The sequence below is a fragment of the Crocuta crocuta genome, unplaced genomic scaffold, assembly GCF_008692635.1.
Source record: "Crocuta crocuta isolate KB4526 unplaced genomic scaffold, BGI_CrCroc_1.0 scaffold1, whole genome shotgun sequence".
In the NCBI taxonomy this organism is placed as follows: Eukaryota; Metazoa; Chordata; class Mammalia; order Carnivora; family Hyaenidae; genus Crocuta; species Crocuta crocuta.
Window position 1 is genome coordinate 6,293,616 of NW_027527930.1, and position 124,466 is coordinate 6,418,081.

Here is a 124,466-nt window from a genome sequence, read left to right on the forward strand (position 1 = left end):
AACGATGGCTTGGGGGTGCCTGGGTGGCTTCTAAAGCATCTGACTTTTCATTTCCACTCAGGTCATGATCTCATGGTTCCTGAGACTGAGCCCCAAGTGCGGCTCCACACTGACAGCATAGAGACTGCTTGGGATTCTCTCTCTCTCTTGTTTTCTTTCCAAATAAATATATATAAACTTAAAAGAAAGGATGTATTGCTCTCCAGGTTCTTTTGTCAGAAATCCTACTTCATGGACATATTTCTCAAATTTATCATTCTATTCTCTATTATCAGACTTCTGGAAAGAATTAGCCTGTTAGTCTATTATACATCATTTATACCTTAGCATCAATGTCTGTCTTGTAAATTGATTGATCTCTTTCTATCTGTCTCTTTCTGTCTCTGTCTTTTCATCTTGATAGCTAGATCAAAGTGACATTTGATGAGGAAATGAATGGAAGTCTGAAACCTTCAAAAACCATTTCATCCACTCAGTAAGAATATTGCAAACTCATTTTCTATCAGTTGCTGTACTAGGCACTAGCAGTGCAGATTCTAACAGCAGACATTCCTTAAACTTCTGACATGTTGTTTGAAGAGAGAGCTAGACATGAAATGAAATCGTTTTGACCTTAGCCATCAAAATCCTTCTGAGCTAAATTTTTGTGCCACTGTGAATGTTGGCTGGGTCTCTCTTCAAAGCCCTGAGGCTACTGAGCAGAACAACATTACTCTAACTTGGCTGAGTACTCTAACTTGGTTGGATGCCCAACCGACTGAACCACCCAGGCACCCAAATTTTTGTTATTCACTTTATATAAAAAGGAATTCTTGTTTTGTATAAAGATGTACATAGAATGTCTTTAAATAAGAAATACCAAGAATGTTAAGTTTGGTTTTACATTCCAAATTTTATGTGCCAACAATAACATTAAAAAAATGCCTACTGAATCACAGCTGTCTCAAAGTGTTGGGATTCACTACTCAGAAGGTCACTTAGTGAAATACAGTTCTTATATTTAAAATAACCAGTTTCCGGGGCACCTGACTGGCTCAGTTGGTTAAGTGTCCGACTTCAGCTCAGGTCATGATCTCCTGGTTCGTGGGTTCAATCCCTGAATGGGGCTTTATGTTGACCACTCAGAGCCTGTTTCAAATACTCTGGCCACCTATCTCTGTCCCTCATCCATTCCTGCTTTCTCTCTCAAAAAATAAATAAACATTTTAAAAATAAAATAATCAGTTCCCACATTTAAAAACTAAAATCCTGCTGAAAATGATCTTGAGATGCTAACTAAACAAAACTGATCATTCATATAAGACTGATTAAATACTCCACAGAGACAGAAATATCAAAGACAAGATATTATTAATCAAGAACTTGATGTTTTAAGTACGTTTATCTAAAAGAGACCAGATAAATTAATGTACCATAATTTACAAGGTGATTCTTAATAAGGTAAGAAAAGGGTTGGGAGAATCACCACCCAACCCCAGATGCTACAGCCTCTGACTCATCAATGGCAAATATACCCACCTGTGGGCTATGGAACCCTGAGGAGAGAGTGAGGCAAGTGTGGATTTTATTAGCTCATGCTCCCATTTTTTTCCAAAAAGGTTCTCAGCTCATGTCAGGTCATTAACTCTTATGAGCTTTGGCAAATCACCAAGACTAAATATATGATTTGGTCATGCAGACATATGGCCTCATCATCAAACCCCTGTCTGGGTGATAAGGCCCCCCATTGACATTGACACATGGCCTTCATCTGTGTGTTCTGCCTCGCTATTCATCAATTCATTCCAGGGGCAACTGTAAGATGATACACATGCCCTCTCCTCTTGAATGCTAGTTTCATGAGAGACCTTTCTTCTGATTTCACAGGGTCAAACAACCATACTCCCCTTTTTATAAGCAGATTCCATGAAAAGATAGAGATGCTAAGTTGCATAATGCATACCTTTTTAGAATGAGACTATAAGAAATGCAAGTCCATCTCCAAAAAGGTACCTATCATTACAGTAACAGAGACAGGACTCCAAATCTGCCATCAGAAGGCAGCAGATGATGAAAGCTAGAAAAAAACTTCTAGTGCATTCTTTATAGTTTTCAGATTTTCATTAAATGTTTCCTACTAACTTAGCTAAGGATATGAAACCTATAAGATATGTGCTTTATTCTCCACTTATATGCTCAATCTTTACTTTCATGTTATTAGTTCAGGTAAAGAGGGGCAAGTTTTATCTTAATTCAATATCAAGTCTGATCAGTTACAAGTGAGCCTTAGAATGTCATTTTGAGGAATCTGAGGCTGCATCTAGACTTCAAGAAAAAGTAGCTCCTTGCACCCATCATGAATAAGGGAGAAAGAAGGGTGGCAATTTGCCTTCATTTTTTGTTTTTAATCTCAGAGCCAAACAATTTAGCTGCCATTTCTACAATCACCTGGAATGCTAAATAGCTTGGGATTTACAATATAAATGAAGAATAAGTAAAACAAGCAGTGTATGCATTTTAGTCTCTTTATCATTTAGAAAAGACTTGAGGTGAATGCGAACCACGTCTTAGATTACAGTTCCCTTCCAAAACAAACTCTAGTATTCTTCTTCCATCGAATGTGATAGAAGTGGAAAAGAAAATCTTAATTATTAAATTCTCCTTTGAGACAGTACAATCATCAATTAATAGCTACATTCTAAGCTAGCCATGTGAAAGTCTAAGAAAAAAAAATAAAAATGTTTCTTTCCCCTTCCACCCTCCACTACCACACCAAGGACTCTGTTTCTTTTTGATGATGATTTTTCTTTTCTTTTTTTAAGATTTTATTTTTAAGTAATTTCTACACCCAACGTGGGGCTTGAACTCACAACTTCAAAATCAAGAGTCACTTGCTCAACTGACTGAGCCAGCCTCAGTCACCCCTGAATTTCTTGAATATAAAAACTCCACAATAAAAGTAGCTAATATTCATCGACTGTTCACTATGTGCCAGGAACTATTTTAAGTATTTTTACATATATGTAACTAATTTAACTCCCAAAACCAGCCTGTGAGAGGAGTGCTATTATCTCCATATTACAGATGAGAAAACTGAGGTACAGAAGATTCAAACAATTCATGCATTCCCAGAAAGCTGGGGTTTGGATGAGGGTGGTCTGGCTTCGCATTCTGCCACTTAAAGCCTTCCCAGGATGATACCCTCTCTGAGCAGAAACAACACAGCAGCAGCCTCGAATCCTGGAACGCAAGACTCATGAATGTCTTCGAAAGGATTCAGCTGTGTTATTTTGGTTGAAGAAGAGGATAATTCCGTACCATGCTTTTTCTGGATTTTACTTGCTTTCCATTTCTTTATCATCACATACATTTTTGAACACCTGTTATGTACCAAGAAGGATTCGGGGGTTGAAGGATCTGGGAGGTGAAAAAGGGGTATAAATACTAACTTTAAACTTACTGGTGATTGATGAACATGCTCTTCTCTTCTGACAAGATCTCAAAGACCAAAAAGACAAAACAAAAACAAGCTCTCGGAAAATCCATTTGCTATCATAAAGGCTTGGAAATAATGGCCACATTATTAACTAACTTGACCTGGAACTAAGCACAGAAAGATCAAGAGTAAACAGTTGTGGAGATGGAAGATGACTCTATATATTTTTTATCTTAATTTTTTCTTCAAATTTTTATTTAAGTTTTAGTTAACAAATAGTGTAATATGAGTAGAATTTAATGATTCATCATTTACATATAACACCCACTGCTCATCACAAGTGCCCTCCTTAGTACCCATCATCCATTTAGCCCATCACCCCCCTCCCCCGACTTCCCCTCCAGCAACCCTCAGTTTGTTCTCTATAGTTGAGAGTCTCTTATGGTTGGGGAGCCTGGGTGACTCAGTTGGTTAAGCATCCAAGTCTTGATTTCTGCTCAGATCATGATCCCACAGTTCGTGAGATCAAGCCTGCACTGACAGTGTGGACCCTACTTGAGATTCTCATTCTCTCTACATAAATAAATAAATAAATAAATAAATAAATAAATTTTTTTTTAACAAACAGTAGCCAAAAAGAGTCTCTTCTAGTTTGTTTTCCTCTCTCTTTTCTTGACTTCTATATTTGTAAAAAGAAGTTTCATGCATCAACAGTCTTTGTTAACTGCTTAAATAATTTTTAGCCCTTTTCTTAACCTTAGCATTTTTCCTAAAAATGTATATGCTATATCAATGTAATAGAATGGAAGGCATTCAATTTTCAGTTTACTTCTTTTTCTAGCCATGTCTTTAAATAATTATTTCATTCACAAGGCTTTGCTTCTTTTTCAATGAAAGAAAATAACGAAGAGATGCTTAATTTTTCCAGGTTTAACAGATTATGGCCCCCCAAATAAAAGTTAAACGTATATAAAAATATATTCAATAAGCAAATTAACATCATCTCATCAATTACATATTTAAATTTATTACAAAGGAGCACCTTAATACAATAAAAGGTAAATGATTCAAACCTGACAGTGATGGAAAACTCACGGGAAGGGCAAATGGAATCTCATGGCTCTGACTCTTACACTAACGCACGTCTGTTTCAGAATTTTCTCCTGATTACTATGACCCCCATCACACTGGCCATAGGGGCCCTTCATCTGCTTCCGGAGTCTGATATAAGCACTGGCACCTGTTTTGCACTTCATAAGTTATAGTAAAGACACAACTTCAAAATCTAGACAAGAATTAATTAACATCGGGAAGGTCCAATTGTCAACCAACTGAAAACATTTTAAAAGGTAAAATCATGACGAACACTTCATGTTATATAAAGTCCTACCTAAGTTATATGCAGTGCAAAATTCAAAGCATTAATCTCTTCTATTGTTATATGAAAAAGAATAAAAAGGAAATATGCCAGCTCCGGAAGCTGGTAAAACAATTACAAACTTAGGTTTCTGTAAGCAGGATGGTGAGCTGGACACTTTGAAAGACCCTCTTAATAAGATATAATTAGATGAAGCATAAAGTCCTGCAAACAGTTGTTAATGCATTGTTAGCCTGGCTAGAAATTGAGAAAGTCTGCCAAAGGTAACATCAAAATCAAAAACTAAAATCAACAGGGGCACCTGGGTGGCTCAGTTGGTTAGGCTTCAGCCTTTGGCTCAGGTCATGATCTTGCAGTAGTGAGTTCAAGCTCTGCATTGGGCTCTGTGCTGACAGCTCAGAGCCTGGAGCCTGCTCTGGGTTCTGTGTCACCTTCTCTCTCTTCCCCTACCCTGATCTCTCTCGGTCTCACTGTCTCACTCTCTCTCTTGAAAATAATAAACGTTAAAAAATTAAAAACAAAAACACTAAAACAAACAAAATGGAAGGGAAGATAAAGTGAACTAAGACCAAAGTAGGAAGCCTATAGGGAAATACAGACAGCAAAAGTTGGTTTGCCCAGAGAAGAGCCCATATTAGTCCTGCTGTCAGAGATTAAGTCTTGGGTTCCTGCAAAATGAGGAAGTTAATCTTCACAGGGGACTATTACCTTGCATGAAGTGAGCACTTAACTGATTCCAGGCTGAAGCTAGTGCAAATCTTCTCCACGGGGGAGCATCACCAATTTAGGCCTCTAAATTCTCACGTATTACATTTACCAAATTAAGAACCCATGATAAATACACATAACTCATGCATGCATGCACAAACACCAGACAATTGGTCATCACAATGAAGAGAAAGTAAAAGCAATAAACAAGGAATTTGATATTGACATGGCTTGGCACAGAATATAAAATTATTATGTACAAATGTTAAAAAGAAATAACCAAAAAACTGAAAAATTGAGCAAGTAACAGGTTATAATAAAATATAATCGAGGGCTCCTGGGTGGATCAGTCAGTTAAGCGCCCAACTTTTGATCTCAGCTCATGACATGATCTGAAGCCCTGCATTGGGCTCCATGCTGACACTGTGGAGCCTGCTTGGGATTCTCTGTCTCTCTTTCCCTTTCTCTCTGCCCTTCCTCTGCTCATGCTTTCTCTCTCTCTCAAGAGAAAGAAAAAAAAAAAAAAGAAAGAGACGGAGGGAGAGACGGAAAGAGGGAGAAAGGAAGGAAGGAGGGAAGGTAGGAAGGAGGGAGGGAGGAAGGAAGGAAGAAAGAGAAAGAAAGAATCAAAAGTCCTCTAAAAACTGTGAAGTGTAATAAGATCATAAAACAAGGCGTGGATAGAAACACACATGGCACATGTTTGAGTGGAAAGAATTAATACTGTAGAAATGTTGTCTTTTCCCAGACAGAAGGCAATTCAAATCAGAATCTCAGTTGTCTTAACCCAATAAACATATTCTAAATCTCTTTGGAAGGAAAACAAGGAATGAGAATAACCAAGAAAAATGAAAATTATAGTAATACGGAAGGACTTATCCTTTCATATGGTGAAATATACCATAAACTCACTGAATAATAACAATCTGCAACTAGCACAGCAATAGATCAAAAAAATAGAAATAAAGGATCCAGAAACAGATTCTACTAAAACACAAGAACTTTCCTCCAGTGCTTTGTAAATATTCATCATGGGGTTATCATCAGTGGGAGCTGTTTTCCCTCAGAGTCCTTAGAGTTTCTCAACTGTAGATGATAGAACTGAGATTTAAATAAATTAAGGCCCTTTAACTCTAAAGTCTAAGTGGTCAACCACCACACAACATAGCCCACCAGTAGATCTATGAGACTAGCTAGGAATATTTTAGAAAAGAAAAGTAATTAAGAAAGATTGATCTACCAGATATTAAAATACACTACATAAGTAGACTGGGGCACCTGGGTGACTCAGTCAGTTAAGCATCCAACTCTTCATAGCGGCTCAGGTCATGATCTCCCATTTTGTGGGTTTGAGCCCCATGTTGGGTTCTGCCTAGGCAGCATGAAGCCTGCTGGGGACTCTCTGTCTCCCTCTTTCTCTGAGTGTTCCCTGCTTGTGCTCTCTCTCCCTCTCTCAAAATAAATAAATAAACTTTAAAAAGTACATTACATAACTACAATAAGCAAAATAATGTCATTCGTGGTTAGAATGCCTAAAACAGAACCTTACATGCTTTAAGTACAGAATATTTTTTGAAGGGGATAAATTTGCAAGACTCTCCATCTAGAATCCATTTATCCCCAGGGCCCTGAACTAGTGTGTGTCAAACATGTCAATATGATCAGAATTCAGTAAGGATGATGGTTAATAATGTAGATCTCTTCCCCTCGCCTCTCCTTCCCACTCGCAGAAGGTTCATTCTGAAGGATTGAGATGGGAAATTTTAATTTTCAGCAAGCCCTGCATGATTTCTGATATGAATGATCCCAGAAACACACCCTAAAATATATCACTCTGGAGGTAGAGAAGGAGTAATCCAGAGAAGGCGTGTATCTGGCTGACTAAGGAGTTTCATTTCCCATTGTAAATACATGTGTTGGCATTATGGTTTAAAGGACGATCTCTTATGTGTTTGTATGAGTATATTCAAGTAACTGATCAACTTTTAGGGATCCAACACAATTAAATTTCCAGAACCAGCACTTAGTCCTTGAGTCTTTTTTTGTAGATGGCTAGCTTAGCTTATTCTGGTAACACCTCACCTTGCTACATACTTCTTTCAACCTTCAATGGCTAGTGGTACTCCATCTCTTCCACTTCCCTTTCCCTTTGTCTTATAGTAGGATGTGGGTAACAAAATCCACTAATCACTTCCTCCTGCTGTCTACACTGGTTTAAATTTAAGGGTACATTGCTCCCTCTGTCAGCCGCTTCTTTTCATTTATATAAATAACTAGTTTCAGAAAAAACAGTAAACCATCTTTTTTCTCTCCTCTCTACTGTTTGAACTTTCCTGTTCTAGATTAGAAATTGTAAAGATTGAGAAATGATGACATCATTTTTCCTGGTGCCCCACTAACCAGACACATGACTCTAATCTTGCAGAAAAGGACATGATTATCTTAATGATGTGGTCTAGCTCTTGCTCGGTACCCTTTCTGCTAACTCCTTCTCACTTTCCTTCTTTCTAAATGAAAAATGTATTACATTATATTTATACTAGATTTTGACCCAGGAATGGATCATGAAACCATTTAGGGATCTTGACCAACATTTTTTTCTTCAAAGGTAATCAAATAGATGAGAATAGAAAATATACGGCACTGCCTGTAACTAGGATAAATTTTTGTTTCAATTACACATGTGTGAACATATTTGAGGTTGGGAGAAGAAATGCATTTCTTCTTTTGAGTCACTGTTAAAAAATGTATGAAAAATTCTGATTTGATAAAGTTAGATAAATTTTATGAACTGTGACAGTTCTTTCTTCATTGTCCTCTAACCAAACTCATGTTAGACGACAAGGCCTATTTCTGTTGGTGGCAGACAACTTTGTGTTGCTAAGTCGTGGTAACTGGATCTTCTCCATTCAAAGGCCATGCCTTCTGTCAGCAGCTCTTCAGTCAAATTCTAGGACCTCTTATTCCTTGAGGTTTCCCTCCTTTTCTGTTTTCCAAGATAATTAAGCTTAAGGGAACTTGGATATTGCCCTGGCATTCTAAGGAGGATGCTTGACCTGCCTTATGTTCTCTGTCCTCGCCAACAGCGTCTGGAGGTTCATTGATCTTGATGAGTCCCTTTTGGGGAGGAAAGGGGTGACACTTTCTCTTGAAAGTTGTGACACCCTCTATAGTCCATTCTCATAGTCTGCAAAGCTTGACTTGTAAATCAGAAGGCTTTCAGATTCCTGTTTGTGCTATTTGCTTATAAAGTTTATTTAGAAATGTGTTCTTCCAGGCCTTCACTGACCAGTTTTTACAACAATGTGTAATTTCAGGTTATACATTACCATTGTTATAAAATGGCTACTATACAGTGGCCACTAGTCACATGTGGCTATTGGCTCTTAAAATGTGGCCAGTGTGATTCAGGAACTGAGTTTTACATCTTATTTAGTTTTAATTCATTGAAATTCATATAGCCATGTGTGGCTAGTGGCTCCTATATTAGATAGCACAGTTCTGGGCTGTGCCCTCCCCAGGGGCCGCTTATAAAAAATAAAAATAAAAATAAAAAAATAAATGAATAGCTCTTACTGGAGGTATTCATGGGGTAAGTGTAGTGCACACAAGAAAAAGAGAAGAAAAGCAACTTTTAACTATCTCTTCATATAATCCTGCACCACTTAGATTTTTTGTACAAGTTTTACTGAGACATAATTTACATGTAATAAAAATATCTCCATTTAAAGTGTAGAGTTCAATGAGCTTTGACAAGTGTATCCAGTCATATAACCACCATCACAATGAAGATAAAGAAGATTTAATTACCCCCCAAATCCTCCTCCTCCCCGCCCCTGCAAACATTGATTTGCTTTCTGTCACTAATGTTTTGCTTTTTCCAGAATTTCATATAAGTACAGTCCAACAAACAGTCCTATGTGCTTGGTTTCTTTTAAACAACAAATTACTTGAAATTTGTTCAGCTATTGCTTGTATAGTCTGTTCGTATTTACTGCTAAGTTGCACTCCATTTTACTGGTATAATATAATTGGTTTATCCATTCAGAAGTTGATTTTGGTTGTATTTGTTTTGCAGCTACCCTTTCTCTTTCTTTTCAAATTTTTATTTAAATTCTAGTTAGTTATCATACAGAGAAATATTGGCTTCAGGAGTAGAAGTCAATGATTCATCACTTACATACAACACCCAGTGCTCATTATAATAAGTGCCTTCCTTAATGCCCATCACCCATCTAGCCCATTCCTCACCCACCTCCCTTTATGAACCCTCAGTTTGTTCTCAATTAATTAAGAGTCTCTTATGGTTTGTTTCCCTCTCTCTTTTTTTCTTTATTTTTTAAATTTATCAATAGTCAAACTGTGGAAAGAGCTCAAATGTCCATCTACTAACGAATGGATAAGGAAGCTGTCATATATATATATATGATATATATATGACATATATATGATATATATATGACATATATCATATATATATATACACAATGGCTATTACTTAATAATTGAAAAGAATGAAATCTTGCCGTTTGCAACAACATGGATGAAACTAGATGGTATAAGGCTAAGCAAAATAAGCCAATCGGAGAGAGACAAATACTGTATGATTTCACTCATATATGGAATTTAAGAAACAAAACAGATGAACATTTTAAAAACTCTTTTTAAAAGCTGCTATTATGAATAAGGTACATGCTTTTTTTTTTTTAACCTATGTTTTCATTTCTTTGGAAAATACCTAGAACTGGGAATGTCCATTCTTGGGGCAAGTGTATAAGAAATTACCAAACTGTTTTCTAAACTGACTATATTATTTTGCACTCCTACACCAATGTATGAGAGTTATAATTACTCCACAGCCTTTCCATCCATTAGCATTGTCTCTCTGTAGGATTTTGGTCATTTTTGTGGGTGTGTAGTGGTACCTGTCACAGTTTAAATTTGCATTTCCCAGAAGACTAATGATGTTGAGCATCTTTTTATATTCTTTTATGGCATCCATATATCTTTCTTTAGAGAAATGGCTGTTCAAAACATTTTAAAATCTGGTTATCTTCTTCTTACTCAGGTATAAGAATTATTTATTAGATAAGACTTCATCATATTTTCTCCCAATCTGCTTTTGCCTTTTTAGTTCCTTAACATCTTTCAAAAATATGAGAATTTTGTATGTGGGGGGGATTTTTTTACTGGTTTTTTTTTTTTTTGGTTTTTTGTTTGTTTGTTGTTGTTTGCTCTAAGAAATCTTTGCCTACCCAAGATTACAGAGTATTTTTCTTATCATTTCTTCTGAGATTATACTTGGCTAAATGGTCAGTTTTGAACAAATAAAACCTTGTTTTTGATCAGAACTCTAAGTTACTTTAATATTTATTCCAAATTGTAGATCAACATAGAGCCTGTCTCAAAGAATTGTCATGAGCCTGGAACATAATAACTAGTGAATAATTATTAGCCTTGAACATATAAATTTTCCCTCCAACAAATCCTCTCATAGAACAAAAGGGAGTCCTGAACATTATCAGCCAAAGGAAGGTGCCAGACCACCTGGGTGGCTCAGTCCGTTGAGCATCCAACTCTTGATTTTGGCTCAGTTCGTGAATTTGGTTCATGAGTTTGAGCCTTGTCCATTTGGCTCTGTACTGACAGCATGGAGCCTGTTTGGGATTCCCTCTCTCTCTCTCTCTCTCTCTCTCTCCTTCCCTCTGCCCTTCCCTCCCCAAACCTCTCTCTCTTTCAAACTAAATTAATAAACATTAAAAAAAATAAAGTAAGGTGCCAAGAGTTGGAAGATGAAAGAAGGGGAAATTTTTAAGGATTCCAAATAAAATCTAAACAAAAATTTAAAAATATAGCTTATTCACTAGTAAGGGATATTTTAAAATCTTGAATAAACTAACAATTCTTGATTTCTCCTGTGCTATTGCACAAATCTTCTTTCTCATGACACTGACTTGTCCACATTAAAGACTGAGTTTTCATCGAAGACTAAAAATGCTCTGATAACTGTTCAGTTGCTGTGATCATAGTCTGTGTACATGTCTAAAAACTGGCACAAAATGCTAAGGGTAAAGACACAGATAAAAGAATACTTTTCCTACTGCCTTTCCTTAGAGATGAAGCTACATAATCTCTTACATTTTTAGAAATCATTGGACTCCAGGTATGAAGAAGGCTAGCTACTTTCAAATAATTCAGTGGGAGAATAGAGGAAGTCCCACCAGCTGTCCAGGTAGATTCTTGTTCTGCTTCCTCCGGGGTTAACTGTTGGCTTACCAGTTCTATTTGTGCAAAGACATGGGGCTACAAGTGGAAGAGGGGCCGATTCCCATAGGAAATCAATGTCAGTGATTTATGTGATGTCTTTCTACCGCCCTGCTCAAATGAGAGTGAGGTTTTTGAGGCTAGCCAAAGGTCATTTGACTATTGGGTCCTCTGATGGATGTGCCATGGAAAGATACAACAGTGAAATTGACCCTAGCCCACCCTGACTGACTTGTGATTGTCCTGCAATATTCAAACTGCAGCAAAAGTTCTGTAGCATGTCCCTTGTTCTCTGCACTTACCTACCCATTGCGTGCAAGGAAAAGCTAGACTCCTTCTCTGGTAAATCATTTTCCTGAATGATGCAACTGTGGGTTATCCTGTGGGTTATCTCTTCTCCTGGTTGTGTGAGTTATCCATGCACGAGCTGACAGGAAGTTGCAGGGATGAGTGGTCAGGCATTCTGTTCCTCAATCTGTTAGAGTTCATAAGAAAAAAATGATGAATGTCACATAGGTCAGAGACCATGAGGATAGGTTTCCCTTTTTGGTCTGCCCTGAGACCTGATGTAGGAGAGTTTCCTTATTAGGGTCAAATGAACTCTCCGACTCCAACAAGTATGACAGCATGTAAAATCTTCACCAATGCACTGATGCAATTTTTCAAGAAATATTCTTTGATCTTCTGCCAGGTACTTTTCTAGACAACAGTGAATAAGCCAAAATCCCTGTCCTCATTGAGTAGACTTCTGACAATTCTATGCTAAAGATGATGATAAACATTTAGTGCTTTTCTTCATGCTGTAGGACATAACACAGCAGTCAACAACTTCATCGTGACTTATTCCCACAAACTTTATTTCTTTACTCGGCAATCCTTGGCAAAGAGGGTAGAATTTTAAATTGGGAGAGATTTCTAAGACCTGGGCCCATAGCCCATGAATTGTCTCTTTGCAGAGGAATTTAAAAGGGATTGACCCCGAGATGAATAAAGATGACATACCCAAAGGCAGACTGCTCTTCAAAGTAGTTTAACTTATTGGACCCTGCTTGCTGTCTTCAACTCAAGGGGAGGCACTATTCAGGTACCTCCCTTGGATACTGCTCTGAGTTTAAAGCTGAATTTAGCTTATCCCCTTTTGACCCAGGTATATCAATTTTGCTTCATTACTTTCCTTCTCAGGCACTCCCAATTGGACGTACTGGGCTGGGGCCAGAATGAGCTCCTGGCATATCTCCCATGTGACACTATCTTGTCCATGCCTGGACTATTCCATATGAACATGACGCAGCTTGATCCTTGGGCCAACTCCAGAAATCCAGTAGAGAGCTCAGAAATCCATGAGGCATAGTCTAAATGAATTTGTGTTCCTGAACTATAGGCACATGAAGTGGAGAGTAAGAAAGTAAGATTTAATAAGGGTTAGCTACGAAAAGTAATTTATGCCAGAAAACTGAAGAGGTGGTAATTAGTTAAAGATACATTGATAAATATATGTTAAGTATAAATATAATTATATAATGTAAAGTTATGAGAAAGAGGAAAATATTTAATTGCTCCCTTCCTGGCCTCATGCTCTACACCTCATGCCCCTTCTCCTGGAGGAGGCCCCACCTTCTAGGCTTTCTTATTGCATTGCTGGGTATTAAATAAATTCTTTGGGATGAAGGAGGAGAAGTATCACCACCACTATGTCTTAGTTCATATTTGTCTAGAATACCAGGTTTCCTTGGAGGGCAGATGGCACATTAGTTCACATGTACTTGCACACAGTGCTGCCACTTTGCATACCTTCATGCGGGACACTGAGATGCACCACAAGCAAAGCCTCCAAAACTGAAATCCAGTTTCAAATATCATTCAACCCTTTCATCAGGGTTACCTTTGAAATACTCACGTTTCTAGTGTTGGTCCCTCAGGGTAAATAAAGCAGGAAATGGGAAGCCAAGCTACAGCTCCAAATATAAGATACCATGTCATTTCCCTAAAAGCCATAAGAGGTAATACAAATATAAGACCTACACTGATTCATTATTCCCAAACAATAGCACACTTGGTCTTTAAAATCTACATGTCTTTGTTTTTACAGAAAATGCTTGAGATCCAAACTAAAGTTAGTCTGTTTCCATGCCTGTCTTCTCAATACAGTTTTGATGAAATGAGGAATGCTGCATGGAACTTGCTTTTGATCCTGGAAACTCTTTCCAGCCATTCAAATCTTTTAACAACTGAAATCTCATAACATTTTCTGAACTATAGGAATTTTTCTCAACTTTGTCAAGGTGTGTTGGTTAATATGCTGTATTCCTTTTTGTTAGCTGGTGATGATCAGGTTAGGAAATGCATCCTCACTTTAATCAGTCCAAGACTGACACTATACTTTGGCGTGGCCTTTAAACTATTTGCTGTATACATGAACTATTTGCGTTTTTGCTCATCAGTAGTGGGATGAGGGGAACTATTCACTCATTCACCAAAGACTGACAAGCTCCTACTGAGTGCATGGTTCGGATGTACAAAAACGAACGAATGGACAGGCCCATTGGTTCAATGGAGCTTTCAGTCCCCTGACGAGAGAAACAAAATAAGTCATAAACAACAAACAAAACCATCTGAAGGCAGTAAGGGCTATGCACAGAGTAGAACAATCAGGTGACTCAGTGGTTTGGTGACTACTTCCAGTTAGATGGTCTACGAAGACCTTTCTGGGAAAATGACATTTGGGCAAACACTTAAATAACAAGAAAGACTCCAACATTCAAAGATTCTAGGCAAAGGAACAGCAGGTGCACTTGAAGTAGAAATAAACTTTATATAGACAATTTTTTAAAACGTATATGTAAAATTATAAACAAACACAACCAAATGCTTCTGTTTCTGGAGCAAAGGGACTAAGGAGAAATGGGAGGTAAGAGTAGGCAAAGATCACCTTGTAGAGGCCTTCTAAGCCTTGTGGGCATCATAAAGAGTATGGATTATATCTAAGTGGGAAACTGCGGGAGCAATTTAAACAGAAAGGGAAGGGATAGGATGACTATGTAACTACTTAAGGAAACCTATATTTGGAAGGGAAAGGAATAGCCACAAAATGCCAACACCCTATAACAAAGCAAATAAACTAGCCCTTCTACTACTATCGTTTCTTTTAAAGCATCTCCAGAATAAAGCATCCTATAGCATATGTAATATGTACAATCATAAACATACGATGTGCCCATGAATGGCCATTCACTATATTCATCAAGGGCAAACATAAGTGGAGAACAGTTCTTGGTAAAGCCTACCATTTCCTTTCCTAAGAAAGGAGTTCAAATTACATAACTCTGCATCTCTCTTATCACCTTTGCTCATTCCATATTTAAGGAAGTGACCGACTTATCTGATTGGTAAATGCAGATGCATCGCTGGGTTTGCTTGATTCAGCTCCTAGATATTCTTCGTGAGAATGAATCTGCCCACAGAGGGCAGAAATTCTGCTCTGTGGCTCCAGGGCAAAAGTACTACGTAGACAAGCCCCATCCTTGTGGCCCACCTCTACCATCACTGGTGTGACTGGGTCAGCGAATCCAACTAAAGTGAAGCCAACTAACCAAGTCCACTTGATTAACAAACCGGCTTAGGTCTCCTATCTAGTCTCTATTAGGAATAAAAATGGTATTTGGGCCTTCCATGTCTTTTATTTCTCAACTTGTTTGAAAACTGGACGAGAAAAAAACAAGGTAGCGCTTTTTTGAGCGAAGAGTTTTTAGAAACCCCAACTTCAGATAGTTACTCAGAACATAGCACTTGGTTCTCTCAAAGATACAAAAGAAAAAATAAATGCGTAATCTGTACTGAGGAAATATACAAGCCCTTGTGTTAAAATATTTTCTTGCTGAGAAGAAAAGCACCTTCTCAGACAGAATAGAAAACCTAAATGTCAAAATTAAAAAAAAAAAAAAAAAAACAACCTGATCAGTTTGGAGTCCCTCCAGACTCAGCTATGTTCTTTGTTTGCATAGAACTGGGCAACCACACAACATAGAAAAGAGGGATGGACCAACGGAAAGAATGCTCACCTGTAGTCGGCATTCTTCTTACGCATTCATTGACTTTTGTTGTCTTCTAGGTATTGATCTGTAAGCTTTGGCACTCCACCCTGTTTTCATGTCAGTTATTTTCAACTTTGTGTCCTCCGATTTCTCTCTCTCCCACACCAGAGCATGGGAGAGGGATGCTATTCTTGGCACCTTTGCTCAAACTTCTCATTTGTCCATTTGAACATAACACGTTGCCAAAGCCCTATTGCTTCACATGTGAAAGATGGTCAGGTGGCATTTCAAAGCCTGCTCAAACCCTCAACTGTAGGGACTGACCTATGTAAATTCATGCCTAATTCTCATTGGGAAAAGATAAGAGGTAAACACGTGAATTTAAACTCATGTCTGAGAAAATGACCCTAGACATAATGGAGACTTAAGCGAGAGAGACAGACTGTTTTGTCAGCCTTACAATGAAATCAAATACAGATCTATTAATCTTCACTATAGAAAGCAAAACTCTGATTTACTGGGTATGATATCCAAATGAACGAAAGATCAAACTATGCTCTAATTGCCTCCATGTATTTTCAATGCTTTTAAACTTCTTTTTCAGTGAAGTAAAGACCCACCTTACTGAGGTTTAGAATCAGAAAATGCATATATGTACATTAAAGCTTGACATAGGAGCTCTGTGTACCTAGTTTTTTATGTATTTGCTAGGTTTTATCGTGATTATTATTTTTTCGGTACTTCAAGTTTCATAATGAAATGTTTCTCAGCCCAAATGCATGAGGCAATTACAATACTTAATAGTACATACCTGGGTGTACTTGATCCAAATTTTCTGGGCCTACTCTAGAATTCTGACCTAAGGAATTTAGTTACCCTATTGGATCATTTCCAAGAAAAATGAAACAGGAGAGATCCTAAACGTAATTCACTGACCTTTTTTTTTTCTTTGTATTTTAAAACTGGTCCAAAAAACCTTAGAAAGGATGGTCATAGTCTCTTTACCTGATATGTACCCAGACCAAACAGGTTAAGACAAGAGTAGCGTAGGTGTTTGAATGAAAAACCATGGTGAATTTCCTGTGGTGTCACAGGTAGTAAGTGAGCTTGCATAAACCACTGGATAAGCCCTTACTGCCACAACTGAAGTTACAACCTTTAATTCTCTAATTGTCCTCCTCCATGTTCTGGGGAGTGAATCAGCCTTTTGGAATCTTGCCTCACTTCTGACTGACTCAGTAATGCTTCCACAGCAGCTGCCACACATTTTTTTTTAATAAGGGGTGGAATTGCTGTTATGAGTCATAAGAGAATTGGAAAGAGCAGGAAGGTGAAAGGCGAGGCGGGCGTCCCAAATACCTTTCATAAGAAATTGTCAAAAGGACAAGTAGACCAAGAGTCAAATTTCCCCTAGAAACTTTGAAAGACTTAGAAATTAAACAAGGTCTTAATGACTTCTTTTTATTCCTCAAAGTCATCCTTTTTTGGCTTTCCCACATACACTCACTAAGAGTAGAGAGAAAGAGAAAACTTAGCTCTCATTTCAAATCCTCCTACTGTAAATACACTTTCTTTGTGGATTTCTCCATCATTATCTAGCATACAGCTAAACTTAGCATTCTGGATCATTGATTATAGATTAATTGAACAAATCAAGGTTTTCAACCCCATGCTTGGCCATCAAACATGGCATGGTCTTGGAAGAATTAATTTAAACAGGCAGATCACAGTTTGGTGATTGAGGAGGCAAATATTTTTTAGAAGTTCAACCAGAACTCAATTTTCTTTTTTTTTTAATTTTTTTAACGTTTATTTATTTTTGAGAGAGAGAGAGAGAGAGAGAGAGACAGCATGAGGGGGGAGAGGCAGAGGGAGAGGGAGACACAGAATCCAACACAGGCTCCGGGCTTTGAGCTGTCAGCACAGAGCCTGAGGTGGGGCTTGAACTCACGAACTGTGAGATCATGACCTGAGCCAAAGGCGGATGCTTAACCGACTGAGCCACCCAGGCTCCCGCAGAACTCAATTTTCAATAGAACAATGAAAATAGATTCTTTTAAGTTAATTTACAATTCATAATTAAAAATTCCCCAAATAAGTAATAGTATATAGGTCCAAGGGTTTAGCCCAGCATATCTGAAGAGAGTATAAATGATCCTGATAAGGGGCATTAAGGCTCCAAGAGCATCAGTTCAACAGTGGCCAAAGTGAAAGACTTAGAATTTAGCCAATAATTCTCCTCAATATTTTGGAAGATTTTTGTGAGTCTGTTGGGGACCCAAGTCAAATTAAAATTTCATTTATAAGTCAATAACCTTGCTAAAGATTTTAGCTCTCAAGAAAGCTGTCTTACCCTTAGTTATTTCTGACGTAGATATACCTAAATTTTTACTGATTTAAGTAAGGCCTGAGCAGATACTAAGCATAAAAGAAATACATGGGCTCTTCACAGGGACCGTTTTTGTTGCGTGTGTAGATAAGGGAAGGATAGGTTGCCACAGTACATTGCACTGTGGTCAATAGCACTGTCTCTGATACCAGCTTGGGTCAGAATCCTGGTTCTGCCTCTTTCTTCATTCCCTCAGATAAATTTTGACCTCTCTATGTTTCACTTTTCCATTCATAAAGTGAAGATAGAGACATTACTCACCTATAACATCACAGAAATTAAATATAAAGTACTTAGAACAGTGTCAATCACATAACAGCCCCTTCAAAAATGTACACTAAAAAAAATGGCGATCTAAATTAGTGACTTTTTCCAGGTTTCAGAGCCGCAGTACTAAGATCTGATCCCAGGTCTCAGAACCCACTGAACTTCAAGCTCAGGTTTGGTTTGTCCATTGCCATTTTTCCACAATTGTGGGAATAACTATCAGACTGAGGAATTGGTGAAAATTATGTCAGCACCTGTGCCAAATTAGAAAGTTTTACTTAAATCTGTGAGTTGTTTTACTTGTTTATGTTTTGTTTTGTTTTGTTTTGTTTTTATACAGGGGTTGAAGGGTTGATGCAATATTTAAATGCATTAAAATAGGAAAAGCTGAAAATGAGCAGAGACCTAGAGTACAAGCTTTAATACCATGACTAATGGGTTGTTCTGTCAGGGACCCATTTTACCTCCAGACCTCCAAGCTTTCGAGGGGCTGCTCTGAAGGCCACGGCACTATTTGTAACAACCATATTTTCTGTCCCAGCAAACTGACAGAGCCAGAAGGCAATAGAACAAAGTCATTATATTCAGTTTACTGTCACAATCCTTTGGGTCTCAGCAAAACAATTGCTGATGTGTGACTATCGAAGACCTCATTTGTCTCCTCACAGAGTCATCACAGCCATTACAGGTTACTGGAGTCTTTCTCCTCACAGGAATGTGTTTTTGACTGGAAAGGAGAAAGTTGGCTGTGACACAAACTCCTAGTCAAACAAGACTGCATTTTCACTTGCTACAGGATAAGACAAGTAAGCAATAGATGTGAGGAAACACAAGTCCCAGCAGTGATGGCCAGAAAAAAATGTCAGTTGCTGAAGATTCCTTCTTCACATGACTCACTCAGGTAAGATAAAGGCCATTCGTTTTCTCATACTGGTGGTCTGGAGACACAACTCATCGTAACACCTTGCAGGAAACTGTCTGCATGGTTCTACAAAGTATCTGCTGACCCTGGAGAATGCCCACCAGTGCCACAAGTGCTGAATGTGACCCATTCTCCCACCTGCAGTTTTTCTGTAAAGAGAATAATTTAATCTAATATAAACATGTTAGATTTTTCCACTTACCCCACCCCATCCTAACTTCCCAGAAATTCTAGCCCAACCTTTAGTTCCTGTGATGCATAATGGGTTCTCCAGGTGTGATGGATGTTATGACAAAATCTGAGTAAGAGTTTGTACCATAGGCCCTCCACCCATGAGGGTATTTACTTGCTGTAGAAAACTTAAATAACTGATTACTCCATTTTTTCTAGGATACAAATTCCCACTAAACAAATAATGAATTGACTTAGAAAGAACTTTTTAAAATAAATCTTCCCTTTGGGGCATCTAAGTGGCTCAGTCAATTGAGTGTCTGACTCTTGGTTTCGGCTCAGGTCATGATCTGAACATCGTGATATCAAGCCTCCACACTGGGCATGGAACCTGCTTGAGTTGAAATTCTCTCTCCCTCTCTCTCTGCCTCTTCCCCACTCATGCTCTCCCTCTTTCTCTCTCTCTCTCTTTCTCTCTTTTTCCTTTAAAAAATAATAATAGAAAAAAAATCTTCCCTTCAGTAAAGGTAACCCAACTTAATAGTAATTGTCCTTATTGGAGATCCAATGACCAGATTCTACACACTTACTGTCTCTCAAGTTTCTTGTATAACTGTTTACTAAGGGTTCTGCCAACAATCACAAATTGTTGCTGCTTACAGAATCCAAATAAAAAGAAACAAACCTATCTCCTTAGAAATATAAGTACTAGAAGAAATACAAGCAGCCTTAAAAGACTAGAGATTGAGTGCTTATGTAAGATAAATCAAAGGTTTGGGTTTTTTAAATGGGATTGTGTTCAAATAAAGACATATATGCATAAAATCAGTGAGATTAAATAAAACAACATAATAGTGTTCCTACAATAATTTATAGTGCATGAATAATGATAAAGGAATGCATTGAGAGTTATAGAAAAATATAATTAAACTCCATGCTTTATGGAATTTCCTATTATATATTATTGAAAACAACATATATGATAGAATAGATATCATTGAAAATTTTTCTATTATAGGAAAATTCTATAAAGAATTAATTATGGAAAACAACTAATGTAAGAGATTTAACTGGTCAATTCTCTTAAGTTGTAAGGATTGATGACTATATAGTTTACATTCATTTCATGCATCAAGAGTGAAGATATAATGCTCAAGAAGACAAGCTTACTCCCTGGCCTTCCAGTGATTACAGTCTAGTGGAGACTAAGTCAAGAAAACAAGCAATAACATCATCACCCACTAGGGGCAATGATGTGAGCACGCAGGGCTCAGGGGACATATTGGATGCACACCTGTTGCTTCCAGGTGGCTCACTGGAAGAAGAGAAGGGAACTCTGAGGATGGTGTAGAGGAAATCTGGCAAAGAAACAGTCGTCAAGAAAAAGAAAGAAGGTTTTCTGGGCAGTTGGAAAGGCAAATACCTAGAAGGAAGAGAGCATTGGCTTTGGAGATAATCCAAGATGCCTATACAAAGAGCTCAGTTCAAGCCCCAGAATATTCTGACTTGACCTATGATATCATAATTATAGGAGAAGCAATTGACAGTTACCTTTACCTAAAGGTGACCCATGTGTGCCAAATGATTATCAGCAGACATGACAAGAGTAAAATTAGAAGTATTCTGATACTGGGGCACCTGGGTGGCTCAGTCAATTAAGCATCTGACTCTTTATTTTGGCTTAGGCCAAGATCTCAAGTTTCATGAGATGGAGCCCTGCACTGGGCTCTTCACTGACAGCGTGGAGCCTGCTGGGATTCTGTCTCTTCCTCTCTCTGCCCATCCCCTGTTCACACACACTCTCTCTCAAAATAAATTTTAAAAATTAAAGAAATATTCTAATACCAATATCTAAAAAGATACAAAGCTAAAAGTTAAACATCTCATCCGAATACCATTAACGACACAAAACCAAAAATGGTTGACCCCAAGATCACCCCAATCTCTAGATCAAATGTCATATACAAAGGAAATGACAAAGCTCTTCAGAAGGGTATTATAAGTATTCTCTTTGTTGGGTTAAGTCTTCTCTCCTCCCCAATCACTAAAGCAAAAGGAATTGTTGTGCACATATGTTAGATAACAGAAAATACAAGAAGACTCGATAGCACAGATTTTGTCCGCAAAAGGAATTACATTTTTTCTCAGGAAAGAAGGTCAATTGACATTTAAGAAAAAGTAGAGGCGAGTGACTAGTTAAAATCTACTGTAATGGTTATAGTTAGAAACCACAGTATTTGCTGCATAGACTATCAGTGTCTGATTAGTGTTGACTAAGTTAGATATGTTTTTCCTTGAAAAGGAAAATTTTGCAAAATGGGAGGGATTTGGTTTGGTGAGAGGAGGGAGACAAGAATTGGGGAGGACATTGTAGACAAAGAAAATAGTCAGAGCAAAGCTTCAGAGATAGGCATGGTCATACTGTACATTACAAGTCAATGAGCTTGTCTAAAGTCAAGGAAAAATTTAAAGAGCTAGAAACCAATCGTTTTGAATGAGCATTTATAATCGAATGGGCACATGCACTCCAATGTTTATAGCAGCACTATCAGCAATAGACACAGTTTGGAAAGAGGCCAAATGTCTGTCAACTGATGAATGGATAAAGAAGATGTGGTACACAAACACACACACACACACACACACACACAATGGAATACCACTTGATGATTAAAAAGAATGAAATCTTCTCATTTGCAACTATGTGGATGGAACTAGATTATGCTAAGCGAAATAAGTCAGTCAGAGAAAGACAGATACCATACAATTTCACTCATATGTGCAATGTGAGAAACTCAACAGATGAACATAATGGAAGGGAAGGAAAAATAAAATAAAAATAATGAGGGAGGCAAACCATAAGAGACTCTTAATTACAGAGAACAAACTGAGGGTTGCTGGAGGGGTGTTGGGTGGGGGGATGGGTTAAGTGGATGATAGGCATTAAGGAGAGCACTTTTTCAGGATGAGCACTGGGTGTCATATGTAAGAGATAAATCATTGAGTTCTACTCCTGAAGCCAAGACTGCATTGTATGTTAACTCACTTGAATTTAAATAATAATAATAATAAAACCAATCACTTTAAATTGATAGGTTTGGATAAGATAGTGAAGAATTTTTTTAAATAGGGGCCATACAACTTGATACGTTAAGGAAAAAGGCATTTTCCTTTGTGTGGAGATGGATAATATAAAAACAGTCTTTACTAGTTATTCTAACAATGCTATGAAAGAAAAATATAAGAGAGAAAAAATTCCACAGCCACTGGGGTCAACTGAGAAACACTGAGAGTCATATATGGTAAAGTGGTAAGGTCTTGGATGTGAATTAAAAACCAGGAATCAATGTCAAAGGCATTTCAGAAGAAAAAATGCATTTGAGACTACTATCTAGATAAAGTCAAAAACATGAAAGCAGAGATGAGTTAAGAATGACTATGTAGCAATGTAAATAGTGGCTTCAATAAGTGTCAGTGGAAAAGAGAGATGGAGTGAGAAAAAGATGAGTTTGGTTTTGTTGCCATTGAGCTCACCAAGGAGGTATTCACATAGAAATGTCTACTTAGATGGTTAAAAAGAAGCCTTCTAGACTAAATGAGAGGACAAGTTTGGAGTCATAGGAGATACTTTTACATACGTTCTCTTTTTCAAATGGGTAGAATGGTGATTATTTTAACTTTTTTGTTTATAGCAGATTCCTGACTTCAAACAACACTGAAACCACATTCCAAGTCTTTTCTAACTTTATAAACAGCAGAGAGAGGCACTTTTCAAGAAGGAAGTTTCTGGAGCTTCTTCCTTCACCAAATCCCTCACTCCACTAACCATGTGCGGAGATGCTGCTAGGAAATATAAGTAGGGGGACATTCGTGGAAGAAACTGTACCAGCCCAGAGAGTTTCTCCATTGGTGGTAAGCATGGCCAGCAACAGTGGGAACAAGGTGGGAACCACCCAGAGACAGCCAAGCCAGAGCTGACTGAGCAGTGCAGTCAGCGTAGTGATGGGTTGGGCTATTTTAAAATGGAGTTGGTCAAGAGCCCAGTCAACAGACAGTCTGAGTCACAATGCACAGGGAAGTCAGGCAAGGCAGTGGGTCTGAACCAGGTAGGCAGTTCAGAAACCAGAAGCTCAACTTTGGCCAAAAGGCAGAGAGCTAGGCAGTGTGGAATCAGGAAACCCGTGTTTAGCCAGCTGGCTACTGTTGGCATTGACAATTAGTCTCCAGGTCACTGGGGAGCTTATTTTTTCACTCACATGAAAAAGTAGGTCCACTATGGGCCAGGCACTCTTCTAGACCCTGGAATACTATAGGAGGGAAAGAAAAGAACATGGTGCCTTGTCTTCATGCACTATGTGCCAGGAAATTGCCCAGATTCCAGAAAATTCTGCTCTCTAATCCCTCTTACTTCAAAGATACTTCCCGTGACCAGTGTCTGTTGAACTTTACTTTGTGAACTACACACTTTAAAAGAGTAAATTTTATATTATATGAATTATATCTCAATTTAAAAAAAAAACATAGCTGAGGCACTTGAGTGGCTTAGTCGGTTGAGCGTTCGACTTTGGCTCAGATCATGATCTTGTGGTATGTGGGTTTGAGCCCCACATCAGGCTCTGTGCTGACAGCTTAGAGCTTGGAGCCTGCTTCAGATTCTGTGTCTCCCTCTCTCTGTCCCTTCCCCTCCCCCCCCAATACTCTGTCTCTTTCTCTCTCTCAAAAATAATTAATAAACATTAAAAATTTTAAAAACAAAAACAAGATAAAAAGCCCTGCCACTTTCTAGCTGTGTGACATGGGCCAAGTTACTAATCTCAGTATGCCTCAATCTCCTCATCTGTAAAGTGTGGATAGTAAGAACATTTATCTTATGAGGTTGTTGCAAGAATTAAATAACTTATTACATGTAAAGAGCTTGGAAGAGTGCCTGACACACACCAAGCACCACATGGCTTTTATTAGTAATATTAGCAGAAGGAGGGGGACCTTTTACTTAGTTGATAGCATGCAGTAAGTAAAATTATATTATTCACATTTCCCATGAGAACAACTCATCTTGGTAAATGCCATTTTAAATGATGCATCCTATTTCCTTAGCTACTCGGTTTCCTGTTGGATCTTTAGTTTGTTTCAAGTTAATAGCTACTTAAGTGACGCTACCATAAGCATGTTTATGTGCAAAGGTGTGTTTTTTAATCATTCCCTTAAAATAGATGATCAGAAATGGCATTACCTTTTGTGACATCTTAGAGATTCAGTACAAGGACTGCCAGAGCCTTGTTGAAAGAGCTCTTTCTAATGTACTGTCTCATGCCACCCATGTGTGAACCCTCCTGTTTCACTGCACCATCGCCCGCACTCACTGATCTCCCATCTCACAGTCTTTGCTAATTGTAACCCACTATTATTTTAAATTGCACTCAGCTCATTGTTATTGAGGTGGAATAGTATTTTTAAACGTTCTTTTGGTGTTTTGGTTTTTTTTTACCATTTTCCATCTAGTTCTTAGAAAACGAAAAACGTAAGGTTTTTTTCTTAGACTCCCAGGCACACCTTACACACAGACTATATATCTTGCTATTTCATAAAATACAATTTGAATTGAAAGAAAAAAAAAACACCTCCTTGGTAGAAAAGTGAGTACAGTGCAGCTAGTTTTCATTCATGGCTTAGGTAGGTTAGATTCTCTGATAACTGCAAGTAACTCTTTCCTCTTAAAAATCAAGTTGCGATTCCTACTTTTCTGCCACTGTTCTTCATTAGGAAGTGACTCTTGAGTGCTTAGACAATGCCTAGTTGATGAGAAATTCTGACCATCAAGAAGTAAACTTTGAGATCATAGATGGTCTTAATGAAAGGGCTACCTGAGGCAATAAAAGCATTGTGTTTTATAGAAGCCATTTTTTTGGAAGGCGTTCTGCCTTCAGCCCAAAGAATCCAGCACAACATTCAAGAACTGCACCCCTCAAAGTCCATGCCCCCATAACTCTGACCTCTCTATTTTTATTTTATAGCTGTGTTCTGAGGCATCATCCTAAAATGTGAGGTGAATACTCTCACCTTTAATCACTCTTGAGATAAATCTCATCTAGTCTGGCAGCTGTAATTTTAAAGAGCTTGCATGTGTTAATGACTGTTTTATCACTGCACAACTGAGATGTGTGAATAGCAAACCTCTCTGATAGAGCGGCACCCTTTTGGTTGGAACGGATGCTGTGTTTTATTAAGGACTGTTTGTTTAGCAAATTACAGGACTGTTATGAGCTATGATACACAGTTCAACACCATGTAACATATCCATGGACTTCTAAACACAAAGCTATCTTCAAAAAAGCAGAGGTCCTAGGGTTTTTGGAAAGAAATGTATTAACACTTGACACAAGACAGCATTTAACAGGGGACAGGCTTTAAGAACAGGGTGTGTTTCCTGTAAATGGTGGTCCTTTTTATAAAAGCAAAAATGGGACGCCTGGGTGGCTCAGTTGGTTAAGCGTCCGATTTCAGCTCAGATCATGATCTCACCGCTCATGGATTCAAGCCCCTTGTTGGGCTCTATGCTGTCAGCGCAGAGCCTGGAGCCTACTTGGGATTTGGTGTCTCCTTCTCTCTCTGCTCCTCCCCCACTCGCACTCTATCTCTCTCTAAAAAAAATGAATAATGTTAAAAAAGTTTTTTTTCAAAAATAAAAAAAATAAAAGCAAAACCACTATTTCGTTGGAGCTGGAGCTCTGCGAATGGATTTTTCTCCAAAGTTGCGTTTTTGGTTTTGTTTTGCTTTGTTTTGTTTGTTTCATACCTAATCTCTCCTCACTGAGGACACAGTATAGAAGTGAGTAGGGATGATGGGGGGGTGGGCACTGGGTGGGTATACTTTGTTTTAATGACAAAGGAAGGATTGTCAGAGTAGTTGTATATACTGAATGAAAATTCCATATACTCATTTTTCAGTTGTTGGACAGAATGGTTGGACTGAATTTGAAATTACTTCGATATTGATTATAGATATTGATGTAAAGGAATGAGTGTTATTGGTTTTAAAAAAAAGATGTAACACCTAGAAACCAAGAAGTCATACATCCATTTACTCACTTGGCCTACATATATAATGACTGCCAGCCCAGCACTAGAATACAATGATGAAGCCCACATGCCTACTTTTAAACATGCAAATCTACTATTTATTCCTTCCCCCTTCTCTTTCTGCCTCCTTCTTTCCCTTCCTTCTTACCATCCTTCTCTCTGCCCTTCCCTTCCCTTTCAATACTAAAAAGGCAGTTAGAGAGAATGGACAAAGGGCACTGGTTGCTGAGGGAAGGATGTTCCCATAAAACCTTAAACTCCTCGGACCTCTGGTTTGGTGAAATGAAAGTAAAATCACGTAACACTTTAGGGAGATCTGAGAAATAAATGAAATGTCTTCAAAGTAACCCACTCAAACTAAGCACCCAATAATGCTAGATTAAACATTTTGTCTTTCATTAGACAGAAACGGGGAGAAGGGTTTTCCAGGCTGACGGAATGGCCTATGTGAAAGGTAGCAATATAGAAGATTTTGTTCAGAACCATCAGTGTTTAATTATAGTCCTTGCCCCACAGGGAGATGGTGCCAGATAAAGATGAAGAAGTAAACTACTTTTATGAGCTTTGTTTTTTCTGCTGAGGACCTCCCAGGGGGATCATGGAAGAGGGAAGGGGTGTGCTTGTGTGTCTGAGAGAAAAATGAAAATAAAGCCAAGATGACCAGGTAGGAGCCTGTTAGGCCAGAGAGAGCCACGGGAGACTGTTAGGAAGTCTCACAAGGGATAGAGATTTGTGGATATTTACGAAAAAAGATAGGGGGCATCTGGGCGGCTCAGTCTGTTAAGCGTCCGACTTCGCAACAGGTCATGATCTCATGGTTTGTGGGTTCAAGCCGCATGTCAGGCTCTGTGCTGACAGCTCGGAGCCTGGGGCCTGCTTCAGATTCTGCATCTCATTCTCTCTCTGTCCCTCCCCCACCTGTATTCTGTCTCTCTCTGTGTCTCAAAAATAAGTAAATGTAAAAAAATTTTTTAAATAAATAAAAAAGATTAAAAAGCCTTGCTTAAAACAGGTGTTCCACAATCTTATTTCACAAAAGTCATGACCACCAATATGTGTTGAGCATCAGAGTCCCCACTGACCTCACTTTGAATGTCATCTCATTCTCAGGAGGGGCTGAGAAATGTGAAAAGGGTATTCGTGTTCTGGTTGTTTCACTAGCTTAGCTGAAAGAGGATGGCTCCCAAATTCCACTTTAAGACAAGCCTGGTGTACAATGAATCCATTTCACAGATGAGGAATCCAAGGCTCAGAGATGTTTGGTAACTTGGCTGAGGCCACACAGTTAGTGTGTGACAGAAGCAGAATTCAGAGTCAGTAGTATCTTCCATCACAAGATACTGTTTGAGTATTTGGCAAACTTTGGTTTTAAAATTGTCTCAACATCAAAATCATTACAGTCTTTTTCTTTTAATTAGAAATATCCAGGTACCAACATAGGTTTACCAGATCAGAAATTTCTGGGGAAATAGTAGTTCCATCTATGCTTTTTGAAGATACCTTGAGAAATTTCGATATGGAAGCTGATTTAAGAAGTTACTTGATGAAGGTAAGAATAAAATTTTGCCCACAGCAGAAAGTTAAGTGGAATGAAGGAATTCATATCCTTGTTTATTGGCTCAGAGAATTATGGATTAAGCTTCTGTCTAAGCCTCATGTTCACCCTTCAAACAGATCATACAATATAAGAAACAGTGAACTACAGTAGGGTGGGAAAAATTAAGTCTCGCACCTTCTCATCCCAGATTAACTGATAAGTGAATGTGGCACATAGTACTCCAAATAATTTTCAACTCTGATATGAATTGATAGATGGGAAAGGGAGTCAGCATTCCAAAGAGAAAAACAGAAATGTGTGTGTGTGTGTGTGTGTGTGTGTGTGTGTGTGTGTATTAATTTCCTCTATATCAAGGATCTAAACTAAAAGATCTGTGTGTGGAGTCATGATCCCTCCTCTCTACCCAGCTTCACACGCTTACCATCTGCCCAGTCTATGAATCAACTGAAAGGAAGCCTTACCTGATGTCCATGCTGTTCTATGCTCTGTTGTCCCTCAGAGTTCAGTGTCTACTGTTATCATAGATTTAAACACACTGTATTACAACCAGTGCTTATATTGCCAGTATCTGTCTACACTGTAAGGTCCCTGAGAGCGAAGGCTGTTTCTTACTACAGCATAGCACAGAATAAGCATAAATATTTGTGGAATTAATGAATAAAAGTCTGGAGGGAGAGGGGGGCCTAGGTGGCTCAGTCGGTTTATCTTCTGACTTTGGCTCAGACCATGATCTCATGGTTCCTGGGTTCCAGCCCATTGTTGGGCTCTATGCTGACAGCGCAGAGCCTGGAGCCTGTTCCTATTCTGTGTTTCCCTCTCTCTCTGCCCCTCCCCCACTCATGCTGTCTCTCTCTGTCTCTCAAAAATAAATAAATGTAAAAAAATTTTTTTTGAGTCTGGAGGGAGAAAGGCAGAGGAAGGAGAGAGGGAGAGGAGAATGAGGGAAGGAAGAAGAGAAGAAAGAAGGAAAATGGGAAGAAGGAAACTAGAAATTTCCTCTGGGGATTATCAATACAAATTCTCTCCAACCTCAGTGGCTGAAAGATAAAAAGTATGATGCAAAATAACTGTTGTAATAATTAAAGACAAATAAGCAATAGGCAAATAAATTGCCTCAGATCCCTAGGAATGTAATAAAATTGAAATGCCCTACAAGGTTTCTTTTATTATTGCACATGAATTGCCATTTATTTCAGCTAAATAACTTATGGACATCAATGGGTAAGAAAGGGCAACAATGCCCCCCAGAGGCCAAAGGCAAACAGCTTGGGAAGCAACCAAGATTTCCATCCCACAGGCAGAGTGCTGACGGAGATCCAAGGGGGAATGACTAAGGTAAATGGTTGGCTTGGGCACAGAATGGTAATTTGAAGGCTGAGGGCAGAAGGCACACAATAAAGAAGTTACACAGGAGGCTATTTTTTTACACATTTCTTGCTCATTCTAGAGGACTAGATGCAGTTTAGTAACCCATAAAATGTAGTTTCAGTGATTGTATTTGGGCATCACCCAACAAACCCCCAAAACCTAAAGAAAATAGAGCAAACATATTCCATGTGGGTTCCTTATTTGTAATATTTAATTTTGATATTAGAATTCAGTACATGTAGACTGCATAAATCCCTGGGTCCATCCATGTCCACAAAAGTGTGAGGGCTGGGTTTTCCATTGCTGAATCCTCTGACTCCCAGAACGGCTGGCATAGAGCAGTTGACGAATGAACGAATGAATGAATGAATGAACACATATGCCTATATGTTTGGTTAACATGAAACTAATCCATGTGGATGAGAGCACTTGTTCACTGACAGGTAAGCTGCTTCAGCTAGCGAACACACATCCGTGATGTCTCGATTGAAAGACTTTGTGCTGAGCCTTCTGTTCTCAGCATCATTATTTATTATGCTTTCTTATTAAGAGGTTAACACAGCAAAATAGTATTAACAGTAATTAGCCTTGGAAATGAGAGTAAACCCAAGCACAATTTAATGCTTACTAACAGCCCATGATGAAAATAGGAATCATCAGAAATAAGTAACCCATTAAGTTGACAGTGTAATTGTAAACTGTCAGGTATTAGTCAGCCAATAGACTTTAGCTATGCCATTCATGTTTAGAGAATATTGCAGTGTTTCACTGTCTCGAATCTCCTACACAATCTTTGCTCCCTTCAGGTCAGCACATGACCTTAATATTTACTTTACTATGGAAATACAGGTTGGCAAGAATGTCCTTGCCTCCTAACTGTGCTCTACAAATGCCCCTAAGTCTGATAAGTCATCTTTCCTTCTTCCCCTTTGTCCCAGAGGAAGATGAGTTTCCTCTGTTGACGGAGCTGCAGTGTGAATCTCATTCCTCTGCAACGTCCTCATGAAGACAAAAAACCTCTCACACAGTGTTATAACCATAATTCCAGTCCTTTGGGCTCTTAGCTGCTTAGGCTTTCTGCATCCTTAAGTCTCTCTGTCTCCTTTTCCGTACCTAGTCTTTTTCTCTCCTCAAACTTTCTAAAAGAGAAGCTCACACAACAGATCTTCTTTTCTTCTCTACTTTTATTTTTATTTTATTTTTTTATGTTTTATTTATTTCTAGGGGAGAGAGAGAGAGACAGCGTGAGCAGGGGAGGGTCAGAGAGAGAGGGAGACACAGACTCCAAAATAGGCTCCAGGCTCTGAGCTGGCAGTCAGCACAGAGCCCAACGCGGGGCTCGAACCCACGAACCATGAGATCATGACCTAAGCGAAAGTCTGACGCTTAACCAACTAAGCCACCCAGGCACCCCTACCCTACTTTAAAAAAAAGTTTATTTGTTTTTAAAGAGACAGAGACAGCATGAGTGGAGAAAGGGCAGAGAGAAGGAGAAACAGAGGATCCCAAGCAGGCTCTGCGCTTGGAGAGAGCCAATGCTCTCTGGAGAGAACCAGTGTGGAGTTCAAACTCAGGAAACTATAAGATCATGACCTGAACCAAAGCCAAGAGTCAGAAGCTTAACAAACTGAAGCCACCCCACCTCCCCTTCTACCCCTTCTAATCACTGCTCAATTCATGGCAGTGATTATTTGTAATATTTGTACAAATACTGATCTTGTACCCCACGTCCTACCAAAACTACTATGATAAATATTGTCAAGGACTTCCAAGTCAATAGGCCAGTGGACTGATTACTCAGTGTCTACCTTTATTAACCTCACCCTCCGTGGCTACCGCTGTTGCCTTTCCTCCAGAAGGGCAGCATTCCGAAAAGGTACATCATACAATCTCCCTCTCGCACACTACTCTTCTAGCTGGAGTGACTCATCCTTGTATGTTGAAAAAAAATTCTGCCTATGCACTTTCAAGCTAAATTCTAATTCATTTACTTATGTTTTTGCCTCCCTTTTCAGTTTATGAGATTCTTGCAAGCAGGGAGAATATGAGATTTATCTTTGTCTCACAAGTGCCTGACACAATACTAAGGCACATAGAAGGGGACTTGCAGAATTTTAAAGAAAGAAGAAAGACAGGGAGGGAGAGAAGGAAAATGTACAGTTATCTAAATATATCCAGAGGAGGCATGTAAAATTATTAATTTATAATGGCTGCAAATAAATACAAAGAAATAAAGTACTATCCCATATCAGAAATGGCTAATGGCTATGTGTTTTAGACATCATAGAATTTCAGGGCACTGGGTTACCTTAAAGAGGATCCTTGAGTGAAGAAAGAGAAGGACAGGAAGTAAAAGCTATTTGTCAAAACCCACACAACTAATTAGTAGAAAAACTAAATCAGGAATCCACAACTGCAAATCCAATGATCTTCTTATTATACTATATACTTACCTACTTAAAAATTAATTGATTAGTCAACTAATTAATAAATATTTTTTAAAATGTTGAATGCTTGTGAAGTATCAGGATTGTTTGAAGCGCTCAAAGAGTAAAGCAATCGTGGTCCCTGTTGTCATAGGGACAGACAACATACCAACACAAGTAATACTGTGTCAGACAATAACTGTTAAGAAGAAAAATAAAGCAATGTAAAAGGATAAGTAGTGACTAGGGAGGTAGTATATATATTTTCTGGTAATAAAAATCCAGGCTGGTAATAAAAAGCTTCTCTGAGGAAGATGATATTTGAACACAGAATTGAATTATGTTTTGAATAATTTAAGAAGCACACCATGCAAAGAGATCAGGGAAATGCAGGAATAACGGCCCTGAGATGGGAATGATCTTGGTGTGACTACAAGAGAGTCATGGGGGATAGAAGTAAAGCATGATGCCCATTGTTCTGGCAAGGCTCAGATCACAGAAAGTCTTGGAGGCCACAGTAGACATTTGGATGTTACACTGATATTACAGGTTTGGTGTTAGGGATAATGCAATTTGATTTCTATTTTACAACCAGTCCAGCCGATGGGGGAAGAGATGATAAGCAGGCAAGAGTAGAGAGATCAGGGGGCGCCTGGGTGGCTTAGTCGGTTAAGCGTCCGACTTTCGCTTANCCTTGTGAGGGATTAGGGGAGGGGTGGGGGTGCAGAGCTGAACAGGTCAGATGTGGATGCATTTTGAAGGCAGAGCTGACTGACTACTCTCTTAGATTGGTTGGATGGAGGATGGAGGAAAATGGGGGATCAGGAAGGATTTCTAGGAGTTTATCCAGAGAAACCAAATGTACGATGGTGCCAGTCACTGAGAGGAGGAAGAACAGAGGAGCCACAGGTTTGGTAGGCATGGAAGGAAATCAGGAATTCTCTTTGGGACATGGACAGGTTGAGCTGTGTTTGGACATTTAATCAACAGGTCATTGTACCTCTTTTATTGCTGCTGAGAGTGGCTCAGTTTTGTGGGTATTTTTGACATTTTACTCCATGTTATTGATTCATTGACAAGTGCTCAGCAGATAAAAGCTGGCTTTCCAGAAGTACTCTGTCAAACAAAGCCAGGGAAATGAGATGCGTTCAAGAACAAGCACTGAATCAACATTTACACATTAGTTCCACCTCAGATTACGTAAAGGTAACCCCACAGTATAAAACACACAGTCAGTTTTGGCTCCTGCTGTCCCTTAAACTTTATTCATGGGGATCATTTTCCCTTGACCCTAGATGAAGAACTGAATGAATCCATGACTTCTCTAGTTACTCGGAGATAAGATTTCAGATCAATTTTATTCAGAAAAACAGACTTAATTCAGAACATAAAATGCTCAAATCCACCCAATCGTCAAAATTCTGAACTTAGCTTTAAATTTTCTTCCATTTCCGACACAGAACTGGTTCCAACTATTCTTTTGCTCAACACCAGGGACCAAACAGGGGAATGTGAGGGATTTAAGGAGATGGAGAGCTCTGACTTGGCTAAGAGACTTCAGATTCTGGGTGGTAGGAAGTTAAAGGTGCTTTCTTTCAGGGGACAATCTTTAAAAAGCTTCTTGCCTTCCCTTGACCAGGGTGAATGCTTTTCTAGGTGGCTGGTCCCCTGTACCTCCTTTCTCAGCCCTGGTACCAGTGCACCACTTGCTCCCTGTGGACTTCCTGGTGGGAGGGAGTCAAGCTCTGTCCAGAGCCCCTTTCAGCTTTCCAGGCATAAGTTGGACACGTGTCGTGTGTGTCTCCCAACAGAGGATCCATTTCATGGCTCCCCGAGTGGCCCCCTGAAGTCCATTTCTAGACTAGAGTTTGGACGACAGTCCAAGTGGGGGCGATGAGTTTGGACGATGGTCCCCAAGTGGGTGAGGACCATCCCATTACTGAAGTGAAAGTGAAGGAGGATGGGAACTAGTAGCAGGGTCAAACATTCTAAAAAAAATGACCTTTACCAATCTCATGGCCGTCATCCCTTCTCATCTTCAAACATTTTTTTATAACCAGAGGTTATAAAAATGGTTTAACTTTAGTGGCCAAAAGTTTTTGATAGGTTCTCTTTAATATCACGTTCATCGTAAGTGTGCTTATAAAGCACAGGAAGTCAGCTTTACACCCAGTTAAAGATCCAATACCTGTTTGTATCAATGCTTCCAAGAGCCTGTGTATGAGCAAGCTGCTGTAGGAGATGCATCTCCACAGGAAGGAAGAGAGAGAGCCTCTGTCTGGTCCTTCAGAGACTGGGTCCCAATCAGAACTCTCTTCTCTTGTGTGCCTTTTCATCAGCTGATTTTCAGTAGTTGAAAAAACTAAGCACAAATATACCTCCTCCCCATTCAGTTACAAAAGTAGTTTATAAAATGGCATCATTTCCATCTATCTCTATTTTTTGTTTGTTTGTTTCAAGATCATCTCTGTACCCGTTCCCTTTTGCCCATGTGTTAGCTGGAATAATCGTGCCCTCTTGTGGTGAAGTCCAAGTTCTGCAGAGTAGGAGAATAAAGCTGCTATAAACATCTCCGTGGAGATTTTTGTGTGGACATAAAATTTTTTTATCTCTTTTGGGACTGTACCTTCTGGGTTGTATGGCAGGTAGATGTTTACCTTTTTAAGAAACTACCAAACTGTTTTTCAAAGTGGCTGTACCATCGTACATTCCCACTAGCAACGTATGAGTGCATCTTGCCAGCATTCACTATTGTCACCATTTTTTATTTTAGCCATGTTGAAAGACCCTCAACGATATCGTACTGTGGTTTAAATTTGCGATTAACTGATGGCAAATGGTGTTCAACACCTTTTGATGAAATTTATCTGTTGTTATCACCTTTGGTAAAATATCTCTTCAGATCTTCAGTCCACTTCCTAATCAGATTGTTTGTTTTTCATTCTGAAGTCTGAAGGTTGTATATCCTAGACACTTTGTTGAACATGTGGTTTACAAATCTTTTCTCACAGTCTGTAGCTTGTTTTTCATTCTCTTAACAGGGTCTTTACGGAGAAAAAGTTGTAAATTTTGATGAAGTCAAATTTAGCAATTTTACCTTTGGTGAATCATCCTTTTGGTCTCAAGTCCAAGAACTCAAAGGTCTTCTCCTGTTTTTTTGTTTACCTAGAAAAGTTGTATGGTTACGTTTAACATTTAAGTCTATGATTCATTTTGAATTAATTTTTGTATAACATCTGAGACTTAGGTTGAGGTCCCTTGTTTTGGGGCTATAAATATTGAATTGCTCCAGCCCCATTAATTGGAAATGCTATCCTTCCTCCACTGAATTCTGTACCTTTGTCAAAACTCAGTTTAGCAGGAATATAATCAACAAGTGAAAAGATAACCCACAAAATGGAAGAAAATGGATGTAAGTCATATATTAAAACAAATTTTTTTGTCTATTTTTCAGAGAGAGAGAGACCATTCATGCTCACGCAAGTGGGGGAGGGGCAGAGAAAGACAAAGAAAGAATCCCAAGCAGGCTCTGAGCTGTCAGCACAGACCCCGATGCAGGGCTCATACTCACAAACTGAGAGATCACTACCTGAGCCAAAACCAGCAGTCAGACCGTCAACCGACTGAGCCATCTGGGTGCCCCGCAAATCCTATATTTGATAAGAGGTTAATATTCAGAATATATAAAGAACTCCCATAACTCAATAGCAGAAAAATAAATAGTCTGATTAAAAAATGGATGAAGGACTTGAATAGGCATTTCTCCAAAGACACACACATGACCAAAAGGCACATGAAAAGAAGCGAAACGTCATTAGTGATTAGGAAAATACAAAGCAAAACCACGATGCAATACTACTTCACATCCATCAGTATGGCTGTTATTAAAAAGAAGAAGAAGAAGAAGAAGAAGAAGAAGAAGAAGAAGAAGAAGAAGAAGAAAGGTGTGTGTGTGTGTATGTGTGTGTATTGTTTTTTGTGTTGTTGTTGTTGTTGTTGTTGGCAAGGATGTGGAGGAATCGGAAGCCTTGTGCACTGTTGGCACTAGATGAGATTGTAAAATGGTGCAGCCATTATGGAAGAGACTATGGAAGTTCCTCAAAAAATTAAAAATAGAATTATCATATGATCCAGAAATTCCTCTTCTGGATGTATACCCAGAAGGACTGAAAGCAGGCACCCAAACGGATATTTGTGTATCCACATTCCCAGCAGCATTATGTGCAATAATCAACAGGTAGAAGCAAAATAAATGCCCCTAAAAAAACTGTACTCATCTCTAAACTTTGAGAATTTCCACCAATATCTTTTCTCCCAGCTCTTTATAGTCCATTTGTTGTTATCTTTTTTTCTAAGCTTTTCAGACAAATTCAATAGTCTCTGTCACTGCAATTTAGTAACTTTAAAAACAATAATCTAGGGTACCTGGGGCGCTGAGTCAGTTGAGCACCCAACTTGTGATTTTGGTTCTGGTCATGATCCCAGGGTTGTGGGGTCAAGTCCTGCACTGGGCTCCGTGCTCATCATGAGACCTGCTTAAGACAGTCTCTCTCTCCCTCTGCTCCTCTCCCCCACTTGGGCTCTCTCTCAAAAAAAAAAAAAAATTCTTCTGTAACCAATTAGCAAACAACCTCCTGAAATGTATTTGTACTTAAGAAAAAAAAATAGAGAATTATACGCACTTTAATTTTATTTTTAATTTTCTACAGTCGGGGGCACCTGGGTGGCTCCGGCAGTTAAGCGCCTGACTTTGGCTTTGGTCCTGATCTCATAGTTTATGAGTTCAAGCCCAAATCAGGATCTCTGCCATCAGTGCAGAACCGGCTTCAGATCCTCTGTCTCCCTCTCTCTCTGTTCCTCCCCCATGCGCACACTTGCCTTCGCATGCTCGTAACCTCTCTCTCTCAAAATAAATAAACATCTAAAACAAACAAACAAATAAACAAATAAATTTCTACAGTCTATAGACACAGAGATTTAGACTGGACAAGGCCAACAGCCAAAAGGTCAGGTTCCCAAGTCAAGTTGTCTGTGTCTGAAACGCAATTCCTCCACACACTAGTTTCATTGTCTTTCCTTTCTCTTTATTTATTTATTGTTAAAGTTTATTTACTTTTTGATAGAGACAGGGAGAGAGTGAGCCAAGGATGGGCAGAGAGAGAGAGAGAGAGGGAGAATCCCAAACAGGCTCTGCAGGGTCAGCTCAGAGCTCAACATGGGGCTTGAACTCATGAAACTGAGACCATGACCTGCATCAAAGCCAAGAGTCAGATGCTTGACTGACTGAGCCACCAAGGTGCCTCTCTTTTCTGTTTTAAAATCGAGTAACTCATAGTACATACTTCAGAAAACTATTGAGAGAACTAAATACCACTTCCCATTCACAAACCGTTCCTCCCTTCAAAGGATACCACTATCCTGACTTTTATTGTAATCTTCTTGTTTTTAAAAGAGTTGTATCACTGGGGCACCTGGGTGGCTCAGTCGGTTAAGCCTCTGACTTCGGCTCAGGTCATGACCTCATGGTTGGGGAGTTCGGGCCCAGTATCAGGCTCTGTGCTGACAGCTCAGAGCCTGGAGCCTGCTTCAGATTCTGTGTCTCCCTCTCTCTCTCTGCATCTCCCCTGCCTGCATTCTCTTTCTCAAAAATAAACATTAAAAAATTGAAATAGTTGTATCACGAAATGAGCGTATGTAGATACTGCAGTTTCATTTTGCCCATTTGAAGATTATTTTTCTGTTGTCTCTTTTAAATAAATGTTTTATTTTATAGTTTTGGATACACAGAAAATTTGCAGAGACTAGAGAGTTCCCTTACATCTTGCACCCACTTTCCCCTATTGTCAATATCTTGCATTATTTATACATTTATCACAGCTAAGGAGCCAACACTGGTGCCTTGCTCTTAATCATAGTCCACCGGTCATTCAGATTTCCTTCATTTTTACCTAATACCTTTTATCTGTTCTAAAGTCCTATCCAGAAACCACATTACATTGGGTTATCACGTGTCTTTACGCTCCTCTTGACTGTCACAGTTTCTCCAACATTTCCTTACTTTGAGTGACATGACAGTTTGCAGGTTACTGGTCAGGTATTTTGTAGAAGATCTATCTTCTGTTTTTCTCATGATTAGCCTGGAGTTATAGGTTGTGGGGAGGAAGACCACAAAGATAAAATCACCGTTCTCATTACGATCCATCTAGTGGATATACTATTAACTAACTTTTCACTGTTGATGGTAACATTGGTCACCTGGTTGAGGCAATCATTGTCAAGTTTCTCCACTGTGCAGTAATTCTTTCCCACTTTCCAGACTGTACTCTTTGAAATGAAGTCACTAGAGTAGTCCCTACTTACAGAGTAGTACATCCTTGGGGACAGAGTATCTACATGATTTATTTGAAATTCTTCCCCATGTTACTTTTCCCTTGTCTCTCCCATTTGTTCATTTATTCATTCATTTGTACATTTATATCTATTTGGATTCATGAAGATATATCTTATATTTTGATATATCTGATACTACTTTATTTTTTGTATTAAATTATTCCAGCTTTGACCTTGAGGAGCTCTTTCAGTAGACTCCCTTTTCCCTTGACTGGCCCCCATCATTGTAAGGTTTCTGTTGTTGCGGTTGCTGTTTTAGCACTTGTTTATTTTCTGGTACCACAGACTCATCTCATGTATTTCCTGCCCCAGTCCTAGAATTAATCATTTCTCCCAAATTCCATAGATCCTTTTATTGGAAAAAGGCATTAAAAACCAACGTCTAGGTACTGACCATGTTCATTGCCAGGGTGGTATTATGGCTCCAAGGTCCTCTCAGCTCAGTGGGTCAGGTACTCTGTGTGTAGATACTACTCCATGTACATATGTTATCTATAGATATTTCTACGAGTATCCATCTATATCAATACTAACGTAAACTAGAACTCCCAACTCCAATTCTTTACTACATGGATTATTCTAGCCTTCTCTCTGCCTGTCTATAAACTTGCACTCCAATAGTGAGAAAACTGGCTCTTCTGGGAATTTCTTTACTCATCGATTCCATAAATAATTTTGATCTCCTACAATGTGCCTATTATCGCCTACACTCTGCTCTAAATAGAAAAGGCAGAGCAGTGAACCAGACAGACACAACTTTTTCCCTTGTGAAGCTTATGTTCTAGTAGCCAATTGAAGTAAATATAAATCCACTTTAGAGGATACATCTTCAATCCAGGCCTCAGATTCTACATTTCTTAATGGCTTGCTAGCTCAGTGATATCTTTATTTAAAGATTAGTTTGTAGCACGGGGCGCCTGGGTGGCTTAGTCGGTTAAGCGTCCGACTTTCGCTTAGGTCATGATCTCNGAGAGGTACGGGAGCGGGAGACCAGAGTCAAAAGCAGGCTCCAGGCTCTGAACTGTCAGCACAGAGACTGTGGCAGGGCTTGAACTCATAAACCAGGAGATTATGACCTGAGCTGAAGTCAGAGGCTTAATTGGCTGAGTCTCCCAGGTGCCTCAAGAAGTTAATTTCTTTAGAAGCTCATTTTATGAAATAATCTCTGAATTTTAAGATCAACATATATTTAAATGCATTTACTACCTAATATGATATGTTAATTTTTGTGCTTTTCTTTTTCTCATTTCCATGTATGTAGCCTTTTCATTACTCTCTTGGAGGCATTCACAATGCCTAAAATAAAAGTAACATTAGTGGAGCAAAATGAAGAGAGGAAGAAAGAGAAAGAGTTTGTATTGTTAGGTGGAAGGCGTGTATAGTTTTATTCTAAAACAGTCTTTTGGTGGGGCACCTGGACAGCTCAGTCGGGAAAGCATCCAACTTAGGCTCAGGTCATGATCTCACAGTTCAAGGGTTTAAGCCCTGTGTCGGGTTCTGTGCTGACAGTTCAGGGTCTGGAGCCTGCTTCTGATTCTGCCTCTCTCTCTGCCCCTCCCCCATCCCTGCTCACATTCTGTCTGTCTGTCTCCCTCTCTCTCAAAAATAAAAAAAAATTAATTAATTAAAAAAATAAAATAAAGCAGTCTTTTGGTAATCAAAAGAGAAAGTCTTAAGGAAACCCAGAGATTGCATCTTGGCAAAAGAATGGGGAAAAGAATAGGGAAAGAACCAAACCACTTTGCTCTCTCTGTCTCCCTGACCCTGGAGAGGAAAGACAAGTGACCTGGGGGGTGAGGGAAGTGGAGGAGGATCACGTGAGGGATTTTGGAGGCAGCACCAAGAGCCTGCTCTCCTGGTAGCTGGGGCCAGTGGAGACCAACCACCCAGAGATCTTTGGGCCTTCAGAGAAGAAGACCACATGAGTTCTTGTTTCCTTGCACTGGCATATGGGCCTCCTCTGGTCAGTTGCCTACCTGATGCCCATGAATCATCCAATGGAATATTTCCCCTACCCCAAGGCTTTGCTAAAGCCTACCCAGGTGGCTCTGAAGGTGTGAATACCGCCACCTTTTTTCAACAGCACATGACATGTGAAGTAAAACAAAGAGTAGGGCCCTTGGTATCTAAAAGAACAATGGGAATGTGGGAATGGAGCACACCATATGTGTCTGAGTGGAACTGGAGATACACATATATATGCTATATAACATATGTACAGAGGTTATACACACAGGAGAACACACATTCACATATACATATACACCTTGTTCTTCATTTAGTCATAGAGTAGAGATGTGTACCATCTAAGTGTACCAATTTTTACTTTATTTTGTTAGGAAACTTATTTATTTATTTATTTATTTATTTATTTGACAGTATGCACGTGCGTGCGTGCACAAGCTGGAGAGGATCAAAGGGAGAGAAAGAGGGGGAATCCCAAGCAGGCTCTACACCCAGCACAGAGCCGGTCGCCCCATCTCACGACGGTGAGATCATGACCTGAACCAACATCAAGAGTCGGGCGCTTAACCGACTGAGCCGCCCAGGTGCCCCAGTTCGGTGTAAAGCTAGGAAACTTTAAAGCAATTTTGCAGCCATATGTTATTTAAATGAGAGTGAGGTCAGACGTGGCAAGTCAAAGCTAGTGTTCTTTCTACACTGTGTTCTGAGGCGATGTGGGAAGTCCTATTGCAGCCACTTCCTAAGATGGACAAAAATCCACATCCTTCAGAAACATGCTTAACTGATTTATTTATAATAGGAGTCTTTCAGGTCAATTCTTACGACAGACTACCCACCAAACCTTTTGAGGAGTAGGGACGTTCCTGGCAACACAGGCCCACGTGCAGGCAGCAATCCCGGCATCAGAGTCAAGGGCAGCCGGGGCAGGCAGTTAAGATGGATTGTCCTGAAGAAAGGGACTTTCACAGGAAAGACGTGAAATTTCATATTCGATAAAAGCCAACCTGCTGCTGTGTCTACTTTTGCTGACCATGGGCTAAAAATATCAAGTGAACATCAACAAACCCAAACACCCCATCCATCTCTGTCCTCAGAGGAATACCAGCTACACCGCAAGCCCTCTAGGGAAATGTCTGAGCAGGGAAGGCAGGACTCCAGGCAGCAGAGGGGACAGGAAGGAGGCTTGGAGATCAGCCCAAAGATTCTTCTGCAGAGAAACGATTTCTCCCACAATTTTAATTGTCTGCCTTTCAGTCAGGTATCTGCGAATGCTTATGAAATATGAGCATTTTAAAAGGAATCCATACAACACCTCTTCACAAATAGAAGAAAATTTGTGGCCAATTTAAGAAGCATTTTACATCCAGAGCTCTCAGCTTACCAGGTAAGATGATTCCTTCTATAGGCAACTGCTTAACAGATAGTAAGAAACATTAGATGAGTTTCACTAAAGAAAGAGGATTTAGGAGCTCCAAAGACACGCAGGGGACAAACCACTAGTCATCCATCCTTTCCATATGTATCCAATGCTTACCACATGCAGTACACTCTTTTAGTACCTCTCTATGCTCTTCTTTCCTGCTTGAGAACAAAGGATTTACATGTAAACAATTTGCAGTAAATAGGCTTTTGTACCCGATGTAATGGAAGAACAGAAGACATAATTAATTCTGCAGAGAATGGACTTGGTTTGGAGGTGTCAGGTAAAGCTTTCTTTGAAACATTAGTTTCCTTTTTTAGGGGCACCTGTGTGACTTAGTCGGTTGAGCTCCTACTTCGGCTCGGGTCATGATCTCCCAGTTCATGAGTGGAAGCCCCGCGTCGGGCTCTGTGCTGACAGCTCAGAGCCTGGAGCCTGCTTNAGGTCATGATCTCCCAGTTCATGAGTGGAAGCCCCGCGTCGGACTCTGTGCTGACAGCTCAGAGCCTGGAGCCTGCTTCAGATCTGTGTCTCCCTCACTCTNGAGAGAGGGAGACACAGACTCTGAAATAGGCTCCAGGCTCTGAGCTGGCAGTCAGCACAGAGCCCGACGCGGGGCTCGAACCCACGAACCGCGAGATCATGACCCAAGCGAAAGTCGGACGCTTAACCGACTAAGCCACCCAGGTGCCCCTAAAATTTTTTTAATTAGTTTCTTTTTCTAGATAACTTTAGGGGCTCCTTATTTCCTGCCTGGATTCTTCTCATGTTTTCATATCCAGCTTATCTTCTGTTAATTCCCATCTACCAGAGCTAATTACTACCCCAATCTAAGAAATTAACACCATGAATGTCCTCAATTGATCATAGCTCAGCCAATCCAACCATACTTTTTACCTAAGTCTGCCAGGCTACTCTTCTGACTAGAACAAATGTGGACCTTAATCATTACTTCTATATTGTATTTAAAGATGTATCCCAAGTGTCAGACATGAAGGTGGCTGCAAAGTACTCCACCCTACAAGAGTAATCTTCTTTAAGACACAAATAAAGTAAGATTCCCCATGTTACACACAGTGGAAAACTCATGGTCTCCAAAGTCCTGAAGAAGTGGGGATTTAAATTTTCCTAGCCACATTTTGTGCCCATCTATGGCTGAATTCTTGACACCCCACCCCCATCCCATCTCCTATTCACACTGACACTTTCTCTCATCAAGTCAGCTCACAAGTAGGCATTTCCCTGCTTCCTGAGGTTCCTAAAGTGCCACCAAAAGTGTGAATACACAAGAAATCTACATCTCACTATAGCAGGGCAGTCAGCCAAAAATCCACGTTACCCACCCACCCCTTAAAATTTTCTTCTGCGTTCCCACCACTAGGACCAGTAATTCTTTCCCCCCTCCCTCCTTCCCTTCTCTGGGAACTTCCTCCTCCTCCACACTCCTCCTCCCTCTCCTCTCTGTCCATTTCCTTTACTTCTCACTAGTTCCTTGGGGGAAAACTAAGTTGTAGGAAGTCTAAAGTCTATACTACCCAAAGGGCTCTTTTTAGGGCAAGCATTATAAAATTATGAATACAACATTCTATACAGCATCTCAGAAAGTATCCATGCAAATAGGGTGCCCTAAAACCTACACTTAAATTCACTCCTGTCCCCTTCTACACTGCTAACACTCCTTCCTCCTCTGGTGGCCCCTAACACTTCAATTCATGCTGTTTTTCTTATAAAGAACCAAGAGGGATCAGCTTTCATACCCAGAAAATGTTAGAAAGTATTTTGCTAAGTCACATAGCTTTTTCTCCAAATTTTTCACAGCCTACCACTTTTAAATGAACGTGCTTAAACTTGTTGTGCTTAGGTAGCATACAGATTCTAAGTTCAGAATTCTCTGTCCCTCTATCTACTTAGAAGTCACTCTTCGAGACACCTGGGTGGCTCAGTCAGTTGGTTGGGCGTCTGACGGGCTCAGGTCATGATCTCGCAGTCCATGAGTTCAAGCCCCGTGTCAGGCTTTGTGCTAATAGCTCAGAGCCTGGATCCTGTTTCAGATTCTGTGTCTCCCTCTCTCTCTGCCCCTCCCCCACTAGCACTCTGTGTGTGTGTCTCTCTCTCAAAAAAAAATTAAAAAATTAAAAATAAAAAAATAAAGAAGTCGATCTTCCCCTCCACACGAGTCCACCACCACTATTCTAGCCATGATGTATCAGTTTCAGGTTTCAGCTGGAGCACAGCTTCCCCAGATTGGCTGTTCTCAGTCATACGTGTGAATAAGCTGAGTGACAACTGATGTGTTCTCCAGTCTTTGGTTGAATACGGGGGAACATGTATGGAAAATAGGCCCAATCTTCTTTTATGGAAGATGAAACAGAAAGGACATCAGGTTGGGTGAGATACCATGGCATAAATCAGTCATTTCTTAAACTTTTTAAAAAATATCCTGTATGTTACGGCAGAAGCTGAACTTCAGTCAGAAGAGGTGGGGTATGTGGCAAGGAGACTCTGAGGGAAACCTGCTTGCACAGAGGCAGGAAAATTGCCCACAGAGAGGCCAGGCCTCAGGGCATCTCATGAAGAGGGTTCTCTGGTCTGTACCTTACTGCTGACCATAATAAGAACAGTAACAAAAATAGCTACCGATTATCAAGAACTTATTTCCAGCAGAAACTGTGTTAAGTGCTTTGTGCAACACATGTAATTATCCTAATGGTTCTGAGAGGGTGATTTGGGAGAGTTACATGAATCTTCCAGGGGAGATCTGGGAGAATCTTCCAGAATCAGATATCTGGTAAGTGAAGGGCATAAAATTCAAACCTTCAGTCTGCTCCACTTACAAACTATATAATTTTTTGGCTAAAACATATGGAATTGGGGCACGTGCCTGGTTCTGTCAGTGGAGTAGGTAGGTCTTGATCTTACGGTTATGATTTTGAGTTTGCATTGGGTGTAGAGATTACTTAAAAATAAAATACTTTTTTAAAAAAGGAGAAAACATATGGAATTGCTGTTTTTGTAGGTCAAAAGTAGTCAGCTGACAATTTCATATACACAGCCAGCTCTCAGTGTAGAGGTCTGTGAAGATCTGAGAATCATGGCTTTTGTCAAACGAGGAATTTCTAGGTCTGCACAGTTAATATTTGTAATGAACGTGGAGAGCAGCAATGACCTCAGAGACTTAAGAGCGCCACCACCTGAAGTGACACGACAGATGGCATCACCTGCAGAGTTGGAGTCAACTTCCTGTATCATTTAGTGTGGGGGTCAGCACAGTTTTCCTGGAAAGATCCAGACCGGCAACATTTTTTGGCTTTGCAGGCCATTCGGCCTGTGTGGCTCTACGCAGCCCTGCAGCTATAGTATAAAAGCAGCCAGTAAGTACATAGGGATGCAGTTGTGTTCCAGTTAAACTTCCTTTACAAACACAAGCTGCACAGTTTGCCAACACACTCCACCCCTGTCCCTACCTCCCCACCCCCGCTGCAATCTAGAAGAATGATTTCCCAGGTGTTCTTAATGAGATAAGAGCAAGAGAAGCATCACTTGATCTAACAGAAAAACACCAACGAATGTGGAGAGCTTAAAGAGATAAGGGCATAGCACTTTCTATGTTCTTGGAGGATATCTGCTCTTTACAATGTCCAGGCACATTATTCAAAGAGAGCAAACCTGGGACACCTGGGTGGCTCAGTTGGTTGAACATTCGACTCTTGATTGGGACTCAGGTCATGCTCTCAAGGTTGGTGGGATTGGGCCCCACTTCGGGCTCCATACTGTGTGTGGAGCCTGCTTGGGGTTTTCTCTCCCCCTCTCTCTCTGTCTCTCCCCTCCCTTTTCTAAGATAAAAATAAAATTAAATTATAGTAAATTAAATTAACTAAAAAAGAGAGAGCAAACCCAGTGCTGAGACCATCACCCCATCCTGGCTGTATTAGAGCAAACTCAGCCCTCAAGAGGAGGGCTGCTGCAAAGGGATTTCACAGAGGTGACGTGAAGGCCCTCTAAGGGTAGACTTATGGTTCTGCTATTAGGGATGGAAGAGAAGTAGGGCACCTCATCCCCTACTCACCAAACTTTAGAAATGCAAGTCCAGAGGTTCTATAAGAAAGGAGAAAAACATGCTTGCCTCAACAGCAAGGTGAGGAAGGTGGCATAAATCCCCTTGAATTTGGGGCTAACAAGAATGTAAAGATTGAGGCCTGTTTTTCTGAACATTGAAAGGCAGAAGTAATGCTGGTGTGCAGAGGAGAGGAGACCTGGTGTGTTCGAGAGTCAGCAGTAGAGCAGATTATATGCCCACCATCTAGTGATGCAAGGTGCATGAACTTCCGAGGGGTCAAGGGACAACACAACAAATAGTCAAGCATGAGCTGACTATTCAAAAGCACAAGTACTGGAATGGGTGAGGTATACCAAGGGGTTGAGGCATAATCCAGGGTATATGTTGCCTATATAAGGAAGTGACAGAAAATACCAGCAATCTTATCACAGATACCACATTATGATTCCCATAATTTCTCCTTCCTCTGCACTAATCCTGAAGAAGACAGAAGTAGAAAACCATAAGGGGAATAAAGAATGAAAAAACACACCATGTCCCCCTTTCCACAGAAATCCCCAAACCAAAGGTCAGCACTTAATTACTGGGGAGGGGGCAAGTTTTCAATGGGATATGAGATTGAAATTTTGGTTGGATTGCATTTTTTTAAAGCCTAAGTTCAGAGTCACCAACAATGGCCATTTGAAGAGTTGAAACCAACTGAAAATAAGTGGGGATGCCTAAAATGTCATCTGAAATTTGGAAGGGAGATAAGAAACCAGAATGTTTGAAGGAAGAAGTGGTAGAAAACTAAAACCATCTAAAACCAGTGACTTCAGCCCTACTTAATGAGCTGGTCACATCTGCTGTTATTATTAAGCCTGGACATGAGCATGTTCATGAAAGCAGAGAATAACACGTGTAGAAAAAGTAATGGGATATATTAGCCAAGGGATGCTAGGGTGTGGGATGAATATGGGGTTAAGGGGAGGAGTGTGAGCTTGAGCAAGGGAAATATTTACTCATTTAAGAGTTGAAAAGAGAGAGTGAGCCTTCTGGGATGCACAGAGGACATAAAGCACACCAGTAAAGACTGTCTTCCATATTGTATTAAGACAAAAGCTATTTCATCTCAGGAAAAGGAGGCTAGGCAGACCACAGACGCCTACCACACGAGGAGCAAGCTCTTTGGCTATGATTTGGTACATATGGACTTAGCCCAGAGAAAATAGACAAGAAGCCTACTGCATGTTTAAGAAACAATGGTGGCAGAGGATATCAGGCTTGGCTAACAAGTCCTATGAGTGTTTGACCCATAAAGCAAGTTCCGGGACCCCAAACTTGTACCATGGGGACAGGGCTGAAAGATATGCTCTCTCCAAGAAGGGCATATTTCTGGTGTTATTGGAGGATAATGAATAATGAGAATCCTCGTTGGGGAAGAGCTAGGGGTTCCCAATTTGGTGAATTAAGAAGTGAATTAAGACTTCTCGGTCCAGCAGTCTTTGCCAGCAGTGAAATTTGGTATTTTCTGTGAACCAGACATGGAAGTTTTGTTTGCCATTATCCTATTTTTCCATATGAAAGCTCTTTTTCCATCACTGTATATTGTATATGGTGAAGACAGATAATTTATCATTTGGCTCATGGGTCACAAAAGCATGAACTACATTTAGGCCTGAGGGACAAGGTAGCATATCACACAAGGGTCCTGAATTTTAAGCCAGATGTGGTACTGGATGCGACTTTGGTGTGTTCTCCATGTGGAGAATGTGTTCAGTGATGAGGAAGAACCGCCTCTGTAGATGTTAGGTAGCCAGAGGAAAGGGTAGGTATTTTGGATTATCTAGCCAAAGACTATTCACCACGCCCTCCTCCTTGACCTCCTCTATCACTGAGACTGGAGAGCTAAAAGACCCACTTTCTCAGACCTGTTTGCAGCTTGGCATGACCAAGTAACATAGGGCTGGTCAGTGAGGTGTGAGTGGAAGTTACTCGTGAGACTTCTAGGAAATATGATTGGTTTCTAAGGAACAGACCTGGCTGCCATTCTCTCTAGCCTTTCCTTCTGTTTTGCTGACCCCTTCTTTTTTCTTCTTCTTAGACTGTGTGAACAATACCTGGAGGTGTAGCGCCAGTTTACAAGAGTGAAGATGAACTTCAAGAAAAATGAAATGGGAACAAAGGGGGAGCCTAGCTGCTGCTCCAAATCCACATTCCTTACTTATTACATGAGAAAAATAAAATCTTATTTGGTGTTTGAATTTTCTGCCATTTGGGTCTGAATTGATTGCTAACTGATATTATGTGATGAAATGCCTAACAGCCATAAAGTACATGTTGTAGAAAGAAGAGTATTATCAACATTTGCTAATCAATTTTAATTTTTTCAAAATCCTGTGATCAAATGGAAACAAGTGAGAATCAGATGCAACAGCTTGCTTCACTTAAGGACATGGAACATACTGCTTTTACCAAGCTCAACCACAGGACTCCATTTCATTGTCCATCTCAGTGCACTAGGCTCATTAGTATAAACTTGGGAAATTCAGTTGTATAAAATATGAATAATCTAGGAAATAGCTAATAACATTTCTAAGTGAAAAAAAAACAGATTATAGACAGAATGTATTTCTGTGCATAAGGTTATGTCTAGTGAATAATTTTACCTATCTACTTATTTTTCTTTTCCAAATCTTCTAAATAAATTTTAACTCTTATACATTATTTACATCATCAGAAAAACACAATACGTTTTTGCTCGGCGGAATTCTGTTTACTTGTGTGGAATAGATGGGAACGTGTTAAGCTCTTGCGAATCATGTTAAGCAACAGAGCTTCATTCCTGTAATTTACCCACCCGGAAAGCATGACTATTCTAAGGTTGCCTCACAGTTCAGTGAAGTACTCTTGTTTGCTTAAAACCCAACTGCCTCATCATGTGACCTGCTGGGGAGATGGGCAGGTGAGGGCATAAGGGGTGGGGCCTGGAGTCTTCCCATTGCTCCTGAGAAGGGAGAAACCCAACCCAGACTAGTCTATGGCACTAGCGGAAGTATTCCCAGGAGAAGATAGAAATTCTTCAGGTTAAGGATGATCTTAAGAAGGTTCTCAAATGAGTTCCAATTGGACAAGCTCCTACTGAGTATAGACTCTTTCAGTTCTGTCAAAACAGTAAAAATATATTAAGGAATAAATTAAAGAATATTAAAACCACCGGACTATTATTCCTTCTACATGTAAAAGTGACTATATAAAGTTGCGTTGAGGTCAAAACTAATTCGCTATGAAAAATAGTGATTATTTGTAACTAATTTGGACAATGATTGCTTTTCTAGGAAATTTGGAAAATGCAAAAAACAGAAATACAGATACCGATTGTCGAATCATTTTGCTGTGAGGGACATTAGAAACTTGAATGGGATCTGAGAATTAGATGGAAGCAATGTGTGGATATCAACTGCCTCATTTCAATAGTTGTATTGTGGTTGTGTGGGAAACATCCTTGCTTGCAGGAATTCCACACTAACATATTTGGGGATGATGGGATATCAGTCTGAAAACTCCCTCTGGTTCAGGGGGGAACAAGTTCTCTTTTTTCTCTACAAGTATTCATTTTCCTTGACACTTTTATAGATGTTTGTGCTGATTTCAAAATGTAAAATATGTATTTTTAAATGATGATAAAGGAAATAAATACCCTGTTTTATTCTTTACTCTTGCACTTTCCTCTAAACTACATTGTTTTGGGAACGCATTCTCTCGGAGTAGGTCTTTCTTATCAGCACCCTGACAGCATCTAACTTCTACTCAGAGACTGAAAGCACTTTTTTATTTAAGAACTATTTCCACCAATATAATGGTGGAAATAATGTATACTCAAAAGAATATTAAATGTTACTACCTCACAATCCCTTATATTTTCCAAGGCAGTTTCACACACCTTACTTACACCACTGGGTTCTCACCAGACTGGTAGGCCTTTTGGAGGAACTGAAAGAGAACAGGCCCTTAACACCACAAGTCCTAGCTATGTGACATGAGAAGATTAACTGAACTCTGAGCCTCTGCTTCATTACCACAACCTCCTAAATCATCAAGTTACTATTTATAAAAATTATGCTTTGTATTTTGAAGACTTAATGAAGTATAAGTCACTAAGCCAAGGTATAAATCGTAACCAAGGATCATTCATTTATTCAGCCAACCATTATGGTCCCGGGCACCATTCTAGGCAGAGGAGACACAGCCGTGGCCTATAGATTTGGGTTTGCTATTACAGAGTTCATGGTCTGGTGGGAGCAAAGAGATGGGGGACAATTAAATGTGATGGCCTAGAGTAACTGTGGGCAAGGTAAACGGTGACTTCAGGCAAAGGTCATCACAGGAGGCTTCTCCAAGAAGAGGTAAAACTTCAGTAGTGTGAAGCATCCATCTTGAGATCTGGACAAGCAGAGTTTCCATCGCTGCCCATCAAGGGCTACCCTCAGAGGTGAAAGGTTGCTTTGGGGAAACACAGTAGCACATACCAAGGGGGACAGCTTCCTGTCAGCACCCTGTGCTCTCAGTGATAGGTTTCAGAGTTTGTGAACCATAGTCTCCTTGTATTAGTCAGGGTTCTTGAGAGTAATGGGATAGATATTTAGATGATAGATCGATCGATTGATTGATAGATAAATAGATTGGTAGATAGATAGAATGATAGACATTTATTATAAGGAACTAGCTCACATGATAATGGAGGTAAAGAATTCCCATAATTTGACATCTTCAAACTGAAGACTCAGGAGAGCCAGCAGTTAATGAAGCCTGAATCTGAAGGTCTGAGAACCAAGAGAACTAATGATGTAAACCCCAAGGGCAAGAGAAGATGAGATGAGATGTTCCAGCTCAGGTAGCCAGTCAGGAATAAAAGAAGAAAATTCCTCCTTCCTCCCTCTTTTGTTCTGTTCAGGCCCCTCAGAGATTAGATGATGCCTACCCACCTTGGGAAGGACAACCACTTGACTGAGTCCACCAGGTTAAATGCAAATCTCATCTGAAATCACCCTCACGGAACACTCAGAAACAATGTGTAAACTCTTAATCTTGGCACCCCATGGCCCACTCGGGTTGACACATAAAATAGCCGTCACACACCTTGATACCTCTTCTTGTGGCCCATTCATGGAGGAACCATATCAGGGTGAATAACAGTACTCCAGTTAAAAAAAAAAAAAAGGACACCTGGGTGGCTCAGTCGGTTAAGTGTCCATCTTTGGCTCAGGTCATAATCTCATGGTTCATGGGTTCCAGCCCCATGTCAGGCTCTGTGCCACCAGCCAGCCCAGAGCCTGGAGCCTGTTTCAGATTCTGTATCTCCCTCTCTCTCTGACCCTCCCCTGCTCACGCTGTCTCTCTCTCTCTCTCAGAAATAAATAAAACATTAAAAAAATTACTCCAGTTTAAGTATATACCCTCTAAGTCGAATAGAAGAGATTCTGCTAAAGCATACCCCTAGGCTTCTTGAGGGTATTTTTTTAAAGCTTGTTTAGCACTATGGTTCGGGTGGGGTGGGATGTATTACTATTTTTGGGGTTTTTTTTAAGGGTAACATTTTATGAGGACACACCACTTATTTCCTGCTCTCCACACTCAAAAATTATACTTCCTTTTAAAGATTATATTAGAGCAATTATTCTCAAGTGTGATTAAGGAGCTAAGAAAAGAGAAAATGAAGTCCTTGTGGCAACATGTAGGTAGGCTGCATTACATTTGAATTGCCATGAACCACAAAGAAGCAAGGGAAAGAAAAAAGAAGTTATTCTTTTCCAACCCTAAAACCTCCTACCCCCTAACTTAACAGTCATGGATTGTCTACAAATGTGGACAATTGGTTTTCTTGCCATTTGTTTTGACCATTAACATCAGGAAAAGTTTTATCACTGGATTAGTGCTTCAATATTGCTTAACTGAAAAGTTTTCATGACTCCAAAATGGAAAACTCTCAACTTAGAAAGCCTCATTTGCATGTATGTATCTGTCCATTGGTGCTATAAATGATTTCTCAAGTCAACTTCACATTCCAAGCTAGGATTGCTCTCAAAGAATCCTAAAGTGTTTTCTATATTTGGTAGAACTGTATCAGAAACCAAAATATGCACATTTACTTTTGTAAGAACATACCATGCTTTACATGTAATTATAGATCCCAATTCCGTTTACATTTTTCTTCCATAGGGGGGAAAAAAAGCATTTAAACCATACTTGACACAGGCCATTTGGCCTCAGACCAAAAACAACCAAAGTCCTGTGGTTTCTTAGGAAAATGAGGTGTCAGTCACAGATGGTCTAGTTCAGAGGGCTGGACATGCCAAGCATCCCTATGACAAGAGGGAATGGGAGCCAAGATTCTTATCCTCTCCCTCCCCATCTAAATCTCCATTAGTAAGAAGCACTCAAGCAAGACCAGGTATTGCGTAAAGATTCCAGAATTAACAAATTCTGGCTAACTATCTCCCAGTGTCACCTCCTTCTCCCTTTTTGTTCCAGAGAATTCTCTGGAATTCTGGGCCAATGGTTGCCCATCTACAGACTACTTCTCCCATCTAGGTGGGGTCACATACCTAAGTGCTGGCAAATGGAGTATGAGTGGGGGTCATTCCCCAAAGGAAGCTGCATGCATGCCCTCTACAACTCTTTCCCTCTTCCTCCAGATTGGACAACTTTGACCATGCAGAAGACAGCTTCAAGGGGCTCATAAAGCCACAAGATCTAGCATCTTGGTTCCTTGAAAGACATCATGGAGCAAAGCCACATGCTTCTGTGGTGTTACAGGAGAGAAAAACAAGCCTCTCTTTTGTTTAAGCCACTGTATTTTCCAGTTTCTTTGTGATATCAATTCAATTTGTATCTTTACTGACAACCAAAGCAATTAATTTTTTCAAAATATTTATTGATTTTTGAGAGAGCGAGAGAGAGAGTGAGCAGGGGAGGGGCAGAGAGGGGCAGAGGGTCAAACTCACAAACCATGAGATCGTGACCTGAGCCAGAATCAAGAGTCAGTCACTTAACTGACTGAGCCACCCAGGCACCCTCCAAATCAATCAATTTGACGTATATTCAGTCAATTTAGCCATTCTTTGTGCCACTGTGCTGTGCTCAATGGGGAATGAAAATGATGAAAAGTATAGTTCTTGCCCTCAAGGAGATTAAAAACTGTAGAAAAAGGTATGTAAAGGAGTAAGTACAAGCAAGGAAGGACAGAGTAGTGCTTCAGGAAGGAAGAGAGCACAGTGTCCCACCAGCGTCTTGAAGTACAGCCAACAGTATTTCTTCAGCACCCAATATGTGGAATGATGAGTCCTCCCCACCAAAGAAGAACAGTGAAGCTCTTTTCACCCCCTTTTTCCTGCTTGTTTCAAATCCTTTCTTCCTTCACTGAGTACCCAGAGCCTTCATGCTACTATAAGCCTCCCTGGAAGAACCCCATCAGTTTTGCATAGTTCTCTATGTCCATACTTCCATCAAAATATGTGTATCAAGTGTCCTTGTTCTTTACGCTCTTACCACCTGGATGATTTTTTTTTAATTTTTTAAAGTTTATTTATTTTGAGGGAGAGTGCGTGTGCACAAGTAGGGGAGGGGCAGAGAGAGAGAGAGAGAGGGAGAGAGAGAATCCCCAGCAGGGTCCATGCTGTCAGCGCAGAGCCTGAGATGAGATTTGAACTGACAAACCGTGAGATCATGACCTGAGCTGTTGTCAAGAGCCAGACGCTATCCCCTGGGTGACCTTTTAAAAAGCCATTATGGGCCAGGGAAAGGCAAAGTGGGTTGCTCCTTCTCTAAAATATTAGCTGACATTTTAAAAACACTTCCTGCATTCCAGCTACTATTCTTTTTCTGTAACTCACTTAAGATGCACTGATGCCCCAGGGCGCCTGGGTGGCTCAGTCATTAAGCATCTGACTTCAGCTCAGGTCAGGAACTCATGGTTCAGGAGTTCTGGTGAGCACAAGCCCCGCTTTGGGTGAGCTCCACTTCTCTCTCTCTCTCCCTCTCTGCCCCTGGTGGGGTTCTGTCTCCCTCTACCCCTCACTCACTTGTGCTCCCTCTCTCTCTCAAAAAAAAAGATGTTTTTAAAAAAATGCACTGAAGCCCCCTGAAGAAAATTCTGTCAGTAAGGGAACTGAGGCTCACAGAGTTTCAGCAACTTACCTAAACTTACACAGCAAATCAGTGGTCAATCTCTGAACGCAGGTAACTCAGATACCTACTTCCCTGGTAGTTTTGGGCAAATAACTTAACTTCTCTGCCCCTGATTTTCGTCTCCTATAAAATAAGCCTTATACCTCCTTTGAAGAGGTGCTGTAAATACTAGAACTAAGGGGCGCCTGGGTGGCTTAGTCGGTTAAGCGTCCGACTTTCACTTAGGTCATGATCTCGCGGTTCGTGGGTTCGAGCCCCGCGTCGGGCTCTGTGCTGACTGCCAGCTCAGAGCCTGGAGCCTGTTTCAGAGTCTGTGACTCCCTCTCTCTCTGACACTCCCCTGCTCATTCTGTCTCTCTCCCAGAAATAAATAAAACATTAAAAAATTAAAAAAAAAATACTAGTACTAATTCTGGGAAAGGGCTCACCAGGGTGCCCAGAGAGCTAAGCTCCCGAGAGCAAGCAAATGCAGCCAATTGTTCCGGGTTTAGGATTTAAAGTATAGTGCTTAGTGCTTCTCAGGGCGCCCAGGAGGCTCAGTCAGTTGAGCATCTGACCTCAGCTCATGTCATGATCTCATAGTTCATGGGTTCAAGCCCCACATTGGGCTCTGTGCTGACAGCTTGGAGCTTGGAGCTGCTTTAGATTCCATGTCTCCCGCTGTCTCTGGCCCTCCCCACTCACATGTTCTCTCTCTCTCTCAAAAATAAACATTGAAAAAATTTTTAAATAAATAAAGTATAGTGCTTCTCTGCCTGGACTTTAGCTGACATCAGGTACTTTACTCACTGTATTTCTCTTAATTGCTGCCACAGACACATGTCATCCAAGGACCTATGGTGTCTCTTCCTTTGCCAATGCTTCCCAGCAAAATGTCTGTTTAAAAAATGTCTGCTCTGGGGCACCTGGGTAGCCCAGTTGGTTAAGCATTTGCCTTTGGCTCTCAGGTCATGATCTCATGGTTCGTGTGTTCGAGCCCCACTCCAGGCTCTGTGCTGATAGCTCAGAGCCTAGAGCCTGCTTCAGATTCTGTCTCTCTCTCTCTCTCTGCCCCTCCCCCATTCATGGGCTCTCTCTCTCTCTCTCTCTCTCTCTCTCTCTCTCTCTTAAATATAAACATTAAAAAAAAGAGAGAGAAATGCCTACTCTGGTTACAATGGCAATGTGAGGACTCCTATCAATCAGCTTGGCTATAGACCGAGAAAGTCTCTCCTCTGGACTTTATCCAGTATTAGCAAGATGCCCAAAGCTAGAGGCTTCTGGAGGAACCATAGAAAGCTTTGAGACTGGGAACAATTTTATCAGTACCAACACACAAACAAATATCTTATTAAATCAAAACTGTGGGGTGCCTGGGTGGCTCAGTCTGTTAAGCAGCTGACTTCTGCTCAGGTCATGATTTCATGGTTTGTGAGTTTGAGTCTCATGTTGGGCTCTGTGCTGACAGCTTGGAGTCTGGAGCTGCTTTAGATTCTGTGTCTCCCTCTCTTGCTGACCCTCCCCTGCTAGTATGTGCTCTCCCTCTCTGACTCTCTCAAAAATAAACATTAAAAAAATTTTTTTAACACAAAACTGCCAAAACCTTAGCTGAAAAGCTACAAAATGTCCTATTTTGCTCTAGTGGTATGAAAATGGTGGCCCCCAAGATACCAGAATCTCTAGAAGGCTATAAATGTTACCTCATTTAGAGAAAAGAATCTGTGCAGACGTGATTAACTCAATGGTTCTGATGTGATCTTGAATTGTCTGGGTGGGCCTTAAATTCCATCATTAGTGTCCTTAGAAGAGAGATACAGAAGGAGGGGCGCCTGGGTGGCTCAATCGGTTGAGCGTCCCACTTCAGCTCAGGTCATGATCTCATGGTTCATGGGTTCGAGCCCCGCATCGGGCCCTGTGCTGCCAGCCAACTCAGAGCCTGGAGGCTGCTTCAGATCCTAGATCTCCCTCTCTCTGACCCTCTCCTGCTCACACTGTCTCTCTCTCTCTCTCTCTCTCAGAAATAAATAAAAAAATTTAAAAAAAAATTTAAAGAGAGATACAGAAGGAGATTATATACCAGATAAGAAAGCAAAGTGAAACTGCAGGGAAAAATTGGAGTGATGTGGCCACAAGCCACAGAATGCTGGCCGCCTACAGGAGCTGAAACAGACAAGGAATGGATGCTTCTCTAGAGTCTCCAAAGGGGGCGTGACCCTGCCAACACCTTGATCTTAGCCCAGCAAAACAGATTTTGGACTTCGGGACTCAACAACTGGGAGAGAATACATTTCTATTGTTTTAAGCCTTCCAATTTGTCATGGCAGCTGTAGGAAATGAAGGCATATGCCAGCTTGTCATCTGCCCCTCAACTCTCACATAAACAGTGACAAAGCTTACATCTTAAGACCATGTATCCTTAGCAGCACTCAAGTTTATTAAAAAAAAATCTTTCATGAATTTTATACCCAAAAGAATTTGTGATATGCAAAGTAAGTGGGTGCATTTTAATATATTTGATATGGTGAAGAATGAAGCCTTTGATATAGAAGAATGCTCCCAGATTTGTGGGTCCCTGTTTCATCAGAACTGCTCTTGACGGCATCACTAATTAGGATTAAAGGCTATTTTATTATTGAGCTGCTGATCCATTGCCCTCTCTCTTGAATACCAAAATCAAGCACATAGCTAGAGAAAAAATAAATGTACTTTGTAGGTGGATAACTTTTTTTGTCCGTCTTTACCATTAATTGGTATTTTGATAAGGACTCTGTCCTAGCTGTGAAATGCATTTCGGTAATCCCAGCTGGAATAGCTTGGTCTTTGACTATAACTCAGAATAGGGATTTGCTGTCTGCAAGCTGTTGTTCTCTGAGAAATCTTCTGGATTGGAGGGTTTAATGTTTTCCCTGAAATACTTAGAAGACAAAATAATTGAACATGACAGGCATAGTGGTGTTAAGCAGAACATTCTAGATGAGAAGTCTGTGAACTTGGGTGCATTTGGCTGTGTGAGCTGAGCACCGGCTAACCCTCCTGAATACAGTCCTTATCTATAAAGCAAGGGGCTGACAACCCGACCTTTAAAGATACCTTTCCCTTCTAAAAGTCTGTCTCTAGTGCATCGGAAAAATGTCAAAATCAGATTGACATCACCTCTGGCTGGTGATAAGGGAGGATTTTTCTCTTGTACTTTTTTGTACATCTTGAAATTTTCAACAGTAAGCGATAGTCCCCTTCCCAACCAGAAAACAATAAAAGTGAGGGGTGCCTTAAGTTGCATTCAATGTGTATCTGTATTCTAAAATGAAAGCCTGGGCTCTGGTGTTTTTGCTCTGGTGCTTATTTACCGTCAAAATCACCTCTTTTGCATCGACTGAGTCCTAGACTTGGTCCAATAGTCACTTGAAGATGAGCCCACTTGCACAAAATGTGTTCTCCTCTTGACTCTGCATTACACCTCCTCTCTGAGCCACTAGGGCTGCGAAAGGCACCTTACAATATGGCTTATTAAGGTCTCTCTCATGGTGAAAGGGACTGAGCCAGTACTGAAACACACTTTCGAATAAAATCTGCCATTTATACAGCAATGTCTTTTAACTGAGTCTAATTCTTAGTCTCCCTTTGACTTGTGAGATGGTCCAAGGAAGCTTGTTTTGACTCAAGATGCATTCGAAATAACTACACACCTTTTTTATTCTTATCAAACCCTTGCATGTGGACTCCTATTTAGGTAGAGACTAATCCACAAGATTTGGCAGCTTACCTCTGGAGCAGGTAATTTACCCTTCTAAAGACTTTCAGTTTTATCATGGCAAATTCACCTCTGAGTGTAATGAAGGAAAGGCTCACCCAGCTGATAATTCAAAATCCGCATATTTGGCTTTTTATTCTTCCTATTCCTTCCCTCTCACAGAGGTAGTCTTGAAAAACAAACCCTCAAACATCTTCAAAAGCTGTCACAGATCATTGTTATAGCATAAACTGCTCTTAAAAGTCCTGTTGCCATGGGGATAGATTCCTCTCATATCTTTCTTTCCAACTAAAGCCTGACGGGAATATTTTTAGCAGTGAACAGTGAAGTCTGTTTATTAAAAGTTGCTATTAATTTGTGCAAACAAATTTCTGTGGCTTTAAAGCAACTGTGAATCACACATATCCATGTTGGCTAGATATTTATTTTTTTTATCTGAGTTTCCAGATCATTTTCCTTATGTGAGTGATTTCCTTCCAAAACTAATCGCTAAAGGAAGCAGGACAGGATGAAAAGAGAAACAGCCAAGCAAAATGAGAAAAAAGAGGGGAAAAAAGGTTAAGCATTTTTCTTGGGATCAGAGAAATCTCGATCATGTAACAATGCTTGTGTTTTCTTTGGTTTTTATTTTTGTGTTTCGTTTTTGGGCTTTTTTGCCATGCCTGAGAAAAATCAATTCACTGACTTAAGAGACCTGCTTCAGGAGAGAACCGGCTTTCTTAGTAAATCATGACTTTCCTTGGCACTCAGTTCCCACAGCCGTAAACATGACCTTCGACCAGCTCAGTGGTTTCCAGGCTGCACCTGGAGGAGTTTGGAGGGCTCCAAGAATGTTCCTTAGGGGTGGCCTTGGGTCCCCATCCTTTAGCTTTTATCTGTTAAGTACATCAACCCACCCAAAATTTGGCTAAAAAGAAGTAGGATTGGGGGTGGGTATTGTTTAAGAATTGAAAAAATGGGACTGGCTGAGAGCAGCTATCATAACAAAAGGTGTTATTTTTACATTTTACAATGCCTGGACCCATCAATTCTTTACATCCACATCTATCACTTCTAAGCCTCACAACGTTGCAGGACAGACTATTATTTCCTGTTTACAGGTGAGATCCGTTACTTCACACACAAGCATTTCCTTCCCTTTCTTATTTTCTATTCAGAATATACAAGATCTGAATGAATTAATTGCAAGAAATCCACTTCCATGAATACCACCTCTGTTTTTCCACCCAGTTAATATTTTTCTCAACTCCAAACTCCTTACATATCTTCCTATTTCTCCCTCTCCTTAGGATATATTCAGACTTGTTCTGGACTTGTTCAGAGAACCACTTCCTAGATTGAATCCCCTCACTAAGTATGAATCAGTGACCTAACACAGACTGTCCTATTTATTCAACACTCATTCATTCCCAAAAGATGTCTATTGAGCCTTCAATATGGCAGACACAGAGATAAGTCGCATCCCCATGGGGTTTCTGACCTGGCCCCTCGAGTACTATTCACAGTCTTTTGAATATCATATGAAGAGTTTTAATATTGACTTATAAGAGCAAAATGATCAAGTCCAAAGTTCTCCTTCATACTTCCCCAGCAGGCCCTTGGGTTCTCCCCACAGAGCTGAACAATTGGGACACTTAATGAGCCATTGATCGTGTAGGTCAGTCACCAAGCTGCACAGTGGTCCAAAACAGCGTCCAGAAGCAAAAAGAGTTTTCACATAATTGGATCTGTCAAATCACGGGAAGGAAATACTGAAACGGTGACAGTGTTTCTTAGTGCCCCTTTTCCTGGAGCCACATCTCTCCTGTTTTGTCTGCTGTACTTCTTTTACCCAGGCTCTCTAGAAAAATCCTTCCTTGGCTCAGTCCCATCTCACCCTCCTTCTCTTGCCCCAGGTCTTCTGGATTCTTCACAAAGGAAGCCCGAATAACCAGCTTAACATGGTAGGAAATGCCTCTGAAGGCAGGAGATGCAGGAAAGAGGTAGAGAAGACCCAGATGATGAAGACAGCAAAGACAAAAGAAATGTAGATGAAATTAAATTTCCTTACAACTTGCAGCCCATTGACAAAGACTTGAGGCAGGCAGAGTTTGATTTCCTCAAAGAACTCCCAACTACCTTGGGGAGTGTGGGTGGCTCAGTCAGTTTAGCATCTGACTCTTGATTTCAGCTCAGGTCATGGTCTCACAGGTTCTTGAGGTCCAGCCCCCCCCTCGGGTTCTGCACACCGAGCATGGTGTCTGCTTGGTATTCTCTCTCCCTCTTTTTCTGTCCCTCCCACTGGCACTCTTTCAAAATGAATAACTTAAAAAAAAGAACTCCCAGCCACCTTAAGGTTAATACTTTGCTAGTGGCTAAAAGCAATATTATATTGACAATAGCCAGACCTCTAGGATCCTGTAAGTCTTCTTTAACATATGGAAATTCTTTTGGAACTTCCCTTCTCTCTACCCCCCACCCCCAACTAAAAAGCATATAACCAATCCTCCTCCTCAGGATCTCAGTGTAACTCTTTCTGCCCATGGGTCCTGTCTGGGAGCTTTAATAACACCTTTTTGCACTAAAAATGGCTCAAGAATTCTTTCTTAACTCTTCACTTCGCTGCAGCCTCCATCACATCACAGGTACATCTGTGAGTTAATTGTGCCACCACATCAGGGAAGTGCGGAAAGTTTCTGCCCACCTTCTTGTATGACATGTTCTGGAGATGGACATTCTCATCAGCCTGATCTCTATTTTTCTCTTCCTGGGAAATAGATAGATGATGGAGAGATAGATAGATCTACTGATAGATCAATCCCAGGAGGAGAAATATATGTTTATATTTAATATATTCATTATTAAACATATTAATGGTAATATAATTACCTATAAGCATAAGTGTATATTTATATTTAAATATACAGAATAAATATTTCTGTATCAAATCTCTATATCTTTATATAGATATCTCTATAGAGATACAGATATATATGTATATATAGAATAGAAACTGATATGCATAGAAAGAGAGAGAGAGAGAGAGAAATAGATGTATATCTATAGATAGAGATATAGAAAGGATCTGCTTCTATATTCTATTCAATGACCTCTCTCCTTAAACACACACACAAACACACACAGCCCTCTGGTATATGGCCATGATATGAAATATCATCTCTTCAGATGCCATCTCTTTTCCAGCTTAAATGTGCCAGCCAGCTCTGCAGTCCTGAGCACCTCATTTATGAAATGACCTTCAGTATGATGAAGGAACATGGGGCAAGCTGAGGACAAAGTACAAGCTAGAGCNACCAAATGAGAGAGATCACAGTCATACAGGACATGGGTCTCCATCAGTTTACAAATATCTTTGTAAATCACAAGAAAAAGGCAATCTTATCAATAGCCTAATCTCCAGAAACCTGTAGACTATTTTCTGGAGCCCCTCCATAGTGATGTGGGGAACAAAGGCAAGAAGGAAGTGGCAGGTAAAATTAAATTTCCTTATAACCTGCAGCCCATTGACAGATATTTAAGGCAAATACAGAACAGAACATTTCTCCAGGAACCCCATACTGCCCAAATGTTAATGCCTTGCTAGAGGAGAAACAACCCTAGCCTGACAATAGCAAGGCCTCAGGTATCTTAGGAGTTCTCTTTAACATATCAAGGTTTAGTGGTTGGTTTTTTTTTTTTTTATGTTTCATTTATTTCTGAGAGAGAGAGAGAGAGAGACAGCATGAACAGGGAAGGGTCAGAGAGAGAGGGAGACACAGTATCTGAAACAGGCTCCAGGCTCTGAGCTAGCTGTGAGCAAAGGGCCTGACACAGGGCTCGAACCCACAAACCGTGAGATCATGACCTGAGCCAAAGGGCACCAGGGTGTCTCAGTCAGTTAAGCATCCAACTTGGGCTCAGGTCAAGATCTCATGATTTCTGGGTTAGGGCTCTGTGCTGACTGCTCAGAGCCTGGAGCTTGCTTGGGATTCTGTGTCTCCTCTCTCTACCCCTCCCCCACTCATACTCTGTCTCTTTCTGCCTTTCAAAAATAAATAAATGTTTAAAAAAATTTTAATCATATCAAAGTCCCTCTGGAGGCCTCCTTTTTGACTTTACCTCCCCAACTCCATAGTATAAAACCAGCCACTCTTCACAACCTCAGTGCAGCTCTTTTTGTCCATGGGTCCTGTCCCCATGCTTTACTAAAATCACCTTTTTGCACCAAACCCATCTTCACGAATTCTTTCTTGGTCATCAGCTCCGGCCTCCCCACCATCACCCCAAAACCTCATCAAGTGGATCATAAAATAACAGAAATGTGAATGGAGAAATCTTTCTGAGTTCTAATAACTAAGTATTCTGAAAGCCAAATAAAGTTCCAGAATGGAAAAATTAAAAAAAATAGATTATTGAATCCACTTTTTGTGGTGTTTATTAGCAATAATCCAGAAATAACAAATCCATAATCATGGCACTTACAAATATGAAGTGTTAATTAATAGCATTGAAACCAATCCCTTCAACTTCTAGATAAGGAAAAGGAGAAGACTAGAGCAGTAAAATGCCTTGCTCAAGGTCACACAGCTGGTGAGGGGCAAAGTCAGGACTCATTCAGGCCCAGAGTTCTTTAAATAACCACAAAAAATGTTATCTCACAGCTCCAAGCTCATCTAGAATCAGTGTCACTTTATCTCAGTGAAACATTCAATGAAGGGGGTCTTTCTTCTGCCAGCTAGTTACATTTGATGAAGCATACTAAAAAGGATATGAATTGTGTCTCATCATGTGATTAATTAATCCTGATTCATTAATTAAACAATGGTTTTCTCCAGAACACCTCTCCCACAAGACCTTGCCCACCCCCCTTATTTTCCAAGTCTTAATCCTTCTGTATCTAGTTGCCTATATCATAGTAAAAGCGGACTTCATTCAGATTAAGTTCAGCCACGAACTAAGTGCCAGTGTTAATATTTTTAAAACTCGATTTAAAAACAGTTAAAAGAGAACTTCAAATGAGAAATACTGATATTTTACAGTATTTACTTTTACAGCTAACAAAAGCTATAATCCTGAAACCTAAATGCAACTGTACCTTGATGTAAAATATAAAAACGGAAAGAGTAGTACAGGTGGTCTGTTTCACAAAAATCTTAAACCGTTTATGTTGAATTGTGTCTGTCTTGATGAAACAATCTCTAGGAAGACCTTTTACAGACATAGCTCTGCCATGAGTAAGCATGTGAACTTGGACAATACAGTCCTCCAGGACTCCCAGCATTGATGGATGATCTCTCTGTTCTCTCCCAAACCTAAAATGCTGTCAGGAGGTCTAAGCACTCTATATGGAGCAGGAAAATCTGGGACCTTATATGTACTCAAATGCTAAAATGTAAAACCTAACCTTGATCATAAATCTTGACTATTTCAGGTTCTTTACTATGGCAAAGTAGTTTTTGTGCTGGAAAATCCTCAAATCTATATCCCTTTTATCACAAACAGTGAGTACACATGTCCAAATGTATAACAAACCACTAGAAAAAAAAATGTGTCTATCAGAACAGTTATCTGCCCTCAGGCTCACTGCTTTTCAAAGCAAAGCCCTCAGAGAATTCTGTTAGTATTTCCTGGGGGTCCCTGTTAACCTGCAGAATCCTAACCTGCCCTTTCCTCGACCTAAAATAATCATAATGTTGGCTGGTCATTTTAATAATCTCTCCAAGTTATTCTTTTGTACATTAACATTTGAGAACCACTGGCCAGGCTCCAGGGAAAATTAATTTACCTTCAAACAGCAAAATTTAAGATCATATATCCTTTCTTATTTTCTGGTCATAGAGAATAAAGAAATGAGAAACCGAAGAGAGAAAAGAGAAGGGGGGGGGAGCAAAGATAGGTGGGGGACAAAAACAGAGAATGTGACAAGTAAAAATGAGGCTTAAGCAGATCTTGTCATTCAAAATCTTAGGAACAAACAAAAGACCCCACGATAATGGAAATATGTCAAAGGGACACAGGTGTCAACTGAAAGAGCTCCCTTAGCCAGAGAGGAGATAATACAAGCCGTAAAGTAAGTAGCGTTGGATTATAACGCAAAGTATATAATAAGGATCCATGAATCATACGAATATAAATAAAGGGATAATGAGAGAAAGAGAGAGAAAGAGAAAGAAAGAAAGAAAGAAAGAAAGAAAGAAAGAAAGAAAGAAAGAAAGAAGTCCCATGCAGAAGAATTTAAAATAATTTGTGTTGATATTCCACTCTCAAGATGATGGAGCGTAACTTCTCACTCTTTATGTGTGAAATACACATAGTAATTTCCTTCTGCAAAATACATAATGGAAAAGGTGAAAAAGAAGGAGTCACTTTACCATGGAAAAAGCTGACACATGCTATCTCAGCCAGGCGATCCAGGTCAACATCAAGATTGATAAACCGTGTTGATAGTATGTATCCTTGACATGATGTAATAAAAATGGCACTTTATCTCTGTGGCTGTCCTCCTAATAACCCATTATCACAGTCTAATCACGAGAAAAACAACAGAGGTATTCCAGCTGAAGAACATTTTACAAAATACCTTACTCTCTAAAACGTTCCAGGTCATCAACAACAAGGAAAGGCTGAAAAATTGTCACAACCAAGTGGAACCTAAGAAAACTGAGGATAAAATGTAGTGTGGTGTCCTGGATAGGAACTTGGCAAGAACTAAGGAAATCTGAATAAAGGATGGTCTTTGGTTAATAAGAAAGTTTTAATATTGGTTCATTAATTATAACAATTGTACCATGCTAATATAAAATGTTAATAATAGGAGAAACTGAATGCGAGTGCATGAGAATTCTCTGTACTATCTTCACAATTTCCCTATAAATTTCTTACTATTTCCCTATAAATCTTTATTGTGTTCTGCAAAATAAACTTTATTTTAAAAGGTGATTTAAATGAATCAGACTCTAAACATGAAGGAGTTTTAAGAATAGTTTAATTAATTTTTGCATATTCTTAAAGAGCTCCTCCGATAGGAACAAACTAAGAATTTTATATCAGAAGGAAAGAAAAAAGCTTATGACCAGCGATAATGCCTCCTCAAGCAGGAAAGGATAATAAATCGCAAAAATCAGATAAAAATATTTCCTTTATATTAGACACCATATTGCAAGTGTGTTTAAAATCAGCAATGCATCACATTCATTTCCTTGACATTTGTCTTCCAAAGAGTTGACAGTGTTTGATGTCAATTAAAAAATGATTCGTGTGAAATTTTTATTAAACCAAATTTACTGTGAAATTACTGCCCAGATAATACTTTATTTCAGTTTTTTTGAGTTCCTTCCTAATCACTGAGCCCTTTAGTTAGAGCTTTCAAGTATAGCAAATGCCTTAGAAAGCCAATTTTTAAGCTGCAATTACAATACCCTAATGGGATCACATAACATTTTCCTTTGCTCAGATATTGCACACAGTAGGCACCTGGTAAAGTACTTCTTATCATTTCTTTCAGCAATTCATTCTTCTTTTTGTCCATTTCATGCTCTAATGTTTACAACATCAACCTAAGAAGTTTAGGGATGCATTCATTTATTAGATATTTGGTGCATACCTACCATGTACAAGGTGCTAAGAATACCATGCTAACCAAAAATAGATGCAGTCTCTGTCTCCATTTAAGTCTAGGCCGGTGGGAGAGACACATACTAAGCAAATAGTGGCATAAAGACAACTAAATAAGATTATGGTAACTACTACAAAGGTAAATATACAGTTTACTACAAGTACATAGAAAAGAAAGCCTAGCTTAGGTAGGGCCTCAGGGAAGACTACCAGAAGAAGCAAGATTTATATTTAGACTTAGAGAAAGGAGAGAGAGGGTAAGCAGTGCAAGGAGGATATTATGAGCAAAAGGAATGCTTCTGCTTGCGAATTGTAGGGCTTTGGGCAATTCCTTGAGCTTAGGCTCTGACTGTATTTCCTTCTCTGCACAACGGCGACAGTAATAGTGCCCGTACCATAGAGTTCTAGTGAGGAACAAGTTAGACTTTATTTGTAAAGTGCTTAACACAGTACCTAGGACATTAGCAAGTACTTAATAAATATTTTCTGGTGGCTATACCAATGTGGAGCCACAGTTCCCTAGTCTGAATCCTGGGTTTGCCACTTAACTAGCTGCATGACCTTGGACAAGACCATGGTCCACTCGTGTCCTTCAGCTCCCCCTCCAGGATAACAGTAGGTTCCTGCCCATAGGGTTGTTGGGAGGTCCCATGAGTACTTATGTGAAGCATGACTCAATTCTTGGTATATAATATGTGCTACAGGAAGGTTACTTATTTTATAAATAAAGAAACATCTCAATAGTCCAACCAAGCACTGAGAAATTATTCTATGGCTTTTAAGGAAATTGAGTCTCAAAAAAGATACGCATCTGCCCATGCTTACTTAGCTAACCACTTCCACGATCTGAAACTCAAACACACAATTTCTAATTCTAACTTCACTCCATGAGAGTTCCTCAAGCTCTCGTAAAAATTGCCTTCTTGGAATCTCAAGGAAGAACCCTTGATGTAATAATACAACCATTGGTGATAATGTCCCTTGGTTCCTTCCAAATTCATAAAAAGGCATTTCCTGATGAGAGTCTGAGCTGTGAAGAAATAAGTGGGGATTCTTGTCCCTCTGAATTACTTGTGTGAAGATATTGTAACTATAGTGCTAAGTAAATTATCATTATTAGTAAGAAAGAAGAGCTTTTCTACTTACAAACTATATTGTCAAGATAGCCTTATAGAATAGGAGTCGCTGATGCCAAAACGCCACTAGGAAAATACCCTTGAGAGCTGAGATGCTTGTACTCCAGGTCTGTCTGCTCCCAAATCCCTTGGCCTGTCCACCACACCACCCCCACTGACACATGCCGTCACCAGAGATCATGTCATTTGCAATTGCTTTTTTATGAGCCCCCCAAAAAGGGAAAAAGAGGTCTAGGAGGGACTGGTCAAAGGCACCAAAATGCTCAGAAACTTGGGGTTAAGGGTGCCTTTAGGATTCATTTGGTATATCTCTGAGAGGGAACTGTGTTCACATTTTCACAGACCAAACAATTTCAGATCTGGGGGAAACAAGTCACTAAGGCCAAACAAATCCTTAATATTCAGCCTCATCTTTCTATTCTCTTTTGGTTTGGTTTCCATGGCAACTCATATTTATTGGGCAATTCGGTGTGTATTTGCTGAAGGCAGGTGATTGCTTTTGCTCAGCCCACTGGGGGTCTAGAGAGAGGTCATTTAGAAGAAGGTATCTTGTTTTATCTGGAGAGAATTCTGAGGCTACATTCTTTTTTATTTTATTTTATTATATTATATTATATTATATTTTATTTTATTTTATTTTATTATTTTATTTTATTTTATTTTTGAGAGTCAAAGAGCAACAGCATGAGCATGGGAGGGTCACAGAGAGAGGGAGATACAGAATCTGAAGACAGGCTTCAGGCTCTGACCTAGCTGTCAGCACAGAGCCCGACGCAGGGCTCGGACTCACAAACCGTGAGATCATGACCTGAGCCAAAGTCGGAAGCTTGACCTACTGAGCCACTCAGGCGCCCCAAGGCTACATTCTTTAAAAATGGCTGAATTCACTTCTTAAACTTTGTGGTGGACATTATCTGGAAGATGAATTAAACCAAAATCAATCACAAGAAAAGAAAGGAGGAGGAAGAGGAGGAGAGAGAGAAACAGGAGAGAAGATGAGAGGGATGGGGGAGGGAAGGAGGAAGGAATAAACACAAGCAAGGTGTGTGCATTTCCTCTGATGACACCAGCTAAATTCTAGCCATTTTTACTGTTTGCCTTCATACTCCTAGGGCATTTTGTCCACATCCACACTTCTCTCCTCTTTTTGCACTCTGATTGCTGTTCTCCTCACTGTAAGAAAGCAGAAAAAGAGGCAGGATAATTCAACAGGAAAGCCATGTGCCAACGTCACCACCACGCCTGGACGTTTGCACAGATTTAGAAAAGCCACCTTTCCTGGGGCACCTGGGTGACTCAATTGGTTAAGCGTCCAACTCTTTATTTCAGCCCGGGTTCTGATCTCACAGTTCATGGTTCAAGCCCTGCATCGAGCTCTGTGCTGACAGTGCAGAGTCTGCTTGGGATTCTCTCTCCCCCTCTCTCTCTCTCCCCTGCACTTGTGTATCCTGGAATTGGTTTCCAAATAAACAGTTTCTCCCAAGCACTCTTGTCAAAGTCTGCTTTTAGGTGAGTTGGCCCTAAGGTACTAGAGTATCCCCTTCTTGGCATTAAGGTATCTGGGAAATAATATTAATAATTCAATGAATATTAGTAATTATTAGTATTAATAATTAAAGGAAAAGGAGGTTGATATTTCTGCCCCAATGACTCATTCTGGGTTCCATCAGAAAAATAGAAGCTCCCTGGGTTTCCAAGTAGAAGAGTTTTACTTCAGGCAACTGGAGGCCTACATACAACCGCTGGAGAGGCAAAGGTCAAGAAAGCTCCAGCCAGAAGCCTGTGGCCCTCGGGACCGCACATGAAAAACACCGCAGCTTTATGTCCGTCATCTGGCCAGACAGCGGCTCATAACTGCTGCTAAAGGAAAACATCTTCTCTTCTCTTGAACCTTTCACATTTTGTACAGGTTGGAAGATTCTCATCTGGAGCCTTAAGAGGAAAAGGATCCTAGAGGATTCTAGGTCTCTGCCCTGCATTGCAGAGGGGAGTGTAGAAAAGAAGGTCATGCTAAGATTATAGCAGGTAAATCAGCACACAGTACAGGTAAGATGCCCTGGAGAGGTCAGAAGCCTGACCTCGGGCAGTGCTGGATAAATATAGATCTTTGCTCTTCATTTGCTTCTTTTCTAGACTTCTAGAGGACTACCAAATATATCATTTTTTAAAAATGTTTATTTATTTATTTATTTATTTTGAGACATGGATAGAAAGCGAGCAGGGGTGGGGCAGAGAGAGAGGGAAAGAGAGAATCCCAAGCAGGCTTCGCACTATCCGTGTAGACCCTTCCCTGGGGCTTGATCCCACAAACCCTGCCATCATGACCTGAGCCGAAACCAAAAATCAGATGCTTAACCAACTGAACCACCATGTGTCCCAAAATCATTTGATATAATATAATTACACAGAGAGGTTCCAGTTCTACCAGTTAAATCGGAGACTTCTAGAACAATAAGCCCATACTAAACTTACATACTCAGTCACCTTGACCTCTCTGATGTCCCTAGCTAGGCTTTCAGCCAAGTATTACCAAACATCTTGGCTTTACAAGATCTCTTCTAAATCTGCATTTTCGCCACTTTACCCCACTACAGCCCCCATGACCACCAGTGCCTGAATCCTGCTCTTCCCCCTGGGTTCTCTATTTGAGTTAAATCACTGTGCTGAGTATACGCTTGCACGTAGGCTTTTCATCATCTACTAAGAGTTGACTTTTATGTGCTTTCCTCTGAGCGGTCCTATCTGCCGGTGGCTTCAAAATGCAACTTTCTGTATCATGTGGAGATCAGATCATTGCTGTGACTGGTTGACACCTGACTTTTTCTTAGTTTCCTCCTTGTGACAGATGCCACCACAGCTCACCTGCTCCTGAATATTTCCTTCCTCTTTCCTTACAATACACTTTCTTTGTTCTTCCCCCACCTCGGTCACCTGCCTCAAAAGTCAACCCTCAAGGCAGCAGAACACACAGCAGGGGGCCAGGAGGATGCCCCTGGACAACACCTGCCAGAACATTCCAAGGACCCACACAAGGCTGAAGTCCCCTTTCTCATTCTTGTGCACCACCTTCGTGAGAGAGACAGGAGGAGATGGAGAGTCTCTGAGAGCCTGAGCTTTGCATTCTGAGGGATCCACGAAATTTCTGGCTGGAGTGTTTTACATTACTCAGTTGGGCTCCACCTAAACCAGATTGGACATTTAATTAGTTTATTTCCTCACTTCCTAGCATATAAGCATTCAGAAGAGAAAAACTAATTAGTAATGAACCAAATTAATTTATGGGATTTTTTCTGCACAACCAATTTGGAGTGTGAGTTGTTTTTATTTTATTATTTTTTTTACTAACACACTCAAAATTTGCATTTGTTTTCAAGGAGTCCACAGCACCTCCGAGAGCAAAGGCTCCTGCTCTATATTCATAGCTTCAGAAATACCAATCGCTTCTGATTTTACATCTTGGCAAAATCTGTATTCTCAACCCTTGTGCATAATTTATATATTGAAACTACTTGCAAGCCACATTAGCTGAGATGTTCCATAGGCAATCTCGAGCTCGGTAAATGCACGCTGGACCCTGTCTTCCTTCCCTAACTTCCAGCTCCAGCCGTACCTTGCCCTTGATCTCATGAACGTGGCATTCCTACATCCCAGTTTCCTGTGCTCACAGAATCAAAGGCACCTCTGTCTCCCCCTTTCTCATCCATCCCCAGCTGCATCCAATGCCAAGTGGACCTAGGTTTTACTGCTTATTTCTCATTCCCATTTTTACATTATTACTGCACATCTAGATAATGCACATCAATGTGCAAGCTGGTCCTCATGATCTCAGCATCTGTGCTCTTCAGTCCATCTCCAGTGCTTTTGGCTGATGCTTCCTGAAGCTGTAATTTCGTTGTATCTTTTCCCTGCTTGAGGGTTGCCTTTTTCTTGACCTGGACTTGCCATGAAATCCAGGCCTACATTCCCCGTTGCTTGCTAGCTCCTCTACAAAGATGTTTCTGGAGTCCTCAGTCCATTTTTTTAAGCTCAAGTCACCTCCTGACTCCCTCACCCAAGCCTCTACCCCTGCCTACTCCTCCTTCTCAATCCATATCTCAACTAATCACACCAAGAGCTGCCTCGTCATCAGTGTGGAGTCTTCTCTGCCTCTTCCTCCTCTCACATCCCCAGATGCAACAGATCACGAGATCATGCGGATTCTCTTACCAAAATGTCTTTAGTATATCACAGCCTTCATATGCATATCTTCCAATTCCACCTCCTGTCATTTCTCCTGTCTCTCATCTCCCGGCTTTCCAATTTACCCTTCATGGTGTCTGCAGAATTATCTTCCTAAATGATATATCTTATAGTGTCACTTGCTCGCCCAAAACATTTTGTCCTTCCCATCCAGTAAAGTCCCAAGAATTCTTAGCATGACATGGCAGGTACAGTATTATCTTGTCCCATCCCTACCCGACAGCCTCATCTTCAACTGCATTCCCCTCAATACTTCATGCTCAAACTCCCCCACACTAGTGTTGTCAGACTTAGCAAAAATAAATAAATTAATAAATAATACAGGATGCCCACTTAGTCAGCAATGCCTGGAAATATTTATACAAAAATTTTGTTTATCTGAAATTCAAATTTGACTGGCAGTCTTTCATTTATCTTTCAACATTGTCTCATACGGCTTTCTCTAAATGTGCCCCACATTACACACCCATGTGATCTCATTCCTAATGGTTGTTCTTTTCAAGTGGAATTCTTTGCGTGACTCTCCCACTTACGGATCTCTTGTGCCTCCTATAGATCTCTTACCAATAGAAGAAACCAGCTCCTCTCCCTCCTGGGGCATAGACTTCATCTAAAGTCCTGCAGTGGGGTAAACCCGAGAGCACCTTTCCCCTTTTCCTAAGGTGCCCTCTATTAAAGAGAGGAAGTTTTGTGATGTAGCTCAAGAGGATACAAGTGGGAGGCAGAAATGCTTGTCTAGCATAATAATGCCAAGTTATTCATTTTCCAAAAAAATGAATAAAAATTTCATCACAAAAGGAACTCTGATTTCTTTGGGAGGAGCAAGGTAGACAATGAATTTTCTAGTGCCAAGTTTGCTTGTTTGGATACTTAATTGGGAAATAGTGGAATCCCTGTCCCCCTTTCCTGGGGTAGGGGTGGGAAAAATACCAGCAGACCCTGAAATGAAGCCCATCCCTTCTTGTGAAAAGACATGGGCATTCTATGGCCAAGGTTGCTAAACTTGTGAGACCCCAGAAGGACCTGAGGAGACGGAGATTTGATCAAGGAGGAACAGGATCAACAGATGGGGAGGGGAGAGCAGATCTGAAGGAGAATGCTGGAGGGGAGGTAAAGAGGAAGACATTAGGGACTGGAAGACCATCTGAAGTCCTGGGATGGCCCTGATTGAGGCCAGCTTCCTCCCTATCTGTTCTTAGCTTGAACAGTCTGAGGACAATTGCCAAAATCTCTTCAGGGATGGACTGGATACACTATATGGGTGTCTAGTACATGTTCACTTTCAGGCAAAGTTGATGAGAGTCTCCCATCTCCTGGTCACAGGCTGACCAGCCATCTGTTCAAGGTGGGTTACTGAGGTTACTTGGAACATCTCCACTCAGACAGTGACCCAGCAGGAAAAAGAGTTAGTTTGGTCTCAGCTTGAACCTCCTCCCTTCAAGAATGTCTTCTTACCTAAGTGTGCTTATTACATCCACTCATTCCTCCAGGCCTAGATAAATGTCACTTTTTCTGTGTCTTCCCTGACCACTACAGTCCCTAGCACAAACTAGCAAGGTATTCATATATTTACAACTCTCGACTTCTCAGAGTGCCTGACTGGATCTGTTGGTTAAACAGCCAATTCATGATTTCAGATCAGGTCATGATCTCATGGTCTGTGAGTTCAAGGCCCACGTTGGGTTCCACACGGACAGTACAGAGGCTACTTGGGATTTTCTCTTTGCCCCTCCCCCCCTCTCTGAATAAATGAACTAAAAAAAAAAAACCCTCTCATCTTCTCTACTCTCTAGTAGAGAAGGAAAATTTATAGGGACATGGATTAAGTCTAGTCCATTCATTTTTTTATCCTGAGCACTGGGTGTTATCTTATGCACAGTAAATGTTGAATTTTCATTGGATGAATGAATGAATTTATTCTGATTTTTATTATACTTACTTGTGTGTATGTTCTTTCTCCTACTTGAAAAATATGCTGTCTCTTATTCTCCTCTCCACCCTTCCTGCACTTGAGACACTTTTTTAGGTGTGCCCATTGTCAGTTTTTGGTAGTATTTAATCAACTGAATTAGGATCTGAAGATAGTTTATAGAAATGATGAGTTTGATTTTAAACATATAAGTGATGTCACATGAGGTGATGGTATTACCATGAAAAATATTACAAGATGCTGCTATACAGCTGTAGTGTTCAAAGTACTGGAAAAGGTTGCAAACACTGATTTTTACAAAATACTATTTCTTAGTTATTGTATAGGTAATCATCTGCCTAGTCCATGCCTGAATGGTTGAAAATTCTGGGTTGGTGAGTTTACATTAATGAAGTTCCATTGAATTCAAGAGACTTAAGCAATGTGGAATTAATTTTAGCTATCAAAAGATATTCTTGGGAGGTCTGGGTGGCTCAGTCAGTTAAGTGTCCAACTACAGCTCAGGTCATGATCTCATGGTCTGTGAGTTTGAACCCCACATCGGGCTCTTTGCTGACAGCTCAGAGCCTGTCGCCTGCTTCAGATTCTTTGTCTCTCCCTCTCTCTCTGCCCTTCCCCTGCTCATGCTTTGTCTCTCTGGTTCTCAAAAGTAAATAAAACATTAAAAAAAATTCAAAAGACACTCTTAAAATTTACATCAGTTTGTCAAAAACTCTACTAATTATAAAAGCTTTAGGAACAGCTAAATATTTTCCAGATTGCTTACCTCTTCATATCCTTTCTGGATTGAAAAATTATTTTGGCCCCACCAAATTAAATACTTTCTAGTAAGAGCATCATATTCATATGTTAAGATAGTATGCATGCCATATTGTTCAATCAATATGTGTTTTACTCAAGGTCCTTTTCTCCTGTTTTCAGATATTTTAACTCTAGAAAAAATAGCTAGCCTGATAAACTTGCATGGAAGGTTGAATTTTATTTATTTATTTATTTATTTATTTATAGAGAAAGAGCTCAAATGAGGGGCAGAAAGAGGGAGAGGGAGAGAGGGAGAGAGAGTGTGGAGCCAGACACGGGGCTCCAAGCTCACCCAGTGTGAGACTTGAGCCCATGAACTGTGAGATGATGACCTGAGCCAAATCAAGAGTTGGATGCTTAACCTACTGTGCCACCCAGATACCCCTGGAAGGTAGACTTCTTCAACAGACAAAATCAGCTGGTTGCTACAGAACGTTCTCATTTGTTTCCCTGTTGGGTTGTTCGCTTTTTATTTTTATTTATTTTTAAAATTTTTTTTACATTTTATTTACTTTTGAGAAATGGAGAGAGATGGGGCAGAGAGAAAGAGACCCAGAATCTGAAGCAGGCTCCAGGCTCCAAGTCTTACATTTAACCGACGGAGCCACTCAGACGCCCTGGGTTGTTTGCTTTTTAAAATGTCTCAAAGGTTTCTCAAACACATAGTCTTAGTAATCGTATTTTTAACCAATCAGCAGAGTCCAGAACAACACATTCTGTCTCTTTCCATTTGAAAAGTATGTAAAATGTCGGTGTACTTTTCTTTCAAGATCTGAGATACCAGGGTTAAGAGACAATGACAAGGATTTACCAGTAATATGATTTGGCAGGTACTTCAGCTTCCGGAGCCTAAGGTTTATTGTCAAGTAAATGGGTATAGTAACTATTACTGTGCAAGTACATTGTGAACCACAGCCATGACAGGGTATTCCCAGTCCCTCGCCCCAGCTATTTTTTTTAAGAATATTTATTTATTTTTGAGAGAGGGCAAGATGGCGGAGAAGTAAGGAGCTCCGTACTTGCACTCGCGNAAAAGAATAAAACAAAAACCAACCAACAAACAAAAAAAAAATCACTGTGTAAATGATTTTTTTTTTTAGAATTGCTAGTTCTGGGTCATTGAGTAAACAAATGTTTTTAGGTATTAAAAGAATATGCCAGAAACAGGCTTACTAAAATTAGTTTATACCCTGCAGTATTTAAAAAATCATTTTACAGAGCAAGTAAGGAAAAGGTTCTTTCTCACTTTTTACTAAAACCCAGCATATGAAAATTCTTCATCTAGCTTGGATCACAGAGTTTCAGAATATTTTATTATTCTGCACACATCCTACAAAAATAATTAAACTTGCAGCATCAAGCAATATTAAGGAGCTCTGTGTTTGTGAAGAATTCTGTTTGACTTCTTTTAAATAAGCCAAAGAAGAAAAAAGAAAACAGCTCTAGAAGTACCTCTGTTGCCCATTTATTTTTTGTAACTTAAACTTGAATAAACAAAATAAAACATGGAGGGAAAAAATCTTAAAAAACATATTTGGTTACCATTGTTTTTATAATACAAGTACTGACTGGAATTGTTGGCTAAACATACCTAGATACCCACATTTTGAAATTTCCAGTAGCAGAAAAGTCCCTCATAATTCATCTCCTGAGATTAATTGCTGACAGAGTTTTCCAAGTTAGACAATTTATTTAGTTTCCTAATACTGAATTTCAGATGGTTTCAAGCACCAATAGCTGAAAGGTCTTGGGGAAGACTTAGTTTACAGAAGTGCCAACTAGATGTTATTGTAAGGTACACATTCCCAGGATCCAGTAACATTAGCAAACAGGCAAGAATAAACTATTCACACATTATGTTCTGGTATTAACACTCAGCTGCCAAAGATGATCACATGGGAATGAAATTCTTTTCTGAAAGATTCTTTGAAGCATAGAGGATTCTTTGAAGAAGAGCAGATGCCCAACTGTAGCACCTTATTCATTAATCATGGCCAAAAAAAAAAAAAGGATAAAGCATAAACCAAGATTTTTACACCAAAGAAACATGGCTGTACTTTTTTTTGCTCTTGAAAGTCACTATCAAAACAGGTAATCATTTGGAGATCAAGGGGAATCTGCTAGTCCTTCCGTATAATGAGTTTTTTTCTGTGAGTGCTTGTCTTAAGTTTCATGCTCCAAGACAGTGGAATAGGTTAAAAGTCTAATGACAATGTGCTCTGGATAACACAGCTTCTTGGAGAAGCCTAGTTTTAAATTCTATGCTATGAAGGATTATACCCACTGGGATATAAGCTCCATGAGTTCACAGATTTTCTTAACTTTTTTCTCACTGATGTAGCCCTATGATACTTGGCACTTCCGGTACTTACTAAATATTCTGGAATGAATGAATGATAGCAATGCCCCAATGTATTTAGGCTCTCAAAACAAAATATATGCAGAACATAAATCAAGGTCTCATTGAGGCATCAGCTTGGTCTTAAAGCCATGGGCACTGAAATCTGCCCCGGGAGTCACAAATTTTTGCATAAACCAGAGCCTTGTCCAAATAGCAAGTGATGTGTCCCTGAGCATTTTACTCCATTCTCTGTGTAACTTGCCTAGTCCACGGGCAACGATATGAAGTGGGAAATGTGAAAGGACCACATAATCCACTTCAGGAAGGGCATCGAAGGTTCTTCCCCATCTCTGCCCATCACGTAAATAATATAACATCATTTGAACCAGGAACATCTCACTTCTCAGTTCACATGTTCATATATCCTATCCCATTATGCCCAGGCATTCTGGAAAAAGGGATAGAGCCTCAATTTGTTCTTTTCTCTTATTCCCTATTCCCCCACTGCTACAGCTTTCCAAGAAATTCTATAGAATTTGACAAGGATCCAAGATATATTTGGCCTGGCCAAGAATTCGGGGCAGAGACCTTCATTTCTCAGAGACAGTCATCAGGTCGGATGTAATATCCATCAGGAGCCTTCCTCAATTCTTTCTAAGCTAGTTTAGTCTTCGGATCTCATTTTACCTTGAACCTCTCCCAGAGCACCACATTATATTGAAATCATCATCAGTGAATTGCTGCTTCTCCCACTAAACCGTAACCTTCCTAAGAGGCCGTGTCTTACTCCTCCCTCGCATTTGTCATGTCATGGTGAGAGGCGCCTAGAAACAGTAGGTGCCCAGGCAGTGCTTACTGAATTCCATACCCCTTGCAGCCATCATCTTGAAAGGCTGTGTGACGAAGATGGAATATTGTTGTTAGAACTGTTCCTCTCCTACAGTAGAAGGTTCTATTTGGAAAACATAGCTTGATATTCTGTTTCATAGAGGATGTCATTTCTGTTTCAGGAAACTTGTCCACAGTCTCATGATGTACCACAGTTGGTCAGGATCTTGGTTCCGGGTTCCAGAAATCCAAATGGTATTTATTATAATGATGATATGTTTCACAGAGCCCAGGGTAGGAACAGAATGAGGCTAAACTTTGAGAATACACATAATGGGGATTCAGACCATCAGGAAACTTGAGTCTTGTCTCTGTTCTTCTCTGACCAGCTTCTTTTGCTTTTCTGGACCACGTGAAGGAAGACATGACTGCAATACCTTCAAAATGTACATTTTTATGCCCCAAGAACCCAAAAAGGCTAACTTCTGCTCTCGTTCCTGGTCCTACTGGAAATGGCTCCAATTCGCTGAATTTCATGAAGCACTCACTTTAGACCACCCAAATGCAGCTGTTGGTGGGGTTCAAAGCTATGGCCAGGCTGTTGGACAATCTTATAGGTGTCCACCACATTTCCAAACTCATTGGTTTCTAATAAAGACATATAATCAAAATGGACTATTTCACATGTATCAATGGTCATCTCTCTATAAAATATAAAATTTTCAAAGCAATAATAATCTGCAAATTTATTTCTTTTAATTCATGGTACCCATGAATTTCCAAATAAATAAGAAGTTTGCTTTGCTTTAAAAATAAACTTATTTTATTATATAATAATGTTGATAGTTTACATAAACAATGCCATTTAGAACATGCAAAACAATTATAAAATACATTTTTAAAAGATATGGAAATCTTTGAAGTCCTTTCTTGATATGGGACCTAGCAAGTCTCAAGAGGCACCATTTACATTTTGGAATCAAAACAAAATTCCTAAGCCTGGACTGGTTTAAGAGATTCCATTGGTCAACCAATGTCAGTTCAGGGAAGTAGAAACCTTTATAACACTGTGTTTTTGGTTTAAAATGCTATTAACAAGCATTTGTTTCAAGCGCTTTGGCATCAAAGAATACTGAGAAAAAGCAAGGGCATAAATGAGCCCAGAAGACTTTTGAAAATGAAGCATATGCAACATGAATCAGTTGGATATAATCCTGTTTCCAGGATGGCTATTAAGTCGAAAGAAAAATAGATTTAGAAGATGATTAGTTATTTGGCTTAGCTCTTAATATATCTGAGCTATTTCTGTGAAGACAGCCTCATTCCTACTCCAAACACGATGTGTGATAGAAGGTGATATACAACTTCACCTTTTGTCTGAATTCCCCACTTCACTTTGTGTATGAAGTCTACACTGGAAAGTAAAATATGCAAAGATTCTGGGGGAAAAAGCTGGTTGGCTAACATCACAACAGCCAAAGTACAGCAATTTGGGGACATCTTTTATTGGGTTTTGTAAATTACCCACCCAGCCAATGTAGAAAGTTTCAGTTTCTATGGAATGTTGGCCAAATGGAGATTTAGCTTTTCCAGTGTTTTTTTTTTTTAGTTGTTTTCATATATGTATATAGAGAGACAGAGAACAAGAGCGCAAGCTAAAGAAAGGGGAAGAGAGAGAGAGAGGAGAGAAAGAGAGAGAGAGAGAGGAGAGAAAGAGAGAGAGAGAGAGAGAGAATCTCAAGCAGACTCCATGCTCAGTGTGGAGCCTGACATGGGGCTCCATCCCACCACCCTAGGATCATGACCTGAGCTGAAATCAAGGTTCAGAAGCTCAACTGTCTGAGCCACGCAGGGGCCCTTAGCTTTTTCAGTTTTAAAAGAGTCTTTATTGAATATGCTACGGAGTTGAAGGAACATTTGGCAAGATGGTCCCAAGTAGTAGATTCTTATGGCCATGATTTCATTGCAATGTCTGCCTGAGAGCAATCAGAAGGAACAACAATGAGGATATGGTCACAAGCAGTGTCTGCCTGGGCTCCACTGTGCTGTCACTGACCACTGCCCTGGGATAAACAGCCTCTTCCAGGGCTATCATTTACCTCTTAGTGAGCGCAAACACTTATCTGGGCATTTATTTTCCATCTCTATTCACTTCCCTAGCTGTGGGGCAAATCTGTTTGCTTTACTAATGTAGGAATTTATTCATGTCACTGAGAACTTACAAAGGAGCAAAGGAACATAATAAGTCAATGCAACAGAAAACACGATGGTAACAGTAATGCAAATCCCGAACTCTGCATTCTGAGTTTCTGTGGGAGAAAAAAGCCCCAGCACCTCAGGATCTTGCTGAAACACAGCTTAGTATAAAGTCCTGGGCTGTATTAGTGAGTTAAGCCGCACCCACTCAGATCAACAAAAATGACAGTTAGGAACACAAACTGAAATTGGGTAAATCTCGGCTCTGATTCTATCTCCACCAATTCCTAACGGTGTAAATCTGGGTTATATTATTTAACTTCTTTTGCCTGTTTCCACATGTGGGAAATGAGGATCCTAAGAGATATCTCATAGGTTCCTGAAAGGCTTAAAAGAAATGATATAATTTAAACTCTTGGCCCATGGTTAAGTGCTGGATAAATGGCAGCTTTATGATTAATTCTGTTCCTAAAATCTAAACTCCTTTTCACTTCTATTTTTTTTTTCTGACTAGTAATCCTGGAAACAAACTTTAAGTGGAAGTTTATTAAAATTTCTTCACTGCTTTTTCCCAATTACTAAACAATAATAAAATTACTCATTATTATAAAAATAGGGGAAAAACCCACAAACTAATATTACAAACAAAAAGTAAATACATTATTATTTAAAATTCATTTCTCCTGACTGTTTTCCTGAGACACGTTCTGTCCATTTTCAAATGAGCAAGACAATTTGCAGTTTGCCACCAGCCTGGAGAAAACTTCATGGCCTGTAGGAATAAGGGAAAAGAGAGCAAGCTAGTTAAAAGAAATGTATCACGCAAATTAAAAAAAAATCTAGTGCCAACATTTTTTGTTTTCCATTCATTCGTGATTAGTGTCAGCCTGCAAGAAGTTAAGGGAACATATCATTTCTCGATAAGCATTATCTCTATACCCCATGCATCTGCTGAGTGTTTTGGAGAAGGAGATGCTTTATCCTGCTGACTGCTCTCTCTTGCTGGATATGAACAAGGAAGCATATGGCTCCCATTACTACTGCTGTGACTTAAGGAGAACTAGCCAAGGATGAAGCCAACTCTTTGCTGAGTGAGCACAAATAGAGGAATAATGTTTCCCTGTGTAGGAGCTTCTCATTCACCCAAGTGTGCAGACTACCTTCCCTCCAGACTGCCGGTTCACGTGAGCCAACACATTTCCTTCATTCTAAATCCTCTGGTTGGGTTTGATGCCATCACAGCCAAACTACCCTAGCGGATTGGACCAGCTGTGATGCATTTGCTCCCTTGGAGCCGTTCTCTGTCCTTCTCTGAGCTCCAAGGGGCTGACACATCACAAGGACCTCCTTGTCCCCTGGGTTCTCTTTGGGTTTGGCTACTGGGAGGCACCTGCTGGAGATCTGAAGCAGGAGTGAGAAAGTCTGGGGAGTTTTTTTCTTCATTTGTTCCTCTTCTTTGTTTAGGTTCCCAAGGTGACTACTTCCATGCCCAGATATAGCTCCTACAGAGCATAGGCCCTCTGGCGGCCACCCTCTCAGTGCCAAGGTAACCTGCAGCCCTTCCAGGCATGGGAGGGGAGCAGCCTCCTGCCAATGTGAGCCTCCAGGAGCCTCAAAGTTCCTTTGGGTTCCTCAACCCTGCCCCACCCCCCCATTCCCTCAACAGAATCTTGCTGTTGGATCCTGCTGGGATCCTAACTGATGTAACATTTAAAGGGCTTAGAATAATATTTGGCATATGGTAGATAGGGGCGCCTGGGTGGCTCAATCAGTTAAGTGTCAGACTTAGGCTCAGGTCATAAACTCGCAGTCCGTAGGTTCGAGCCCCATGTTGGGCTTTGTGTTGACAGCTCAGAGCCTGGAACCTGCTTTGGATTCTGTGTCTCGCTCTCTCGCTCTGCCCCTTTTCTGCTTGTGCTTTGTCTATTTCTGGCTCTCAAAAATAAATAAATGTAAAAAAATACACATTTGGCATATGGTAAGTGTTCAGTAAATGTAGTTATTATTAAAAGATAGCTACTGCTATTTTTGTTCAGTGTGAGATATTTAAACTAAAATACCTCTTCTTTGTGCCCAAAAACAAGGAAGAAAAAATAGAAAATAACCACCACAATCATATAGAATCAGAAAGCAGGTTGATCTCAGTATACTAGAAAAAGTGTATAAAAGTCCTCTTTCCACATGCCTGCCAATGTGGTAACATGCAAAAGAAAGATGTGAAAGTCTTTCATTTGACTTTAGATTCTATGAAAAAAAGTCAATTTACTTTTAGATGTTTCTAAGCATAATTAAATTCCAGTTGTTGATTTACTAGACAGGGTTAAGCCCTATCTCACCAGGTAACTGTCACGTGAATAGTTTCTCACCTACCAAATTTATCACCCTTACCATTAAGCAATACTAGTTTCTTGAATATCTTCATTTATTGGAGTTATATCTTTACCGAGAGTTTCCATTTCTTCTTCCTTCTTCCTTCTTTTACGACGCTTCCGAAGGGGGCTTGGAAGATAACGTGTTAGAAGTTAGTTATGGACCTGTCAGTTCATGTGAACACAAAATTAACCATCAGGATGATTTTGGACTTCTGATCTCATTTCTAGAGGGTTAAAAATGTGTAGGTTCCTTTTTTTCTTAACTATTTTAGGTTCTCTCTTAACCTATCTCTTTTTCTAGGCTCCCATGATACTTACAGTGGGCAAAAGTGTGAATAGAGTTACCGAAAAAGAAAGAACAGGGCATCTGGCTGTTGACGGAGCTTGGTTAGAACAATGTTCAGGACAAGTCATTTTATAAAACAGACTAATAAGCACTGTGTAGTATATGAATAAGAAATAACACAAATTGGACACCAACGTAAGGAAACCAAGGGAGTGAGGGTAGCCTCGGGATGTGTTAATTAAGCTCATCCATACATTAAAAATGTGTCAGATATTCTGGATTACAGTCCAGTTTCTTAACGTATAATTCAAAATTGATGTCATTATATATATATAATATACATATATTGCAAAATGATCAACACAGTAAGTTTAGTTAACATCTGCCAGCACACACAGCTACAAAATTTTTCTTTCTTGTGATGAGAACTTTTTAAGATCTACTCTCTTAGCAACTTTCAAATATACAATACAATGTTGTTAACTACTGTCTCCATGCTGCACATGACATCCCCAGGACTTATTTATCTTCTAGCTGGAAGTTTGTACCTTTGATCACCTTCATACTTTTTGCCCACCTTCTTTTTTTTTTTAATGAAGAGATTCATTCTCATTTTTTTAATAACAATTTTTAAATATTTATTTATTTTTGAAAAGAGAGAGAGAGAGACAGAGCATGAGCTAGGGAGAGGCAGAGAGAGAGGAAGACACAGAATCTGAAGCAGGCTCCAGGCTCTGAGCTGTCAGCACAGAGCCGATGTGGGGCTCAAACCCACAAACTGTGAGATCATGACCATAGTCAAAGTCAGATGCTTAACCGACTGAGTCACCCAGGTGCCCCCATATTTTATTTCAAATTATAATAATTATGCTCAGTAAAATGACAAAAACCGTGTATCACGTGTTTCATTATAAGTAGATACTTCAATATAAGTGATTTATTTAAATCATAGCAAAAAGGAAAGAAGAAAGATATGAAGGAGGGAAGGAAGGTAAGAAGAAAAGAAACAGCCAAATAAAAATTTCTCAGATTCACTTAAAATTAGGTTAAAAAAAATACTTACTGACAGCATGTGCAGACACCGACCACCAAGATGATAAAAATCACCATAACTACTATCAAACAAATCACCAAAATCTGCCCTCTATCTCCTCTGAGGTAAAACAAGTCAACTCTCTCACATCTTGCCCCAGTGTAGCCTTCATCGCAGCTGTAAAAATAAAACAACAAGGTGATTTTTAAGAATCACTACTATTTCTTTTTTGAAGGAACTAACACGGCTGTCATTTACTGGAATTAATAAAGGACTCAGTTCCTTTAAAGAAAATTTTTTTTTTTCAAATAAAGCTGTATACCACTGTGTTCACAAGTAATTTCACTTTCTTTGCTTTGCTGAAAGCCTGTCATCACTTGAACATTAGCAATATGGCTAATATAAATAAACAGAGGTAATCACAATTTACTTAAACTGACTTTAAAATTTTAGATTTTAAATGAGATGGCATAATCTGAGATGGCAAAATTCCCTCCCTGGCATTCCCAAGCACTTAAATACCGCCATTTCAAGGAATTCAAAAGCCCCAGGACAGCCCATTTCACTGAGGGCAGTCAACTTGCCCAAGTCCTCTTGTTCCAGTCTTTAGAAGTTATGCTGTTTTACATGATCACACGTGGTAACGTGTGAAAGTCCATAAACCGATGCCTAAACATAGAAAGCTCTGTAAATGTTCTTCCACGGGATTCCTTTCTCTTAGCTTTCACCCACCAGTTCTGATTCTTCTGTTCATGGTGGCCCCAGATTACGTGATGCTCTTCACCCCTCCAACCACAGCCTCCCAAAACACAATAGGTCTTGTCCTTCGCAGCTCCTTTATCTGATGCTCAGAGGCCCATTTTCAGACATGCACACCATTCCCTCCACTTTCCTATAAATGGCCCCTTTCTCTGCAGCCTCCTAAAGGGCAGCAGCAACAAATCAACGAATCTCCAAGGGCGACTTTCACTCTCCTCAGTCTCCCAACGTTTTATCAATACAGCCTTAGGATTTAACTCCAACCCAGCAGATTCCCTTTGACCAGCCAAGGCTTGTCTGAGCAACACTCAGCTAAAGGCTCAGTGATTTGGGGACTATCCACAATATTCTCTGAACCATGTTAGATGCTTAAACGGTATGTGAGAAGTTTGAGGACATTGCAAAACTGAAATCATATGTTGTAACAAATAATTTTTCCTTTTGTCTTCCTCAGACTTATTCAAAATGAAAGAGATACTGGTCATATACATAATTGCTTAAATCTCAAAAAGATGAAATTCTGTTTCTTAAAAAGATTTCTGTGTACCCTCAGTTGTTTACTTATTTTTGTTCTTTTTTTTGTTTTTTAATTTATTTTTTAAATGTTTGTTTGTTTATTTATTTACTTACTTACTTACTGAGAGAGACAGAGAGAAAGAAAGCAGCCAGGGAGGGGCAGAGAGAGAGAGAGACAGACACAAAATCCAAAGCAGGTTCCAGGCTCTGAGCTGTCAGCACAGAGTCCGATGCAGGGCTCAAACTCATAAGCTGTGAGATGATGACCTGAGCCCAATCCAAGACTCAGACGCTTAACCAACTGAGCCACCCAGGCGCCCCATCTTTTTGCTTTTAAAGAAAGGATCTATTGCCAGAACATTCTCTAGTTCATGTCTGACAAGAGCAGGGCAGCTAATTCCCACAAAGTCTATCTTGCACGAGTAAGGAGATCCCTTAATGCCAACATTAGCACTGATACAATGCTTGAAACAATAACATGAAAAAAATCGAGCTTGGTTACAACCATACTGAAAGGTGACGCTCAGAGCAAGCCACAGAGAAAGACACCTGATGGCATATATTGCAAGAGGACCCTAGCATATGTGAGGGAAAGCTGCTTCCTTGCAAGGTCAAAATAATAGGAAGAGGGCTTAGAAATATACTGAAATATCAAAAATCTCTTGCACATAGAACTGGAACTGGTGAGGGGGAATCACTTTTAATTGCATGCGTGGGAGGGAGATTTTTTTTAAAGAGTTTTTTTTTTAAGGTCATAATTAAAATCTTACAAACACAGTCTCTTCCAATTAGTTTAAGTGCTTCTCTAACACATTTGCTAAATATGGCATTTTTAAACAATAAATTTGCCCATAAAATACACAGCAAGTACTTGCTGCTCTTTTAGAATGTTTTTCTGATTATGGCTCTGGGTTCAGTGGTGTAACTGTGCTTTAATTGAATTTCTTAGCAAGTATAGCCTGCTTCCTGCAAGCTGTAACCTCATGAAGCCAGGACAGAAGGTCGTCCTTTACATAGGCAGTTACAATGGCTCCCATGTTATCTCACTTCTCATCAAACCAATAATATGTCAGCTAATGGTCATTTCAATGGGAAAAGAAGAGGCAAAGAGTACATGGTCCTAACAGATGTTTATGAAATGCTGAGTAACTGAATAAATCAGTTTTTATTTAATAAACATCTTATAAAATTTAAAATAATTTTTAAAGATGCCCATGACCCTTTAGGACTCTGAAAGGAATTTCGGATCATTGTCCTGAAATAATCACGAGACACAGTTATAAGGGATTTGTAACTATTAACTCCATTGATCCTTACAACAACCTTTGAGGTAGGTGTCATTATGAACCCATTTTGAAGTTGGAGAAACTAAGGGTATAGAGAAATTAAGTGAGCAGGGCTGGGATTCAAACTGTTAGACTCTCAAGTTGATGCCTCAAGCACATGTAATACTGCTTAAATGAACTGTACTGCATAAATACATAAAGATATGTATCTGAAAACAAATCATTCCCATTCCAAGAAAATACTAAGGAGACCAAGGGGGGTTGAGTTATTTGAGATACCTTTTTTTTTTATGTAAAAAACCACAGGAATCCACAAATTCCTGTAGTTCTAAGCAAAAGGAGATACTTCTGGTTTTCCAGGCTAGGGTCACTAATGGCAACACAGTTTTGACTGAATCTGTGCTATGATAAGTCACCTAAAAGGTCAGGTTCATGTCAAACATACCCCACCCCTCAGCAGTACAATTTATGAAACATCTACTCTGAGCTGGGTACTTACTAGACTAAGTATTTTTGCTTAATGTATTCTTTTGCTTTATTTTCAACACTTGAGGGGAAGATATCATCATCCCCTTTTACAGATGATAAAACTGAGGCCCGGGAAGAGTAATGGGGGGACCTGTTGTTAGTAGTGCTTATAATCGATACAGACAAAATCTTACCTTAGGTCTACCTGACTTCAAAATCTGTGTCCTGACTTCCCTGGTTTTCTTGCTATTGATTCTGTATCCTTTTACCACTAAGAAGCTGCTCCTGGCTCACAGGAAGGCCTTGGTATTGTCAGCGCAGCATTAGATTTGCCACAAATCTATGGGGACTTATTGATTTATTCGCACTTGTTTCCTGAGCACCTCTTACAATTCTGACTCTGTATTTGGCACTGTAGCACAAAAATCAATAAGCCACAAGCCCCGCCTGTGGGTGCTCATAGTCACGGGAGGGACGCTCAGAGAGACCAACAGCTATGCTCCGGAGGAAAAGAGTTGTCATAGAAGGGTGACCAGATCTCAGAGCCAGGACATCTAACACACCTGAGCATGCGCCCGAGAAGAGGGAAGTCAGTGCAGGGACCCAGGAGGAGCTGAGGTCTGAGTTGCAGCCAAAACCTCAGTGAGAATAAGCTCTCAGACTAGGGGAGCTTGTGTGATAAACCACAAAGAGGAATGCCGATTTCAGAAGAACATCTGGGAATACAGTGAGAGGTGTGGCTAGAAAGGTAAGCCAGAATCAGAGGAGCTGTGGAGGCCATGAAAATGAGTTTTAACCTCATGCTGAAGGGGACAAGCTGCGTTATCAATCTTAGGCAGGGAGATTACATATTGCGGTTTTCATTTTAGAAGGCAGCAGCATTAAAAAACAATAAATCTGCAGACATAGGGACAAGTTAGAAAAATGTTCTGGGTTAAAGGGCATTAATATTTTTAAAACCCAATATATTCTTCTAAGCCAGTGAGCAATTAGAAGAAATTAAAAAAAAACCTCTATTCTTTCCCCACGCACAGCACACACACACACACACACACAATCACTTTATTTCCTTACATTAGCAATTCCTATCCCATCAAAGTATTATCTAGTATACTTATTTTTTAATTAAATTTAATTACAATTAAATTTTTATGAAGCCCATGACCCTTAAATGTTCCACTAAATTAGGGTTTGGAATCACTGTTCTGAGACACTTATGGGGGGAAAAAAAAAGTATACCGAGGGAACTACACATAAAAACATAAACATTCTATAAACTTTAAGTGAAAATTATACTTAAAAAAGTCACCTTGCTCATCTATCAGAAAAGGTCTCAGAGGGCACCTAGGAGGATATCTCTTTAGAAGAAAATACTTTGTAAATGCAAAAAAGTTGCTTGTGGCTGAATTAAACTAAACTTGGACTCAGTCTCCTAAGAGGCGGAAAGAGCACTTTTCTTCCAATTCCCTCCTGTAATAAACAGGCTTTGCAAATCTCTGCTCATTTCCTTGAGCAGAGCGGGACTCATTTCCTTGTACTTAATTGACACCTGCAAAAGTAACTGGTAATTTGGCAGGAAAATCCTTCTTATTTACATTAGCTGCAAACCACCTAACACATGCCAGAGAATTTTCTTCCATTCGAACCACCTGGGAGATGAATGGAGCCAAAAAGCATCCTTGCCACTGGGCAGAAAGTTCTGCTTGCCTAAGGCAGCAGAGGACACAGCCTGGGAGCTGATCTGGGTTCTTGCACACTCCTGTATCAGGAGGAAAGTGTGCATCAGTTTCTGAGTAAGAGGCTACAGAAAGGGCCCTCAAACAAGTGGCCAAGGGCAGGACCAGGGTAGCTGTGCCCTGACAGAGAGGGCTTGGTTAGCTCAGACTTTCCGGTCCTGTCAAGTCCACGGCCAGCACTGCTCTGCACCCCTCCGCCTGCTACTGGCTCGGGGCTCCACTTACACGCAGGAGGGCGTCTGCTCGGCCACCACGAAGCGACATCTCCCTTTGATGCAGTAGTGCTTGTATTGCTTGGGGCACCGAGAAAAGTGGCCTCTCCGCTTCGATTGTGTGGTGGTGGCTGGCAAATGAGAAAAGTTCCAATAAATCAACTCAGTTGAGGTACACAGTTCTACGTGGAATCATATTCCCCTCTTTGCTGCCAGTTTTTCTATAGAAGATACTCCAGTGTCTCCTTTCTCCCTCTCTCAACACTGGGATAAAAGCCAGACTTTTGTGGTCCCAAAATAGCTCTACAGATAGAGTGATGGGGATCTTGGTGGGAATGTTTCATATTTAATTAAGATTGGTGTCCAACCTACCTCTTAGAAACCTTAATGTTGTTTAAAGGGGGGAAGCATAGTTGTGGTGAGAGAAGGCTATTCTTTCTGTGAAAGTTATTGGAGCCATGGGGCTGATGGCATTAAAAAAAGAAAACACCTTTTCCTCTTTCCCTTCCCTTCCCTTCCCTTCCCTTCCCTTCCCTTCCCTTCCCTTCCCTTNTATAACTATTATAACTACATATAATAGTTATATATCTATTATAACTATATATATCTACTATATATAGTGCTTATATATATATACTATATGTAATACTACCATATATATAAAGTACTACTATATGTAGTTATAATAGTTATATACATAATGGTTTATATATAGTAACTTATTCAATGCTTGTAACAACCCTGTGAGGTAAGCATCATTCTTATCTCCTATTTGTGGATGAACAAAACACAACACATGGAGGCTAAGTCATCTTCCAAGATCACACAGCTAATAAGCGGCAGAACTGAGATTCAGACCCAGTAGGTCTTGCCCCAGAGTCCATGCCCTTGACCTCTCCACTCTGGCAGTCTGCCAAGCTCGCCGTTCAGCAGGTAGCTGTCATCTGCTCTTAGCCTGATGCATGCAGAAGTCTCGCTTGCCTGCATGGGAGACTCTTCCACTCATTTAACCCCTGAGTGGTTTCTCTTGCCCTAAAAAAAGGGACAGATACTGGAAGCCTTATAACCCAGATTTCGATCCTGCTCTGACTTCCTTGTCTTACCATTTAGAGTTTTCATTGTCTAATTTTTCAACCGGGGATGATGATCCATAACCGTTTCTCCCTTGTGTGCATGTGGAAGGTTTTAATAAGTAAGGATTGACCAGAGAAACGCTACGGAAATACTAACTTGCTGTTTCATGTGTTGATTCACACCCGACATGTGCCCACACCCAGAGCCAACGGCTGACTAGCCAGCTCCAGCCCAGGGCTGGACTTCTCCACATTTGTGCTATGACCAACAGCTTACAGGACTCAGACACCTGTGGAGCCAGAAAGACCATGATGTTCACTTCAGAAGGGCATTTCACACTAGGTTTGCTAGGCACCTGGCATCCAAACGACATTAATAGTAATGACTACTAAACTTCTTAATTAGTATTATAAAATGAGTACAGAAAATCCCCAGGGCGACCAGAGAGAGGAATTGCCAAGGACTCCAGATGATCCATACACAGCAAATTCCTGTAATGCCAGGTCACAAAGTTTCAGGGGGTGACAGGATGTTGCTGAGGAACTGGCTGACCTGGTTTTGGATGGTGACTTGATTACCAGCTAGGCTGACAGCTTCTACATGCCAGACATTTGCTCCCACGCATGCCGGTCAATTGGGACCCTTACTGAAATTTCTTCCAGAAATAACTCCAAAGTGTCTCAAAAACAAAGACTTGTAGGTTTGGGCAAATAAATGTACCGGTCAATATTCATGCATACTTTCTATTTCCAGAGCCCTGTAGTAAGCACTGAAAAACATCAAAAGAATGAAGCGTATCTTGTCTAAGTTGGAACAATAGAACAAAACAAGGGCAATAATAAGCAACCAGCCCATAGAAACAACCAGACTAACTGCATCGACAGTTGTGGCACACTGGAAACTGTGAAGGAAAGAACAGCAGATGAGGAGGAAGAAAATCAGTGTCTTATTTTCAGCTCTGCCTTTGCTTAGCTGAATGGCTCTGGGCAAGCTTATGAAGCTGTCTGAGCCTCAGTTTCCTCACCTGTACCCTGAACATGATAGCATCTACCCCAAAGGGCTGTTGAGGAACTCAAATAAAAACTGCACACGCTAGTTCCTAGCAGAGTACCCTGCACAATAAAGTCCTCAGTAAGTGAGTTGATTCTAGAATCTTGACAAATCTTAGCAATTCTAAGAGAAATGTGGTATCATTACACAGAGCACTTATCTAATTAAAGAAGAAGTTCTGGGAAATGTGGATTTTTTTTTTTTTTAGGAGGAGGCAAGCAATCTAATAAGTTATTGTAACTGTTTAGGAACAAAAGCTCAGGAACATGCAAGTCTTATAATGTGGGGAGTGGGAGGCAGATTTAATGGAAATGTAGGGGACGTGGAGGGGAATGACCAGGGTGGTCTGTGAATGGAATTAGAGACATCAAATGGCAGTAGGCTGAAGTGTTTACACTTGGAATACAAGGCAAGGGAGAGCTGAAGAAGGTTCTCATCACTTAAATTAAATGGAATATGTAAAAACTACATTTTTTGAGTTTATCATTTTTCAGTGTATTAGGTAGGACTCTGAGGCTGGATAAGAGGATGCTAAGGGTAAGGAGGAAACCAAGGCATGCCTGAGCCATGCAAACATATGTGATGTGGGCCTGCAGGAAGGGGACTGAGGTTTAGGAGATGAATTTAAGAAGCAATAAGACTTATTGACAGATCTGCTATGATCCAGCAAGGTCCTTCCTACTTTGCAAAGCATACCTGACTTTAAATATAAGCCACATGGCGCTAGATCCTGAGCTTTACTAATTCCTCTAGTGGTTATGTCCCTTTAACTGTAGTTGGCCTTTTAATAAACACCATACGGAGCATGATCCCAAAAAGTGCCTTAACCGGCAGCTGCTGGGAGCAGGGATTTGACCAGCCTCAGCCCATCCAAGAGGCACAGATCCATGCCAGGGAAATGGTTGCCAGGCACTGTTTGGATCACTCACAGAGCTCTCTCCTTTGCCAAATAAACATGATCTTAAATATTCCCAGCATTATTTGGATTTAAAAACCTTTCCCTGCCACCAAGCACAAAATGTCCAGCGATTTCTCTATGGAATTTAAAACGTGGAAAAAAAAATACAATACTCATACCGCCCCCTCCCCAAAACAGATGGGATCATCTCATCTCTCTGATGGAAACGAGAAGGCTTATCAGCATACCCCCTTTCAAAATGCACCTAAAATTCCACTTGCTTTCATCTAATATTCATCAAGGTCACATTATCTGAAAATTGAACAACTGTGAACTCTAACATTTTCTGCCTATCATGAGACCTGATGACATAGGGCAGGGGACGGCAAAATCTATCCTTCCATTCCAGAGATGTTTATCAAGAAGGAAAAGTTAATCCTGTGACAGAAGAATGACTAGTCCCATGTATTGTGTTTCTTTGTTGAGAAGTGAATGACCTGGTCTTGAAATCGCGATGTGAAAATTCCCTGATACGGGGGGTGTTGGAACTTAATTGTTCTTTTTTCCCCTCCCACCTTACTCATTTCTAACCCACCTTCCCCAAACCAAAACATTCTCTGGGATTGAGTCTGTCCCGCAAAATTGCACTGGAAAACTACATCCACTAGCAGGCCAGGTCGCCACACGATCTCCTAAGTGGATGGGCCCCCATTACTTGTGGGGTAATGTATCTCAATCTCTTCTTAAGGTGCCACGTTCCAAAGATTCTAAAGCCAGTTAAATAAGAAACTACTACGATCACTCCAGATAGGTATATGTCAAAATCTAATTCTAAGTGAGAACATCTTTCTTCCATCATATGGGCAGATAGACAAGAAGTGGTCATCTGCCTTGGATCATATGAATAGTTGGATGAGATGCGAGATTCTTCTGGGCCAAACTAAAGTGGAGGAATAGAGCACACACTCTAATAACTTCTCATAAATATGGAGTTTTCCTCAGTTTGATGGATGTTTTGATTAAACAGCATGGTTTCCTGGTCTTTCTTGTACATAACTCTTACTCTCAAACCAAAACAGGCCTCGTGATGCTTTTCTGCTTAAAATCTCTCAAAATTGGGGAGGCTCTGACACTTAAATGTCTGACTCTGGATTTTGGCTCAGGTCATGATCTCACAGTTTGTGAGTTCGAACCTTGAATCTTAGCTCTGTGCTGACAGCATGGAGCCTTCTTGGGATTCTCTCTCTACCCCTCCCCTGCTCAAGCTGACTCTCTCTCTCTCGTTCAAAATAAATAAATAAACTTAGAAAAAACCCTCTTCCTTGGGGTACCTGGGTGGCTTAGTTGTTTAAGCATCTGGCTCAGGTCATGATCTTACAGTTTGTGGGTTTGAGCCCTGCATCAGGCTCTGCAGTGGCAGTGTGGAGCCTACTTGGGATTCTCTCTCTCTTCCTCTCTCTTTGCCTCTTCCCTGTCTCTCACTGTCTCTCATTATAAATAAACTAAAAAAAACTCCTCAGAATTGATACATTAGGTTTATTTTTCATAAAACATTCACTTACTTATTCTAGGTTCTAAATGTACTCATTACAAATCTATTTAATGATTTTATAAATGATATTAATATCAGCAGCTCTTCTAAAATCAACTCTAAGTAACATGCAATTATTATTACAATGCTTTTATGTAATTCTCATTACAATGTTGATAATCTCATAATATATCTAACCCCCTAGTTAAATACATAGTTAAATTTTTGTGCAAGAGATTTAAAAGGAGGTGCTAAATTTTGAGATAAAAGTCCCAAAGTGTTAACAAAGAGAGAGAGGAAGTAAAACAAATACCTATAACTTTATCTTCCCACATAGATACCTGACCTTAAAAAGGGAACAGGTAGAGCACCTGGGTGACTCAGTCAGTTAAGCGGCTAAGCATCTGACTTAGGCTCAGGTCATGATCTCACAGCTCATGAGTTCAAGCCCTGCATTGGGCTCAGTGTTGACAGCTCAGAGCCTGGAGTCTGCTTTGGATTCTGTGTCCCCTCTCTCTCTGCCCCTCCCCCTGCTCATGCTCTGTTTTTCTTTCTCTCAAAAATGAATTAACATTAGAAATTTTTTTTTTGAAAAAGGGAACTGCTAATGCACAGAAGAGTTTAAGTAGTCACAGAAAAACTTGGAGAAAAATTTCTTCCTGGTCTATGAAGTAGAGCCTAAGCCTTTAATCTAGTCCTTGGCTTCCTGGCAGCTTCTCAATAGATGTCCTCATTTTACAACCTGGTTAAGCCAGGAGGTGAGGAAGAAAGTTTTATATTTTCTAAGTTAATTTTCCATCTTATCTTCCCCACTCTCTCCCTGAGACCGGGGAATGTAAATTCACAATGCCCTTGAAGAAGTGCAAAATTTGAACATTTCTCTTATTTGAGGATTCCCGTTTGGTTTTATATCCAATGCCATTCCCGACAGAAACGTAAAAGAGTTGGTTACTCCAAGAAAAGAAAATTAGACCTCACACATTTACTTGCTAACCCTCCAGTGTTACGAGAATATGCTCAGATGGGGGCTAATCAGAGTACGTCAGGATGTCTTTTAAGCAGGAGGACTATGCCAATGATTTCTCAGCTTACAGGAGTGGGCCCTCACTTAGAGCTGCCCTTTTTCAATGGGGACTCGAAGGGGCACATGCACCCCAATGTTCATAGCAGCACTATCAGCAATAGCCAAAGTATGTCAAGAGCCCAAATGTCCATGGACTGACAAATGGGTAAAGAAGGTATGGTATATGTATCCAATGGAGTATTTCTCAGCAATCAAAAAGAATGAACTCTTACCATTTGCAATTACATGGATGGAACTGGATGGTATTATTATGCTAAGCAGAACAAGTCAGTCAGAGAAGGTAAGTATCATATGATTTCATTCACATGTAGAATTTAAGAAACAAAACAGATGAACACAGGGGAAGAGAAGGAAAAATAAGGTAAAACAGAGAGGGAGGCAAACCATAAGAGACTCTTAAATACAGAGAACAAACTGAGTGTTGCTGGGGGGGTTTTGGGTGGGGGGATGGGTTAAGTGGGTCATGGGCATTAAGGAGGGTACTTGTTGGGATGAGCACTGGGAGTTGTGTATAAGTGATGAATCACTAAATTCTGACACTGTATGTTAACTAACTTGGATTTGAATCCAATTAAAAATTTTAAAAAATAATAATAAAACAAAATAAATAAAAAAGAGCTGCCCTTTTTCAGTCTATCTCTTTAAAGGAAGAAAAAAGAATTTAGGGTAGATGTGTGAGAATATTTTCATGTTTAAAAGTATTCGTAGCTGGGGGGCAAACAAAGAACAATGAAGAGGAAGAAAACTTGTGTTTCTTTTGTTTTCCAGGAGTGCGTGTTACGGAATTCTTATGGATATAATGCCCCCTTTGCACTGTCTCCTTTGCTGGTTCTTCCCCAACCTCTAAATTTTGCAACGCATTGGGACTCAGTGTTTTTACACTCCTTTCTGGCCATTTCCTGATTTTAAACACCTTTATGGTAACAATTCCCAAATGTATGTTTCCATCCCAGATCTCTTCCTTCAATGTCCAAACTGTCCAAGCAACATCCCCACTTGGATGCCTAACTGGCATTTCAAAGTAATACTTCCAAAATGGAACACCTGACTTTCTCCTTCAAACCTGGTCTTTCTCCATCTCAGTAAATGGCACTTCCTTTCTTTCTGTTATTCAGGCCAATATCATAGTCACTTTGACATCTTTCTCTTTTACGCTGCATCCAATTCATCAGAAAACTCTATTGGCTGTACTTAAAATGTATGCTGGGGCGCCTGGGTGGCTCAGTCGGTTAAGTGTCTGACTTTGGCTTAGGTCATGATCTTGCGGTTCATGGGTTCGAGCCCCGCATCGTGTTCTGTGCTGCCAGCTCAGAGCCTGAAGCCTGTTTCAGATTCTGTGTCTCCTTCTCTTTCTGCTCCTCCCCCGCTCATGTTCTGTCTCTTTCTGTCTCAAAAATAAATAAACTATAAAAAAAATGTATGTAGAATCGTCCCTCCATCTCTACGACTCTGGTCTAAGCCTGACATCATCCCTGGGCTAGAAGTAGTCTCCATGGCAACAACCTCTAACTAGTCTCTCTGCTCCTGTCCTATCCCCTCTTAACTGTCTAGTCTGCACACAGACACCAGAGTGATGCTATTAAAACTCAAAGCTGAAGGCTTTATAATCCCTGGCAAGGCTGTGCATGACATTACTCATTACTTCTCTTTCTACATTGCCTCTCTGACCTCATCTGTGACTGACTATGTGGTTCATTGTTGCATCCTTGGAACCTGGAACAGGGCAGGCTGCATAAGTATTGTTGGAATGAATAAATTCCTTACTCAAGATAGAAAAGGACAAACTAAAAGTAAAATGCTTAGAGATTGGGGCTATGTGAAAATAAAATAATAAAATCATTTAAAAATAAGAACAACTCTTGGGGTGCCTGGATGGCTCACATTGACTGCCTGACTCTTGATTTTGGCTCAGGTCATTATCCCAGGGTTATGGGATTGAGCCCCGTGTCAGGATCCATGCTGAGTGTGGAGCCTGCCTAAGATTCTCTCTCTCTCCCTCTGCCCCTCCTCTGCTCACATGCTTGCGTGCTCTCCCTCTCTAAAAAAATTAAAAGATAAAAAAATTTAAAAATTGTAAATTACAAAAAAAGAAAAAATAAGACCAACTCCTAAAGATCATCTGAATTAGTCTTTCATTTTATAGATTGCAAACTGATGTCTGAAGACTTACGTGACTTGCCCCTGGTCATAGTCAATAATGACAATCTGCTCCTTCTCCATATTAATTCCTTTTCAAGAAGATTTTGCCCTTATTTGGGCTTTACTTTGAAGGACCATTTTTCAGAATTTCCTTCACATATACAGCATTCTGATTTTCCTGCACGATTCTAGCAGTTTAGCATTATGATTAACAATACGCATTCTGGAGCTAGTCTCTCCGAATTCATGTCAGGCTACTATCCTTACTGTGGGACCTTAAATGAGCTAAAAATCTTCTGTACAAGACAGAAACAATAAACTGAAAAGGCAGGCCTATAGCAGCTATGGGAAACAGTATGGAGTTTTTTAAAAAAAAAATTAAAAACAGAACTACCATATGATCTAACAATCCTACCTCTGGGTATTTATCCAAAAGAATTGAAATCAGCATCGGAAGAAATACACACACTCTCATGTTTATTGCAGCACAATCAATTCAAATAGCCAAGATGTGGAAACAACTTAAATACCCATCAACACATGAATGGATAAAGAAAATGTGGTTTATACAAGCAATGGAATACGATTCAGCCTTAAAAAAGGAGGAAATCTTGCCATTTGCAACAACGCGACTGGACCTTGAAAGCATATGCAAAGTAAAATAAGCCAGTTATAGAACAAGTACTGCATGATTCCACTTATTTAAAAAAAAATCTAAATCGCTGAATCCACAGAAACTGAGGGTAGAATAGTGGTTGCCAGGGGCCAGGGACGTGGGGGGTGGGAATGAGGAGTCCTTATTCAATGGGTATAAAGTTTGGGTTGCACAAGATGAATAATTTCTAAAGATGTGCTGTACAACATCTTGCCTACAGTAAACGATCTTGTGGTGTACACTTAAAATTTTGTCAAAAGACTAGACCTCATGTTAAATATTGTCACTAAAATTTAAAAAATAAGAAACACTTTCAGGATAATGATGAGGCATGGTGTTTACAACTGTCAATCACTGGATTATGGAATAATCGCCCAAGGGAAATGTGAAAATGCAATCATTGAAGATATTTCAAACCCAACTGAAGAAAAGCACACAAACACATAAAATTGGTCTTGTTCTTCTCTCCACATGAGTGACAAGACCCATACAAGGATGACCTAAGACACCAACGGATTCCACAGCCTGTAGGCACTTTCCAGACCACCCATTAGTGTGAGGGAAGAAAGCGGAAGACTGGGCTGGACCTGATGACTCACATCAAGATGACTTGCTCAGCCTGTTCCTGGCTCAGTTATGACTTCTCCAGGGTGCTAGGAAAGGAGCACTTACACCATGTCCCTGCCGTCTGAGTTCCAAAACATTTCCAGGAAATACAGGAGTTTCTCTCCAGCCTACTTTTAGAATTGGTCTGTGTTTTGTTTTGTTTTGTTTTAAATCAGAAACAACCCTGGAGAAGAACAGACCATTCAATCTATAAAGGACAGACAGGAGTCAGCAAATTATGGCCCAAGGGCCAAATCTGGCCCACAGCCTGTTTCTCTAAATAAAGTTTTATTGAAACATATCCAATGCCACCCTTTCCTAAGGCTTATCTTTGCTTTAGACTAATAACTTTGAGAATACTGAACAAGCATCTCTAAAGCAAAAAATATGTAAAATCATTGCCTTCTTCCCTTCTTTTAAGTTATGGAAGAGAAAAAGTTAAATTGAATAGAATATGCCAGCTTTTGTGAATCTAGTCCAAAATATCCCATACTAGAGTCTGGAGCACATACCTGCAATACCTAAAATAGTGTAATGTTTAACAATGGAAACACTAGAATCAGAAAGACCTGAGTAAGAATCTCAGATTTGCAATTTACCTGCTGTGTAACCTTTGGCAATTTACCTAATGTTTCTGGACTTCACCTTAAAATAAAGTAAAAAATATTATCCAACTCAGAGGGCTCTTTTGAAGAATGAACACATTACCATATAGAAAGCACTTGACAGAGAGCCTGGTACATTAGTGTGTGCTCACAAGACTACCTTGTCTTATGATTACTGTAGTATTAAAAATGAAAATTTAGGGAAATCAACTTTCTAAGATTGAACATGAAGCTGATAAAACACAAATGCACTGTGTGTTAAGTATTACCTGCACAGTTTTCCCCAGGGTCTCCACAGAGAAGGCCATCCTTTTCAGGACTTCGGGTTGAATTCCCATCTGCCACAACACAGTGGAGGATCACTAGACCTTCAAGTTCAAAACAGAACCAAACAAGCATGAAAACTTGAAAATTTCCTCAATGCAAAATACTCTGTCAAAGTCATGCCCTGTTTATGAAAATAACAAGCCTGTGACTTCCATTTCCAAGGCATTCTGCCACAGGAAGAGGGGTGGTACACAGGCCAGCATGTCTCATTTTTTACGCTCAGTGCCAAAGACAGAATTTTCAAGCCAGCAACACTTAAATTTAAGTACGCATCTTAAGTGAAGAGATTTGGCCATAGATTGTGATGGAGACATCAAAGAAGCAGAGATAAAGAGTTCTCAGCCACTGCACAAATACAATGATGAGTTTCCAAGGAGAATGGATGACAAACCCATGTGGCAATGTACTGTCTCCATTCCATACAGATTCAATGTTTCTCTAGTATAACTATCGTTTGTACTTCCTTCTTGGGATATATAAACTAGAAATTCAATTTGTGGGAATTATTTGAAAATTTGAGTTTCCTTCAGCTAAGTAGCCCTGTTGTTGAGAAGGACAGGTCTCAAGAAAAAATGCCGGGGAGAGAGGACTACTGTGTTGTGGTTAGAACAGTTTTAGAATACAGTGTGACGTCCTTAGGTGGACCTTATTCAAACAAATCAACTGTAAAACATGACTTTTGAGATAATCTGGGAAATTTGATCTTGACTAGATATTTTTCTAGATAACTTAAGTATGCCAATGATATTGTGGTTTAGGTTAAAGAATAGAGTCCTTATCTCTTAAAGATATATATTTAAAATCTTATAAATGAAATTAATGTATCCAACATTTACTTTAAAATAATCTAAAAAAGGAAAATGGGTGCAAGGTGGTGAAAGAAACTTACAGATGAAACAAGATTGGCCACATACTGATAATTGTCAAACCTGGGTGTTGGCTATATACCAAGGTGTATCATGCTCTTCTCTCTACTGTATATACACTATATTAAATATCTATACTAAGAAGTTAGAGAGGGGAGGAGAAGGTAGGGGAGGGCAGATGGTAAAGATAAGAGGACTTGGGAGTTAGCTAGTCTTGAGTTCGTGACCTGTTTTTGCCACTTTACAACCATGTACCTTGGGCAAATTTCATAACCTCTCAATTTCCTGATTGCCAAAGTGGAGATAATCATTATCTCTTCTCCAGAGCATTTCTGTGAGGATTTAATCAGGTAAGTATGCAAAGCACTTAACACAGTGCTGGCGTGTGACAAATGATCACTTAAATTACTCATTATTACATAACTGGCAGGAATTGAATAACTTGCACACTGGGTGTGTTGACATTTACCCATGTAGCCAATGGTTTCTAAGCTACGCATCTTCTTTAATTCACCTCAGTTCAACAAACACCATGAGCATCCAGAAACACACAGGCAGGTAGGACATGCTCTACCTTCAAAGTGCTCCGAAGCTAGTAAGGCAGGTAATCAGCCAAGCAATTAACCATAATAAGAAGGGAGAGTATTATACCAGAGGACAATAGTATCTAGCAAGTTCAAAGGCCAAAAGTTTTCCAAAAGGATCAATATAGAGACTTTTTTCTAGCTATCTAATTAGAAAAGTTAAAGAAAAAAAGGTTGTCACTAGCATTGGAAATAGTGAATAAAAATGGAAACTTGAATTCACTGGTGATGGGTAAATTACTACTACTTTTCTGGAGGACAATTTAGTACTGTATGTGCTAAAAGCAAAAAACTCAAAAAATATACAAATGCTTAAATCCAGTCATTTCATTTCTAGTAATTTTTCCTAAGGGAGTAACTGAAGATACATAAAAAGATTTAGCTGCAAAAATTCTCTGTATGACATGGATTATAAAAAAGTGAAAATTCCCTAACTATCTAATAAGATGGAGTTAATTAAAAACATAGAACTATTTTCATGCAATAAAATACTATTCAGACATAATTCAAATAGTAATAGAACATTCTGATATATTCCTAAATAAAAGAAATAGCCTATAGAATAATAATGCAGTGTGATCTGTGTGTTTCTCTGCATCTATGTGTGAAAAGTGTAAAAAATGTTCGTATAGATAGATAATCAAAAAGATAGGTAAGTAAATAAAGTTCCTCACACTGGTTAGACTTTTGTCTTAATTTTCCTTATTTGCATTTTCCAATTTCCTACTAGCATATTTTATTTGCGGCAACAACAAAAAAAGGAGTATCTCCCCAATTTAAAAAAAAACATAATTTGGGGGCGCCTGGGTGGCTTAGTCGGTTAAGCGTCCGACTTTCGCTTAGGTCATGATCTTGTGATTCGTGGGTTCGAGCCCCGCGTCGGGCTTTGTGCTGACTGCCAGCTCAGAGCCTGGAGCCTGTTTCAGAGTCTGTGACTCCCTCTCTCTCTGACCCTCCCCTGCTCACGCGGTCTCTCTCTCTCTCCTAGAAATAAATAAAAATATTTTTAAAAAAAACACAATTTGGCCACCAGATTTCTAGGATTTTCACATCTTTTATCCCAACACCTGCCACCCTTCTTTCACACTTATAACAAACCAGAAACATACAATCATTTAGCGCTTTCCAAGCACAGGGATTGTATATTTACTCATCTTTGTAATCCTGGTAACCAAAACAGAACACAATAGATACTCAACAAATGTTGAAAGAATGAATAATCCATCTATAAATGAACAAAACAACTTGCAGATTAAAAAATCCCCGTATCCGTTTCTAGTAGAAAATTCCAATCCATCTCTTTATTATTATAAAATAGGTAATTCATTTTAAAAATCTCATACATGGGCCTTAATTCTGGAGTTAATCTATTTAATGGCGAGAATTTTATTTAAAAACTCTAAATCTTACAGAGATTCAACCTCTGCAAACTGGAAATGACAACATCTCCTTCAGGTTATTGTAAAAATTAAATGAAGTAACATAAGGGGCACCTGGGTGGCTTGTCTGACTTACACTCAGGTCATGATCTTGTAGACTGTGGGTTGGAGCCCCGCGCCAGGCTCTTGGAGCCTGCTTTGGATTCAGTGTCTCCTCTCTCTGCCCCTCCCCGACTCGTGCTCTGTCTCTGTCTCTCTTAATAATAAATAAAAATTTTTTTAAATTATAAAAACTTAAGTAACATATGAAAAGGCACACGGCTTGGCACTTGGTATACAATTTTTAGTCTACTTGCACTCTTTTCTCCTACAACTTATTATTTAACTCATCATTCTCCACTTCCACCTAACAGAAGAAGCCTTGATTCCACTGAAACTCTGTTCAGCACCTTCGAACATTCTGGTAGGCTGGGGCCTGTGCCCAGACTCTCTTCTGCTCCAACTCACTCCACAAGCTGGCATCGGCTGGTGAAGGGATGCCACCACTGGGGACAGCCCTGGAGAAGACCCCTGGGGAGGATCCATGCTCAGGCAAACCCAACACCAAGCACAAGGCACTGGGGTAGCAGGTGCTATTCTACCCCCCACCCACAGTCTTCAGGTCACAGTCACAAGCTGGTGGCCATGAACCAAATCCAGTCCCAAGAAACTTTTTCTCGATCTGCATGGTTTTAAAAAATTGAATCACGGCCGGTCCTATTTAACCTGGATTTTTCTACCTCCACTGAAAAAGCAGAAGGTCTGGCAACACAGGTCTGAAACAGCTACCTGGCAGCTACCAGCCAGAGCTAAGCAGCAGGTGACACTTTTCATGCCACGGACCCCATCAGACTTGGCCACACTCATTTATTTTAACTGCCTACATCTTGATAGGCATTTCAGTTTGTGATCTATATGAAGTGACTCAGAAATCAGAGAAATGCTCACAAAACCATTTACTCAATACTGAAGGCAGCTCCAAAGAGAAAAGACATACTTGTTCCATCCATGATTCAAGGAATATTTATTAAGGACAATGTGTTTGGCACTGGCACAAGGCACTGAAGGTTCAAAGATGACAGATATTATCATTAACCTCAAGGAGCTCTCATTCTGGTGAGGAAGAGAGACACACAGATCTTTAAGGTGCCACGTGTGTAGTAAGGATACCAACAGAGGTAACGCGGGAATAACACGGGAGTTAACACGCATTGGAGACCCGGCTCTACCTAGCTGCAAAGACTTGATAGAGCAGGTGAGGCTCATGGTGAGTTTTTAACGAGGAAGAAATGGTTGTTTTAAACATCAACCGGTAACTTCTAGAAAAAAATTGATGTTATTTGTTTCTGCAGTAGACAATATTTATATGGTTATAATAATGTAAACACTGATAATTTAAATTTATTATATCAAAACTGTCATAAAATCAGGGCCAGTAATTAGCCCACATACACCATGTGGGGAGACCGTTGTGACGAATCAATATCTTTGCTGTGCTGGTTTTCAATGTTTTCAGCAACATCCCTATGGTAACTACACTGAGATTATGGAAGAGGAGAGACTCAGTAGGGAAAGTCGAAAGTTGACCAGCCAAGAAATAGCATTACAAACAAGTTATTTAGCATGAGGGAGGTAAGTACAGAAGAGACACTTAAAATAGACAAAAGTGGTTGCTTCTTGGAGGTGGAAAGGCAGGGAGCTTTGGTGCAAGATTTGCTATTTGTTTTGTTTTGTTTGTTTTTTATTTTTTATGCTACTTGTTGTTATAAACCTTTTAGTACTATTGGATTTTTAAAAACCTATGTATATTTATTATACATAAATTAATTAAAATATTTATTTTACATATTATTATTATTATTTGTATTAATTAAAATAAGATTAATTTTTAAGTAAGCTTCATGCCCAGTGCAGAGCCCAATGAGGGGCCACACAGGTGCCCCAAAATAAAATTAATTAAAAAATATTTTTAACATTTATTTTTGAGAGACAGAGAAAACACAGTGTGAACAGGGGAGGGGCAGAGAGAGAGAAGAGAAAGGCAGAATCCAAAGCAGACTCCAGGCTCTGAGCTATCAGCACAGAGCCGGATCCTGGGCTTGAACTCACAGACTGTGAATCTGAATTGAAGTCAGACACTCAACCAACCGAGCCACCCAGGTGCCCCAAATTAATTTTTAAGAAAAGGACAAATGAAGTTGTAACTGACCAAGGCATTCTAAACAAAAGTAACAACTTGTAAGAAGACACAAAATGAGTACGACAACTTGTCTAGTTTGTCTGGAGGGTGGGTGGGGATTGTGATGGAGAGGAGACTGGGGGCACGTAGGTAACAAATGATGATATTAATTACTCTGGATGCTTAGGTGCATAAATTGGGGTCACTGAAAAGTTTTAAGTGAGAAACAACAGAATTATTTTTGTTTGTTTGTTTGAAAAGGGTACTTTAACACCAGTATGGGTGATTCAGACACACCTACACCAAGGTGGTAGCAGTGGGTGTGGAGAAGAAGAAATGAACAAGCGAGATATTCACAAAGTAAAATATAAAAGACTTGGTGACTGGTGGGACAGGGTAGGAGGTGAGAAAACAAGAAGTCTAGAATGCCTGGAGTTTGTTGCTTGGGTGGCTGGCTGGGTTGTGGTACCAGTATAGACAGAAGGGATGCCAAAAGACAAACATTAGGAAGAAATATTAATGCATGGAAAGTACGCAAATAATTGCAGGTTACTCTTCAAAGATGTCAAACTGAGAAAAAGAGGAAAAAGATTAGTCAATACATAAAGAAAAAAGAGGGTTCTTTTTGTTTTTAATGTGAGAGAAAATTGATAGAAAGCAGCTAAACGTGTAGGAAAAGAGGCAAAGAATGGAGTATCAGTAGAGGCAGAAGAGATGTATACTGCTTAGCCTGAAAGTCAGGCCTCTTCCACAATGCCTAATCCTTGGCATTCAAAGCTAGCAATTCGGCAAATATAACTTTAGTAAATGAAAAGTCTTTAGAAAATGAGAGCTTAAAGGTATTTTACATTTTGTACATCTCACCTCACTCTTCAAAGGCATCCAAGTTCTGGTTTAAAATGAATGAAAACATCCAAAGGTGTCTCAACTTTCGTGCTGGATAATTCTGTATAATGGGAAAGTGTGTCTTCTAGGATGATTAGCCCTGCCTTTTATCTCCTAAATACCCGTAACCTCCCACCTTCCCCTTTCCCCTACTTCTGAGTCATCACAATCAGAAGTATCTCCAGACATTGCCCAATGTTCCTGGGAAGAAAACTGACCTAGTTGAGAACCACTGAAATTCTCTCCAACGTGTTTTAATGTTTTTTTGCCCAAAATATAGCTTTCATTTCGAATGTGTTATTTTAATATAAATCAGTCACACAAACTCAAAGGCTCAAATTTTGGTTTCTTAAAAAATGTCTTAGAGTTCCATGATCTTATGGGAAGATCATTGAACTCAGTCATCAATTCACTATGTGACCTTGAGCTAATCAACAATCTCTCCTGACCTTTGTACTGAAGAAAAATTAGAATCATTTTGAATCATAGGTTCTCTGTCCATCCCATAATCTCATTCATTAAAATTAAATGTAATAATATAGCAAAAGAATTTGTTCAAAAAACATATGTTATTAAAATAATCCTTATCTTCACTGGAGAAAGTATGAATGGTACTTTAGATGTGGAAATATGGGACTTAGGTGTGGAAAACATAGTAAACTTTTCATTCTTATTGAGAAGAGTCACAAATTTTATTAAATTTCAGTTCCAGAATTACTAAGAATCTTATAGGTATTAAAATATCCTACCAACAGCACTCAACTTCCCTAAAATCATCCTCTTGGGAGAGTTCATCAAGATGGCCTTTAAAATTTTGGTACAGAGAGTCTATACTCTCTTCTAAGGCATTCCACTTCAATGAGACCATCCATCCATTCTTTCAATTGCAGCCTTCCTTCATTCACAAAGATTATGGGGCTCCTGGGTGGCTCGGTCAGTTAAGCATCCCACTTTGACTCAGGTCATGATCTCACAGTTTATGGGTTCAAGCCCTGCATCAGGCTCTGTGCTGACAGCTCAGAGCCTGGAGCCTGCTTCGGATTCTGTGTCTCCATCTCTCTCTACCCCTCCCCTGCTTGCTCTCTCTCTCTCAAAAATAAACATTAAAAATTTTTTTTAAAGATTATTAATCACTTATTTCTTAAGCTCTATAAATGCTTCTTTATGTGAAGCTGAGTTTTGCCTTCCTGTAACTTTACTCTGCTCATTAGAATCACCTGGAACTAATCTACTCTCTTTTTCCCATACCAGATTCTCATCTATTGAAGCCAGCTATCAAATCTTCCTGAAAGGATTTCTCTTCTTCAGGCTAAACATCCAAGGATCTTTCAAGCACATTTTACCTGTCATCATCAAAACCCTTATAAGCCTTGCCATGATCCTCTAAATGTAAGGTCAAACCAAAGTGCTATTTCACAGGGTCTGGCAAAGACAGAGTAGAACAGGGCCCTCAGCCCCCACATTGTGGGCACCTTATTTCTGATAATTCAGCCCTATCACACATTGGCCATATTTGGCTGTCTGATTAAATACGGGGGTTTTAGTCTGTGTGCAATTAAAGGAAACTGCTAAATCTCTTGTACTACTGGAAAGTGGTATATTGATAGTTTATTCTTTTTTGTCATTGTTCTGCTTTGTCTCATTTTTTACTTTTTACCTAAAAAACAGTTCTAGACTTTTTAAATGTCCCTTTTAAAACTGTATTAGATTTCACCTATCATTCAAATATTCACAGTTGTTTTTGTTTTCTTATTCTTTCACTCAACCTACTTCATGTGACTCGCGAATTTCTAAAAGATGCATTAAAGCAATAAAAACAAAATAAAACAAAATAATGTTAGATTAGTTGTGTTTGGTAAGTGGTTGGAAATTGAGTATTTCTGGTGCTGGTTTTTAAATATCAACTGTACTCATAAAATTAAAGATAAAAAAGAAAAGCAACCTAATTCTACTTTCGTGAGTCAAAGTTCCATTTACAAGATGCTCAAATTAAAAATTACAGAATTTACTGAAGCATTATCCCTGTCAGCCAGCATGGGGAATGAAGTCATTGGGAACAATGTAAGCATTGAAAGAGATGCAGCTTGACAAGGAGTATGACCCACGGTCTCATAGCTAACTGCTAAATGCTGAGGTAAGTTGTACACCAGCTGGGTCAACTATTTAAAAAGATCAAATGTGACCAACGTAAACAGTCATGCGCGTTGTATTTGCCTCATCCCTGAGCTGAATTTTCCATTTTCAGAGCCAAGTGCATTTTATATTTTAAAAATAAATACAACACTATCACAAAATGGCCATTCATCTGTATTCTGATGATTTAGGACACCTTCTTTGATGTCCCAACTTCTACTTGTGTCTACCAAATTCAGTGATTTCAACATATATCCAATGATATCATATATCTCTGATTTTAGGATTTGAACCAAACTCCATGTTCCACTAGAAAATCCAACTGTAGGGGTGCCTTGGTGGCTCAGTCTGTTAAGTGTCTGACTTCAGCTCAAGTCACGATCTTATAGTTAGTGAGCTCGAGCCCTGCTTCTGGTGAGCTCCTGCTCCACTTTTGGTGAGCCCCACTTCTCTCTCTCCTTCTGCCCCTGTGGGATTCTCCCTCTCTATCTCTATCTCTCTCTTTGCCCTTTGCTCACTTTCACCCTCTTTCTCTCAGAAGAAGGAAAGAAAGAAAGAAAGAAAGAAAGAAAGAAAGAAAGAAAGAAAGAAAGAAAGAAAGAAAGAAAGAAAGAAAGAAAGAAAATCCAACTGTAAATAGGAGGGGAATTTATCAGTCTATGAATATAAGAAGAAACTGGAAGAATATTTCATAGTCAAATCTTTAAAATTCTATTTATATGAGAAAGGAACAGTATAGATTAATGGGAAAAGGGTAAATTTGGAGTCAAATGGCACTGGCTTTGAATCCTGGAGATACCTTCTAATCACTAGCTTTGTGATTGTAATTAAGTCACTCAACATTGAACTTCAGGGTCTCCATCTGTAAACTGAGGCCCATAATAAATAACTTACATGGCAGAGATCTAGCTATGTGCTTAAAGAAAGAGAAAAATAAATGATGAATTATTAACCTTGGTCATGCCTGGTACAGGGTAGGTACTCAACACAGAAGTAAAAAAGAGAATTCTAATTACTCCGGTAAAACAGTAGATTATCATTCTCATAAGTGGATATTGACATTTTTCTACATTTATGCTGTGATTTGATCCATGTATAAAACATGGTTATGAAATAAAGTACAAAAGATACATACACGTATATGTGTACCTGCCACATTTCTACAGTGTACTTAGATGTATGTACTTAGTGAGGCAAAACTGTATGTTGGCCTTTCCTGTGCTGTTTCTTTCCAGCATTTTAAAAAGACCTTCGAAGTGAATGCCCCTCAACTGATGAATAGAAATACGGCCTCTTCTACTTGTATGGGTCTTTGTATTCTCAGGACACTTCTGCCCCTGACTCAGCACACTGTGTGTGTCTGATGGGGTTACTGATTCAGTTGGTCGGTTAAGTGATTCAGTGATACAGATACAATTGATAAAGGCAGACTTTGGATGGTCCTGTCTAACAGCCAAGTGGATCATGATCCTATCTCTAATTTAAAAAATAAAGTGAACAAAGTTTCCAAAGTTTTAATCAACATTCAGAGTAAAAACTATGAGGATCTGGGGGATTTTTTCATTGTATCTTCATCGTCAAGAAGACAAGCAGAATCCTGAGTACGTGTACTACACAGAATTTTCTAAGGTTAAAAAAGAAATCATGTTTAAAAAGTATTGAAAAAACTATTAGGGAATGGAATGATGTTTATCACTGTGGGCTCGTGGTTGACTGAGACAAAAACTGAAATAAGGGAAGTTTGACATTAGTGCTCTCCTCCATCTATTTTTGTTAACAACATCTTTTTACACTGTTGCTTTATCCTGGCCTGACATTTCCCCAAATAAAGGATAACTTTTGAATATAATTTATTTTCCAAATGTATTTGCTTTCAAAGCAGATATGCAAGGAGAGAAATGGCTTCACTCAAATACTCTAAAATCAAGTGCTTCAACCTGGGTCTTCTAGAGAGCCAGAGCCTGAGAAACAGATTAAGGGATTATGACTTTATTTGGGAGGTACATGCTCTGGGGTCATGATAATGAAAAGAAAAAAAAAAAAGGAAATGAAGCAAAGAAGAAGGCAAAGCAATGAATGCAATGTGTGTCCCCATCACACCAACGCAGCTCCCAAGTGCACCACAAAAGACACTGAAACTTGCTCAGACAACAGGTTCACTCATACGCAAGCCGTACAAAACATGTTTTAAAAATGCTTCTTGAAGTAGTTCATGGAAAAAAGAATGAGGGAGAAATTTCACTTTCACCCCTCCTTTTCCTGGACAAAATTCCCAATAATGGGTGCTACCTCCTTCTATCTCTGACCCTTTGCTGAATGAGAGGCCAGAACTCATGTCCTGGGACATGGTGTTACCCAAGCTCACAAAGAGGGGCAACCTAGGTGTGCATCTGATTCTTGTTTTCGGCTCAGGTCACAATCTCACGGTTCATGAGTTTGAGCCCTGCAACGGGTTCTACACAAACAATTCAGAGCCCGCCTGGGGTTCTCTCCCTCTCTCTCTTTCCCTCTCTCTCTCCTTCTCTTTCTCAAAAATAAATAAATTAACATTAAAAAAAAACACAAATGCTTACTTTGAAGAAAAAAGAGGGGCAGCCTGGTATGGGTAGGGAGCTGAGCAGAGACAAAGGAAATAGTCGAAGACTCTTAAGAGAGTCATAATGCTTGAGTCCCAGTACAGTGAGGATTTGGGGCATCAGGGCATCTCATGGAAAAACACGTTCTAAGATAAGGAGGGATTTTTCTAAGATCTCTCAAATCACGTCACCTATAAGACTGCCTATTCTATAAAACTCAAAGACAGGTTTCTGGATTTACAGGGCTAGGAAGAGAAGCCAAGATAGGACAGAAAAAAAAAACAAGGGAATCCTCGCAAATGTTTTATATTCATTCAAAATTAGGAAAGTAAAATATGAACTCCTTCCTCCTCCAATGTAAAATTTTATCCCAAATGGTAGAAACAGTATCTTGGTGTTTAAGAAAGGCTAAGGAATGATATATAACACTTTTTTCACAAAAGTACTCCACAATCTTGTATTTTTAAAGCCCAGAGAGGGAAATAATTTAACAACCTGTCATACATAAACTAACTCATAGATCTGAAAACTGTCAACACTACAATAATGCCTTTGCCAGTAAATCAACCTCTTTTTTTCTCACCATGGCCATTATTAAATCTGTGACAATGACTAAATTGAACGGGAGCCCCATAATAACCTAGAGCTAGTTTCTTAGAAATCATCAGTTGTCAAAACTTGACTTTTTGATTCCCATTCCTTTATGATAAGACCATTCCAGACAGTCAGACATTATAATACTTTAAATGAAAAGCTCCAGGCTCACTGAATTTTCATAATAGTTCATAGAGAGGAGGGGAAAAGAACCAAGCAAAAGAACAATTTGTTATCAGGGAGGATTATCCGAGTGCAAAATGAGGAGAAAATGTGGAGTTGGCCTCTGGATTTAGTGATAACATAGTCTCTGACCCATGAGGAAACAGTCATCAAACTTTAATAATGGTAAAGAAAAGAACACAGAATTTTAGAGTACATGCTTACTCAACCTGAAAAAGCCCCAGAATTTAGGGTCTTAAAAATGAGTTAGGGAAAGCCAGTCCAACTTAACATTAATCCATCATTTTCTTTATCAATAGAACTATTTGCAGAGATCAAAAGTATAAAGAAAGAAAGAAATATTAGGCCATATATTTTCAGTGTCAGGCATATAGAAAATAGATTCTATTGGAATTCCAAAAAAAGGCAATGTGTTAGGCTGGAGAAATTATAGGGAAAAGTTTCACAGAGATTGGGAACTAAACTGGATCAAAGGCAATGACATAGAAATGAGTGTTGTGTGTTTGGAGATAATGAGTAAAGCTGTCCAGCTGGAGTGAAGAATTCCACAAAGAGTATTAAGAACAAGGGCCTTCTTGATGTGCGTGGTGTGACTGTGAAATAATTCAATTGATTTCCTTGTGTGACCTATGAAAATAAGACACATTAAGACATGGTCACACCGCATATTTCCAAACGAAGCTTTGCAGTGTCTGCTCACCACATCCTGAAGGACAGATTCCCAATAAAAGAATCTGACTAGTCTAGAAGACCACTTAAGAAGTATTTAATAGTGGTGAATGCTGTCGGGTAGACACCAGTAAGAAAAAGGGATGTGTTTCCTTTGTTGTGCTTCTGCAAAGGCAAATGGGAAGCATAGCTTATTCTTGGGTGTAATTTCTTCTCGCATCTAAATCACACATTCAATCACTCTCTGTACCCTCCATTACAATCGTCATGTATCTAAAAGTGATTACAGAATTTCCTCATAAAAGTTTCCTATCCAAGAATGGCAATATTAGAAATGTGTCTCCTGAAATAATCACATTTGAAACTTTTGCCAATATAATTTATCAATTATAGTTATGCCAGAGGGTTTTTTTTTTGCATTTATAATCAGATCCCCACTGATAAATCATTGTCCTAATAAATGGTAAAGTAGAAGGTCAAAACTGAGCCTGGGCATGGAATTGGTACTAAATCCCAAAACATCCTCTTATCACATCATGTGACAAGTACATGACACCCACATGACATCATTGGTGATGTTAACCTTGATATCTCCTTTCATGAGAAGACAAGGTCACTGAATAGAATTTAGGAAGGAAAAACTCAAACTACTTTTCAAAATTCTTCATCACGGGCTCACAAGGCTCCAAGTGTCCTGTCTCTTCTTCTCTTCCCAGAGAAGTCGCTGACAGTGTCTTAACTTAAAACCCTATCCTCCAAATTCTAAAGGGTTCCCAGTGCAGTAACATCATGCTGCTTTCACAGAGACACAAGAACTTGCTGGTCATTTGACACACTTCCTACCTATCTCAGTAATCACTTTTACACAGTTTCCATAAGTGGAAGGAGACCATAAACATGTCCACGCATAGGAAGCCCCCTACATCCCAAGCAGCTGATTCTGTTTTTTTCAAAGCTCCACTTGAGAGAAAATTAAGGTGAGAGCTGTCTTCCTGGAATTTTAGTTCATTAATCCAAGCTGTGCCCTCTGAACTGTACAGAGGACACCTTTGTTGAGGCAACTTTCTGATGGGTTGAAATCGGCTCTCATAAACCGAAATTTTCTCTTTTCTACCCAATGCTTCAACTTCTATCCTCTCAGTCATGTGTGTTTTGGGGGAGGGGGTGTCTTCAGTGACCACCAATGTCTTGTCTCGGACTTTTATGAGCACCAGTGATTTCCTCATAGCTCACCCACCAGCGGCCTCTTCTTGATCCTCAGCCTCCTCCACCCCCACAGTATTTGGTATGGTTGACCTTCCCAAATCTTCCATCTAAAATCCACCCCCATTCTCAGCTCCCTGACTTGTCCTTCCCTTTCCATTCAACTCTGCCAACCCTTTTCCTGGCTCCCACACCACAAAAATTGGTGCCACAAGCACTCTACTCTCAGCCTTTTATTTTTTTTCCCAAATGTTATTGCGGCAAAACACATATATCATAAAATTCTTTATCTTAGCCATCTGTAAGTGCTCAGCTCAGTGGTACGACACACATTCACACTGTTGTACAACCAGAACCACCAACCATCTTTAGAACTGTTTTTCATCTCGCAAACTGAAATGCTATGTCCACTAAGCAGNTTCTATCTCTATGATTTTGCCTTGGTATTCTTTTTCATAATGCCAGTCAGTGTCACAAAATACCCATGGACTCAGTATTTAAATAAATATTTGCTGAGAATTTATCATGTGCTAGACACCGTGGTAGATCCTGAAGTTATAATCAGTTCAATGACTACTTTATATTTTCAACCCTATTTTCTGACCCAGGTGATTGTCCAAACTCAGCCATTAGAAGCTCCTGTAAAGCCTTTTTTTTTTTTGTACTAAACTTTTTACTTTGAAATAATGTTGGACTTATAGACTAGTTGCAAATACAGAGCATCTCTGTACTCCCCTCACCCACTTTTCTTTCCTCTAATTGTCATCTTTTTACATTACTGTGGTACATTTATCAAAACTAAGAACCAATATTGGTACATTACTGTTGTCTAAACTCAAGACTTCATTCTAACTCCACCAATTTTCCATTAAGGTGCTTTCTCTTTGTCAAGATTCCTAGTCTCCTATGGTCTGTGACAGGTTCTCATTCTTTCTGTGCTTTGTTTTGCTTTGTTTTATGATTTCATTGACAAATTTGATGAATACTGGTCAGGTATCTTGTAGAATGCTCTTCAATGTTGGTTTTGCCTGATATTTTTTATAATGATTGACCTGGAATTATGGATTTTGAGAACAAACACTAAAGGGGAGAAGTGTTCCCCTCATCACATTATATGAAGAACACATGATATATGCATGACATCATTGGTGATATTAACCCTGACCACTTAGTTAAAGTAGTATTTGCCAGATTTTTATACTGTGAAGTTATCATTTTCTTTCTCCTCTTCATACTCTATTCTTTGGGAACAAGTGACTAAATCTAGCCTACACTCAAAAGGAGCAAGGAATTAATCTTCACCTGCTACTTGGGGGAGTATCTACATATATTATTTGCAATTATTCTATAAGAAATACTTGTTTGTTTGTTTGTTTATTGGAAAGTCTTGAAAAATTTAGATTCGTAGGGACATCCCCGTGAGACTTTAGCAAGTCTAGGAAGAGGACTGATAATTTGTACTTTTTACATTTCCTGGGAGAACAATCAGATTTGGGATCCAGTGCTCTAACTGAAGTCAACTTCCATATTTCCAAATGCTCCTAAGTAAGATATTTGAATGCCTCAAAAGCATTTCACATCCCCACTAAACCAACAACAACAACAACAACAAAACAGCTTTATTTTACATATGACACCATAAATTGTTTTATTCTTTTTCTCTCTTGGGTTAGCAGTCTTGGATACAGCTTTAATTCATTCCTCTTCCCCTTTCTTATGTACACATGACTTGTCATTATATCTCATAAATTCTTACTTAGAAGTATTTATTGAATTTAGTATTTTCTCTCCATCGCTTGGTCCAGACTTCCTAGGCTACTTCGTAGCCTAGAACAGTAACTTGCCTCTTATTCGTCTTTCCTCATCTGATCCATTCAGCACATGAAAAACAATTTTAAAACCACTGCATTCCCTGTATTAATCCCCTATTGAAAATACCACAATAGCTACCCATTATCCATTATGATTACCCTCCCAAGAAGGAGGCCTTCTGACATGAGTGAGGGACTAAATGACATCTTTAATGTTAGAGAATGAAGCTGTCATAGAAAAGGGGGGTGGGGGAGTCAGTGAGAAGAATGAAGTTCATTAAGTTCACTCCTTTCTGTTTTTCTCTAAATGTTCTATGGTCAGGAATTAACTTTCTTGAATTGGTCCTCTTGGATTAGTCTCTTTCTCCAAATGCTTTTGCTCCTCTGAGACGGGCCTGGAGCTACCTCATGATTATGAGCCACCCCCAGCTTTGGAAAGCTTAGCAGTACATGGTTAGGAATGAGAAGCAAACTACTCAGGTCAGCCCCTCATCTGGACTTAAGCAAGGGTGAGGTCAGCTCTTCACCATGCTACAGGGCATGCAGTAAAATGGATTCTGGATATTTCCATAGTGTTCAAACAAGTTCCCCAGGGAGGAGACTATATAACATTTTAAAGCCAAAGTCTTAACATATAACTAAATGCATGTATTTATCTAAATTACAAAATCTTCTGACTCTAATTCCTAGAAAATCCTGCAAAAAAGACACTGCATCAGGGGTGCCCAGGTGGCTCAGTCAGTTAAGTGTCTGAGTTTGACTCAGGTCATGATACCACAGTTTGTGAGTTGGACCCCCACGTCGGGCTCTTGCTGACAGCTCAGAGGCTGAAGCCTGCTTCAGATTCTGTGTCTTCCTCTCTCTCTGCCCCCCCCCACTCATGTTCTGTCTCTCTAGCTCTCAAAAAAAAAACCCCATTTTTTAAAAATGGCACTACATCAAGAATTCAGGATCCTGACTAATATTCTCATTCTGGAAACCAGGTCCCTATCCAGTCAATATTTCCCTCAATAGCACACAAATTTAATCGTTTGTTTTAGGCATTTGGGTCTGCTCACTCTCTACTGCATATATAAAGTAAAGGTAATTATTAATTTGCCCACTTTCTAATTTTTCTCCCATTGTTTCCTCCACCATCATCATGGAAACACTACTCAAGTCCCAATTCCCCTCATGATTTTTTCCCCAATCCCTCTGGCCCATAAAAGCTTCTTCTCTGAAATCATATTTAGTTTTTACTATGTAATTTAAACTTTATCAAGTATTCATTTCTTTTTTATTTTTTTAATGTTTTTTTATTTATTTCTGAGAGAGAGAGAGAGAGAGAGACAGCATGAGTAGGGGAGGGTCAGAGAGAGAGGGAGATACAGAATATGAAATAGGTTCCAGGCTCCGAGCTGTCAGCACAGAGCCTGACGCGGGGGTTGAACTCACAAACAGTGAGATCATGACCTGAGCCGAAGTCGGACACTTAACCGGCTGAGCCACCCAGGTGCCCCTCAGGTATTCATTTATGATTAACATTTGTCCCATTATAATGCAAACTTTTTTTGGAAAGACAATGACATACCTAGACCATTTTCCATAATACTAAACACAGTATTTGACACATTTTATAATACTATTAGACACACTTTAGCAAAAAATTTTAGGTATGTCTTCCTTATGATTACATGTTTTAGAAACAAAGAGTACTTTCCAACAACCCACCCAACACTATGCCATGGGCAAGAGAGTCTTGCTTTTGGATAAGTTCATGTTTTGTTGGTGGTGGCAGTCAATACCGAAATTCCATGAGCAAATCTCATTCTATTAGGTCATCCTACTCAATAAAACCAGGCAGAGATGCATCCAAGAGAAGAATTGCCTAAAATAAGGCTTTGTTCGCAAATTCAGAGACATTAAAGATGAAATATAAAGGGTTATTGGAAACCATGATGAGTTCTTCGTTTTTGAATATGGAAGTGTGTTTGTGTGTGTGTGTGTGTGTGTGTGTGTGTGTACACAATGCTTCCATTGCAATCTTCGTGATTCATTATGAGAAGCTACTGGTCTAGGTGGACTCCTAGGTGGGCACCCAGATTCATTTATTGAACAAATGTTTATTGGGCACCTACTATGTACAGGCACTGTCTAAGGCCCTGGGAATATAGATGTGAACAAATCATACAAAACTCTCTTCCATGATGGACCTTACATTCTAATGGGGCTGCTGAAAGCACTACTGAAAGCATGGATATGATGGATGGAGCGGGTTCCTGCTTTTTCCCTTTGCTTTCAGTGGTGAATATTACAGCAGTTTCCTCTGATCAAAGCACAAACACCAATACTTCAATTGGCTTGAAAAGCACAATGATTCCATTTCTCCTTCTCAGTCAATACCTACGAAATAACTTATCTACATATTCACAAAGTTGAGAGAATATTAATAACATCCTGAACATTCGGTAGCCAATTGTTCTGCTAAAATCTTTTCTTGAATTCTCTCATTTTATCCCCAGAACAATCCTGTGTCCCTAGATGACAGGAATCATTATCATCACTGTCATTCTACAGAAGAGATAATGCAGCACAAGGAGACTCAATGACTTCCTCAATGTAAGAAGACAATACTATAGAGCGACAATATTTATGCATGACTGTTTACACTTTATAATCTGAAAAAAATTGTTTTGTTACCAGAACACTCTCTAAAATAATTTCTAGTTATTTTTCCATTTTTCTGATTTTCAGAAACAAATTTTGACGTTGTGCTGTCATTCATTTTGCCAAAATGAGTTTTATTTCTTTTTACTTAAGGTAATTAGTTCTATAATTCAAATAAGTGAGATAACCCCATTTTGATGAGATTACCTAAAATAATAAAATGATCTCCTAAATATTTCATTTCTCTTTGCTAGTGCAGGATGACTTTTGTGTCTGGTTCAATCTTAAGATGCTGGGTTTTGGGGTCAATGCCAGGCAAGCGCTGTAAAGCTTTTCATAGCATAAAACTAGGATTAAATTTGGCAGATGAAGAAGAATCTATAGAGACATTTTTAGAAAGCAGACATGCATTTTGCTTTTGCAGGATTATTTTTTTTACATTTGTTCCTTTCTAACAAAGCAGCCCAACAGAACTCTTTTGAGAATTTTTGTCTATTTCCAATTTCATAACTGGTGGGAGCAGGAATAAAGGCAAGAGAAAGTTGTCTTTATCAGTTGGTAGACCTGGGTTACATTAAAGAAGTACCCCAGGTCAAAATATCCACAATTTTAAAAATACACAGATTATAATTAATGATTTCTTCTGTGCTTTCCTATTATCCATTATCATAGCCCAGGTTTTTCCAGAATTTACTATGTTCTGGGTGAATTTTAAGTGCTTTATGCACTAATTTAATCCATATAATAGCCTTTGTTCTATTACTATGGGCTTTTCTTGATGAGGAAATTGAGGCCAAAAGGATATAAAAGATTTTCCAGGAGTGCCTGGGTGGCTCAGTCAGTTAAGCATCCCGCTTCGGCTCAGGTCATGATCTCACTGTTTATGAGTTAGAGCCCCGCATCAGTCTCTGTGCTGACAGTTCAGAGCCTGGAGCCTGCTTCACATTCTGTGTCTCCTGTCTCTCTGCCCCTCCCCCACTCGTGTGTGTGTGTGTGTGTGTGTGTGTGCGCGTGCGCGCGCGCACGCACGCGCTCTCTCTCTCTCTCTAACATAAATAAAACATAAAAAATTTTTTTTAAAAAGATTTTCCTAAGATTAAGGAATTGGTAAGTCACAGCACTAAGGGGTCACGTCCGGACATTGCCCCTCTCGGGTCTACACTCCTGACCACGGCATCATACTGCCTCAGAAATGTTCTTTATAGTTATTCTCAGTAATAAGCCTGCGATCCAATTAGGAACATCATCCCCACCAATGGTTCACCATCAACTAGGATGGCCTGGGCCTAAGATATAAGTAGGCAGTTTTCCTGGCTGGGATAAAGAGCCAGGACTTCAAGGAGCTGAGGTGTAACCAGAGCAGGGGATGCCACAAATACATGGGCAGGCAGCAGGGAAAGCGAAGATGGTAGAAAACAACTAAGATGAAGTTCAATGCTTTTTCAACAAGTCCAAAAAGCTGGGTTCCTCTGCAATGCATTGATATATCATTGTCCCATCTCCTCCCTATTTACCTCATTCAGCAACAAGTATTTACCTACTAGGCTCCAGGCACTATTACTTCATCTTCCATAGGTCATGTTCATAAAGTCAGAAACTTAGACCAGTTACTTAATGCCTTTGTGCTTCATATCTTCCTATAGATGTGTAGTGTGTAGTTTGTGTGTTAGATGGATAGTGTCATACAGATGAAATGAGTTATTAGGTTCTGGACTGGTGCCTAACATGCATACCACATAACTGCTCTCTTATTAGTTTTGATGTGAAGATCAAATGAGATGATGACATGAGAATGATTCTTCAATTGTAAAGGTCCCCAAAATGTAAAGGGTGATGTTGAGACTCCATCGCAAAGGTCAAGCAGGTATATGCTTGGTCATCAGCAACATCTTGTGTCAGGCACCCTGGGAGACGGGACCAGTCAAGTGTCAGAAACACAGAATGACATTTCAGGGGGAAAGTAGCCATGAAAAAGTCAAATCTGTATCCCCTAAAAATGCCTCACTCAGCTCTGATGACAAGTTCATGGCCTTTCCGGTAGGCTTCCAGGAGTGGGGGCAGAATCAGGCTCTCCTCTCTTGTTCTAGAAAGGCCTGGACCATGTGATTCCCCTCAAGGCAGGGGGACATGGGTCTGTCATTCTAGACAAGTGATGGCTATGAAATATTTATATATAAAGTTAGATTATAAGGATTCCTCCACACTGACAAGTCAGACTGTTGTCAGTCTCCACAGCAAATCTATCTCAACTCCTATAGTTTCCACCAAACGTTTTCATTCTATTTAATACTAAACAGAAACCTTGAATATAGCAATGTGGCTACTCCCAGTTAATGAAACGTATGTGTGTTAGGAAAAGTTATAATCAGATGAGAGAGCAAATTACCTCACCCCTCACAGAATTCAAAGGGTTATTTTTAAGTGACCCATTGGACAATGCCCTAAATCCAATGCCCTTCTGCCCCCCCGCCCCCTTTAAACACATTATTTATTTATTTGAGAGAGAGAGTAGAGGATATCAGCAGAAAGAGAGAATCTTAAGCAACCTCTATGCTCAGCACGGAGCCAGACACAGAGCTCAGTCCCATATCCTTAGGGTCATGACTTGAGCAGAAATCAGGAGTCTGATGCTTAACTAACTGAGCCCCCAAGCAGCCCTAAACACTTATTTTAAGGTTTATTTATTTTTGAGAGGCAGAGGGAGAGGCAGACAGAGGATCCAAAGCAGGCTCCGGGCAGGCTCCATACTGTCAGCCCAGAGCCTGACTCGGGGTTTGAACTCACAAACTGTGAGATTGTGATCTGAACCGAAGTCAGACTCTTAACCTACTGAGCACCTCCAGGAGCTCCTAAACACTTATTTTTAAAACTCCTGCTTTGAGGAGATCTGCCCTGGAAGCACACATGTGAGATACCTGTAGCAGTTCTGAACCCTCAGCACAGCACCTAAGAAACAGAAGTAAACTTACTACTTGCAGAACAATAGTCCTTTTGCGAAAGGGTCTCTAGCAGTATTGGAAGCAAGTCCCGAGTAAAAAGAGATGAAGAAACAAGTCTTTCTACGTCCCTGGATTGTGCACATATTTTGCCAACAAAAACTAGAACTGTTTACTTTACCGAATCTGCTGTGTTTTCAATGACAGTTCATTGTCACCAACAGACACTTCCATTCATCCATCCAATTAACTAATATGTTTTAAGCTCCTACTATGTGCCAGGCACTCTTTATGCACCTTCCCCCAAAAGTGAATAAGGCAACATGAATAAGTAAACCCATAATTTTGGAAAGAGGGAAATGTCATATTAATAACTCATCCTGTTATGCTACCAACTCAGGCACATTTAATTAAAAAGGCCGAACACAAACACTGTTATATTTTTCATCACTGTTTTGGAATCAGTGCCTCACCTCTACAGGTCAGGCAAATAGCATGCTACATATTCTCAAAAACTGTAAGGAATGAGTAAAAGTACTTCGTGGCTATTTGAGTTGACCTTGTTGATAATCAAAGGAGGCTATTGCCTAACTGATCTGAATAAGAGGAAATCCCCCTTCTGTCTCTGCAACCATCTAAAAAGCCCTCTGATTTTTTTTTAAATTTTAGCAATTACAGAGTCATTTGAGCTACTAAGATTCCTTCTTTACAATAGTAATGTGCCTGGGCAAGCTAGCTGTTAGTGGCATTACAGAGCATACCCATTTAGATTGCTTTCCTCATAAATATTACTTGAGAGCCCTTCTGACCCTGACACACTAGTCTATGGATTCTTTGTGGACCCAGGCATCTGTCATAGCATTTCTGGAAGCGTATAGGATCATGGCTTAGGCCCAACGGCATGCAGCCTGTATTCTGGCTTGTGTGGACCCCCCTGGGAAGATGCTAAGTCTTAACAGAGAAGTTTACAAGCAAGGTGCATGGTTCAGAGGGCTGATGCAAGGTACAGCTTGGTGTCGGTGCCTCTGACTGTCCGTCTGACTGTCCTTTTAGTGATAACTTGTGTCCATGTCCTGGCATGAGCGGACTACGGTAAAAGAGTGAGAGGAAAATGAGATGAGGTCCTCGCACTGGGTTCTCTGAGGACTTGAGGGACACGGGGCTGCTGCGGTGAATGGTGTCAGCAGGGACTCTGGGACAGACATAGGAACTCTCTGTCCTCAGGCCCTTTGACTTCAGCAGCAGCAGGGGCACCTCCTGGGGGCATAACAAAGCAGGCCTGCAGCGGTGGGATCTTCCAGAACCATTTGGGAATTTCCACACAACAACCAAGAATGGAGCAATAGCAAAAATCAATTCGCAACAGCTGTTTATGTGCAAAACCTGCGATTTTGAAGAGGAAAAAAACACTCCTAATGTTTTTCTGAGCCACAAGTACAACTTAAGAGGAAAAGCCCCAAATCTTACAGCCTCTGGGGCATCGGTGACTTCATTTACTTCATGAGAATTTTGCTTGCTGTCACCTACCTGCTTTATAACTTGGAAGCTAGATAAATGGCATCAATGCTCATATTCTCAAGCAGAACTTAAACCAACTTACAAATACTAATGTGTTTGATTTTAATGAGAGGGACCTATTTTTAATTTTAAAACTCAATTTTTAAAAGGCACTTTTTTTCTTTTCACTGGTTACGATTTCAGGTTCAGTTATTTTTTTAAGTTTATTTATCTATCTATTTATTTATTTATTTGGGGGATGGGCAGAGAGAGAGGGATTGGGAGAATCCCAAGCAGGCTCCATGCTGATAACGTGGAGCCAAGAGCCACACACAGGGCTCAATCCCACAGAACCATGAGATCATGACCTGAGCCGAAATCAAGAGTGGAACACTAAACCAACTGAGTCACCCAGGCACCCCTCAGTTTTAGTCTCATACAGCAATTGGAGAGGAAAAAATTAAAAAACAGAATTTAAAAAAGGATAGTTCAATTTCTTTGAGATTAAAAAAATATGGTAAGCAAAGTTATTACCTCTTTACCAGAGAAATTTCTTTCTCAAAGATATATGCGTCCATGATTCACTCTGTTATTACAAAGTTGGTGTGAAACAAAGATCCCATTACAAAGTAAATGGAAGTTAAATGGGGTTGTACAGAGATTTCTCTTAAACTTCCCAGTGGAAATGTTAAAGATGAGTACAACATCAGGTTCCTAAGGATGGTAGGCTCATCTAAAGCAACCCCTTCATTTCACAAATGAGAAAAAGAATGTCCAGAAAGCTGTCATTTATAGACATCACAGAGTCACAGGATGACCCAGCGGGAACCAGGTCTCTGTCTGCTTCATGTCAGCTCTCAAGGCACTGTCCACTGTCACACACACATACATACACACACACAGTTCTCAAAGCACTGTCCACTGTCTCACACACACACACACACACACACACACACACACACACAAAGTGCATCACACAGTGCATTGCTCACATTTTCTCCAAAAAGTAAATAACACTGAGCATGTGATTTAAATTAAGAAAGAGACAGAAAAGTTAAGCATGTGCGACAGAACTAGAAGCACGTTATGGGAACACTGAGGCCAACAAATTACATCCTTCAGAATTGTGCAAGTAGTGGAGCTTAGGGCGTCTGGAGCCTGAATTCAGTTCCCTAAGCCCAACATTCACAGGGCAGTTGGAAGTCAGGTTATCTTGAGGGTACAACAGCACCGGGTTAGAGTTTTGTTTTGTTTTCTTTTTTTTTTTTTTCATTTCTACCTCGCAACAAGTTTTGAGGAAACAATAAAGCACGATGTGATAGTCAGGGGGGAAGTGTGTCTATTAACCTGGAATAACCACTTCTGCCATAACATTTCTGCTGGCACAGCGCCCTCACCTAGGCCTTCATTCGCTCCCACCTGGATTTTACCTGTCAGACAACCAGGTCCTCTGGCCCACAGCTCCCCCACCTCGACTCACACCCCACCCTCTATCACTGGCCTCTCTTCCCTATTTCAAATGTTACCCATGCATTAAGGTCCCCACTGGTACCCTTTACCAGAGCTCCCCCCCACCCCGCTCCATCCCTCACTGGCGAGCCAGCCCATCTCTGCTTTTATGAAGTTTTCCCTTACTGTTTCCTACCGGTTGGTCTTGCATTTCCAAATTCAGCATAACATCTTTAAGGCAGGACTCAAGTCTGAGGAATCTCTTGAGCCCTCTTCCCACCCCATCCCCATATATACTCTAACGTCTTGCTGACTGTAACAGATTCTCAGTCAGTACTTTGTTGGTGGGTGCAGACAAGGCAGAGGAAGAGAGGAAGGAAACGCCGGCTTCATCTGAGTGATGCTGTCCAAAGCATCAGCACTGCTTCGGGGCCTCTCTCTGCCCTTCTTCAGGCTCCACATGATGCCCCCACTACATTGTTACTAACTTCTTCCTCTGCTGGGTTTCTTAAGCCAGTCCCTTCTCTCTAATCATGGCCCTAAGTCAGATCCTCTTCCAACCAAGGTCGTGACACCTTTGTTGGTAGCCACCTCTCTTACTCCAAGGACCATCGCCAAATGAAACCGTCCATTTAGATTCCACCTCTTCCCTTCCGTGTGAGAAATCCAGCCCTTCCCAGGCTTGAAGGAACGGCTGAGACCATGTAGACACTTCAGCTGTGGAGACGCCCCCGCTCCCGCATTAACGCCCCAAGCCCAGGTGTCCTTACCCCTCAGCCCAGCTCAGCCTACAAAATATTGCTGCTCCCTTCCCTGTGCCTCCCCCAAACCACCATGATGTGGGGGGATGACTTGATATGGGAGGATTTTCCCACCTAAATGCCTTCTTGGTCCCTTCCCACATCCGGCTGCATGAACTTAGCACTGCCTCCCATGGAAGTGAGGAGAGCCTGGGGGGGACCCAGCATCCTGCTCCTTCCCCCCCACCCCACTACCCTCCCCCACCAGGCACCCCACCCAGTGCNACTTTTCCTTCCCCTCTTTCTTCTTAAAATAGCAAATAATATATTCCAAGTAAAACATCTCTGCCTTTCTTAGTGTCCTCGGTAAAATATGCCATTTCCCTATCAGCAGCTGGAGACTGAGGTCTCAGAAGTTGTCTCTTTTTCTCCCCTCCCAACTGCCCTGACCAGAACTGGGTGTGAGAATCCATTCCAGGCTCTCCAGGAGTCACCCTCTAAGTCTCTAACTCTCGCACACGCCCAGGGCACAAACACACCTGCCAAACTGCCGTCCACCTTGCTTGCTCCTCTGGGCCGCATCTTAAGCCAGGGAGTTCCCTCCCCTCCGCTCCCCTCCAAAGGTTCTCCTCCGGCCGGTCTTTCCTGCTCCTGCTTTGCTGGACTTCCCTCCCACACGCCTCACTCCCTCACTCGAGAGAGGGCACAGGGCACGGCGCCCCGGGGCCCCGACGGCACCTGCGACCACGTCCGCGGCCCCAGCAGCGGGGCCCACGGGGTCCTTCCACCCTCGGGAAACCCACGGCAGGTGCAGCCGTAGGAGCCAAGTGCCCCAGCCTTAACCAGCGTCAGCCCGAGGGTCACGGGGCTCCCTGACCGGCCCCTAGGCTGCAGCCCCCAGCGCGCCCTGGGACCCAGATGCCCGCGCGGATCCGGGCTCTCTCTCCCTGCCTCTCCACCCCACACTCTCCCTGGGGCTCCAGTGCCCGGCGTGCCACTTACCCAGGGCGAGGGCCAGGAGCAGTGGCAGGGAGCTGGCGCCGCTGCCCGGGGCGGCCCGGTCCATCCACCCCAAGCTGCAGGGGCCGGGCAGCCCCTGGCCGAGTCTCCCGCCTCCTCCCGCGCCCCTTCCCGGGCCGCAGGCGCCCGAGGGCGGGCCTGGAAACTACTGTCGGGCCAGCAGGAAACGAAACTACTCCTCAGGCTGGCACTCCGGCCGCAGGGCGGGCAAACACCCGGGGCTGGCGGCCCGACCGGCTCCGGGAGTGGGGCTGGGAGGAGGGAGCCTCCTATTTATCCTCGCTCTTTCTGCACACACCCCACCGGCGAGGCGCGGGACCCCGCGGCGGTAGCCTCCACTTTGTTCCCACCCAAATTACCCCACACCCACACCCACGCTCAAGGACACTTTCGGGCTGCCCTGGGGCCAGCTCACCCACTCCCCCTGCTGGGATGCACCTGGCTCTCCGTTTCCCTCCCCCCGTAAGCCAGGTAGGTGGGGAGCAGAGAGAATGCACTCCGAGAGGTGGCCAACGTGCCGGGCCGGTAGGCGGCCCTGAGAGAAGCGAGCTCTAAACTCCCGGAACGCCCCTGGGGAGCATCGGAGCCCCACGCACGCCCTGAATTCTAGCCTCCCTTGCTGCAACCAATGGCTGGGGTCTCGGAGGGACCAGACCCAACAGTCACCGTGGGTAAACGCAGGCATTTGACAATTTACAAGCCTTTCTCTCACGTGGCTACTTTGTTGCCTTTCTGGAAGTTTGGCTCACCAAGAGCTACTTTAGAAATTTCTTTCTGATTTCTTCTGTATCCATGTACCCCTTTATTCGCTGTATTTTTTCATTTACTGTATTGGATCTATTTAAAAAATGTTTTTGGCCTGTGCTCCTCCAGCACTCTCTCCTTCATCACACCTCCTCTTTATGGAGAGGTGGAATCCGATGGTTCTGCACCAATCATTTTCTGGAACACAAAGGCACCCTTAGAGCAACATCCAGAGTTACCTTATGTGATTCATATATTTGCCTCCAAAATAACTAAAGGGTACAGCTGTTTTCATACTGATCTATATTCCTCTTCCAAGATCACTATGTAATCACTCCCCTCTTTCTCTAGTATCCAAAAGTCCAATAAACATTCATTAGCCTATGAAATGTACTTCCGAGGGCCGTCCCCCCCTCGGCATTGTTTAAGTTAAACAAATTATGATGCACTTTTCTTCCACAGGTGACATTTCATCTCAAAACCAGTTCACATTATTTTAGCGCCCCACGCGACTGATATACCCAGAGGAATAAAAATCAGCTGTTAATTTTCAGAATGATCAGAATTTTAGAATCCCATGCTAGCTCCCACATGACAGCTCATAAAGCATTGATAGGACAGGCATGGGGTTAGAGAAATCCAAGGCTGTGAGAAAGAGAGTTACTGAATCCCCAATAGAAAGGGCGGGTGCACAGGCGGAGAGGGATTTGGCCTCATCTCCTTCCCTCCCTTTTCTTTTCTGTCTCTCCTTCCTCCAGGGCCTTATGTTAAAGCATCTTTCACGGTACATGGTACCCTATGGAGGAGCTATCCTGAGATCCCCAACAGAGCATCACCATTTTATTTTCCTTTTCCATAGATACTAATAAAAAATAAAGCACACCTAAGCAAAAAAAAAAAAAAAAAAAAAAAAAAAAAAAAAAAAAC

General features: G+C 40.2%; 1 protein-coding gene across 1 annotated transcript; it reads right to left on the reverse strand.

Moving 5' to 3' along the window:
• Positions 1–79,460: 79,460 nt before the first annotated feature.
• BTC (betacellulin) lies at positions 79,461–121,647 on the reverse strand. Its single transcript, XM_077750845.1, has 8 exons — positions 121,636–121,647; positions 119,221–119,346; positions 106,425–106,452; positions 97,349–97,447; positions 87,451–87,568; positions 82,491–82,637; positions 81,158–81,268; positions 79,461–79,541 (listed from the first exon to the last, which is right to left on the reverse strand). The coding sequence occupies exons 1-7, from the start codon at positions 121,645–121,647 to the stop codon at positions 81,160–81,162; spliced, it is 639 nt and encodes a 212-aa protein (XP_077606971.1). The 3' UTR covers positions 79,461–79,541; positions 81,158–81,159.
• Between the last annotated feature and the right edge of the window lie 2,819 nt (positions 121,648–124,466).

Coding starts and splice junctions, on each gene's coding strand:
- BTC (XM_077750845.1), bottom strand. Junction 82,638..87,450: donor GAGCAGACGCCCTCCTGCGT/GTAAGTGGAGCC, acceptor TTATTTTTACAG/CTGCGATGAAGGCTACACTG. Junction 81,269..82,490: donor GGTGTCTGCACATGCTGTCA/GTAAGTATTTTT, acceptor TTATCTTCCAAG/CCCCCTTCGGAAGCGTCGTA.